This window comes from Agelaius phoeniceus, chromosome 1 (assembly GCF_051311805.1).
Source record: "Agelaius phoeniceus isolate bAgePho1 chromosome 1, bAgePho1.hap1, whole genome shotgun sequence".
Lineage (NCBI taxonomy): Eukaryota > Metazoa > Chordata > Aves > Passeriformes > Icteridae > Agelaius > Agelaius phoeniceus.
This window is the reverse complement of record NC_135265.1, coordinates 105,928,682-106,051,043: the sequence shown is the minus strand read 5'-3', so window position 1 is coordinate 106,051,043 and position 122,362 is coordinate 105,928,682. Positions and strand designations below refer to the sequence as shown.

Here is a 122,362-nt window from a genome sequence, read left to right as displayed (position 1 = left end):
AATTTCAGGTAATTCTAAGAATTTATTAATAATCAGTGTGCTTTTATTCAGGGGCCCACATAAGAGGACGGCTGAATCTTTCTTAAACCAAACTCATTAAAACTTTGAAAATCATACTTCATACAAATTATTTGCAGATGCCATTATAATCATTTTACTTCTACTGATCACTGATATTGAGACTAATTTTTTTGTAGCACAAAAATGTGATTCTCCTTTCCTGACATTTTGCCCAACACAAGAAGATTGCACAAAAAAAATCTCTTCCTGTTGTAAGCACACCAAATGTAAAGCGACCACTGCTTATTAGAAAGGTTCTTAATATACACTGTAGTGCATTATTTGTGAAGAGAGATGATCAGACAGCTCTTTCAGCTTAGATCCTCTGAGAAGCTTGGAATGGTCAAACCTCAACTCATCCTTTTCTGAGGCTGAATTAAATGGATGCTCAGTAGCCAACCTGCAGTAGAACACACACTTGGGTCTTCTCTCAAATTCCTGAACTCACAGGTAGTAGCAGCAGTTACCACACTTGAGAGCTTTGCCACATGCTCCTCCTAATAACCTTCATCTCAGCTCTACTAGTCTGATATTCTAAAGTCAGACTGGTCTATTCTACTTCAGATGGTCCAGGTGTTATCTTTCCATTCATGGTACGTCCCAGCTGTAGGTTGTCAGCCACTTCTTACCATGCGCACACTTTTATAAATTAAAGATTCTTGAGTGTTCCTACAGCCCTCTAAAGTACAAGGAAACAGATTAAGCTGCACATTCACTTAACAGTTCTGCCTACACTTAGCTAGGAAAGTTCCTTTTGCTGGAATCCACTTTATGTAACACTGCAGATAAGGTGGATTCTGCAGGACATTTTAGCAAGTGTAGCCAGACAGGATGTGAAATAAAGCTGGCCTCAGGGCTTTACTAGTGGGAATTAGCAGTCTCACTGGTTATCCAGGACAGGAATACCTAGCCAAGAGAAGAATTCAGAATGGGAATCATTTACTTCTCTTCATAAATTGCAGAGGAGTTAGGTGTATGGACATACATAGCATACATAAGCAGAGCAGTCTCTATAGCTCTGGAAGAGTTCCTAGTTTTTAGTATAGGAATTAATTACAACTTCACTCTTTCCCTTTATCAGCACAATTTACTACCAATAGCAGTTGGAGTGAAGCTTGTACCTTGAAGACCAAGAAAGTTTACGGTGCTCAAAAGATCAGAAAGATGTAAAAAACATTTCAACAGCACACTTTAATGTGAGTAAAAATAAAAATACATTTTAAAATTTGTAGGTATCAGAATTCTAGGGGCTTTCATGAAAAAATATGAATATTCAAATAATTTTAATATATGGAGCTAAACAGGAGGTACTCAAGGAATTTTGATTTGCAGAATATGGACACTGCTCATGCTGCAAAGATGACTACTATGACCACAGGCCATATTCAGAGCAGTATTTTAGACAAAACATGGGACATTGCTTGATACTTTCAAGAGATGTATCCTTGTATCATTTCTCCACTTTCCAAGGGCCATTCAACAACTCAGAGATAGCAATGAAATGTCTTACCACTTTGATCAAATGTCTGCTACATTCCACCTTCTTAGACGAGTTTTGTAACTCACTCTATTTCTGACATGTTATGGTACGTTGCAAAATTTGCCTTACTGCAGTTCCACAAAGATTATTAGTTATCTGATTATGGTAGATGAAGGGTCAGAAAAGAAAGAGCTGCTGAATTTATGAGACAAACATCCATCTGATCAGCCATCAAAATCAAGTCTTCTAATGAGCCTGACTTGGTGAGTTTGTCACCATAGTGACTGGCACCTGTGAAGTGTCTGAATGTGGAATGCAGCCCAGGTTTCAAGTGCTTTTATTAAAACCACAAACAGTTCACATCCACCTGCTAGAAGTTTCACCCACCCTTCTAACTTCCCTTTGCAACCCACAGGAAGGTGAGCTTGTGGGGTAACAACACCAATACATGCTGTGACCACCATGTAGCAAGATGTTTTTTAAGAAAAAAAAAAAAAAAAGAGTGATCACCACAGTCAGTTGTTACCAGAATTTTTTTTATATAACTAACCTCTTTTCAAGCCTTTCAGATACTTGGATATGATCAAATGTGATCAAGTGGTGGACTAATTGACAGAGCCCTCAAATCCAAACTAGAGATGACTGCCACACTGGGACATGCAAGGCCTTTCGGTGCACAACATGAAACAACAAAAATTACAGCAGTGCACACAAGCTTATGCTCAGAAATCACAGTCATGACAGCTGAAGAAACTAATCAGACTGCTTTAAAGGATGGGGAGAGAAAGATTTTCTCATTGCTGCTGCATTTTGCAGAGCCTTTCTCTGGAACTTTTTGGCCATCAGCAGCACAGACAAGCTTTCATTCACACTTCCCAGCCTGCAGCTGTCAATTTGGAGACAACTCAAGGCCCTGGCTTGTAGAAGATATTTAAATATCACTGTGTTGTGGCGGTGGAAGGGAGAAAATGGAAAGTTAAGACCTGGAGACTCCCAAATTAACATATTATAAGAGCTGCTGGCAACTCATACAAAAGCATTTGTACAGTGTCCCTCCTGTGTGTCTCTATAAATCCAAATAATTTAAATTTAAATGAGAGATCACATGACAATTTGAATGAACCTCAAGGATGTTGTCAGTATTAAAAATCAGCTTATACTTGTAATGTCAAGAACACTACACTTGACACAATGAACTGAGGTACACTGAATAAAAATCAGTGTGTGCCAAAGGGCATTGTTGTACTGGACTGAGTTTGGAAATTACTGCCACTTAACTGGATGTTGGATCCTGTAAGTGAAAATGCCAAGTGAAAATGGCTGCTCCATTCCAGGCCACGGACACGGGCTTAACGTGCACAAGGGCACACCGAGCTTGTAGTGAGACAAATACTCAATTATTACATAATGCCCACACAAACTGATTGGGCAGCTCTCCCAGATAATTGCTTCACACACTCCCTTAAAATCTTTCTAGCATGCAGACTCCTTTGGGAGCCAACTCACACTCCCCTGGCCACCTAACTGTGTGCACAGGCAGGAACTAGGGGCACTCTGGGGACAGGATTCAGCATGCCTGGGACTGCAGCTTTGGGATGTGCTTGCCTATGCGAATGAGCAGCTATTCCCATTTTGAGGCAGCTAAAGGGAAAATAGCAGTTACTCTGCTGTAGGAAATCATTCTTCCTCCTGGAGACCAGTCCAGCCAGATGAGAGATGGCCTTGTAGCTGGGATATACTTGGATAAGAGTCGGGATTCAATTTCTAGCTGTGCTACAGATTTCCTGTCTGGAGCTGGACTAAGTTTTTCTGTCATTTCAGGCCTCATATTAATTTCCCGTGTTTCTAGTACAGATAATTGTATTCGCCTTATTCACATGGGAATTCTCTGGATAAATACATTAAATGTTTATGTGGTTCTCAGATGCTATGGTGAAAAGAAGAGAAAGGCCATAGAAAACATCCAGTAAAGCCAAAATTCAGGACTGGCCTTTAATTTGTAAAGCAAGGCTATACTAAATGGTAATTCAAACCCATGCTACTAGATATTCATTATAAAACACCCCCCTCTGCAAATAAAGTGTCCTATTTACTGGTAGACAACAGCTGAGAGGGAGAAGTAAGATTAAATATTTTTATAGCAGGGCTTGGCATGAGAAACTGGCAGCAGAGAAATTATGCTAATGTCATCACTGTTGCTTCCAGTTGCTGCAGAGAACCAAGAATTTGTTAATTCACATTGTTTGGCTCTGTAGGTTTGGTGTCAATACTTGGCAAAGAGATGGGTGCAATAAAAATCAATTTACTTTAATCTGGAGACTGGTATTCTGAAAGGTTGATACCTTTCAGCCTGCCTGCTGGCACCTTGCTAGTTATGATATATCTGGGAGTTAGTTCTGGTATTTGGACTCATTAAAAATATTTCATGCAAAAAGTATTTAAATATAGCCGATGGCAGTGACTTACTACTAATGCTAGCAATGAGTTTCCTGAGGGGAAAGGACAGGTTTCACCTTTAAAATAGCTGCACATCTACCAGACAAATTCCTCCTAAGGCCAGACAGGGCACTGAGTGCACTGACAGGCTTCACCATGACCAGTCTCACCTGGGGCTCACACCTTCTGCCCATGTGCCTTAGTTTCTACCTGGGTTGCATGGCAGGTGTACCTGCCTCCAGCTGTGGTACAGCTGTGGATGTGTCTGGCCATGGAACTACACCCCATCCTGGCTGGACACACCCCGGGCCATGCCTGACCATGGTTCTCCTCACTCCTGTCCTCTACTCATCCCCATCCCCAGGGAGAGGAGGCTGGGGCCACCTCATTGTCCCCTGCTACCCCTGGAGGTGGGACAAGCTTGGCTGGGAGGACTCTGCCCCCATGGGGCTCCCCGATAACTCCCAGTCCTTGGAAGCAGCTGGCCCCTGTGGCATCCTGCCTGCCAGGCTCTCAGGCTGCCCCAAGCCCTAAGCCAGCAGAGCCAGGCCTGCAGCTGCACAAGAGCTGGCCCTACAAACCTGGCCTGACTCTGGGCTCTGACCCTCTGTTAGGGTTTAACCCCAGCCAGCAACCAAGCCCCAAGCAACCCCACCATCAGTGCCGGGGGTGGGATTGGAAGGGAAAAAGCTGGAAAATTCATGGTTTGAGATATAGGCAGTTTAATGGGGAAAGCAAAAGCTGTGTACACAAACAAAGCAAACCAAGGAATGAATGAATTCAGTGCTTCCCATGGGTAGGCAGGTGTTCAGCCATCTCCAGGAGAACAGGGCCCCATTACACATAATGATTTCTTGGAAAGACAATTGTCACCATTCCAAATATTCCCCTTCCTCCTTCTTCCCCTCCTTCATACACTGGGCATGACACCACATGGTCTGGAATATCCCTTTGGTCAGTTTGGGTCAGCTGTCCCAGCCATGTCTCCTCCCAAACTCCCAGGCAGGCCCAACTCCCTTGCCAGCATAGCAGTATGAAAAGCAGAAAAGGCCTTGGCTTTGCACAAGCCCTGCTCAGCAATAACAAAAACATTTCTATATTATCAACCCTGTGTTCAGCACAAATCCAAAACACATCCCTTCCCTAGCCACTGTGAAAAAATGAACTCCAGCCCAGCCAAAACCAGCACACCCTCCCACAGCACAGGCCTTGCCCAAACACTGAGTCTGACTGACCCCCTCACAATGGGGACTTGATGATCTTCAGGGGCCACCTGAGAATCCCCACTTGACCCCCACCCATAAGCCTGCTAGGGCTCTGGGGGCTATACAGGGTCTGCCTGAGCCTCCCGCCTGGCTCCAACAATCCTCATCCCTTTTCCATTTCCGTGTTCCTGCCCTGGTTCTGTGTCCCCTGAAATGGCCCCTACACCCCACAGCAACTGAATTCCCCTTGAGAGGAATCTCATCAGAGCCCACTTCTCTTTTGGATGAGTGGATACATCTGTCTGGGAGGGAGTTCCAGGCAGGAGCAGCCCTGCTGGCCCTGCCCAGCCTCACTGAAAGCCCTCCCCTGTCAACCCTGCCCTCAGACCCACCTCAGCCCAGGACATGGCCCCAGTCCCTGCCTGAGCTACCCCAGCTGTGATGGCAGCTGTGCAGAGCCATGGACCTCACTGCTCTGGGCCCTGAACCACAGGCTGAGCCCTGCCTGAGCTGGGCCTGACTTCATCACCATGGACAGGCTGGCAGTCCCTGGGCTCTGTCTGATCCTGGTCCCTGTCCCTGGGACAGAGCTTGCCCTCAGAGCTGTCTTGGCAGCATAACCTTGTCTGGTAACCTTCCCAGTTCTGGCTGTTCCCTCAGACCTGCCCTGCCAGCCATGCTCCTGGCTCACCAACCCTCCTGCCCCCCTGGCAGTGCCACTGGTACCACTGAGAGGATGACAGCATGATTTGCTAGAATGCTGATATTTACAGCTGAGTTAGGGCAGCACAAATAGAGTTGGTGCAATTAGAGGAGCCTGGAACCTCTCCCCTCTAAACCCTGCTCTTTCATATAGACACTGAAGAGTCATGTCTACACATGCACTGCTGTGCAGTGTTTTGCTTCAGCCTAACACTGGCTGGAGCACCAAACCTACAGAGCAAAATGAAAATGGGAGCTGGGTAATCATCCTTGGGCTACAGGGGATATCAGCTTCATCAGCCCTTCAGTGCTCTACAGACCACAGTGTCCATCCTGCACTGCTCTGCACAGGTGTTATCCAGGCTGTCTCATGGACCTGCAGTTTGCTCCACAGAGCAGCATGGACTTCATCTTTGTACCTTGCTTCTCTACCCTTCATATGTGCAATCACAGGATGCATTCTTTCATGTTTCTCACTGATGTAGGAATATGAAATTTTAGCAATTACTTTCATAATAATAGTGAAAAAAACCCCAGATGTTTCCAGGTTGTTCACAGAAATTGCATGAGGGAAGAATGAACCAGGGAGATAAGGTGAAGGCAACCTTGGTAGGGAACAGCTGAAATAGAGACCAAGTAATTTTCAGCTTTAGTGTCTAACTTCACACAAAGGAGTTTTGGCACATGCTCCAACGGTTATGCAGTAGATTCATTAAGCAAACAGTAATTAGGAAAAAGCTCAAAGCACTTACACATATACTCACATGTTCTCTGGTTACTGCACCAGTTCCTAGCACTGTTAAGACCTGCAAGGAAATAAACATTCCAGACTTGCTTCTGGTTTTCCAAATTCCCAGTGGAGTTGCTCAGTAGCGCAAAGGATGGAATAACAGGACACTGTTTTCTATGTGTTTCATAGAAAATGTAATACATGTTATAAAACTTTTTATTGATTTTTTTTCTGCTTTCTCTTTTCCACAAGCAATGCAAAGAATTATATAACAGGGTGTGTGCAGCACACACAGTAAAGAAATACACATACAGTAGATCTGGGGTTTTAACAGTGCTGCTAAGTATAGCATGTTGGGAACACAAATTCTGAACCAAACTTCCAAATTCACTGGAAACCACACATTTAAAAAACAAAAAGTCCATTCCCATTTAATACTTAATGTTGGCTGCCTTCCTTATGCAAGCAATGCAGTCCTTTTACATTTTTTTTAGAGTGGAGCTATTTATTTAAACTTAAGGGAATACAGGTGCAGAGTATGTATTAAGATCCTGTAGCAAACACATTTAATAGTATTCTGAATCACTAGTTCAAACTGAACTCTGAATATGTGAAGGAACAGTATCAACATTACATCAGTACTGGAGTCACTGTAGTATTATTGAAATAAAATATTAAACCTCCAAGCTTTGAAACAGTTGCATGTCCCATCTGGATATGTATATCCTCATTTGGAAAAGTTGGCTTCTTAATACATGAGGGTTTAAACCCAGCTGGTTCAGTGACCCACTGTATTGCTTCCTTTATTTCCCATTTTGCTTTGCATTCAGCATCTGGGATAAGAAAAATAAGAATCAAATACAGTGAGGGTTTCTAGAGAGCTATTTTTTCCTGACAAACTGCAAAATCTTTATGAAGTGGTAGAAATTCAGGAAATAGAAAGCAAATGAAAAGTTGGAATTGCTGTTCTGTCTATATTGTACTTTTGGCTATACTTATGCAGTGTTGCAATGACTATGTCAATATCCAGACTAGGTTCAAACTAAGCAGATCAGGACCTGTAGGAAGTAGAGCAGTCTTCTGTGGGAATGAGTATATCTTTGGCAGCATATATTTAAGTAAAGCACCCTAAAACATGGACATGGCTGCCTGAAATTTTCAGCAGAAAAGCTTCCTGACAAAAAAAAAAAAAAAGCATAAGTTTAAGTAAGATGAGTTTTTGAAGCAGCATTTCTCTCCCACACAAGGGAAAATTTTTTTCTATAAAAAATGAATCATCTGAAAATTACATCATAATTTCTCTGCAGGCTCTTCAGGTCCTTGCCATTCTATATTGACAGAGTTCCTGGTTCAAATTCCATGATTTATGGCATCCCATGAAAGCTTTGTGCTGCACTGCAGCACCCAGAGTAGGTCAGCAGCTGTAGTGTGTCAGTGAACATATGGGGCAAAGAATGTGACCCACAGCAGTCAGCAAAGTAACCTTTCAAAATAAAAATGAGTGACTTCCATCTACTTTTTCATTTTCACTCAAATATTTTAGTTTGAATAACTTCTTTTCCAGTTTATTTTTGGCCAAATATCCGTTAAAAATTATTAACAGGCTTTACTCTGGAAGCCTCTCTGGATATAAAAGCCACTTTAAATCTTTTAGAAGACAATCCTGGTAGTGGGGCTCCCTCGCAGACTCAAATTTCTGGCACAGAAATACAGGTTGAAATAGTAATACATCTACTTCAGTCATATCCAATATTGCTGTCTGTTGAAATATGTCAACATTTGTTGATATCATTATTCAGGATTTGAAGAAGGAAAAACCCAATATTTGTCAATAAATGCATATAAGAGATATTTAATCTAAAGGTTTTAAATAGAAAATAACAGTATAGTAGCAAAAAGTGATATTCACAATTATTTTGTCTGGCCAGTCATTTCTTGCATAGATCTCAGTCTGTAAATATCTACCTGTAATAATCACCCACTTTTACTTTGAACCTATATGCATACTGGGAACATGAAATAGATCACTTCTGAATGATTAATGGGGCCATAAAGTGGAATCCATAAAGTTGATTTTACAATCATAGCATGACTGTCTTACAGAAAGAACTTCCTGGTTACTTCTCCTCCCTTGTGAGTGAGCTTCATCCTACTCTGGACACAAACGGCGATGGCGTTTTGTAAGTCAGTGGAAGCGCGTTAATCTCCACTGGTGATCAGCCCTCAGCTTTCCCAAAAGCACCACTCCTGTTTTCCTGCAATGCAGCATTATGCAGTAGTGGATGGGGGGAGTGTCTGGGTGAGATACAGAAGCAAAGTCATCACTGCCTGTGTCACAGACCTGCAAGAGTTAGACTAAGCCCAGTTTGTCCTTTCAAAGCATAAAACACAGAAGTAGAACACCCAATTCAAGCATTTACTGTACATTATCCAGCCTTCTCTCAAGGCCTGTGTGTGCAACTGCAAGCAAAGTTAGATCAATTGATTATACATCTCCAAATAACTCCACCACATTGCATCTAGAATAATATTAATTTACATGTGATTAGAATAGGCTTTTTATTTCTTCCTCACAAGTAGCTAGAAGAAACCATCAGAAAATGAGATCAGATATATCAGTAACATACAGCTGAACCAAACTCCTCATCCCAGCTAACTGTAACAAATAATGCATATTTCTAATCCAGGTATGAACACCCCATAACTTGGCAACAGTATTTCTAGGTATACCAAGGTGTATATTTTATGAAGGAAAAATACCAGCTATAATAACTTGATCTGACACCAATGAACTGAGACAGGGAGTCAGGCACGTGCAGCTCTCTCTGGCAATAGGGATGCTGTTTATGAAGGAAGCCAAGGGCCCTCTGCTACTGACAGTTCCAGAGTATCCCTCAAAGTGATGGCAACCAGAATTTCTAGATTAAACCAGCACTTATCAAATTTTGGGGTTCATGTTGACTCTGAAGAAGATATCCTCATTTCTCATCCATGAAGTTACCACAGGATAAGGGTACTGTGCTTCTCAATCCATCCAAGCACGGATTTCATGTACTTTCATTAACACTCCTAATGATCATACTATTGGTTAATTTGTAGCACTCCCCTGAGAATCCCTTTGTGCATAAGCCCCTTGCATAAACCAACAACAGCTGTAGCCATGCAAACTCACTGTTGCACACAATATACCAACAAAGAAATTTCCATTTCTGTGTTACTTCCATGGATACATCTTCATTCATGAACACTCTGCCTAACTGGGAAAATCACTGAAATGCTATTAAGCCCACTTTTCTACCTCTCCAAATGGCAATGATAGATTTTCAGTCAGTCCAGCAAAACTTGTAAGTGTTTAGGAGCAAGCAGTGAGAATTGATCGTCATCTGTTAGCATTTCCCACTTCACATACTATTTAAAATCTTATGGCTGTAAAATTGAACATTCAAGCCTGTTTTAACTGCTGGTCTGGTTCTAGCCAGAAATAGGATCCTGAATAAGCCAGATATCCATACTTCAACATTTTCTGTTCTGAAGCAGATAAGAATAATTATAAATCAGGCTGTATTTTAGTCAACAGCATATTATTTTGTTAAATAATGCATCAAAGAACGTTATTTGGGAAAACTGAAGGATTGGAGATGTTTTTACTTCTTTATATTTTCCCAAAACCTGACATTTTAATCAAAGAGCTCAATTTTGCCAAATAAGCCCTTCCCTCTTCTCCTTAGCTATTTTATTGCAAAAGAACTGCAAAGCAGATAAATCCTTGGAAGAAGCTGAGATCAGCACAAGCTCCTTGCTAACCCAATGCAAAGAGTTACATGGCAAAACATCACCACTGTGGTACAAACCTGGTGTTTGACATTGCATTCCTGGGAAACACAAGAAGATGCCAGCAAACAACAGGCTTCATCTCACACAGTCCCCTTCCCACTTTCTAAGAGATGCAAAGAAACTGTTTCCATCAGGTGCAGATGTATTTAAGCTCACACCTTTCTTTTTTTCCCAAGCAGGCTATTTTGGAGTATTTCTGTAGGGGAACAAGAATGAATATCAAATTACACTGAATCAAATTACACATTGGATCAAATTCTCCTCACACTCCAGGTTTCATCATTACCATTGTTCCTCCAGCCTGTCAGTCTCACAGGCTGATGGTGTGTTCCTGACAGAGTTACTCCCATCAAAACTGATGAGACAAGTCCAGGATTGGGAAAATGGAGGGTACCAAAACTCCAGCTTTGAAGGAAAGATGACTTACCACAAGCTTCCTCCTCTGGTAGCACACCAGTAATCTATCTGTATTCCATGCAGAATAGCAAATGCTGGCAGCCTCCTTCAAGCATGACATATAAAATAAAAAAATCCCCATAGCATGATAAAACAGTATGATGAAAAAAAGATTAAGTAATGCTAGTCAGCTGAGGATTGGCTGTCAATCTTTTCCCCATTTTTCTGAAGCAAGCAGGGAGTTGAAACAGCAGATATTCTAAACCTTCACACCCCCCTCCCTCATCAGCTTGTGTTGTGCTGCCAAATGTGAGTTTGCCTAATTTCATGGCTGTGAGTAGTTGATAAAAAGCCCTTTTCAGCTTCTTTTTAAACTCTATCCAAGCAGGAGTGAAAGATTAAACAGGAAAGCCAAGTCACACTATTTTAGCTGTCAAATTTAAACAGAGAAGCACCCCTATTCTCATACCTCCTGCTCTCAGAAAAGGAAATACCTAGTTATTTTAGAAAAGGATCTTTTAGATCTTAATACTGAAGTGAATTCTTCCCCAGAATGACTGATCACTTCAGCAAACAGATCAATACATGAAGGCCAAGCATTTACTAGCAGACCATGGTAGCACAGGCAGTTAAATTACCAAGTTTGTAGTTTTCAGTAAGGAGTTGCTTTTGTGAAAAAGCCCCCAGCCATTAAAAAAATGAAAACAAACTCCCAATTATCCAGACTTAGAGAAAAGCAGCTTCTTGTCCAAACCCTAAACAAGGACCTACAGATTAAAGCACATTCTTTAAGTATTCAGCTTCCTGTAGCTGCAGACATCAGTCCTCACTGGCTGTGATACAAGGGAGGGCAAAGACAAGCTGTAGAGCCTGCCCAGGAGAGGGGCTGGTTTGCATCTCTGCATGAGAGCAGACACTGGAAGAGGGCATGCTGGGGGGGAAGGACTTCTCTGGGCAGAAAGCAGCACTCCCTGCCAGTGACACAGCTTCTGAAATGAGCTGTAAGACCATTTCAGTTTGGACGCCAGGTAAAACATGTACCCTTCTAATAGGGCCCAGTCCCTTTAGACTTTCTGACCATGTTGACCTGTAACTTTCACATAAACTAGAAAACAAAACAAATTAAATAACTGGAGCCACAGTGGTGCCATAACACCTTTTTTCTTCATGATGAAATGTCACAAAATGCAAGTAACATTTACATTTACAAAGTTAATTCCTGACACCAAAGCAAAATGGTTTTCAATACCGAACAAGAACATTTGACACTTTCTCCTGAAAATCATTAAGGATTCAGTATCCTTCTTAACCTGATTTCATTATGGAAGCAGTATTGGAAGAGTGATTATTAAAAAAGGTGTGGAGAGATATTGACTGTGGATTTGTGGGAGTCTGTAATTCATGAGGACATGAAAGCTTTGCCCACTAAATTTCTTTCCTTTATTACAGATTACCACAAATATGACAAAAGTTGCCACTGGAAAACATATCTATGGTTAATAAAATGAATATGAATGAATATATATCAAGTTATTACAAATTAATATCATATATCAAGTTATTACAAATTAATATCTACCATCAATAATATATATTATCAAACAAGAGCATGATATCAATTAACAATGACATGAATCAGTACTGTGGCACAACCAATGACAGCAGCAGCCAAGCAGTTATATACTATTTTAGATTACTGTTTATCATGAATGAAGCAAATTTATCAATGACACAACAGCAGAAATTTTTATGATTACTTATATTAATATTTATGCTATTGATATGAAGTGAATGAGCCAGATTTCAAAAGCAGCAAAACCATCTCTGGTGGGAACAGGAGGGAAAAATGTGGGAACAACCTAGGGGACCAAGCCTTCCTGAAAGACAGGAGGAGACAGAGAGTTAGAGAACTGATAGAGTCCCATTTCCAAAATGATCCATATCACAGACTCTTTTTTTTAGCCAGCTATCCCTGGGGAGAGCCCAAATGCTTATAGAAAGGTTGTGTGGGATTCAACCAAGAAGATCTCAGGCGCAATTTTGGATAAATGTAAGGTGTTTTAATAGCACATAGTCAAAAAAGGGAGTGGGACATTGAGCAGCCAATAGATCCTGTTTAATTTCTATTTTTCACAGACAATTGTGGATCCTGTTATCTGTTCCTTCAGAGCTATTATTTTTTTCAGACTGTTTTCCACCTTCACGTGACAAATTGTTGTTACAGTCTCCTTGTTTGGTGCTTATCAGTGGTATCTGTGGATGTTTCTGGTTTCTAGGTACCTCAGCTGCACTTCAAAGAGACCAGCTGCACTTTTCAAGGATGTTTTTCACTAGTTCACAGGGCTGGACCCCAGGCTCGCAATTCCAGGGAGCTCTTTCTATGTCAGTCTTTTTTTGAGCAGACATATCTTTCATTCACTAATTTTTCTTTCGAACAATGCTGTCTTTATGGCACATCACTCCCCTAAAAGGCTGTTTTTAATAAATATTAACATGTTAAGTATGCAAGATTTGGCTCCCAGATCAACAGCATATTCAGTAGGGAACTGGCTAAAAGGTGAAAATCTCAGATTAAAATATGTGAGTAAAAAAGATGAAATCAAGAGAAGGATGTACAAAGAAACAGGACTCAGCAAAAATATTTTCTTTCAGAAATGCCAGAGCTCTACAAAATTACTCTGTAAGGTTCCGACCGATTCCACCACTAAGCACTGTGCCGTGGCCTCAATTTTCCATCCTGCAAAAATTAAGCATGGGCAGAGTCTCCAAGAACTCAGCAATGACTGTATTTTATTTGATATTTTATAGCCAATCATGTGTATAGATTATTTCAAGATCAAGACCACATGCAAATGAGGGCAACCAGGATTTCTCTCAGTTAATGAGCATTCTTACATTGAGGTCCCATGGGCATCACCTTTCCCTCTTGTTTGGCCCAGAGAGCTTTCAGAACAGAAGCTATAGCCAGGTGGACAGCGCCCTTCTCTGGTCCAATCTACTGAACAAAAAGATGTTGAGTCATCCTCAGTGGTTTGATACTCACAGCTTCCGTTAAATGATATTTTGTTCCCCATGGTTTAAAAGACTGCACTGTTGATAACACAGCAAGGGGAAAAGTCACTGATACTGGAAAAAAAAACCCAAACCAACTCATATTGGTTAAAAATTACAAAAAAAAGAGAAGGTGCAGAAATGTGCAACTTGTATAAAATACCTCCCTAGAATTCTGCCCGGTCACTTTCACACTGGCTTGTCTGAGAACCACGTGTTCCCAATTTCTAAGAATGCAAATGGAATTATTTTGTGAAAATTCACAACTTACATGTTTGTTACAATCCTTTTCACAACAGCACCCTAAAATGTGTCTTACAGCAGAGTTGCCTGTTGCTGGTAAGCTCTCTGGAGAAGCTTTCAAAGTTGTTGACAATTTCTCCCATGTCTCTATTGACCACATGAATAAAGAAAGCCTTGACAGCACATATGACTGCCAAACATAGCCGAATTTACTGCCTCATTACATCCAAATGCCTATAACAGAAGGACTGTGGGCCCTTTCCTCAGCTGGTACTTTGAGAATTAGCCTTTTCAGACAGTCTCTGAAGTTGAAGTATCAGCATGGAGCCATTCATTTTGTGCCCAGACCTGGGTGGCCACTGTCAGTTTAGTTGAGTGGCCATGTTTCATCTTATACTTCCTGTTTCCAGATGCTTACCCTTTCCTCAAAAAATAATAATAGTCAAAAAGGGCTTTCAAGATGAAAGTTATTTTGTATCACCTCCCACTCCACAGAGGAAGAAAACAGCCACCGTGGACTGGCAGTCCAAAACACTGTTAAGGGGACAGAGGCTGTGAGGAAAACAGCTTTTCTTCAAATTATGCAGCCTTTACATACCATCTCTTTCCAGCCACTGCTGCATGTCCCTGAGTTGTTTTGGTACTTGCAGTCATGTTCAAGTTCTCATTTCCTCATAAGGCCTTCTGTTTCTGGCAGTGAGGTAATGGCAATTGTGCTCCAGCTGTTTCAAGTCCCCAAGACTCAGGGCTATACCAGAATTGTTTCTTTCCAGTCCCACATACCACTACTCAATGTCAACATTTATTCTGAGCAAAGGGTTTGCCAGGGTAAACCGCATGCCAATCTTCTTCAGCAAACTGCAGAGTGTCAGAGAAAGAACAGACAGAGCATAAGCCTTGTGCCAGCCATCATTTTCTTCAGCAGCATGGAATATTCAGTCTTGAGAGCTAAGAGACAGTGATTCCAGCTCTGTGAGTTCTCCCCTGCTTAAGAGATTTGCTTGAGGTACGAGTAACTGATGCCTGAAATAGTTTTGTGAGAGCTTTGCGTGATTCTGGCTAAGACATTTTCCTTGCCTGTGTCTCAGTTCCTCTGCTGTTCCCACCTGCATTTTGGGAACAACATCTCATCCCACTTCTCTTGGATGTGATGAATCATGTACTCCAGTGCCTGAGGTCATTTATGTATCTAGGCAGGTTGTACTATGCACATTTCACCCATGACAACGGGGAGGGATTTCAGCATCTTATAACAAACCAGGTGATACACAGGCTCAAGTCTTAGGATGACTAAAGATAATGGTTTGTTCCTAAAGAAGCTTAAAATAACTGAGTACGTACTTGCTAGATCCTAAGCAAATTAAAAAACCAAACAACAAATGAGACATTCCTGTGAGAAATTATTTCTGTGAGAAATAATTGCAGAGGTAGATTGAAGGAGGAAAAGGCATGATATCATCAAGCCAGAGGTTTTGTGGGTGTTCAGCTGAGTGCTTAGAGGGTTTTGACATATTTGAAGTGTCAGTGAAACAGACTGGAATAGCAAAGAAGGAAGTGCTCATTCTATGGTCTAGGGCTGAAAGGGGATGGCTGCAAACCAGTGATGTCCGGAACCCACACTGAGATACAAGAAGGGAGCCATAAGAACTGTAGGGAAACTCATGAATGTGCTCACTGGACAGTGCTTGTGGAACAGTCACAGAAGCTGTGTCCTGTCCAAACTGCCTAACAAAAACCTCCTGCCCCCTGGTCGTGTGTCTGAGATGTGGCAGCTCAGTGACCTGGGAAGGCAGATCTCATTGACACATTGTCACTGCCTTTCTCAGAGGCCAAGGTCCAGCACTGACCCACATGTGGGCTGTCTGAAATGTGGCTAGCTGCATCCAGGACCACTGGGCAAACCTCAAGCTAGAGATCCACACTCCATGCTGTCTTCATAATGTAATTGGTACACTGGCTTTGTGGCAGCCAAACTGCTGTGCAGGACTGGGCCCACAGGTTTTATACGAGTTTCTCTCTCTCTTGTTGGCTTTTTTTTTTTTTTTTTTTAGTAGCTCAGGTGTCCATTGTGAACAATAATGGGAAATTACTACAGCTTTTCTTCTCCAAGCTCAGGACCAGGGGCCAAAGTCGGTAGATGATGCTAAAAGTTGCCCATCTGAAAGGAAATGTTCAATTGACCAGATGCTAGATTCTGGCTGCTGCTTGATCATGGTCTTCAATTTGACCCTGGAGGAGTCAAAACACCCCTTTTCCTCTTGATAAAGTATAATGACAGAGATAATGACACTGATCTCATTTGTTTGAGAGCGTGTGAGAAATGCTATGTATTAGGCAATAAGGGTTGTTGGTCAAGATGGTAACTGCCTTGGAAACCCCTGGGAGAGGTGCTGCCCCTCAGTAGATTTCTGTTTATTGCCTGGCATAATAACAGTGTCTGTCTTGGAACAAAGAACAAATGAAACCCAAGCTATTTCGTCAATAGATCAAGAGCATTTCCACAAGATAGGCTGACCTTTCATAGTGGATATCCATCCCACTATCCTCCTGACTGCTCTTTGTCGTCTCCAGGTTGAAAAAGGGGTCACTCCTTCCTACTTTACTGATCAATTGAAATCAGGGACATATCTATTGCTAAGTATATACACACTTGCTCTCCAGAACACTTAGTAGCAGTCTGAACAGGCTGGGGCCATTCTAATGACAGTGGCGCCAGAGCTCATATTTAGCCTACTTGTAATCTGCTCATTATAACCCTTAACTCATTGAGGCAATTGATTGAACTTCACTTCCATGTGGAAAAAAAAATCCTCTCCCTGCAAATGGCAGTTCTTTGATAAAGATGTCAAGAAAATTCAATGGACAGATTTTGATGCAGTCACTTTAACAAGTGACACTAGACTAAAATGTAAATTTGGAAATTGTTTCTATTGCACTTCTAATCTTTTAGCACAATGGAAATAATATACATATGTGGTAGTCAGAAGCCATTTTGAAAGACAGAGTCGTTCCAGAAATGAAGAGGATAATACAAAACAAAATCAAAACTCCAGTGAAGGGGTACAGATCTAACCTTGCTCTTATAAAGCTGCTTAATTTGCCAGGCACCCTTTACGTAAAAAGAGAAAACACCAGCCTGTGAATTCTCATATGTCCATGCTTTTACTGCACAGCCACAATGGAGAAATAAAAGCTGATTGGTTGTAAACACCCTGGCTAGAACTGAGAGGAGAGGAAGGTGGATAGGGGCCACCCAAGGAACCCAAGTCATCGAGTCACCAGCTTTCACTCTTAGGAATGTGAACCAACACTCTTGCCTTTTCCTGGGAACTCTCTGGAAGGACAGAATCCCTGACTTGGCCCCTTGGCAGGACTAAACAGGGGCTGCAATTTAGCATGGTCACTCCCTTTTCCACAGCACACCATGAGCTGCCCCTGAGTGGCATTTTCTACCCTTGCTGGAGAGCAGGGAAAAGTCCTCACTGTTCTCATGAAGAAGCAGTCAAATGATTAGATGTTTTCTTCACATGTGGTACTTTTATCATAGCAGTCATACTGAACTGAGATTTATCATATATTGTTTTTGAAAGAGCAGAAATGCTTCCTTACCCTTCCTTACTTCAGCAAATACACCCCTGGCACTGCCAAACACTGAAGCCAAGAGAAGGATCAACAATCCTTTAGCCCCTGGAAGACTGCCCCAAATGTGAATAAATGTGTTTAATAAATGTGTGGGAAGAGGTATTGAATGAATGGTGAATCCAGCAGCTGGCACCTGTGGAGGTGCAGGAAAAAAGGTGCATCGTTACATGCCTGGGATGGATTTTCAGGAGCAAAGGTAAAATGCCCAGATTTATCCATTTCCCAGTATGTACTTACCAGCAGCCTCAGCTAGAGACTCAATAACCTAGCAGCAGGGCACAAAGGAAGTGCTCCTACTGGCAGTAACTTTTTGATTAAAGAAAGGAATGCTTTCACAGCAGTCAGCTTTCCAGTTGGTACATGACTAATTCATCAAGACTGCTTGTATTCAGGTTTCCCTTTTAGATTTCCAGTCTGTTTCTAGACCCTGCTGAGTTTTAACTGGGTATCTGTCCTGTCTTTAAGAAAAGAACAAAAACAACACAATGGCCAACACGTTTCTCCTTGCCTACAGTAAATTAAATTCTAAGAGAAGATGGACAGTGTTCTGTAAAAATACACAAAAAAGAAATACTTTATACCCCAACAACAGTGGTTGTCACAATTTGACAAAACCTATGCCTTTAAAGAGAATGTTAAAAAAATATTATCAATGTACTACCTACAGAAAGCATGTTTGCATGCAGAACTAACAAAGAAAATAAGCTCAAAGAGCAGGACCAGAGAAGAACATGGGTCCCATGGGTAATGTCTGAACTCTGTAAAGTTCTTAGGCACACCATATGGAGAGGAGACATGGAGAGGAGGGAAGCCTGACAGAAAATCCTACATCCACATACATTCGCCAGGAAAGGAATGCTAAACTACCTCTCAGAGTCTGATATGCTGTCTATTTGGGATCCAGGGACCAGTAACTCTCTTGTCAGGCTCTCAGTATCTTTTTGCTGGTTTTTTTGTGGATTTTTTTTTTTTAAATTTGCTAAGAGCTGATCAAGGTTCATTCTTAGAAATTTCTGAGAGCAAAACAATGCTTGGGACTCCTCAACTAATATGAATGAAGTCGATCTGCTAGAAACCAGCCAGGGTGAGGTGCCCAGAGTTACCAGAGAGAACAGAAGCAGCACTTGGCATTAGCCTTGCTCCATTTCCACTGTGCACAAGGGAACAGATGCTCTTCAGTTCCCCTGCATTTCTACCTCCTTTTCAAAATATGACAGAGACAAGAACATATGACATCTGCCATGCCACACCCCTCAGCCTGCTTCCCGCTGCCCAGTGATGAAGTGTGGTACTTCAGCTGCTTGCCTCCATCCTTCTATCCCACTCACCCCCTTTTCCTCCCCTATGCTAAGGGAGAAAGAAGCAGGGAAGCTGTTGCTGTTTCTGTAACTAACACTCGCTCTGTGTCACTAGAAAAAGGTGCTGAGAAAATAATCTGGTCCTTGAGGAAATGCTAAAGTCTGCAGCTGAGGGCGAAGTTCCTCTGTGGGTTCTGCTTCCAACTCTCAACACCCTCATAAGTCTCTCACAGCTGACACCCAGCTAGCCAGGATTCTTGATCAGAACCCAGGTTTTACACTCCAGGCTGTTACATCAAAAATAGATACAACCACCTCACTTCCCTCTCCTGACTCTTCCCACCCTATCTTGGAAAGGTGTCTGTCAGAGATGCGTATTTGGGAGGATGCTCCCAGCCCCACACTGACAGTCACTCTCCTGCAGTGCCTGGAAGGTCAAAGGCAGTTTTGTTCCTGTACTACAATGAGGCTGAAGTGGAAACAAGATGTGTGTCTATGAAGGAACCTGCACTTTCAGACATTTGCACAAGGCAATAGTTATTGGGTGAATCACAGTTCTGGACTGAGACACTTATCCACCCAGACCTGCTTCTGGTGCCCAGATCAGCTGTTCCAATCTAGCCCTAAATTCCTAAAGCCAGGTGTGAGAATTTGAGTCTCCTGCTTGCAATGTACTGCTTAGCTTATGTTGAGTGCTCCTGTGGTTTAAACCCAACTTGATTGTGTAGCTCTAAGCGAAGGCGTGTCGGGGGAATGTTGCCACAAATACAAACATCTACAGCATCTCCACGGAAAACTTAAAAACTGAGAAGTTTATTGAACAGTTGAAAATAAATAACAAAAGTGGGGCTCATTAAGTTTACTTCTTTATACTCATTTATACTCACTCCAGCTGCAGAAAATGTGTTTTAGAACAAACATTAGTATTGTAGATGAGTGTGGGTAAGACAGTGTTCAGCCTTGTTTCTGCCCATCAGCAAACTCTAGAAGTCTTTCTTTAAACAAAACAAAAAAACAACCCAACCAACCAAAATAACCCACCAAACCCAACCAAAACCCCTCTAATCCTTTCCAAGGCTACTTTTCAGTTGTAAGGGCTACTCACAAGCCTAGTGAAATGACAATTCAGTGGTTGCAAGGATAAGAACACATAAGGTTCTTTTCATAGTGCTTTATGCTGAAGTAGGAATGTACTTTATCTAAATAGTAGGCTTGCATACATGTTTATGTTTGGAAGTTTACTCAAAAATACTACGAAAATATTCTTAAAATACTACAGCCTGAAACAATGCATGACAGAAACAGTCTGCAGGCCTAGCATGCAGAATGGGAATCACAAGGTTTGGATGGACAACAGGGAGGAGCACAGATTACCATAAATTACATGATTGTTCTCATTAAAAATAGTAAAACATTAATTACATTACAGGAAATACTAAAAATACAGCAAACTTTGCAGTTTGTAGGTTCTGTAAGAAGAATGGTTTTAGTGCTGTGTTAGTTATTATTGAAACTCAAACAGTACTAGCTCCTTGACCTACAGTGGCACTGTAGATACATGCCAGGATCTGCACTTTGAGTCATACTGGTCGCTGAGACAGGTAACATTCAATGAGGTTGAGATAAAACATTGGCTGTCACAAGAACAAACGTATAAAATTCCCTGAAAAATTAGACAGAAGTGAACAGTGGCTGTTAATCCCAGAGAAAGCAAGAGGGAGGATATGTGCTTGCCTTACAGCATGACAGTGACTGCCAGCTGAGAGTTTAAGTTGGAGTTGCTCTCACAAGAATCCCAAGTCTGTCTGTCTGTCCACCAGAGGGGTTTGTTTTATGCCCAGGCAGAATTGTTCTAACCCATTCCTGCCAAGGACCTGTGAACTGGTCTAGAAAATGTCTGTTTTAACAGCAATAATGCACAATGAACTCACAATCCTGCATGGAAGTACAATTTACAGAGGATAAAAAGAACCTCATGAATGTTTTATTCCCGTCCTTCTCCCCTCAATTTGAAGGCTACTCTGCTTTTGTCCCCCTCCCACCTTCTCCCCCCCCCACCTCAAATAAGCAGATGCAATCAAGGTGAAATTTATTTTGAACCAATTCTGCAAAACAGTTCAACAATGCCATACTTTATAAAAATACTTAGTTACATAATTAAACTTATTACTATTTATATAAAAAGTGTGAATGTGAATTTTAAACTCTGTTAGGGTAAGAACCACATCAAGGTCTTCAGGTGAAACAAATAAATTTTCATAAACATACAAACTCTTTTGGAGAAGTTTTATAATACACAACCATTTACAATGAACACGTTCATTAAGTTAGTGTTTTATTCCTTTACTATACAAGTGTTATTACAATGAACTGTTCCATTCAGTAATTAAAAATCCATACAATGCCAGTGTCATTGTTGGCATTTTTTGTTATGACTGTATTAATACATAAACTCATATGATTGTGTTATTATTTTAAAATATTTAGAAAAATTAAAATTTCATCATCTTTTTTGGGTTTTTAAAGTATTTTGTGTATGTGTTTTTTTGTTTTGTTTTTGTTTTTCTTACAGAAAGCCCTTTTAAAATTTGATAGCCACAGATGTACAGTTGATGAGCAATGATGAGGGAAAATGAAAAATGATGGCACTGTTCCGACACAGATCTGTTTGGTAGTTGGATTCAATGTAGTGTAAACCCATGAATGTTAAGTTTAGTACCAGAACTATATTACCAGCTCTTCTGAATTCATTTGTTGGATAGTTTTACAATGATAATATGAATTCCAAGCCAGTAACTAAGCAAGAGTGTTTCAAAATTAAAGTATATAAGCTTGATCAGAAATTCAAGAACCTCATGCAAATTGTTGAGTAAAAGACATGACGTTATTGCTTGATATGTCAGTAGCCAAAGAAAATAAATCTAGATGTAGTGTCAGCTGGGCTGAATACCAGCAAATTTCATTACTTGGACAATATTAAATATATTTTATCCCTTTATTTTTTAAACTTTCACATTTTCTTTCGCTTATTTTTAGTTAAATAATTCTGTAGGAAGGGCAGAAGTGGGAAGAGCAATGGTGTGTGTGTCTTAATAGCCAAGAAAAGCAAAAGTGCAATCAAATCCCTGAACTAGTGACAGATAGCACTTGTGGCACCCATCCTCGTTAACACTTACAAGCCACATACAACAGTACCAAACCTGTCTTTGAAAAAGGACTAAAAGGTGGCCATTTACCAGCTTCAGTCTTGTTTTCCTGGTGAACTTTGTAACTTTGTTCAGGTAGTCTTCCCATACAAAAGCTCGCTGTTCCACTGGAGCTTAAAAGATTAAAGGCTTTCCCCCCGTGATTGTGTTACATAGCTTCAAGTTCAAATATCATCATACTTTATCAACACAATTTTATAAAATATTACCTCATTTTCTAGTTACCTTCATTATTCTTAATTAGCTATGCAGAAAGAAAAAAGGAAAAATCTCTCATGCTACTTTCCAGTTATATTAACACAAGTATTAACACAGTGCATTATGCTCTCTAATCTCACTATTGAGGTCTACCATTTAGATCAAGTTTCTCATTCACTGTTCCAATTTCTCTTTTTACCTGCCTACTCTAATTAAGTCCATGAAAGTGGAAGCTTAAAGATTGAGACTATAAATCAAATACAGTTGTACCATCTTTTGTTTTGCGGGGGTGGGGGCACACATCTGTAGTTTTAAACACAGGGAGTTTTACTGAACTGGAATAGAATTGCTTGGTCCCACAAAGTTCTTCTGCTTTAAAAAGGCCTTACCCCAAGATCACAAATTCCACACAGTTCCCTCAATAGTACAATGATTAGCAAATATTCGGAGAATAAAGGATTTGAAACATTGGTTTTTCAGCTATTGTTCACACCAACACTCATTTTTTCTGCCCCATATTTTCAGTAAGCTTCCTTTGGACCCTGAAAATAAGTTGGGAAAGAGGAAAAAATAAAAAATATGTCATTGGTAAATCAGAGTATAACACTTTAAAAGTGGTTTTGTGCAACTGCATTATGAAATTCCAGTTTGCCATTAAGAGCATGCAAAGTAGCGAAGATTTTCTTTCCTGTGATTCCTTAGAGACTTCAGGAATTCTTTGCAAGTCTTTTACATTTGGCAGATTTGTGCATGTTATATAGACTGTTGGCTTATAAATTGTCTCCAGGCTGGTACTGTGGTTCTGTAGCAGTAAAGTAGTCCTCCAAGAAAGACTGTATATACTCAAATGTTGGTCTCTCATCAGGGTCCTTCTTCCAACACTGTTTCATTAACTCATGGAGAGACTCTGGGCAGCCTTGCGGACAAGGCATCCTATACCCACGTTCCACTTGTTCCAGAACTTCTCGATTCACCATTCCTAAAAGGAAAGCATATTAGCTCTCAATGACATTATGCAAAGAACAGTTTCCCAAAGTTTTTCAAGAACCTCTGCAGCTGCAATGCATGTGGTTCTACCAGAACAGAACCTTTAATGAACACACTTTATAGGGAATGAAATTTTTACATTTTGCATTAAATACATTTTCTGAAAATTACTTCAGTACACTGGTAATTCCTCAAAACATAGTCCTTTTCCCTTTCTCCCTTTCCCATTGCCTTGGACCTGTTCTTTCATAGAGGAGACTCAAGTCCAAATAGCTTTTCCCTGCCTTAGGTTCCACTCAAGGACAACTTAATTTGAAATCAGGCCAAGAAAAAGGCTTTAAATATCCCTAACAGAACTGCCTTACACATTCCAGATCCAGCAAAATATCTGCTGAAAAATGATTAGTTTCAAAAACTGGTTTAGCAGGTTCAGTGTAGTGATGCTCTCTGTAGTCTGGGAAAATGTCAAAAGTAGAAATATCAGGAACAGACAGAGAGAAAACATAAGGATATCCACTAATCTGAAATAAACTGTCAGGCACATTTAGAAGTGCTATTATCTTAAAACATTTGAAAATATGCAAGATTTAATCTGAACATAAACCAAAGTATCTTTGTGAACAAAGGAACCAGTAAGGTGTGACTAAGTTTTTGTCTCTGCTTGTCAACTGTGGGCTCTGAATGGAGAAAGTACAAATGTAACTTCAGAGGCAGAGAATACAACAAAGAAAAGAAAAATTGATTAAATCTTCCTGTTACCTGGATATGGCACTCTCCCCTTAGTTACCAGCTCTGTCAGTAAAATTCCAAATGACCACACATCCGACTTGATTGTAAACCGACCATACAACGCTGCTTCTGGAGCAGTCCATTTAATTGGAAATTTAGCTCCTACAAACATTGGAAAGACAGATGCTCAGTTTTCCCTTGCTAATCCACAATTTGCTTACACTTCAAAATATTTTGAAAAGAATAATGCACTAAAAATATTTTTATACTTTATGACAAAATTCAAGGTGGAATAGTATTTTAATATTTCTCAAACTAGGACAGCAATTATTTGCTACATATCTGGAAGCACTAAAGACATTTGAGAGTCTTACTTAAATATGTTTCAAAAAGTGAAACTGATGAACAACTTCTCTGGAATCTCATCTCTCTTCAAACTGTAGCATGTTTGCTCCCCCAAAAATAATTAAAAGTGCTTTTTGAAATCACAAACAAACTGCACATAACTTTGAACAAAGGAAGTTTACTAGGATGACACTTAGGCAAGGGGCTCACCTAAACAGAGCTGTGAAAGCACACTTCTATCTTTATCCATGAACACAGAACACAAAGGCATGTTCTACTAAATATAATAGTTCTAAGCAATTGAAAGGCAACCAGTCTTATTAAATAAATTAACTGGCCTTACCTTGTCTTGCAGTGTACTCATTGTCCTCTATTAACCTTGCTAAACCAAAATCTGCTATTTTACACACAAGATTGTCTCCTACAAGAATGTTAGCTGCCCGGAGGTCCCTGTGGATGTAGTTCATTCTTTCAATGTAAGCCATGCCATCTGCAATCTTAAAAAGAAAAGTGTTATAAAAGGTTATTTTTCATGGCTAGATACATTTCTCCCAAGCATTAAGAAGCACCCCCTTATTTTAGCTCAATTCCCATTGTATAAGTATAGGAATGACATTATAGCAACCAAGAGCTTGGCACTGATTAGTGTGTCTGCCTGTGCAGTATCTACTAATTGCAAACCAGACTGTTTCCTTTCTGACAAATTACAAACCCACAATAGAAGGTGTAAGAGAGCAGCACACATCAGCCAGAGCATTTGATATTTACATTTAGTTGCTATGTGAAACCTCTTCTCTAGGCACAAAATATGCATTTTGTAAGTTTTTTTCGTACCTGAGCAGCCATGTCGACCAGCTGTGGGAGTTTTAAGTATTTCCCTTCCCCTTCTTTAAGGAAGTCTAGCAAGCTGCCTGCAAAACATTAACACATTTTCAGAAAAAAAAAAAAAAGAGGAAAAAACAAAAACATTAACCTGACCTGAAAACACAAATGAGATTTTCTTCTTAGACATTATGATTGACACATTTATCTCATGAAATCTGTATTTGAAAATCCATCATTTACTAGAATATGTGACCCAATGATCATGCCCATAGTTACCTCTGCAGTGGTAACTAGTTAGTGCAATTCTATCCAAGTGGTTTGGAATCCACTTCAATAGTGCAAATAACTAAACAATAAAACAGATTGCTGTTTCTGGCAATCCACTGGAATTTTTCCAGTGTTGTTGGTATCAGTGCTCCTCCTAGCTGGGCTTTCTTCTGTGAGATTTATAATTGCAGAACAAAAAAACCTCTATCCCTTACTTACATTTTTCTGCCAGCCCCAATGATATATTAGAGAAATTATTCTGAAATTGTTGCTTTTATTTTGTGGCTTTTTATTTCTTACAGTGAAAACTATCTTCCATTCTTTACAATACCTTATTTTCTCCCATTTATATAATGCAATTGTACCCAGAACATTACATGAGCAGTATCTGAAACCAGTTCCAAGGACCTGTGCTTCTGTTAAGACTCCAACCTCTACTTGAGCAATAAAGCTTTGTCTCTACATAACAGTTTTTACAGGTGGCATTATGTCACACATGGTAAGAATAGGATCTCTTTCCTAAGAAACTGGTGAAAATTGGTAACTAATCACTCTTGTCACTGTCCAAATTACAGTAACAAAATTACAAGTGTGGCCAAGGTGGGGAAAGAAACTACTTGACTGCATATCCTGAAGTGGATTCACAGCAGTTCATAGCAGTAATTCTGAATTAGATTTCTCCAACATAAATTTAGTGACTTGCTGTATTTTTGCACAGTGAAAGTAAAAATGTGTCAGGTCAGACCCACACTGCTGCTGCTGTTTGCTGTGTGTGTTTGCACAGACTTTTTCTGACCTTGGTTCATGAGATCAAAGGACTGAAGAGGAGCAAAGATTTCACACTGATCTCTAGTAACCTGTCCACACTGCAAAAAACAGCTGGATACTTTGCAGTTTGTACCTGCTTCTCTTCCTTGTGAAAGGGGAAATAAAAATAAATTGTTCTAGTAGCTTAGAACAAGGAAATTCTGTGGGTTTTGTAAAATATGAGAATTTTGTCAAAGGAAAGCTATAAAGAGAAGCTTCCAACAGCATTTTAAATCCATAACTTTGACAAATTAAAATTCTTTTGCTTTTGCAAGGTAACCAGTTCTGGTAGTGAACTTTGGTTTTCTTTAGGCAGTTATAAATATTTTTTTCCTTACTGCCTTGCTGAAACTTGATTTCTGAACAATAAAAACTGACTTTGCATGGCTGCCTAGTGTTATTTAGGAACAAAAATGCAGAAGGAAGTTTTTACATTTTCAATTCATTTTTACCTTTTTGATCTTACACAACCCTTTAAAAACCCCATCCAAACAGGAAAAAAGTGGATGTACAAACCCATACATTTGTAGTGCAGTACTGAACACAACTAGCCATTCCCTTGCTTCTGTAGCTTATGAGGATAGCAAAATTTTTCTCTGAGTTGAACAGAAGTCTTCATTTTATAAAAAATGGAATAATTGACTTGGAAATCTGCCTCTTCTTAACAGTCATATGCTTATGATGTTTATTTCTACATTCTGCCTAAATCTCTAAATCTCTGTTTCAGCAGCAGGGGGAGGGGGAAATGACACAGAGCAAAGGAAGAAGGATCAAAGACTGAAAACAAGGGGATAAAGGAGGGAGTCTGGGAAAAAAAAAACATTCAACCTTTTTAAAATTTACTATTACACTGCTGGGAAAGAAACACTAAAAAACCCAAAGCACAACATGTTTTGTTGTTAGCATGACCTGTCTACAGGCGGGCATAATCTCACAATAATACTCCCAGCTATGCTGTTCCATTTAAATGTGATGGACAGTACACACTAAAAATGAGGAGAAAACCCCCCAGTCTTGTACTTGGAAGATTAGAAAGGGTGACACAGATGTGCAAAAGAATCATGTCTCTGCCCATAATCTAAATCAGGACTGCTCCAAGTAGGTCAAGCGTTGCTCATTTTAATTTAATCAAAATTAACACTTATACTCCAGTTAGCTTATACCTAACATTAATTAAACATTTGATTTGTTGCTGAGGTCTTAAATAACCTTTCAAATGTAGCATTTCTAACTATTCTGTCCCACACCTTTTGTCATGAATTCGGTGACGATGTAGATTGGTTCCTCAGAAACGACCGCGTACAGCGGAACAAGCTTGTCGTGTCGTAGCTTCTTCATGATCTGAGCCTCCTGCAGGAAAGCTTCTGGCATCATTGTGCCAGGTTTTAGTGTCTTGATTGCTACTTTTGTGGTTCCATTCCATGTTCCTAGAGAAACAGATCAGGTTTTATTCCCCACTGTAATACTGAAGAGATTTTCTGCTGAAACTTTTTTTTTGCTTCTGTTTTCTTAGCTAAGAAATAATAATAAACTAGATATAATCATAAACTAGAACTATACTGAATATTAATTTTACCACTACATGCATGATTACATGATCATAACTGGTATTTTTTCCCTTCATTTCTCTACGATATTATATTTTCAGATCCCGATACCGATTTACTTAAAATACTATTGAAACATTCACAGGAACAACTGAAATGTGTCACATTAAGCTCTTACCCATCCACACTTCACCAAAACATCCTTGGCCCAACTTAACTTCCAGCCTCAATGATTCTCTAGGAATTTCCCAAGCATCTTTTGCTAGTCCCTGTGTCTGTGGTTTCACAGTGGGACACACAGTTGTTAGCTTATGACACAGCCCATCAGCATGTTCTGGAAAACAGAAAAAAATGTCAACAGCTTCACAGTTAAGCAAGGGTAAAACTGTAAGAAAAGTAGCATCTTAATGTTGATAAAAAACAATTAATCCATTTACTTTTTGTTGAAATCAGAAAGAAATTTTATAGTTGTGAATTTTAAGAATAAGCTATGGATGCAGTCCTTCCTCCTCACAGTAGGCACAGGGTAACATTGGGACACTGGAACTTGGACTTACCTCTGTAGTGTTTCACCAACTTCTGTAAAGATTCAAATTGTGCTCTGGTTGTGATATAGTATCCACCATTGTCAAGTTTCCTGATTTTGTAGTGTTTTACATTATCACCTCTGACCTCATCCCAGTCACGTATAGAAAGGGAATAAGCACCTAGGAAAAAAAAAATCACATCTGGTTCTTCACCAAAATAGAAAAAGGTATTTAACCTATCTCCCCAAGTGTCATGGCACACACACATGGTGTGCACATTCATGTGTATCATGGGACAGGCAGAAGAATGTTCACCTTGGTGTTGGGGAGAGAGAAGAGATACACAGACACATACATACCTTTAGTGGTTTCACTCTCTCTTACTAAGAAAATACCACGCTGGTTCCCAGGATTTAAAAGTAGCCTTTCTGCATCCTTCCTGCCCATCTTACCAAAATACCACCTAGAAAATGTAAAAGGAAATGTGTAAATAAAAGCTTCCTATGCTTTGGTACACATATAAGCAAAGGATTTAGAAATCTCAAGCACTGACTGGACTACTAGTATTCCAAAACAGTTGCTGGGCTACAAAAATCCCAAAGCAGATACTGATCAACAAAAGCAACGACATCCATATAGACAAAAGATTAAAATGACCTATTTCTGTATGACTCTCATTTCTGTTATTTACAAAATACATGCAAAGAGGCCTGTATCTGCAAACACTATGGTTTCCTGCTGGTTTAACAACAGACATCAGCTGTTCTTAATGTTGAAAGAAACACCCTCCTCAGGCTAAGTTTTCAGGGCAAGATGAATCAGATGACACACTTTGGTAGCACAATCAAAATTGCAGCTGAAATACCTTCTTTAAAAAGTTTTGGCTTTATGTTAGAAAACAATATTTAATGCAAAGTGAGTGTGCATAAATATCACTGGAGGACAGGTTCATTCAGGTTGGAAGGACCCTTGGAGTTCTCTGGTCCAGCCTCCTGCTGCAGGCAGGGTAGGCAGTGACATCACACCTAGTTGCTCAGGATGTAGTCTGCTTCAGGCTTGAAAACCCTGAAGGACAGATCACCAACCTGGGCAACCTGTACCCCTTCCTGGCTGTCCTCACGACAAAAATGTTTCTAATACTCAGCTGGAAACTCTCCTGTTTCAATTTCTGTTGCCTCACATCTTTCTCTATCTCAGCAGAGAGAGCTCTTTTTTATATTGATCATTTAGGAACAACCCTATGATAGATGTCATTTACTTCTTCGTGAAGTTTACAATTTACAAATTGCTGAATTATTCTGATACCAAAAAGAACACAGATGTTTTAGAAGACTTGCATTTTTTCTTGCCTTCAGCTCTTTCACATAAGGAGTTTTTTCTTCTATACTCCCACAGCATGCCCATCCTGATGAACATCCTCCACACAGTGCTGTTCTGAGCCAGTGATAATTTTAAGGTCCATCTTCCTATGAATCTCCAGACTTTGGATGTATTTAGATGTATTTCTAACTACATCTGTTTTTATTAAATGCCTCAGAAGTTACAAGTGATGTAAAGTGTAAATTTCAAACATTTTTGTCTGTCACTATCTTATCGTCAAGCTAATTTGGCTTCATGAGTGATGGGAAAAATAGTACTGCAAACTGCTGCAAAACAATGGCTTTGTGGGTGAAATATTTTCTGGGGAAAAAATGAAGATAAAGAGGGATCACTTTGTTGGCATGAACAGAATGGCCTGTGCAATCACATGGGAATTTGAAACTTTTTCTTACATTTTGTTGTATTTGCAGTTTGAGTGTTGAAGGAGACGTGCAAAGTTAGAAATGGATATGAGCCTATACACACTGGAGACAATTTGAATGTAACCTAAAATCTTACAGAAGCAAACTTGAACCTAGTTCATAACTTCACATAAAAATGCCTCTTCCTCAGACTACAACAATTTACAAACTATATTGTAAAGTGCTGTTTTATTTCACTACCTATAAAATAATAGTTGAGTTTAATTGCTTCTTTTTTAGAGACAATTAAACATTTATATTATGGTGCCATTAAGAGAAGCACACAAATAATATGGATCCTGTCAAAAGCAGTTTCAGGCTTAGAAAAGGCCACAGACAAACTCTTAGCAACTTGGGGCTCTGTATGACATTTGCACTTTTATTTCTAATTGCAATCACTACACAAAATCTACGAACTCTATCAAAGCACAGGGCTAACAAACTCTAAAGCAAATGAACTGTATTCCAAATGCTGTGGGGATATTTCATAAAATTAGCACTGTTTTTTTTTTTAAATAAACCTTTTTAGAAGGTTCCTCATTCATCCCTCTTTACTCTCACCTCCAGTTATCACATAAACTTAAGACAAATCCCACCACTTTGTTCTGGCCAGTGTTTCAAGAGCTATGCTTTCTTTGTAAAGGGCTATCATTTCCATTTTACCACCATTGCAGTTGTAATAGCCTAAGCTTTTATTGCATAGTTTAAAAAAAAAGAAATCTTTGACTTTTTTCCCCCCCAAAATAAAAAAAGGTTAATAATTTTAAAACCAGATGAAACTCAAGGGTGTAAAATAACAGAGTATCTTTGATGCAATCATTTCTTAATAGCACAGAGCCAAGTGAGAGCAGCAGCAGCAACACGTTGAAGTCTCAGCTTGAGATTCAGCAAACATCTTGAAAATAAGGCACTTTTCCCAGACATGCAGTAGCAAACAGAGAAGCGCACATATCAGTGAACTGCTGATTGGCAGTATCACTGAAACAAGGGCTGTGCAACTTTATATTTCTAGTACAACAAATACAATCCCTTGGAACAAGGATAACCTAAAACTCTACTCCAACCTATGGGATCCACAGTCATTTTATGTGATTGTCTAACCACTCCAGGATTTTAGTGAATGAATGTATGAAGCACTGGTACACAAAGCAGTATAATTTTCAAAATTCATAGCAGTCCTTAGCATATCAAACAATTTTGTCACCAAAAAGTTCTTACAGATTAATAAATTAACAATAATTGTGCACTCAAATGCTTTTTTAGAATGTAAGTATATAGCTGACCTTGACTCAGGGTCTGGCAAGTAAAAATAGGGATAAAAACCTAGAGTTGATGGTGTGTGAACTCTTTAGTTAAAACCCATACATTTTTGCTTTATATGATACACAAGGCTTGCCCTCCAATTTTTATCATTACTGAATTCTCCCAACCTTTCTCCTTTCTCCATGCCCTGCATGTAGCAAGCAGGCAGAAAACATCTGCGTGAGTGTCCACCCCATGCTTACTAATAATTGTACCTTTGACATAATCCAAGTAGCACTGCTATCCTTTCATTAATAGTATTCTCCTATTTTACCCTTAAATGTTACATATAATGAATTTAAAAACCAGTATCACCACAGGGTAGGAAGTGTATAAAATTGACAGAATACAGTATCTTACTCTTCTGCTTGAATGGAGTCTGCAGGAGCTACATAATTGCTTGGGATGTAGCCTGTCTTTCCCGTAGCAATGGATCTTGCTTCCCACCAGTCTCCTTCCCTGCAATGAAACATCATTACCTCTTCCACATATAAACACAACACATAATCCCATACCACCTGTAATGTACTTGCATATGAAAGGCAGGTAAATTTAGGTAACACGTTATTTTAATTATGTGGGCATCTCAAATAGTTTGTGCTGCACCTACATATATCTTGTGTTGTGAGCAAGACAAATGCCTCTTAGTGGAATTTAATATTTTAAAGATTTGGGGCTTTTTTTTTAATGTAAACCCAGAATGCTTTATGGCAGAGATGTGTAAGTAAATTTCTGAGTTATCTAGTCTTCATTTGCCTCTCCAGATCAGAGAGCAACTCCAGGTGCAGAGCCTGGGATGGAGCAGCACCTGTCCCCACTTTTGCTGCCCCAAAGGGTGTAGCTGTGCCTTGCTGGGGCAGGGAGGGGAAGGAGGTCACCCAGCTGAGAAAAGGCTTGGGGCTACCACAGTTGCTACAGTTCTACATCTGCACCCAAACACTGATCTCAACCAGAAAAGTTATTGTATTAGCAGTACTATGTATTTTAACCCCATGCTTGTTGAATATTGAATGTATTTAAACAAAAAAGAAATCAATTACCCTTCACTGAAATAGGATACACAGATTTCCAAAGGAACTAAGGATCTAATTATTTCAAACAACCTAGTGAGGTCTGTGAATGAGAACACTTACGTATTATTTATTATCTGGAACCGTTCACCTTTCTTAAATGAAAGGTCATCTGTAGTTCTAGCTTCATAATCATATAAGGCCACAAATACAGTAACACCACCTTAGGAAAAAGAAAAAAAATCCTGTATTATATAGCAGTAATGTTGCAACACTTGATTTAAGGACTTGTCCATGAAACAATAAATCAGTTTTGATTTGGAAGCAACTAAACACTCTGGGTTGCATCTCATTTTGGAAGACAGATCAATAACCTGCTAACTTCTTAGGAGAGAGCTATGCCCATAAACAGACATTCTGAAAATATGCCTCTGCACCACGAAAGGCCACTAGACACATCACTGGAAGCACATTAATAATTACAGCACTTTTATACAGAAACCTGCAATGATGCATCATCAGTAAAAAACCCCAAACCCTTCGCTTCTTTATTAAGCTTGCTTCTTGTTAAGAAATGCAATTCTGGAAGAACCTACACCACCACAATAGCGAACCATCAGCCACTAATTTTCACAGAAGTGAAAGTTCCTGCTGCACTTAGCTATAAATAACTGATGCATTCCCAACTTTTGGAGGTTACACATCAAGACCTACCCAAGGAACTGAACCAGAAATTAAAGTATTCTCTTGGGGACAAAGACATTCCTCTGCTTTAGCACTGATGATTTTTTTGATGCCACCAAGTCTCCCCACCCGTGAAGCAGACCCTTGCTGAGGATGATCCATCAGTGCATGACTCCAGAGAACAAGGACCAAGACAGGTCACATGAGGAACAGCTGCACTCCACCAACCCTAAGGAATCTGCTGTCTCATCCCACTGCTGGTATAGTGCATGCTGTTGAACATGTTCCCTAAATGAGACAGATGTAAGAGAGGTGGATGGTAGGAAGGCTTCTACACTTAGCAGCAGAAAACATTTTTCTATACTTCAAAGACTTAATCTATATAACTGGGAAGACAGAGAAGAGGAAGAGGGAAAGGAGGAAAGGCTGTATGAGATGTACAAGCTACTAGCAAAAATAAAGAACCATGTACCATAACCATGAGAAAGTTAAAATAGAAAATTGCAAATAGACAATTCAGAAAGACTTTTTAAGCCCTAGAAATGCTATTTCTTAGTCTAATTAACATTTAGGAAGCCTAATGATTGTCCAACCAATAACATATTTTTAAACATATAATACTACATCTCTAATGTGCACATGTACAGATCAGGATATGCATGAAAGCCTACCAAGAGAAACATGTTGCATCTAATTTAGGTCTTAAAATCAGCATGATCATGATCAGAAAGGAAGAATACATAATGCAATGGGGACAGTCTATATGCAATATTCTTTTGCAATGTGTACTTTCTGACATAAGAGCTCCTAATCACCTAAAATAGTTTGATTAGGAGTCTTCCTGTGGTTACAGTCTCTCAGCAGGCCTCAGCTGGAAATGAATTTACAGTTCCGCTAGGAAAAACAGAACAAAATCCCCACAGGAGGTTAGAGTAATTGAGGGGTTTTTTTTAAGTGTGATTTATGAACTCAAAATGAATGAAAATATTCCTTAGAAGTTAGCAGTTCCTAATTTAAGTTAAAAATCAAAACAGTTCTACCAATTTTTCTCAATATTACTACATTATTTTGATGACACAAACTGATAGGTGGAGCAAGAAAATAGTGAGGATACAAACAGTATTCACACAAACAGAAAGCAAGAGTTATGGAAATAAACCATCCCCAGAAAGTTCTTCAGCAGATGAAAACAATCAATACTCTCAAGTCACAATATCACAAAAATTTTTAACTGCATATAAAGAAACTTGAAAAACTTCAGCTACCATAAAACCTCTTTTTATTCTCAGTCACAAGTGCTATTTTTTCATAGCAAAGAATAAAAAAATACTTGAAGAGAACAGCATCAGCACGGACTGATTTAAACAAAGATACTGACAAATGATATTTCAAATCTTTTGCAGCTGTTTTCTTTGTGAACCACTGTGAGGTGATCTAGTTTAGTTGCTCAAACTATCTGCAGCCACAAGACTTCCCTTAAAGATTTTCCTTTTATTAGGTCAGTATGCCATCCTCAATCTATGACTGGTTTTGGAGAGAAGATTTTACCTTCTTGTTTAGCAAGGGGATTACAGAGTACTAGCACAGCTTCATGGAAGACAGGAACAGTAATCCATTTTTCTGTTTTGATTTTCAGCAATATCCTATGAATTCAGAGTATCTGAAGACAGACAGTGTGTAATACAGGAGCAGTGTGACTAACTCAGATTTCTTCTTCTTTTCTGCTCTAGAGGAATAAAAGATGGCTCAACTTTTCAGCCTCACTACAGGCCATGATGACAACCATATCATCCTCTTGTCACTCATCACTGATCAACTGGATAAGTACTACTGACATTTACATCCTGTTTGACAAGCCCATCTATTCTCCTCTCTTGTGAAACAAAGGGTGACAGAATGTGATCCAGTGTTTTATTGGTCACAAATACAAAAAGCTTACAGCAGATGAAGGCTATCTCATTTGCTCACAAAACCACCCAATTTTGATTGATCTGAAAGGCAGTACTGAATGTACCAAATAATTGTTACTGCAATTCTGTTTATGTATGTATGTATTTATGTATGTATGTTTTCTGTGGATGGGCTGGTTTTACAGAACAAGGAGGAATAATTTCATATGCAGTATCATTTTGCCTAATTGCAAAACAATGGAAGCGTTCACACAAATCAGCCTGCCTGCTGATAACTGATTTCACACTGATGAGATATCAGACTCTCTTTTCATGAGAAATCTCTCTTGTTGACTCTGGTTCAAGATATAACATGCTTAACAACCAGCAGGAACAGGAGCAGGCAAGAGAACATCCCTTCTGGTCTCTGCAGCAAAGGATTTGTGGTATCCATTGGGGGGCTACATCCCTGATGTCTGGTTATGCCCAGGAGTGCTTGCATGCACTGTTGGACATTCCTACATGACCAAAGAACCAGATCTAGTAAGAAGAAATATTCCAAGGTTCTTGGGGGAAATGAAATACAATAAACTTTCCTCAGCAGAGCTAATGAAAATAAACAAATGCTGCCCTTATTTAATTTCTGCATATGTTCATCCAAAAGAGGGATTCACAGTTGACTCATAAATGATACAGGCTAGATGTTCATTTTAATTATTTGGTTTTTAATGTACTCCCAAGAAAAGGACCATGGGGTGATCACTACCTGACAATTAATACTTGGTTTCCGGAATTGCTTAATGCCAAGGTCAGAATGTATTTTCATGGATCTCAGATTTCTTGTGTTTTTAAAAGACTTTAAATGCCACTGGAACAATGCAAACACTTCAGCACTGTAATTGTGCTAACATTAGAGGTTTGGGGGAAACTAGAAATAGACTATTAAGGAATTATTTACTCTGTTTTCTGAAAGTTCTGTAAAGAGCTTCTAGAATAAATTAGTCTATCTTCTTAGTGTCTCTCAAAAAAAAAAAAAATCACAGCTTCCTCTCAAAAATATCCATCAAAACAATTAAATCAGTAACATGGACAAAATCAGTATTTTTGTAAGTTTTAAGATTTTAATATTAAGGTGGGTTTATAACATCAAATATGCATGTTGCTTTAAAATGCTGTATCTTCTACACCTCAGCCAAAAAGGTCTCTGTGTGCTGCAAATTCTATCTTTACATTTTCCATTCTGGTTTTCATATGACCACCAAAAATGGGAATTCCACTCTTTCATTTCACACATATTGTTCCCACAGCAAAGTACATAGAATATAATGCAAATCCAGTTTAGTTTTATAAATTCATTCAATGTTGTATTAATGTAACTTAAAAGCAGTCAGACTTAAAACCAGTTTAAAAAACCAATTTCCTGAATATGAAGTGTTTTTCATTTTGTACATCCCTCCAAGTTTAAAGCCATTATCCCATACACATCCTTTCAACAGCTTACAACTTCTAATGTAAGTTTATCAACTATTCCCATTACTGTCTTTAGTAAATCTTAAATTTCTCTGTTCTGTGATCTTAACTGTCTCCACAAAAATAAAAGCCAGAACACCCAACCTTCATGCCCCAGTCACTGGTGAATACAGGTTGAATTATTACATGAGCAGTAAAGATACTGAAAATCAGGAATTTGCAATTTATTTCTGTGTGGCAAGGTGTCACAGTATTTTTTGTGGGTATAATACTAAATAATAATAGCATCATTTTATGTAACACTCACCTGTTAAAGTACTAGGATATGTACTTGGCACAGCTGAAAATGAAGATGATGCTCCTCCAAAGGGTGTCATTCCTGAAGGCCCTCCAAAAGGAGTCATGGAATGACTATTAAAATTAACTGCTGATCCCTTTATTGAAGGTGACTGTATTGCTTGGCTGGAATCTGATCCATAATGACTGACATGGGAAATAACAGGTTCTGGAGCATTTTCAGTTCTGTATTTCATGGCTGGGCCTTTACCTTCTTTGCTTTTAATGCACCCCATCGTTGTTTCTGTGAGGATGAAAGGGAAAAAAAGAAAAAGAGTTCACCTTCATGTGGTCTTAAGATAGCTAACACAGGATATTCCCAAAAAGTTAATCCAAATGAGAATTTATTACTGTTAAACCCCATGCAGAGTGTGAACTCTGATGAAAAAATGTTCTGGAATAAAACCTAAACTATTACCAGACTAAGGAAGCCTTAATTATTTTCCTTTACAACTTCACATAATAACAGCACATTTGAATTATTCTTCATCCTGGTAACTTGACAGACTGTAAATGGTAACAAAGAAAATAAGGAGGAATCAGGCAACAGATGAGGAAAAGACACTGGAATCTTCTATACCAGGGTGGAGGGGGAAACAGATGTGACAAATCCAGACTCAATTATAGGAAGCAAATCCAAAGCAATTCTACAAAGAAAATGAATGGGGCATTCCTGCTTTCTTTTTTAAGCATCTGCCAATGAAGTCTTGACCAACTGCTGACATCTTTAAAGACAAAGTTTTCATCCATTGCCAGTCCCCCAAATACATCTCACAAACAAACCTCAGATCCTTCAACAGTCAGAGGATAGGGTTAAGCTCTAGAGTAACTAAAATTGCAAAAAACCAAAAGTAATTACAATTCCTAAGGGATTTAGAAACAGAACCGTGCCTGGCCAGGTGACAATTGATGGCCCAGGAGTGCCAGCATCTCCCACTACAGGCAGACAGTGCCAGAGTTCTTTACCGTGGGGGCACCTATTACCTGCTGCTGAAGGGAATCAGAGGAGACCTGTCACCAGCAATTAACACCGACTGAGCCTTAAGAAGTCACCACCTGTCTTTTATCAGGTGGTGTGACAACTGGTAGCAGGCATTTTCTGGCTTACCCCAGTTAGGAAACAAATCAGGAAGAAAACAGCAGTGCCTATTAGATGCAGCACAAGTCTGGCCTTAAAATCCCTGTGTTATTTGCAGGAGGGGGTTTAAAAATCTACTTTAACTACAAAAGTAAAACCTCTACAGACACAGGAAATCAACTGCTCAACATTCTCTAATGAATCAATTAAAAAAATAAACAGCAGGAGCCTGAAAGCATGAAAACCACGTATTTTTATAAGTACAACAACAATTTCATGTACTCTAACTAACAATTAGGAAAATACAGTAATTCCCAATGTGTGTCTAAATCTTTTTTTCCTTCTCAATTCCTTCTTACCTTGTTAACTATTAGACACAGAAATATGGAACAAAGTAAATTTTACTAAACAAATACTGCTGTAATAGAGTCACACTGAGAGAAAATAACACCCTCCGTATAACTAACCGTTACAATAATAAAGATACTGTAATTTCCTCAAGAACCATGAATCAGAGTTCCTGGAAGGAACAAGGTCCACAGACAGCGAAACACCCTATAAAATTTAATGCTCAAAAACATAATATTCACCCTGTCATTTCAGCCCCTAATACTGCAATGTAATACAATTACTGATGCAGAAACAAGCAGCAACAAAGTCAAATAACTGCCCTTTTACAAATCACATTTAAGGTTTTCCACAGAATAATGAATCATCACAAAGCACACCTTTTCAATTATTCTTACTTCTTATACTATTATTGCCAACTTATTAACTATGAACAAATGTTAACAGAGCAAGGCTCAAATATGTGAATAAGAATGCAATGTGCCTAAATACTTTACAAAAACCACATTACTATATACAGTAGAAAAGCCAGTTATTAATTCACAATAGAAGTCAAACATCCAGAATCACATCCTTTTAATTTCTCTACTGCTGCAAACAGACACTATAATCCCAAATACTTTCTTTTGGCCATGTGGCTGCCTATTGTGAATTCTTGTCTTCCTCTGAGGCCTACTTGACTATTTTTAAAAAACTTCAATTCTGTTTTCTGCTAGCATTGAATAAAAATCCAATTACCTTTACAAAAATGTCTTTTCTAATAGCACTGATTACTTGCCTTTGGCTGGAAGTTGAGCACAAATTCAAAAGTCCAGCACACTACTAATGTTAATCAAGTAGATTAAAAGGGAAGCACACAGACATCTGTCCAAATGTCCATCACAAATGTATTTCCATCCTTGTGCCATTTGCCTAACTTCTAGCAGGCTGATAAGACCTCAAGATTAAAAAAAAAAAAAAAGTAATAAAAAAATAGATAGCAAACCATTTACCAAGTCCAGTAAAACTGCTGGATCCTGCCCAAGGAATTGCTGATTTGATCAAATGGCTGGTAACTACTACCACCCGTATGTGCTCACCCGCTAAGGCTGTGTTAACAGCAAGAACTCACTATTGGGATGCTTGAGTGTCACAAAGAAAAGCCCTTACTGAAGACCTGAATTCATTTGAGAAAAACAGAATCAACCTCTCCCTTGCTTCTCCCCTCCCCAGCCACTTCACTGTTAAGGTAATCTTCTTTCAGGGGTTAAAGAGATTAACAGCAGAGATTCAATCAGCACTTCAGAGAGAAAGACATTCAGAAATAAGCAGACAAAAATGTAAACACTTTTATAACTGCATAGCCACAAAAGAAAATTGAGCAAACTCCCTAGCTTTCAAAAGCAAATAAATATAGGTGCGAACTGCAGTAAAATTCTGTATATACATTTGTGAAGACAAGTTAGAAGCATGAGGGGAGGGAAGATGATATAAACCAAGAGCAAGCAGTAAAAAATCCCTGACTGCCCATCCTGTGGGGGAAAACCCCCAACGACTTAGTACTGTTTAGTCTTATAATAAATTGCTGGATAAAGAACAAAAAATCCCTAAGCAGCTGGTGTGCAATGCTGGATTTGATTATTCTGGTATTACATTTGTTATCAAAAATGTATGTAACTGAAATAACTTTACACCTATTTTTACCATCCTTTGCCTGGCCAGCAAAAACATATTAAGGAATACATTTTTGTCATAAAAAGCTAACAGCTCTCTTTCTGTTGCACTGAACTCTTTAAAATAGACTCAAATGGGAAATTCCTATTTTCACTGCAGAAGTCAATCTATTTAAAGCAATGCTGGCCCAAGGTATCTTATTCACAAGCCTCTAACTTCCCACTAATTAGATCATTGTTTCATGCCAGACTGGTGTCTGAGGCAATTTATTTGAGTAACTTCAGCACCTTGTTCTTTTTTTGAAACAAACATTCACCTATTGATTCTGATCACTGTGCCACACATTTTGGGTGGGAGAGGGTGGCAGTCAGCTTGCTGGAGGTCTATCAGGAAACCATGTTCACAAAGGCATGGATTATAAATCCAGCTGTCTTGTTCTGCCTTCTAGATGAAAACAAACCTATGTTAGAATGTTCTCAAGTAGAAACAGAAACTAAAGTGATTACTGTTAAGGACACTTGAAGGTTAACAGGGTGCCCACAGAAATCAAAAGAAGAATGAGAGTACCCCAGGAAGTCGGAATCAAATGAAATTTTAGTAGCATCTCACTGGATTTGTGCTTTTTGGGGAAGCCATATAAAGAGCAACAGATAATTGTCATTCAATACCCTACAAATACCTCACACAATGAAGAAGACCCTTAATAAACACTCTGACAAGATGAGAACTCCAGGAAAGTCAATGCTGCTCTCTTATCATCCCAACTCCTTTTTATAGCAGAGTCCCAGACGAGAGGAAAGCTTTGTTCAACAACAATTGAAAAGTGTGGCCAGTAAAGTCTTCGTGTTGGCATTTTGCTGCTTTCCTTTAAGGATGAGCTACCAGACCAAGAAAAACAAGTTTTTCTTCTAAAGCAATTGTATCTTAGCATACTGACAAATTCCCTCAGGGTGTCTGCAGCCTTGTCCATCCAGCCCAGAGAGGTGGGTGTCACAAAGAACCTACTTGTTTATCTAACGTGTCTTTGCTCCTTCCAGTTGATAGTTACATAAGTTACTCCTTGGTTCATTGGGATGCAGGATTGTCAGGAGTGCTTCAATGAAGGTCTACTACTGGCATCAAGGAAGATTAGAAAAAGTTTTCATTGAAAGAGGGGATTTCAATTTGGGTGGATAAACTGACTGTGTTCCAGCCACATGCCTTAGAGCAAAGCAGCCTGCAAATGCCTCTAAACACTGCGCTGCCTTTCCCCCATACCCTACCCATCAGCACAGAGGTTTTGAGGGCTGGGTGTTACCATCTGAAACCCTGAACCAAAGGCTGGAAGAGGCTTATGTTTGTTTCACTTGCTGTAATGCATTTGATAACAAAACCTATCACTATTAAAAAAAAATGCAAAGAACCAAAACAACCAAACAAAAGACATCCAAGAAAACTGGTGTTTCCTTTTGGGGCCAACTGAATTACCTCTCTGATTATGCTCTTGTGTTACAATGCAGCATGTCCCAGTTGCCTTCTGGAGATTACATCTTGAGGAAGGCCAGGAGTGACGGTCACATGTAGCAGTTTCAAGGCACTACAAAGGGCAAGATGCTCTAGGGACTTCCTCTCTTTTCAACCTCTCATATAAACCAGGTACTGTACCATAACAAAGAGGTACAGAAAAAGACAATCACTAAAGGAAGGGCAGTTTCAACATTTTGATTTCATTACATTTGATTACTGAAATTGTCCATACAGCTAAAAAGTGATTTTTCACTACAAAGAGTAAGTCAAGTTAAAACAAGCAAATCAAGTCTCTTCCCAGAAGGATAAGGCAAGACTGCAAATATTTTCCCACCTAAAACATACAAAAAATCCTCTAACTAAAAAGTAACTCTCCATGCTACCTAATACAGAAAAATAATGTGAGGTTCACAAATGGCTAATAAAAAGATGAAAAAAACATTGAAGATTTCCACTGCTACTGCAGCTTCACTTCTCAGTGCTAGCATAAAAAAGAAATTGTTTCTGTCAAGAAAAAACATGCCTTCACTTCTGTGAAACAAATGCGTTACAAAAAGGTCTTCTTAACTTTCAACTAAAGTAATGATTAAAAGTTATTAAAATTTCATGCAGTGATAAAGACAGGATATTCTGTGGGAAGTTTGCTAATGGATCCATTAGCTGGCAGCTGTCTATTTGCTCAAACAAGTGTAGAGCTGATTCCACATGTCAACAGAGACACAGAACCCATACTGGCTTTTTGTACACTGGACAAACAGCATAGAGCATCTGCCAAACAGCTGGCTTCAGCTGGTGGTATTGAAAAATCATTTATTAGACATGACACAGACCGAAAAAACTGAAAACCACTAGTAAAGAGGTAACAAGTCTTAGCCCCTATGATAATATCCAGCTAATTCAGTCCATCTTTAACAGGTCACTGCTTTGGTATGAAAACAAGAGTGGGCTCTCTTGTCTACAAAACAACCTGCCTTGTTTATAAAGGACAGTGTACTAAAGAATTGCCCTGTGTTCTTTGCAAAGTACATACAGTTTTAAAAAATTACGCCGTTTTTATCATGGGATATAATTTATCTTTTATGAGCTGTCATAAATTGCAGGGTTTGCTTATTTTACCATGAACAATCCATGACATTTCAAAGAATGATGTTCTACTGTATTCAGTTTTATAATTAGCAGCAACATTAGTGCAATGAGGCCTTAGAGAGTCTGCATCATTATGCATTTAAAGTGCAACTGACATGACCTTGCAATTAATGATCTAATAAGGAACAAAAAGTGAAGATAAAGGAAGAAGCATTCATAAAACCCCCACTGAAGCAAGCATTTATATTACTTGAATTTCAATGTTTACCACACATCTTTGTGGAGTTCTACACCAAAAAATAACTACAACTCAGTACTATTAGATCTCATCTTGCCCATACACTAAAATAGACATTTAAAACCATCCTCTTTATTACTAAGGCAAGCTGAACTTTTGAATCCTAATGACTGTACAGACCTAGTGCTTCTCTGATCATGACTATACAAACATATTGAACAAAAAAAAAGAGGGGCTACCGTGATAATGATTTTGATTTCACAGCAACAAAACAGACTCTGGATTGTTTTCTAATAAAGCTACAGCTAGCAAACCCAGTGTAACAAACAGAGGATTCTGTACAGAGAAAAAAACTGAGAATAAAATGCTTTTTAGGTGGACATTTTTCATTTTAGAGTCAAGAGATATTGGAAATATTACATATTGCTATTCTGGTTTGTGTTTTTTACAGGATTCAGAATTTTGAATTTGCTTTAAATTAATGATTGATACTGATCCTTCTAGTGGAGGAACCAGTTAGCTGGCTTACAAGATCACAAACGAATACTGAAGTAATTCACTGAAGGAATATGAGATTCCAAAATGCTACCTAAAAAACAAGGATAAGCAGAAATTGCTAAAAGAAGAAGGTCCTTCAATACTTCGTGTCTTTCCATGATTTCCTGACTTTTTTCTTCCCTCAATGGAATAAGTTCAATGGAAGTTTGTTTCCTCTGAGGTTTGAATGCCTTAGATATGGGACATTTGCCCAGATGTATCAGATTTTGAACATTGTACCTATGCAGGAGTCTAAGGATTTACAGTTCTCCAATTTGGATCATCCCAAACAAAGGCTTCTCTACTGAGGAAACACTTACTGTCCTTGTTGGAACTAAGAGGTAGGAGATGGAACTGCCCCAGCAGGCAATACAATCCTCACACCAGTCCACAACAGGCCCTAGCAATCCAACTCTAAGGTCCCACTGGATGCTAGGTTGCAAAGTTGAAGGAAAAATTGACTATGGCAAAGAAAAGTTCTAAAAACAAAAGTGGAATTAAGGGTTATCAGTGAGGCAAAGTTAGGAGAGATGCGAACACTCTCTTATTTTTTATCTGTTACATTCTTCCTTTTATCTGGGTCAAACACATGTAGGATCTTCACCCACTCACTGTGTACCTGGACAGCTGAATCTGTAGAGGTACAGATTTGTGTACCTCTAAAGTGTCTTTCAATTTAGAGACAGGCAAAGGCTTCAAGAGCATACTGGAGACAATGACCATGTCATGGATGATACCCAGCTGGCTCTGCAAAACAGACATACTCATAAATTTGTGCTTATTTATAGTCAAAGTTTCACCTACACTATCTAGGGTAGTAGGTTTTCTTTGATCAGGTTTTTTATGTAAGAAAAGGTGGTGCTTCCAATTAGACTAGGAAGTGGCCAAGAATGACAGACTACAGGTAGAAGAAAGCAAGCCTACTGTAATTCTTAACACACTTCTCATCAAAGAAGACCTAGCTTATATATTATATATAGCTTATATATTATATATATATTATTCTGCCTCCAATAGTGGCCTTTGCCTCTAAGCAGGAGTTCTACCCCTCACTGTGGGTCTGGACTCTGACATAAAATAAGGCTTGTCTCTTTTTATAAAGAGGCATCAGCAGGGGATGCCTTGGAACACGAGACAAGCAGGATGAGGGCAGACTGCTCTGACTTCCACCAACCTGTAGCTCAGAAATTCTACCCCAAGACTAAGGACTCAGCTACCTGAAGAATACTCCAACAGGTATGTCCCAGCTTATGAATTTGTTGATGCAACATTTGCACAGGATTTGCATTCTAGTATGTCTTCACTTGAATTGTTTTATGCTTAGTGGTTTAAGTCAAAATAACCTTATCCAAGAAAACAGAAGTAGTTATTACTATACTGACACTGACTTAAACATCAGAAACATTCTGATCTAGACAAGGCTTAGGAAAGCCCACAGGGGGGTGAATGTCACAGCCAGGGCCAGGACTAAGATCTTGCAAGAGCAACTGTAGCAGCCTGACTTTCAGTCTGATACACCAGTGCAAGGTTGCCTCATCCAAACTGCTCAACATCTGAAAAAGCACATTCCCACCATCAACCTCCTGGTATTCCATCTGCCCACAGGAACAATCCCCACTTCAGCTGGAAGCTGCCCACCTTGTGTGCAAGACAATGGAAAGCAAAAAGAAAGAAGTTACTGGATGGTAAAGAACCCCAAGCAAATGGAAAAGTACCAAACACCCCAAACCCAGCTGCAGCAGGCACAGAGCCTAGCTGGGGTACCTGACTGACATCACAAGGGAGCTGTTCCTAACTTCCAAAGCAGAGCAGAGAAAATACAGCAAAGTTAAATAGTTAATTTTTTAAACCCCTATCAATTGCCAAATAGAGCTTCTACATAAAGAAAGTTTGTTTTCGGGATGTATACTGAATTTTGAGTGAAGTCAACATATTCTTCACTTTCAGAAAGGGTGAAAAGGCAGACGATGCAAAATACGTAACACTGGTGGATTAATTTTCTTTATTCCAACAATCAAGATCACAAGGGAGAGACTAACTAAAGTATCAGAATTGCAAAAGCAGTTTTATGTGATGAAATACATAATACATATACATAAGACCGTTTTTAAAATTTAGAGTTACAATGTCTAGCCATACAATTTCAAGCCCTTACCACACAAAGACATTTTCTCTGACAACAGATGATACTAGAGACAAAACAACCAATATATTGTCTAGACAATATTACTGCTGCTGTATTGTCATGAACATTTAAGTAGATAGTCAATAAATACATGCAGAAAAGAACAATTCTGCTGTTTTTTTTTTTTTAATAGTGCAATGGCTATTTTTATTAACATTCAAATAATTACAAGTATCTTAAAAGCTAAAAGTTGGATATGTTTAAAAAGCCTGGTCAAAAGATCGTTTCAGATTTTAAGGCACATCATACCTTGTCAAAGATATCCAGGATATTTTAGACAGGATGCTGGAATCAATTTATAAATAGAAATATTTTGCTTTCATTAAATTTTATTTGGAAAACAACAAACCTATGATACCTATGCCTCGTATCATAGACCATTTTCAAGCAGTTTTCAGACATTCTATTTAAGGATATTAAAAAGAAAGTATCCAAAAGTTATTAAAAAAAGCCACTTTTAAATTTTGTTTACTAAATTAAACTAGCATTGGCTTTCTGGGTCTCACAGCATGAAGCATGCAAAACATGTTCCCAAGGGACATCTGCCTTACAGAAAAACCAACATAAAACTTACATGGTAGAAGAACAAATTGCACTTTTGTTCTGAAAAGATAATTTAAGAAGCAATTTCTTTCAAAGTTCAACTATGAACTACATATGAAAAAGGGATGACAACATTTGCAAGCTCCCAGAAACTCAGAGACACTTAAATTCTTATGAATAATTTTCATCTTGTCAGATGGGCATACTTGAAGATGACAGAAGAATTCAATATCAGCAAGAATCCTCTTGCAACCTCATTAGTCAACTTAGAAATATAACAGAAAGGAACAGTTGCAGCAACTTAAAGCAATAAATCAATGAAAGACCCTATAATGTTATATTCATCTAAATTATAGCACATGGTCACTGATAAGAAACCTCATGGAACTTAAGACATGATTTATTTGCTGTGTGTTTGATACACTGTACTTTACACTTGCACATTCCTGCTTTGCAGACATGAATTTCCCATCTACTCTTTGCCAAACATCACCCTAAGCTGAATGCAGATTCTCCTTTATTCTCAATGCTGTTTTATCCTAATACGCTTGACATGATTACTATGTTAAGAAAAATCAGTAAATAAAGTGTTTAAGTCCAATTATTAAGTCAAATTACTGACAAAATGTTGCAGTATCGTTTATTCAAGGACCATACACCCAGACCTCCTTCAATTAGCTCTCTGCTGAACAACAGCAATGATTCCAAGAAGACAGCTGGAAAATATCAACCTTTGAACTAAAACAAAAAGTTAAAGTATGTATAAACAATTACAAATACATATGTACATTGTTCTTCACTAATCAATAGCTTTAATCAATAGTGTTTTTCCTTTGTACATTAAAAAAAAGGGAAAAGTACAATTAAATTGTAAAGAAATTCAAAATGAAACAAACAAAAAAGATGACATCTGCTAAATAACACCCTTATGAAAAGAGCTGGGTGATTTTTAAACAAGAATTATAACCCTAATAGCTATCATTAGTGCTGTTCTATTGTTTCTCTACTGACAGCTGTAATAGTGTTCATAGGCAAGAAGACCAGGAGAAATTATCTTAATTAGCTAGTCAGGCATCTTGCACAATAGAGGCCATAGGGCTGCCCTAAATTAATTTTTCCTTTTATGGTCCTGAATGCACACACATGCCCGAACTCATTTGAAATGACTGTTACCCACTGTCTGGGCAAGTCCTACATTTTGAGCACAGTAACCACAGCAAGTACATGCCTCACATCCCATCTGAATTTAATGGCAACATCCAGAAAATACCTTTGCCTTGGAGCCCTACAACTACCTTGTTGCTGTTTCCAGTGTAATAAAGATCACAGCTTGCTTAAACCTTCCCTTTGACAAGACTCATGCAGTCCCACTAGGGTCCAGTCCATCAAGTGCCTCTTCAGTCACTCAATCACCTCATCAAATCATCTCCAAGATCCCTCAGTTTTTTCAGAAACTCTCATTAACAGTGATCATTAGGAACACACATGGCATTCAAAGTAGGGGATATTCCTTAATCCTTCTTTCATATAATCACAGAATGTTTTGGATTGGGAAGGATCTTCTAAGATCATCTAGTTCCAGCCCCACATGAGCCTGAGCAGGGATATCTTTCACATTGGGCAGGACTCCATGCAACCCGGCTGGGGATGGGGCATCCACAACAACTCTGAGTGATTTGCTTCAGTGTCTCATCACCCTCATCCTGAAATATTTCCCACTATTATGTGATACCAAGCTATGGTCTTTCAGTTTAAAACTGATCTGTCACTACAGGCCCTGGTAAAAGTCTCTCTCTGTGCTTCTAACACGCTCCATTTATATACTCAAAGTCCACAACAACTCTTCCTGGAGCCACTTCCTCTCCAGACTGAACAATCCAAACTCTGTCAGCCTGTCCTCATGCCCCAGCCCTCTGCTCATCTTTGTGGTTTCCTCTGGACCTGCTCTAACACTTCTACATTGTTCTTATGGTCAGGGCCCCAGAGCAGGACACAGCACCCCAAGTGGGGTCTCACCAGAGCAGAGCAGAGCAGAGCAGAGGGGCAGAATCACCTCCCTTGACCTACTGGCCACACTTCTGATGCTGCCCAGGACATGGTCACCTCATGCCCAATTTTTTATCCACCAACATCTATCTTTTTCTTTGCAAGGCTGCTTTCAATTTTTTCCTCCTCCAGTCTGTATTGCTGCTGGGGATTTTCCTGATCCAGGAGCAGGACTTTGCACTTGACTTTGTGGAAAATCATGATGCTCCCTGGGCCCATTTGAGATCTTTACTATTTATTTTGACAGCAGCATTATGATTCTTAGGTCCTTTTCAGCATTGCTCTTGCACAGAATTTTCCATATCCTGAAAGCATGATGCACATCCTTCTTGCTGAAAGTAAATAATAATTTTTCTGTATTAAACAGACATGACTCTCAGTTAATCCAGATAACTCTAATCCTGGAGCTGCAGGACAAATTTGGAAAAAAAAAATTTCAGAATTCTATCACTCATCTGAAAGCAGAGACAAAAGGACACAGTAGGAGTCTCACCACTACTCTGTGAGTTTCTTATGCTTATCTTGAATACTGCATTGCCTTGTTCATCATCTGCCCTGCAAGCACCTGGCACTGTGTTGTGCAATGTGCATGGAGCTCAGCTATGCAGCAGTTCTACCTTCCAAGTTCATCTGCTTCTGCAGGACAAAGACATAGCCTCTGCACCTCAGCAAGCACACCACAGGAAAGCACTCACATTCTTCCTGTCTTTGTAAGCAAGACTGGCTTATTTGTAGGTTACAGCCACTTGTCCTAAACAAGGGCTGGTTCCTGCAAAGTAGGTGTATCCTGTGTCTCCAGCAGAAAAGTTTTGTTCCAAATGCAGGCACTTAAACTAGTAATTTCATTAACTTGCTTGAAAAAAAAAAATCAATCTTTGCTTTCTAAAACTAGGATATTACCTTCCCTTACATTAATGTAGTTTCATTTGCTTAAGGGATCAAAATATTCAACCCTTTCCAGCCCCAGTCTAGCAATCAGAGAGACTTGTACCAAGCATACCAAGCCTGCAATGATGGCATGTGACATGGAACCACACAGTGTTTGCTTCCTGTTTGCTTTTGTTTCAACTCACCTTCTGCTGATTTTCACTCTACCACTTAAAACCACTGAAAGGGCTTTAAGCACAGTTCATAAAAGCGTTTCTGCAGAAGATGTCAAAGACTAGCTTTTCCTGAGGGTGTTCTTATTTGATGGAGTGAAACAGAGGGAAACTATCTTAGTATTTCCTGTGACGGACTTTATCAACATACAGCTCAAAAACAATGTTGAAGTCTTCTAATGATATTTTAGAGATGACATCAGTTTTGTTTCCCTTTTTAAAAGGTTTTCCATATTAGTCAATGGACTTTCCCTCTGACATAGTTCCCTCTAATATATGTTCCAAGCATGAACTGGCCAACAACACATAACACACATCATCAGTCACAACTCCCTGAACATTAGCAAAGTGAGCACAACAGATAACTTTGGTAAGTTTTAGCCATGGTAGGATACCAAATAAAACAGTAAAAGAGAAGAGAAGGGTGAGTAAAGGAGAGAAGAGATGCTGGAGCAATTACTAGAGGGCTGAAAGTTATCTTTAAAAGAGAAACAAGCCGCTAATAATCAAAGAGCAATAGGAAATAGTTTTGACATATTTCATGTAAGTGAATACTGTTAACTTCCAAAAGGGTACACCACAGCACAAAGATACCCTTCAGTTTTTATTGACCAGTTCAGGCAAAGTTTTTCTAAATAGGTAAGTAAAGCCTTGGCCATTTTGTATTCTCAATCACTCTGGTACCTTGTTTTCAGAAGTAAACAAAGTGTGTTTAAGAATTCTCTTTAGGCTAATTAACTGCTGTTTAGTAACAAATTTTCTTGTTCATAACCAGTAAGCAGGGCTTTTAGCAATATTTTTTTCACTCTAGAAGTACTGCCAGAAGGAAGGACAATTTCCATTTCAATTAAATGTTAAACTGAAGGGTGGAAGGAAGTTGTTAGGGATTTAGCAGAAGCATGCACGCCAAACAACTTACTCCTCAGTAACCTGCACGAGTTTTTAAAATTTTGGTCACAGGTCAGAATGATCTCAGTCATGAGTAACAAGGAAACAACAAATTTACACTATTCAAAAATAACTAATGTTGCCTGATAGAGATATTTCAATGACAGAACTGCTGATCTTCAAAAATAAGCAGCATGATTAAAACAGCTTAAATGAAAACCACTTCACTGCAGATTTGAATGTCTGACTGAAAATTTCAATAAACCCAAGGATTTATTGAAAACAAAATAAAAATATAAGCATTTAAAATAACTTATATAATAATTTTATCATGTCACCATAAAACAAGAAAAAGGAAAAAGTCTTCCCATTGTTCTATGTCTCTTCTGGAAGATGGGGGAGACATATGTTATGTAGCTTTCTTTCTTATTTCAGTGTTTGAATTCCTATTATACTGATAGTTTACAGATGTGTAAAAACTTGCATTTGTCACTTCTCATACGTTGAAGAAAAAAAGATGTATCTGAGAGAAAGTTATGTGTCATCCCTATCCAGCAGAAATGGGATTTCCTTGCTAAGCTCCTAAACTTCCAAAATTCCTTAAGTCCTTACCAGCTTTATAAACTTAATACTTCTAAATGTCATCTTTGCAGCAGGAAGCAATGCAATACTATCATGCCACAGGTTAGCCTTAAGAATTAATTTTGCATATTTTTGAACACTGTCTTTTGGACTAAACACAAAATGGATCTGCTGAAAAGCGGGTCCAGCTGTTTGGAACAATCTGTGGACTGCTGGCCAGAATCTACTGCTATTCACAAAGAGTAGTACTAAGAGGGGTAACTCTGAGCCTGAGCAGAATGAGAGGTAAATACCTGGACCTGCAGCCACCAAAGGAGTGACACAGTTCATTGGTGACTGGTCTAAGGTAAGATATACACAATACAACACTAAACCCCAAATACACAGTAAGAAGAAAGGAGAAATACATGGAAGGAAGTAACCCCTTCGCAGCTGTCTACAGGGGAGCAGTAGGTAGCACTTCATATTTCTACCAAGTACTGGTAGAAGCACTCAACAGGAAGAAGGGATATTGTCCCCAAGCAAAGTCCTATTCAACATCCAATGGAGAGCTCAGCAATCGCTCCTTATCAGACAAACTGACAGGTTTGCACTTTCTGCTCATACAACACCCAGCATTAAACTGCCAGGCTAGGAAAAGGAAGAATTACCCAGCCACTCCCACCTGGTAGAGACTAATGAGCTTTTTTATGTCCCAGCTTAGAGGGGATATTGTTTTCTAAAAGTGCCTGGCAATTTCTATTTGATAAATTCTCTGCTAGTGCTAAGGGCTGGTGATTTGTTTTACCTGCCCTCATATCTTTCCATAGCTTGACATAGCTACTACTTCTGACTTTTGCTATTTTTGTTCAGAGAGTTGAGAACTGCTTTACATACTTGTCAGTACAAGTAAGGAGCTCAAACCATATCTGTACAACATCCAGTTCTCCCAGTTAGGAACATCAATAACCTTTTGGGCCCAAGTTTCCAGCCTCTGATTTCCTCTAAGCTCTGAGTGAGGAACTCCTCTCCTCACCATGATTGTATCTCGTGGAGTAAGATGTTCAAAGGATACATTTTTCTATTATACTCATAACCTCAAATGTTCTTGTGATTTTTTTAACCCCAATCTACTTTTCTAGAACCTTCAGGCTGATGTAGGAACTAAAAAATTTCAAAGCAAAAAAAAACTCATTTCAATGCAAAAAAAAATCCCCAAACCCAACAGACCTGACAGAATTCTACCATCCTTGATATATAACTGGACATAAGAATAGTAAATGGTATAGGAAAATAAAACTGGTACAGTAGCAATGGCATTGTAATAATTCTTTATATTTGATTCAAGTATTAGGATAGAATCTGATGGCAGGACTTGATCAGTGTGATCATGAGGAAAAAGTTGCCACAAATCATGACATAAAAAGCAGTGTTTCCAAAAGGAAAAAAAAAAAAAAGGACTAGGAGATTGCCCATGACAGGAAAGGAATCAAGATGTATAAACAGGAAAAATGAATGGGGGGGGAGGGGGGGGATGATTTCTGTGTGTGTAAGCATGGCACAGCATGAAAAGTATTTTAAAAGAATACCAGTCATACCAAGTGTCTGTTCCAGACAAACAGAAACAAAAAAGGTATTTGCACTGCCTACCTTTTCTTCCTGATAATTTGAAGGCTGGATCACCTCATACCTCAATCAAACTTAGTGTAAAACCATTGTAGAGACACAGGCTCCTGTAGAGGAGCAATGATTTTAAGGACACAGGATGTTTTTTTCTTAAATTCCTAACATTTAGCAGAAAGTTACAAGCAGAAAGACATCTTTCTGACAACAGGGACTAGCATAATGAGAAGAGCAGGGCACATAACCCTGTTGTCATCTCCTTACACCAGCAATCATATCAGCTGTCAGGAAGAGTCAGACAGCCTGGGAGAGTTAGATACTTAGAAATTAAGGAACGTGAATATATCTGACCTGTAACTTTCAAATCGGCTGTAAAGGCAGAGCATCTTCAAACAACACAAAATATGAAACAGGCTTCAGAGTGCTGATTTTAAACCTCTGAAACACAATTCATGTAAGAAAAAAAAAGGCTTCTACTCAATTGTTGTGCCAGTCAAGCTAGTGTCCTTTAAAAATAATTCCCTAGTTTAAACTAATGACATTTATATTCGGTAATGGACTTCAGGTGGAATTCATCTTCCAAATTTAGACATCCATCTGGGGGTGAGATGAATCATGCAGTGAAAGTGCTTATTTCTCTCCACTGACTATAACGGGAGCCTACAGAACCAGCTCATGTATAGGCAGCCAAAGCTGGTGTTAACCAACCTGTCTCCTGACAGCTAATGCACAAGTTTAAGTGGCATGGCATGCCTAATAGCCATCTCCTTCCACAGTCTCAAAAAATTAGGCTAGAAAAGTTGTCCTTCAACAGGGTGAGAAGCAGCACTGCCACAAATAAGCTAATTCCAGTAGCTAAAGTCATGTGTAAATGTTAGCATCCATTATTTTCCCCCTGCACAACAGACAGGAGTTTGTTCATGGAAAAATAATCACACCTTTCAAATAAAACTACACATGCTTATGACATCTTCGTATAAATCTCGATATCTGCTGAATATAAAATAATTATTTTAAAATAAGGAAACTATATAAGGAAACCTATCAGGAAATCCATATCTTCAGATAATGATGTGTAACTGGATGAAAATATTTCATGAAGTCTACTAATTCCTTAACCTCAGCCTAAAATTCAAAAATGTTTCTACAGAAAGCAGAAACTAAATAATAGTCAGCTACACAGTAAAGTATACTACTAAATCAAAATAATCCATTATGATTGAACCAAACAGTTAAAACCAGTTATTTGCAGAGCTGCCACCTTCACAAAAGGAACAGGGCAGCTGCACTAAATAGCAGTCTCTTGTTTCAAATAGTGTGAAGATTCCCAAATGGAATATTGCCATCCAACACAGTATTACTTCTTCATTCACAAGTAGAAAGATCTCTTGATTATTTCAATAGTCATGAGAGACACAGAGAAGTATATTTTTACCAATAAGCATGTCTGGAGGAGGAAGTGCAATACAAAATCACCGCAACAGAGTCAGAAGGGAGAGCAGAAATAATCTGCCTACAGTTAGCCCAGGCCATGCATTTGTTCGACCTGTACACACTCAAAACCACCTCTTCCTTAGAACATCCATTACATGACCAAAATGTTCTATGCACCAGTAAGAGGATAAAGTCTTATGAAATTAAGCCATTGACTGACACGTACCTGCAGTCCTACCCCTGGTCTGAACATGATCAGATTTTATATTTTGGAGATTTTATATTTTGGTTGCACGCACAAGGTCTCACAAAGAAAAGAATATGTAACCAGTGGCTTTAAAACCCTCCTTTAGTATCTCAGCACCCCACCGTGGGCTAAAGTTTGAGTACTACTGTTAGAAAGGATTCTGAAAAACTAATAACAGAAATAAAAATAAAAAAGGAGCAGGCTTTGTTTCAAAGTAATGGCTATACTAAGTAAGATCCAGAGGTCCATGTCCATTCAAATAGCCTCTCACTAATGGTAGCCAAGAGTGGAGCATGCAAGAATACATAGCAGTGTTTCCCAAGAATATTCTTTGATCCCCCAATGGTTTGCAGAAGCAGGATTTCCTGAACAAGAATAGGTAGGTAATTGATGATTCTTCCACGAAACAGCAGTTTTGTGATGTAATGTTTAGACTCCTTAAATTCCTGAGGCAAGAAATTCTATAGCTTAATTACACGTTCTGTTGGGAACTACCTCCTTTTGTCTGTTTTCAATTCCTAGCTGCTATTTTCATTAGATACCTCTTAGCGTGCGTGCACTAAAAAAAGACAGTGAATAAACACCCCCTATTTTTGTCCCATTAGTTGCTGAACACTTAACAGGATGCTGTCACACCAGTTTTGGTCACCTTTTACACCTTAACAAATTCATGCGGCTCCTCTTACAGACATTGTCCCATATTTCAGATTTTCTCTTCCTTGAAACTTCAACTATGTTCTTTTTACAGCAATGACAGGGATAGCAGGGGAAAACTGTATAAGATGATTAAATTTCTTAGAAGTTATAATCATTATTCTCCCTTTCCTTCCTAACCATTTCTAGTGGCAATAGTCAGCTTTGAAGTCATCTTTTTAGATGAGAAGGCAAGCTTGTTCTTCCTTACCTCCAAATAGAACACATGAAGCAATTTATGAGAAATTTCATCTCCCATTTTAATGTCTGGTTGCTGAGCAATGTCAGGTCCCTGTGTAATGCTGGGGTCTGCCTTTGCATCTGCTACCCATCAGTGAAGTCTGTGAGCTCACTTTTCTTCTATACACCTTATTAACTTGAACACGCTCCACTAACATAACCCTGGAGAATTATTACCTGGGGCCTCTCTCTACTCTATTTACTCCAACCCTTCTCTTATATTTTAGTCATTAATTTAACCACATAAAATCCTTTCCCCCTATCCTGTGCCTGCTTGGTTTCTTCAAAATTCTTTGGTGGTGGCCCTTGTCAAATGCTTGTTGGACATTCAAGGGAACCACTTCTGTCAGATCTTGCTTATTCATGTACTTGCCTTCAAAAAACCTCCAGCGAATTTGCAAAACATGACATCCCTTCACAGCAGGCTTCTAACTCTTCCTCAATACATCATGTTTATCCATGTTTCATTATTCAAATATTTCATTATTATTATTTTCACTGATATACTTGAGCAGATGTCAGGCTTAGTAATCTGTACTTGCCCAGATCTGTCCTGAAGCCTTTTTTAAAAATAGTGTCACATACAGATTAGGACACTATAGATCACACACACACGGATTTATATCTCAGCTAGGTGTTATATTTGTTGCTTACTGTCTACAGTACAATGATCCTTGCTTGCTTGCTGTTTGGAAAGCTGTACTTCTAAAGTGCAAAGCAGGCACTGTTCCTAAATACATGAAAGTGGCTTTCATTTTTTCAATAGAAGGTTTAAGCATTATCTTTAGGAAGAGCAGTACATGATAAACATTTACTGTAACAGTAATACTACAAATATTTAATTGCATCAAAACGTCACTCTCATCTTTACAGTCTGTAAACAACAGTTCCATAAATACATGCTCCTGTGTAGCAGTGGCCATTCAACTATGTAATAGCTGTCCTAATTACCAGAAAATACAAATGAGCTTGTGAAGACACACTTATTCATTTGCAAATGAGACAGCATTTAACATCTTTCTGGATCTAAGAACTTCTGTGGAAATTACAACCAACAAGCAGGCAACTCAAGATAAGGACTAAAAAAACGTACACAGGTGTTTTTAGGTTCACCGATTTTGTGTGAAGTTGAAGTTTTACAACACAAAGTTTTTAAGTGCCATATATGTTTCAGGTTTTCATTCACACAAATTTTCTTCAACATAGTGCCAACTTTCATCTCTTTTAACTCACATATCCAAAGACAGAGTTGAAAATTAGTCTTACAAACGGATGAAGTGCTTTCTGTGGTGCAAGATCAAATGCTAGGTTTATTGTGACCGTATTTCTACTGGCAGGATGTTACAGTTACACATAACAGAGTATTTAAATCCATATGCAACTGTTTAATTTCATTCTTCACCTCTGTATTTTGCATCAGTCTAATAGAAGCTTGTAGCTCTAATACCAACAGAAAAGCAGCATTGGTGAATCCATTCAGTATGTTTAAATCAAATGTAAGGAGAAAATAAAATTAAAAAACACAATAAAGATTGGTAAAAAGACCATTGGAGCAAGCATAGTGTTCACAACCTATGTTTTTACATTATGAAGAAGAAAAAAAATTACCCTAATTACAGATGTTGAGAAAACATCTTTCCAGATATGAGATGAAAACTTTTCCTTGTCTTAAAGCCTCTGGTGGTGCTCAGTGGTCTGGGCAGCAGGAAAGCTAACAGTAGCCTCACTGCTGCTGCAGGAGTGAGAGGACACAGCTGTCAATAAAGCCATACACAGCCTTGGTATTAATAGCAGAAAGCTAAGATACCCAAGAGAACAACGCAGTTGCAAAGAGTTCTCTCCCCTCTTCCCAAGCTGTCAAAATAAAGCTGGGAGGAACAAACAAACAAACAAACTTGTCTGTGAATACAAACAAAAATATTCTGCCTTTCAACACCTGTATTTAGTTTCATTTCAACTGCCACACTTATTGGTTTGGCCCTCTTAAATAATCTAATGAAAATCACAGAACAGCTGAAACTGGAAGGGACATCTGGAGGATGCCTACCCCAACCCCCCTGCTCAAAGCATGTCAATGACAGCAACTTGCTCAGGGCTGTGTCCAGCTGGGTTTTGAGTTATTGCCAAGGATGGAGAATCCAAAACATTTTTTGGACCACCTGTTCCAGCAATCTATCACCCTTAACATAAAAAACCCCTCTTTTTTCTGATGTTTAAATGGAATTTCCTGTATTACAATTTGTGCCCATTACTTCATCCACTATCAGTGGAAACTAGGGAGAGCAGCCTGACTCTATCCTCTTTATTCCACCCCATTAGGTTATTTACACACATAGGGTGCCCCTGAGCATTCTTTTCTCCAGGCTGAGTAATCCTAGCTTTCTCAGCTTCTCCTCATAAGAGAAATTCTCCAGACCCTTAGTCATCTTAGCGGCCCTTTGCTGGAGTCTCTCCAGTATATCCATGTTTCTCTTGTACAGGGAAGCCCAGAAGCACACAGCACTTAAAGCGTGGCCTTACCAGTGGTGAGTAGGGGAAAAGGCTCACCACCTTAATCTGCTGGTAACTTCTCCTAATGTATCCAGAACACTTCTGGCCTTCTTTGTTGCAAGTGCACATAGATGGCTCACACAAATCTTTCCCACCAGGACCCCTGGGTCCTTTTCTGCACTTTCTTCTCAGCTGATTAGACCCTACCACATACTGGAGCCTGGAGTTGTTCCTCGCCAGGATCACTGAATTTCCCCTTACTGAATTTCTGGAGGTTCCCATCAGACAATTCCTCTATCAATGTCCCTCTGGATATCAGCACAACCCTCTTTGGTCTATCAGTTCCTCCTGCAAGCTTGGTGAGGTTGCACCTCTGTGGGACCCCCAGGTCAGCAGCAAAGGTGTTAAACAGAATTGTCCCTGGTACTGAGCCCAGGGTACACTGCTAGTGACTGGCCACCAGCTTTTGAGCCACTTGTGACATTGTGCCACTGATGCCAACCCTTTGAGCCCATCAGATCAGACAGTTTCCAGTTGCTTTCACTGTTCACCCACCTGGCATGAACTTTATTGGTTTGTTTAAAAGGATGCTATGGGAGACAACGATGAAAACCTCACTGAAGACAAGATAAACAATGTTCACTGCTCTGCTCTCACCTACCCAGCCAATCTCATCACACAAGGTGGTTAAACATGATTTCTTCTCCATGCTATGCTGACAGATCCAAATCAACATCTTGTCTTTCATATTTGAAAATTATTCTAGCTCCTGTTCTTCATCTTCTCCAATCTAAGCTTTTGTTTTGGTTTTTTTTCTTTTGATGTCTACAATACACTTACTAACAGTTGCACATCTACTAATGGAGATGTCCCTAAAACAACCAACAATCTCTGCCTAACAGACTGTCCCTAAAACAACTAACAGCACTGCTTAACAAACTATTATTCCAGCCAGGCACTGAAACAACAATGCTTCTTTTTTCTCCACAAATATATGTAAGCTAGTAGCAATGTTGTTGCAGCTGTAATGGCCTAATGACCTCAGAGAAGCAAGGAAAACACCCTCCTCCCTGCCCCCAAATATACTCACTACTTGCTGCTATGCCCGTAAGAAATTTTCTCTCCTTTAAACTGAGTATTTTGTTAACAGCATCCTTTCTACACGTTTAGGATAATAACCACATTTTGTCAGGCTCTTGACCGAAATAACTTATTTTCTCAGATTTCCTGGCCTCCCTGAAAAAGAAACATGAAGAATTTCAGGAAGCATCTTCTCCACACGTTTTTTTCTTAATTTTTTCACCCTCTCTCTTCCCCTCCAAAGTGCAGTGAAGAAATATCAGGGCCCAAATTATGCTTAGGAAAAGTCGATCCTTACACTATCAAGCACAGCACTAAACCCTCTGCACTCAAGTGATGGTGTACCTAGAAGGTATGCATCCTTTCAACCTGCATACCTAACACTAAAAATGCATCAAAAAATTTTAGTCAGCAAAGCAGCGATGCAATTTTCATAAATTCTGTCCACTTTTACACAATTCCAGGTAATGGATAATCCAAGTAGCTGGCTTGGCTAAATGGTAGCTCAGCTCTGTAGGCACTACAGTAATGACAGGCTACAGTTGTGGTTTTACACTGTATTATACACCCAACTAAGTGTTTCAAACACACGCTGTGGTATTAAATGGAACTGGAAGAGCAGATTACAACATAAATCCTGTATTCTTTCACCAATTTAGTGATGTGCTGCCAAAAAGGAGTCCATTTTAAAAGCTGTATTGTACATTCAGCCAGGACACGTCTGCTACAGTTCTGACAGGCCACGGGCGACTGTCTGACAACCACTTCTGGGGTACTAATGCTCTCTGCAGCCTAGTGATTGACTAAAATATTTTGAACAAATTTTCATGTGAAATCAGATTATAACAATTATCACAATTTTCAAGCAGCTGATGCTCTGGGCCAATGCTAGTTGACAGCACCCATTTAAAAACTCTTTCACACCCACACCAAGTTAAATCAACTTGGCACTCTCTCTCTGGTAGACAATTGTCTCCTTAAAGTATGAGCCCTATTCATCCAAGTGAATTGCTGCATTAAGGGGGCAGTTGGCTGGCATGGGGAGGACTGGACTGATTGACAATGCATCTTAGTCACAAAGAAGTTGCAGCAAGAGTTTCTAAAACCCAAAAAGCAGTCGGGACCATGAATAGATGAAGCATGCTGAAGACACAAAAGTACAGGATGTATCCAGGAAGATGCCGGTGCTTCAATAAGCTTCCTAACTATGACTAATCTTAAAACAGTTCTCGTGTCTTGTTTTGTAAATTTAGCATTTCAAGTGTTTCAGAGAGTTTAAGTTTCCTACTTAACCCCTTAACACCAGCCAAATATTGCAGCAACAGTTATTTGAGGAGGATTTTTTTTCAGAGCTATGTATGCTAAACAGCAAAGAGCCCTGTGAAGCTTCCTAGGGAGCAGATTTTATTAACCTCTGAAATGTTAATAGAGAAATTCGGGGCAGCATTTAAGGGCTCATTCTCAAATTATTCTAAGGAGAGTACAATACTCCCATCCCCCTTCCCCTTGTGAAATTTCAAAGTACAAGAAAGCCATACAGAAATTGCTCAGGTCATAATCACCACAGACGGTTGAATTAATTCCTGATTCCAACAGATACCAGAAGCATCAGAAGAAAAACTTGATATGCAAGAGTGCAAATCATACATTTTATGAGAAGTATAAAAGTTATTACATAAGTAATCACTACATTTGAGTTCATTTGTCAAATATTACTTCTTCACCATTTGTGTACACAAAACAGATACCGTTGTGTAAAGCATTAGTGGAAGATGCCAAAGGCATTCCTGTCTTCTATGGAACTCAGTGGGATTACTCCAGACACCACCAGCAAACACGTGCGATAACATCCAGTTCAATTTTCGGTGTAAATGAATTACCCACTTCTCACCTCAGCAAGACTACATAAAGACACTCAAGATGCCAGCCTGAGGCTGAAAATACAAACAAGGCTCCCCAAACCTCACACAAATTGTCATATAAAGCCTAGATTTAAACAGCAATTCAAACAGATTCCTTTCATCTACTTAAGGATAAACTCCTCAAAAGTTTGCTTAACATTTACCAAGTGATAATTCTTATGCCACAAAAAAAGGTTCATAAAGAGATTCTAGTTTCTGTAAAATATTTGCAGTCAAGATTAAGTGACATATGTTATTCACTGCTCAATGCAGTGAAGTAATATAACTACAATCTAATTGAAAAAGGGCTAAAATCTTTGATTCAATTGCTAAATTAACCTAGCTGTTTGAGCTAACAGATCCAATTTCACTGCCTGTTAAGGCAGGCAACATTTTTTTGTCTTCACTTTATACTCTAATGAAGTCTACTTCAATAGAGTTGCCTCCACTTATCCCAGAGGATGATTTAGTTCTTTTGTGTACAACTAATCCAGCTCTCCCTGAAGTCAAGGGGAATTTTGCACTTGACTTCAGTGTGAAAAAGGATCACATCCTAGAATAGCAACGCTAAAACATCTGTGAATAAAAACAGGTTCAGATTTTACAGTTCCTAATTAGCCAAAAAATGCCCCAGACAAACAAACAAACTATCCTAAAACAAACCTTAAAAATAAAAAATCTAATTTCCATTTCGGTTTAAAGCATGTGAGAAGTTATTTTACATGGCAATGTTTTTAAAGAGAATGATTCCATTCGGATATTCTGACTGTAAAACTGTACTATTCTGCATCTGCTTTGGCTTTCAGTTTCAGGGGAACTCGAGGAAAAAGTAAAAATCCATCAAATCTAGGAATTTTAAGAGAAGCAACAGTTTAATGGCATGGTTTCCAAGCTGTAGAAATCCTGCAGCAGTAACACTAACAAACTTTTCAATTTTCCATCAGAGCAATCAGGGATTCCTCAAGAACTTCTTATGCTGTGATAAATCAACAGGCTCAGAAGTTTTTGCAGGTTACTCTCTGTTGGCCTAAATATGACTGGATTCCATTACATAAATTACCTGGCTACACTGTACTGCACATAATGCAGCAAACAATGTTTACTTCTATTTGTATAACAGCAAAAATAGAGTACAACAGACATATGGAGCCAAATTAAGTCATACACAGACTGACCACATGTCATATATAACTATAATAGTAAGTTACCCTTCTGATGGCTTTTTTTTAATATTTAATGTGGAGAAAAAAAAATTAACTGAAATTTAGAAAGAAAATTTTTACTTTCAGGAAAACCTATACTGAGTTTTAAAACATACTCAAACTATGATGCTAGCCACCAAAACTTTAAACAATTTTAAATCACCAAACTGGCAGAGCTAATTCATAACCACCTGAAATCAGAATTTGAATACCCAAATGTATAAAGTAACATAAGCTGTTGCAAGTGTAAAGAATATTCTACCCCTCAATGTTATCTAGATACTGGTTCACTAGAATCTTAGACACATTTAGGAAAGACAAGTTTAAATGACAGAGGAGAGATTTGTTTCTATTTTCAAAGAAAATAAAAACTTGGAAGTATGGGATCTATCTATTCTAATGCCTTAGAGGTTGTAGTGACCAAAAATTATTCACAAACTAAAGCTAATATTCTCTTTTGTAAATAAATCTAGCAGATTTAAAGAAAAATGTGGTTTGCACTAGAATTATTGCCTTCTATATCCTTATCTAGGAAGCAACACATTAATCTGTACTTTAAAATGTAACACTGGTTATTTATATGAGTTTCAATCAGAACTTCCATTCAAATGCCACTGAACACACACTAGGAAGAAATAAAAATGTCTTGCATAGAAATTGCAGTGTCATTGCTTAAATAATTATGTATATAGCTTAAGAGAATTATTAAGACACTTTACTATTACATTAAATATACACACAGAGAATCCATGCCCCTGGCAAAAAGCTAACAGGATTAGTGTAAACCTAATATGGAGAGTCAATACAGTTTACTGACTAGTAAGGCTCAACCTCTTTCTTTGGGAAAAGAACCAAGAAGCCCAAGTGTAAATCTGAGGTAAAATAGTTATGTAAAATAACCATATAAAACAAAAGTGTCATGCTTGTTAATATAAGTCACATATTAACTTGGCTATGACTTCACCATGTATGCACCAGATTTAAATAGTATTCTGATGATATGTCAGACCTAAGCAAAAGGGAAGGGGAGGTAATCAAAGAGCCCTAGATTTCATAACCAATGCAAATGAATTCCAGAATATTTAAATACACCTACTATGCATGAACAAGTCAAACGTTTCCAGGGAAATAATTTTTCATCTATAAACTAACACTTGTCTCATTTTACGTACATCATGATAGCCTGAATCAATCAGTTCTACGATTTCTACAGCGTACAAGATAAGAAATAATTCCTAAAATGAAAAAGATTGATATCTTTAGCAAATTACATAATGTGCAATTATTCAGCAAGATATTTTGAAAGCTTATCACTTTAAATAGCCTCAATCACTATGATTTATGAATTGTGTTTTAAGTGTGTAGCTGTGCTTAAAATACAGTACAGAATTGTACTTGAAAGTAAAAAAAAAGGTACCCATATTACTATTGCTTCCTAGCCATATACAGTTAGCATTTAATTTTTGTGTGATCTGAAGCTGAAAATTTTGTACTTGCATTTTGCTCTCTCACCGAGAACCACAGAAACACAGCAAAAAAAAGCCAAAAAACACCCCTTAAACACCACCAAATAAATACATATAACTCTTTTTTCCCACCAACTACAGAATGTTAATACAATGCCTACTTCTCAGGCTTGAGAAAACAAATATTACTCAAGAAAATTTCCCCAATCGACTAGTAGTAACATCTCAGGAATTATCCTTGTTTTCCCTTCTCTTTTCTTCATGAATAATTGTTTTCAAAAGTAATAGTATTTTGCTCTATGCTCTAAGTGTTCCTGAACACAATAACTTTACTATGAAAAAAGAATTCAACATGGCTGTCTACAGTGAGACTAATATACCCTTTTTCTCTTACCAGTGAATGTTTTTCAGTGAGGTATGGACAAGCTGATGTGGCCAATGCTATTATAACCTTTAATCATCCATTAAACAAATATTTAACACCAGTATCAGCTAAACAAGCCCATCCTCTCTTTGCTTTAAGGGCTTTGTCATTCAATAATGCAACTTATACTCTAAAATATATGACAGGGAGAATCCCAAAAAAACAAAACCAAAGAAAATACTTTGGCAAAAATCCCACATATCACATGTCTCAGAAGCCAGAGAGCACAGTCATATTTTAAAACACTGCTGTTGGAAAAAACCTGAATACTTTTTATTTCGAACAGGCAGAACAAGAAGTACCATCTGTTGCTCAAAGAACCCATTCTGAAAATTAGCCTCTAACTGAACTTCCAAGAACTTCTACTTGAAACATTAAGAATTTATCCTGAATGAAGTGGATTGAAAAAAAAAAAAAAATCAAGACAACAGATATTTGCCTAGATAGACTTCTGGTCTGATTTACAACAACTCCTCTTTCAGTAGGCTTCAGCTAAAGAACATGTGCATCAAAGAGAAGCTTTGTTCAGATTAAGGATAAAAATCCTCAAACAATCAAGAAAACTAAAAGTCTTCCATCCCCACTCAGTAAGGGAGAGTCTTCTTTTTAGAATAATACACAACTCACCTGGGCTAGCCTTCACATAGAGCAGGGAATGGTCTTTGCCTTGCAAAACTTATTTAAGCCTTGCATAAATTTGCATTAGGAGAAAAGAAGACAAAATCTGTATTTTCACATTCACCTGTCAGTGAAGTATTGCAGGATTTTCTATTAGGAGAGATTACCTATGAACCCATAAGATGCATCACTAAGTATGTTCACAGCCTCATCAGAGCATCACTACAAGTTCACACCTCTAAGGAAACGTGGAGGGTTTCAACTGAACTACTGCAATTGGAGCTGGTCACAAACATTAAATACCAGGGATCAACAAAACACCACAAGTCGCAAAATGTTCCACTGGCATGGTCTGTTTTCAGCTCAAGGTACAGGAAGAAGGACACAAACCACTTGCTTTTATCACCATAAGCTTTCCTCCCATTTCATCTCACCCTTGCTTAGTCCTCATATCAATAAAAATGCCGTGACTCTACAGATTTTTAAAATGTGAACTTTGCTACTAGGTTTGGTGCAGATCTGTAATTTTTTAAGATTTTTGGAGTCCCATGTTTTATACAAATTTCAGACATAAATGTCACGTTTAACTCTGTGTTTTGCACAGACTAAGTCTGATCAACTTCTAACTGAAGCACTACATATTTTTTCTGTTAATATTCTTCTGAAGACCTCAGTTTGGGAATCAGTAATGCAAGGTTTTCATCTCAAACTGCAGACCTCCAGAAAAACAGATCAAAATCAAGGCAAAGAAAGGAGGTACAAGAGCACTCAAAAGATGTATGACTAATTGTGGTGATTTGTTTTTTAACACTTTACAATGAAATACAGAACTTTTGTATATATTTTTACATTTCCTCCCTCAACCTCAGTTTTGATAATGTTTTCTTTCCTAAGTTTGGCAAACAAATGCTAGTTTCATATAAATGTGCACTTTGAAAACAAGAATATTTTCTAGACATTAATTCTATATTCATTTTTCAGTGAAGCATACTTTAAAAACCTTAAAAGCATTGTTCATCTGTGAGGCACATGTTAAGTTCAGCCTATTGAAAGGCCAGTTTTTATAAATTAGACCAGAAGCCCATCAAGCCCAAAGACCTCTGAGTCAGACCAGAAGTTCACCATGGGCCCCCACCATCTGAAATGTTGGGCAATACTGGATGCTCAGGAAGGGAGCCTAAGAATTAGGAAAGCCTGTGGTCATGCTGTCCTTGGTGCAGTCTTTTAGCTTCTGGACTTTGGGGTACTACTACTGGCAAAATAAAGAATTTATGTTGAACAGACTGAGCTGGTAAAAATCAACCAGAAACAGTATGGAAGAGTATGTAAAGAAAGAGAAGGACTTTGGAGGGTTTTTCTTTTACTCTTCTGTGGTTACAAGTGTCAGTCATGATATTAGTTTCCAATCAAATGTTCTTGAAAAGCAAGAAGATACACAAAACAACTGAGACCTGTTTTTTCTCTGTCACACTTCAAGCATAAATATTAATGTTGTTATCTAACCATACTTAAAATAACTTATTAAAACTGGATTGTTCACTATTAATTTGTTTTAAGTCTCCCTTTCCTGGCTGACTGCCAAAACAGTTATAATGCCATACAATTGCAATACACAAGAGATCCATAGCACCCTCTAATTACTCTTTAAATACCTCGCACAAGCACTGCCTTTTCTTAAAACTGTGAGGCCATTAGGTAGGGTTGAAATCTCAAAATCTTTAGCCCAGATACTTTATTTTATTTCTGAAGTTTGCATGCAATATCAAAATGTTTGCCTGAACAATGGGCAAACATTTGGAACATGAACACCATCCTCCACTCCAACCCTTCTTTTCTACAGGGGCTGTGAGTCCTGGGAAGCATACCTGAGGCCTGACTGCATTTATACTCCATAATTCACATCATGAATAAAACACTACTACTGTCTCAGTTTTACAACACTACAGAGTACTTTGGGCATGTGCAAAGGAACTTAACCCTACTAAATCAAACCCCTCCAATATGAAGACTGAGTTTAAATGTATGATTAATGCCACAAAATTCTCTTGAAAGTTTCTCTAAGACAAAGTTAAAGGCCCTGATCTACAAAGATTTACTTCCGTGGGTGTGGTTACTCAACTTCAGTGTCAATGGAATTAAACAAAGTTTTTCATTCTTGTAAGCCTGATGTAGATAACTCTAAAATTTCAACTAAAAGGGTTCATCACTTCTGAAGAATCATTTATTTTTCCCAGACTTCTCTAGACCTCTGGTGTGAAGAAAACCACAGAAACATTTTAAGCCATAGAAGTTTTTCATCTACCTGAAGTGAAAAGTTGAAAGACAAATTATGTGATGTTCAGTATCACCATCAGAATTCAAAATTGACATAAACATTTAAGACATAGGTGCAGTCAATATTGTTACTTACTGAAGTCTCATGTACCATTACTATAAAAGCATTTGCCTTCCAAAAATACAAAGATAAAACACAGCCAGGTTAACAAAAAGTTATCCAATTTCCTACTCAACAACTAACAGTGCTCAAGAAACTAAAATACAAATTATTCCAGTCTGAGGTTTTACTTCCTCAGCATTCTCCAACCATACCCTATAACATTACCTAATACTACAGTCAGGAAAAATCGAAACAAAACCCCAGTCTTGGCCACAACAGTCAACACAGCCTTAAATGCAGTTAGTGATGATCTCCACAGCAGTAGCCCACTGAGCTCTGGGGCTGGGATACAAGCCAGGGCTAGCTAGAAGTCCAGCTTGAGGGCTTGATTTCAGCTGTGCAAGGCTTTGGTGCACTGACTTAGGGGACACAGCATGAAACCCCGTGCTCTACACAGCGCCTATCTAAAATGACAATAGAGAGCGTTTTCTATCCTTTTTCCAGCTACCCTTTACATTTTCAAAGAGTATGTGTTTAAAAGGAACAAAACTCATGCATAAGTAATAGTGTTTACTTACTCAATTTCTAGCATTAAAGTTACTATCATCTTGATCTCTGATCCTGCAATCAGCCATGTGTGTTAACTTTACCTAAGGGTGCAGTCCCACTCTTTTCAATTACTTTGGTGCCAGTTTCTGTTTTGATGTACTGGCACCATCAAGGATAAACCCCCATAAATGCAAAAGGCAGTAAGAACGACCTCTTATAAGCTAAAATTAAACTTGTCCTACAGTTAGTTGACAGCATCTTTTCAGTATTATATTTTCTCTACTAAACTAAGCATATACATGGGAAGTTATCCAGGTTTACCTTCAAAACCTGGCAATTGGTGATACAATCTGGAACCCTACAGCTCTAATCATTGGTGTGAATGCAGCCAGGGACTGTAGTGATTGAAAGAAGTTCCCATATGGCAATTGTAAAGCAGCTAGTATTTAAAAAAATATAAAAAATAGTGATTATCACATCATAAAATCCATCACTATAAAACAGCCTCCTACTGGCACTCTCAAGGAGAACAGAAATGAAATAAATCCTGAGACTAGAGTTACCTACTTGTATTTGGAGGTGGCTCCTCCAAGACAAAAACTAACCCATTCTGCTACAGTAGTTAGAGAAACTGCAGTTCTCCCTCATGGATCAATCTGTTCCAGGCACAGGACTTGCAGCATCGGAAGCCTGAAACCTTTCAGGAGGACTTCACAGAAACCACAGGCTGTGTACATACGTACAGAACGTGTCCTACCTGAAAAAGGCTGCTTGATGCGACACAGCAGAATAAGGACATGTTCCTAAAGTAATTTTTGTGTTAGTACTGACACCAATTTTTAAATTAACATCAAGGTACCTTACTCAAACTGTGATCAAACTACGCAGCAAAACAGTTGGATGCAAGTAGGGAACATGAATGAAAGAGCGTATTTCTTTTAACTAATGTTTTGAACACAAGGAATTATCTATTGAAAATGTACAGCTTTTGTCCACAGGTAGCGCATATGGAAAAGTAAAACCATGCAGCTATCTTGTTCATAAAGTAAACTTTGACCACATAATCTGATATGTGCCACACTGCAGACTTTTGCATCACTGTCACGTGACAGCCATGATTTATCAGACTGAACAGAGTGATAATTTCATTCTTCAGGAGCTGCAGAAGTGCACAAAGCACAAAATAAAGAACATTTCTTTGGTGCACAAGAATAGTTCTCTGCTCTGCTGCGTGAATATTGATAAAAACCCGTATAATGTGAAGTTTTTCAATAATTCTATTACAGTAGAATTATTACAGTATGCAGCACACCAAAAATGTATTAAGTATTTTTCCAGCTATTTCAAAATAATACAGCAATTTAAGTATACTTTTAGTTCCATTTTTGTACCCAAAGAACTGTCGTTGAGTAACAAGAATTTCCTTGAAAATCTCTCATGGTAATACAAAATACAGATTAAAGCTACCTTGAGCTCACCAGTCTCGTTCCAGATAGTATGGTGGTTCAGTTATTAAATAACTATTGAAAACTGGACCAGTAGCTCTGCAAGCAGCAAAACCAGGGAGGCCCCATTTCCTGCAGCAATTTCCAGCTTGAGGTAAGTGTTGCTGTGAACTCTCTGGAGTGCAGGTTAAATGCACCGTTCTACCTGGCTTCCTTACTTCCAGAAATTTTGCAGAAACTGCTCACCTGGGAGACCTCTGCTGCCAAATTTATTTGAAATCTTCTAATAGCCAAAAGAGTTATTAGGGAGACTGAAGGCACACAGAGATTATAGCTCTATTTGAGCTGCACCTGTTAAAGAAATAAAGCTAATAAAGCACGTGGAATAATTAATTACTGGCAATTGCTGTTACTAACTACTGTCACACCTGGTACCACAGGATTTTTTCTTCAAAATTCAGCGGTAACACAGTGCCCATGCGGCTGTCCCTGTTGCCATCACAGATGCTACCTTGTCCCAAAATTAACCACAACACCCTGGCTGTGCAGAACACACACAGAGTCTCCACTCTATGCTTATCCTCAGTAGGAACCTTCTATAACTAAATTTACAGATACACATCAGAAATAAGAGTGGAAGTGCGAGGTTTTGTTGTTTGGAAAGGAAATGTTCTTACTTCCATGAAGCCAACAAAAACATGGCTACAAACAAGGAATACCTACAAGCAGAGGAACTGCAAAGGTAACTGACAAGGCAATTCTATCCCTCTTCAATGCTTACTTTCCAAAAAGGAAAGAAAAAGACTCTGAAGTAAATTTTCATATCTGGCTCCCGACTTAAGATCAATTTCATTTGCAAAATCTGCCTGAAAAATCATTCAGCTATCTATGAGTTATATTAAGTGAAAACCAATACACTTTCCTTGTAAACACACTCTAACCTTCAAAACTGGTTTTGGAACATTCTGCCACTTAAAGTAAATCCAAACACCTAATTTTTAATTAATGACTGGCCTCTGCCTAGGGTTAAATCCAGCAGGTACATCTGAATGTACCTTTACAACATGAGCTTCAGAAATATTTCTGTCCTAGTTTTCCCAGTGCTAAGACAATCATAATCACATGCATACACGACACGTAGTAGCCCATATATTCATATAATAAATAACCATATCATAAACTTACATATTTGTAATACTGAGTATTGGAGAAGTCACACTAGCCCTTGGTCTGAGGACACAACTTTAAGCACATCAAGCCTGCGGGTCCACAGAGAGCAGAAAGTTATGTGCAGCCTCCACAGGAACAGGGGCCTGTGTGTGTCCAACACATTTTTTTTTAAATTGTAAGGAAGACGAGGAGCCTTGATGAAGTGTGATGATTGAACATTTAAATTAATGACTCAGAAACGTACAGCGGTCATGTTTCAGGCTCGATAATAGGATATAAACCAGAACAGTGGGGCGGAGGGAAAAAAACCTAATAGAATATAAAACCACGCAGGCCAAGCTACAGGCGACTCCTGAATTTTGCCCTTTTACATCCTCCGTCCCCGCGCCGGGAGCGGAGCCGGGAGCGGCTCACGCCGAGCACCAGCCCAGGCGGTGAACGCCGCCTCCGCCGGGGGACGAGCAGCCGGCCCGCAGCAGCGCGGCGGGCAGGGGCCGGGAGGGGCCCGGGCCGAGCAGGGGTCACGGGGCCCTCCCCCACAAACTTACTGCCCGCAGCCCGCCCCGCGCAGCCCGCCCAGCCCAGCGCGGCTCCCGCCCGCCCGACCCCTCGGCCCCGCGGGCAGGAGCTCGGGCCCGGGAGAAAGTTGCCGAGAAAGTTTCTGCGGACGAGAAGGGGCCGGGGGTGCGGGACGCCCCCCGCCCCCGGGGCGCGGCGGCGGGGCGAGGCCGGGGGCGGGAGGCCGGGGCCTAGCGCCTCCATCGCCGCCGCCATCGCGGCCGCCGCTCCCGTGGGGCGGCGGAGCGGGGACACGGCCGGGGCCTCACCTGCCTCTCCTCGGCGTGGCGGGTGGGAGAAGGAGGGGGGGAGGGAAGGAAGCGGGGGCCCCCCCGCTCCTCCCGGAGCCGCGGCGACCCGGGGAGGGAAGCGGGGAGGAGGGGAAGGGAGGAGGGACGAGGAGGAGGGAGCCGAGCGCTCCGGTGCGTGCGGGGAGCTGGAGCCTCGCTGCGGGAGGAGGAGGAGGAGGAGGAGGAGGAGGAGACTCCCCGCCCCTATGGCCGGGATCTCCGGTGGGTACCGCGGCCCCTCCTCCGCACCGCGTTTCCCTCCATGCGCTCCGGGTCGGGATCGCCGCGCCTGCCGGCCGGGGTAGCGCCTCCGCGCCCGAACCGGAGGCCGCGGGGAGGAGCCGGGCGGCCCCCGCGGAGCCGGGCTGGCGGCGGCGGTCCCTCCTCCGCGCCGCTGCGCACCGAGACAACATGGTGGAGGCGTGCGGAGCGGCGCGGGGGCGGCGGGGAGGGAGCCGGGGCTTGCCCTGCCCCGCGGCTCGCCCGAGGGCGGCCGCCTACTCCCGGCCTTGGGTCGCGGGGACCCCGGTCGGGGTCGATCCTCCTGCCGTGCCGTGCCGGGCTGGTGAGTTCGGTGAGGCTCTCTTGCCAGAGAAGCTGAACGTGAAAAATTCCGGCAGCAGAGCCCTTCGGCGTTGTGCGTGAAAAGCGAACAAAAATAACTTTTAAAACTCCTCGCCTGGGCGTCTTCAGGTGGGCCACGGCTTAGGCTCGGTGTGTTTAATTTCCTGTGGGTCAAACAGGAGCAAGATGGGCCTCCGGCAGTGCGGGTGCAGCGCTGGCAGCTCGGGAGTGCCCAGGGCGGCACCGCGGAACAGACCTGCCGCCGAACAGCGAGCAATGAACGAGCCTGTACATTACGCATCGGGAACTCCGGGGAATTCTACGTTACGGGTTTCCCACTCATCGCGGTTCCATTAGTCAGTGTTTCGTATTTTAAGAAATAAAAAATTGGGTTTCTGTCAAGGTGGGCTTCGTGGGAAAAGGTGGTTCAAATGCATCTAGCCTTCAGAGCTGCAGACTGCAGGAAGGAGTGGAAGAACATTAAGAAAATGAAGCTAAAGACTCGAAGTCTATATGGGCAAATCGGCAGTTCTCATTCAGCATTATTTTTTATTTTTCTCAGCTCTCTAATAATCAAATTTACACCTCCCCTCGTTTTATTTTCTTTAAAGGCTGATCAGATAACAGTAGTTGTGTTGATCACTAATGATAACTTAATATAGTTTGTTCTTAAGAAAAATAATTGAGTCAGGATGTCCAGTTTATTTTGCAGGCAATGCTGCAGAATAAAACCATTTGTGTTTTTTAATTTCGGATAAAGCAAATACACATGTATTTGCTCTTAGAGGACCATAGATACACTTAAACAGTTAACAAAATACAAAAAAAAAAGTGTTCTCGATTTGGAGACTCAATACCATGAATTCTTCTCATGTAACCTTCTTAGAGTGATGGAATTCATCATATCCTGTTCAGTCAGAAATCTAACTCACATTATACAGAATTGATTTTTAATTTAAACAGCAATTGTAAGTTTTACAAATTGACCTTGGCAATGAATTACTTAACAGTTTGCTGACTGGTTGAAGCTCTGGGTCAGCCATGGCTTCACAACTCCAACTGGGTCTTGAGTGAGAGCGAAGTTTGAATTCCAGTATCATTTGTGGTGTTTTGTATACACTGGCAAGTGTTGCTGATTGGTTAGTTTTACAGCACAATGGTAAAATTTGCATACCTGAAAAACACGAGACCTAGTTGTGTTACCATCTTCGTGACGTTTCAAAATGACTCACCTAAGAAATTTTGTGGCATTGGGCTAAAGCTTCATAGTTAGAGACATCCTGGCTCTTGCCAGCTGTCGCTGTAATTTGATGTCTGGGTTTCAGGTTCGGTGTTGCTGGGCGGGATTATATAGTAGTCCTTTCTCACGGCACCTGGTGATGCCCGTGTGGTACCTAAAGGTTTGTTGGGATTCTCAGTTCATCACACCTCTCCTGTTGCTTTCTCTCCTAAAGACCAATGTAAGGAATGATTTGGTTTCTGAGTTTCTGAAAGGCTGAGCTACTAACTGTCCTCTGCTGTCTGTCTTACGTGTATGTGTGCTATTGGCTGCCACAGACAGTACTGGGGCTGCACCAGTGATTGACTTGGTCGGTAGTGGAGAGACTGTCACGCTTAATTTCAAGCACAGTGTGATTAAAATAGCAGAGCAGTTGGGGAGAAGACGAGCTGACCAGTCCCATCGCTGAGAGCAGGCTCAGACTCACACCATATGGGTGTGAAAGAAGAGATGAGGGTCTGGAGTCTTGGAGGCTAGACATGCTTTCATTGCAGTGGAAAAATTGGCTGCTTCTTAAATTGTCTTGCACTTGTCACTGATAGTCTGAGTGTTCCTCACAGCGTTCCTTTTATAAGGAAATGTTGAACAGGTGACTAAAATAATCAAACTGTTGGTAGTTCAGCCTGATTAATCCTGCACAGGATGGGACTTGGATTGTCATTGCCACCTTTTGCCTGCCAGTCAGGCAGCCTGAAAAATGTCTGCCACATGATACCTGGGTAAAGCCCCTTTCCAGGGCTGTTCCTGAGTGGGATCTCAAATGTGTTGCAGAGCAGGTGGACTGACACTGCTTGGTATTCGCTCAGGAGACTGAATGGATCAGCCAAAACTACCAGTCTCACCTACTAGTCAGGCAAGGCAAGTGCCAGCTTTTAGGAATTTCCCCTTTTTTTCATTCTTTTGTTTTAAATTAATATTTTTGACCTTGTGAGGGAAGGAGAAGGGAGGAGCTGCCCTTGAATGGTTTAGCATGGCTGGAATATAGTGTAAGAAGCTACTGATGCAGGGGTTCATTGCTGCCATTTGCTGAACACAGTTTCCCAAACAGCCCTTCAGACAGGCTCAGCATTCACTAACTCCTCATCTGTGTGTCATTAATTTGATCTTGAAGATTTATGCAAATAGCCTATGTTTAGGCAGGCATTCTCCATGTACTATCCTTGAAAATTCTCATATATTTGAATTATTTTCTAAAGTGATCATTTATACTTATACAATCCTTAATGTGTTTGAGTAATTTGAAAAACCCAAAAATGTATGATAGGATCAAATACATATTATGCCAAATAAAGTATTTTTAGGGTGATGTGGGGGAATACAGGTGTAAGAGCAAGAAGAAGGAGGAACAGAGGAATAAAGATGGAGACAGGCTGACTAAAATATTTCAAACACTGATGTGGGTTCAGTGGTTTGTAATTGGGGCACACAGGACTTGCATCCTGAGATATTGAAGGAGATGGATAGATTTGAAGAGCTTTGCCAGTACATTCCAAAAGTTAATCTATGGTACACCTGGTAGTAACCTGAAAACATCAACACATTATTGAAAACACTTGGTGGGATTCTGCAATTCAGAGTAAATAAAAAAAAACATTACAGTGGTTCATGGACAAAATTTTTTTTTTTGTTTTGAAAGTAAAAAAATATTTCTGGACCTAAATGAATTCCCTCTTTTTGAGAAATAACTGAGGTAGTCAAGGCCTCATCCTAGCTATTGCACGTTGAAAGTGTAGAAAACAATGGTATTTTATAGCAGCACCTCCTAAAATTCATGTCCAAAGTTCCCATTGCTCGTTGTACTCTGTGATCATATTAAAAAAAGTAGTTAATCTTGGAAATAGTATTAGTCACTTGCTTACTTTGAAGCTCTTGGATCACTATTTTAAGAACATGGTGTTTAGCAAAACATAGTTTTTTCTTTTTAATCCCTAATACATTTCTTTTGAATCTGAATATTCTAAGCATTAGTTGAATAAGTGGGTAGTTCTTGTCATGGTAATTTCTATTTAATATTCCAGAAGCTATTAATAAAATCATTGATGTTTAAAAGTGAAAGATCTTCCTTAGGTATAATGCAAATTACATACCAGTATAGTAGTTCAGTAGTTCAAGGAAATGGAGTGCTAAGTCACTGTGTGGTTGATCTGTAATTATTTCCTATTCTGAAGCAAGTATCCTATTTAAACCTCGTGTTAAACTTGTCCCATTTTGCCTTAAAAGGCATCTGCATCTCCAAATGGTCAGGATCTTTGTGTTTGGTGTCTGCATCTATTTGTGAGATTAAATATTCTGTTCTTTCTCAAATAGCACTTCTGTTTGATCTTGCATAACATCTCTATTTATGCATATTATACTTCTAGCAAGGATGCGGAGGGTTCTTTTTGAAAAACATTGTTTCAAAGATTGTTTTTGAACTTACTAAAAGTTATGCTTAAAAGCTTGTTAGACTTTGAAAACCCTGTATTCCCAAACCTGTTGCTATTTACATTTGTGTCACATCCAGTTACATCAGACACGCTGGATTACATTGTATAATGAAAGCCGTATTGCTGTACTCTAATCTTTATCTCTTTATATCCGATCTCCTTTGAATTGCACATGAGTATTGCTTATGGTTACTTAAAATAACTACTGCTTTTGTTTCAAGGGCAGTGCTATAGACGATGAACACTTAACACTCAATGCTGCTTTGGCAGCGACTTCACATCCTGTGTCTTTGGTTCTTGCATGATTTAATTGGGAAGCTTGCACACATTCTTTTTTTATTTTTCATTTAAATTTCAAAGTTGAAAAATCTGAAACCTGTGAAATCATACATGTTCAGAAAAAAAAAAATATATTTACCTGTGCCACTGTGCTCTTCTGAGAGATTTGGAATGTATGCCTTCCTCTTCACAAAGCAGGTCTTGTACTCTTAGGGAGAGTGGAAAAGGACAAAGAGTAGGAGGAAAAGAAGTTTGTGCAGTAAAGCTGACCTGAAGTGGGGTTGGTTTTGACATCACTGCCAGAGTCATTCATAGCCTGTAAGAGACTTCTGACCTCATTTGATAGCCAGTAAAAAGAAGCAATTTCTGCTGACTTTGGGAGACTTGCACATGTACATACTGATTATATGTATTTTGTTTTTCTTGAAGTGACTACCTAAGACATTATTGTGTGAGTAATGTTTAATAATGTTAGTAGCTGCAGAATCCAAGTTAAAATGGCATTTAGGGAGCACTGGAAGGGGATTCTGCATCCAAACTTCCTCTTTTTCAAGGCACCCTGAATTTTTACTGTTGAACACACAACAGTAAAAATGTTGTGGTGCTTTTATATATAAGTGTTGTGATGCTTTTATATATATGACTTCATACAACAAAGCCAGGTGAAATAGAATGAAAAAAAAAAAGAAATCTTACTCTCCTGTCATCAGTAGTTAAACCTTGCTTGGAACTCTGTATGGTCTTTTCCTCTCAGCTACCACCTCGCTTAAAGATGAACAAATTCCTCAGGCTGTTTGAGTGCCCTTCATTATACTTTGATGCTTAATAGGTCTTTAGAATTTTCTGTGACAGGTTGTTTTTCCTGCCCTCTTGTTTGAGGATAATTGTTGGTCACAACCTTGAGGATGAGAAACCCTTCCTCCTTAATTTAGAGATGAATGTGATGAAATTTATCACTTTAGTTCCAGGAGCAAAATCATCCCCTCAATCTGTGATGTCAAACAAATCCTTAGAATGGAGCTTGTATCAGGATGGGGCTGTTCATCATTAGAGGTGGACATAACTGCTGTGCACCATTTAGAGATCTGAGAAAACTGGACATCTGTCAGATATGTGGGCTTGTTTTCTCAGCATGCCCTCTATCTCTATGGTTTTCCTCATGACTTTAATTTTCTCATCACCATTCCTTCAGGTGGAGGTTACAGTTCCCTCAGGTCTGCTGGTGTAGAGGTTTTCCTATAGTTTTATAGTTTTTCAGCTCTGCCAACATGATCTTAGTTTACATCTCCTAATAGTTTTCTACAAGCCAAGAACATGTTGAGGCAATTTTGCTAGGGATATATACATTGTGCTCACTGGCATGAGGAACGAGGTAATAACATAGGGACACCAGTGACTGTCTTATCCCACCTACAACCAGAATGGTCTGAATTTTCTGAAATTTCAGAGTTTAGGAAAATCCAGTGTGATTGCATTAATAGATGAAGAGAGAGCAGTGGTGGTAGGGAATAGGGAAGACTATAGGGCTCTGTTTTCCTGATATTTAACTGTTCCATGGTTCTGCATGGATGTTTTTCAGTTCCCATCTCACTTCTGGTAAATGTCCTTTGGTTTGCTTATCACTATCTGCTGTGTTCCCTTGAAGCAGCCACAGTCTCTTCCATTCTTCCCTGAGAATCTCTGTTGAGGCTGAATGAGGGAGTCATGGAGCCAGCTGAGGTAACAGCTACTCAAGAGGCTGCACCTGTAGAAAGCTTGATTCTTAACATCTGAAGAAGACATGAAGAGATGGAAGAAGACTGGCTTTATTAAAACAAGAGTTTGTATAATTTCCCTGTTGTTAATTGTTATTATTGAGTGTGAGAGTTTTCAGTTGCCTATAACCAACCAGCTTCTACTTTTTCTAGGCAAAGATTGTTCTTGCCAAGTGCCAGCCTCACTGCTCTGGCACTGGCAAAGTGAAAGTCTGCTGCTTTCTCATGTTAGAAGGAAGCAACTTTGCCAGCTAAGTTGTAGAGCAACACCTCTGCTTCCAAACTGGACACAGCCCTTTGAAATGTCTCGAGTCTCCCACGCAGATGGCAGGGATGTGCATTTTGCAGTAGGTGTTAATAGGACATCCATACCTGGCCTAAAGGCAAGTAAGCCTCTGCACAGTCTCACTTCTCATGTAGAGGCTTGGTAGATCTAAGGTGAGATCTCCAAATACTCTATCTGCATTTCCTCTCACAAGCCAAGGGGGTTGGAGATGCTCTGCTCAAAGGCTTCCAAGGCTAACTCAGCATTTCTTTACGATTAGGTAGGAGCACAGAGCTGGAACAGACCTCCCACCATGCAACAACTATTGTGGAAAATGTTAGCAGCTCTAACCTTCTCTACCCCTAGCTCAAAAAGATATAAATATACAGGAATTAATAAAGAAGGAAAACTACTTTTGAGTTACTCTTCTCTTTTTTTCTGCAGGCTCCTGATTTGTCCTGATGTTTTATCACTGTGCTTTTTGGGCATCTGGCTTTCAGGAGAAAAAAAGGAGCAGAACAGAACCAAACCTGAGCCTGCCTGCATGAGTGCTGAAGCTGGTGATGGTTCATATTCTTCAAAAGAAAAAAAGAAAAGACTGCTATAAAGGTTTGGAAGAACTAAGTATATGCCATGAATTCGGAACTGCAAGCTACAAAAATGACAAATTTATTTAGAAAGGAGAGGTTTTACCAACATATATTTATACAAATTTTGAGTTATTCTAAGAAAGGCAGCTGGCAAATAGTACTTTTCTCCCCTCTGCTTCTTTGAATATGCAAGTAATTGATCCTATTGTTTGAGATAACTGTAAAACTTTGGAGGGAATGTGAAAATATTTGGGTTTTTCTTTTCAAAGTAACATCATATTCAACGATTTAATTTTGTTTCATACATTTCATTAAGCAGTTTGTTGTAGCCAGATACCCTTGTGTGTTGGTATTTCATTTCTCATGGAATAATTTTTAAATGATGGGATTAAAAGTTGCATTTATAATTCTCACAATGGACAATGCTAGTTAATAGTATGCAGAAAAATGTAGCTAAATGAAAGAAGAAAAAATACCAGCTAAACAAAGATATATGACATTAAGGATTACATTAGTATGGGTCACATGCTACTTCCTTCTGCCTATTTTTCCTTTCACTTTTGGTTAAAGTGGGATTTTCCAAAGCACAAGAATTTCCTACTCCTCTTTCCATCAAAATGGAGCCTATTGAAAATCAGACAGTGTGTTCAAAATTGTCCCACATTTTTGCTTTTGTTTTCTAATTGGGATGAAAAACAAAACACAGAATGTTCCAAAGTATTTTGGTTTTAAAATGTGGGCCTGGACATCTTTGATGCATCATCATAACAGCTAGAAGGGACATTATTTTTCTTGATGGAAAATGCAATCCATGCAGGAACCCCAAATGATGGGAGGAAATGAGGAACCTAAACCATGACAAAGTCATGATGAGTAGTGACAAACAATCCTGAAGCCAAACATTTAGATTTGCTTGGACAGTTCAAAACATTTTGGATTCTTTTTTTATTTTCCCAAAGGGACATGACATTGTTTTGACACAACCAACTTTTTCCTGTGGAAAAAAATATTACAGAAAACACTTTCCTATTAAAAACCATGAATAGAAAATTCTGGAGCAGCAATAGAGGGAAATAGTCAAGCCAAAACCAAGTGCATTTGAAAATGTCCTCTCAGGAGAATCTTATGACTGCTCCAACCTAGCAATAAGGATTTTATTTGAAGGTAAGTTTATTTCCTAGACAACAAACATAACCTCATGTAATCCATGTAGCATAACTCAGTGTGTTCAACACATTTGAAATATGATGTTTCTCAGAGTTGCTTGAGAACTGTAAAAATGTGAAAGACCTCTGGTGGAAGGCTTGGGCCTTTGACATGAAAAATCACATCTGAGATTTCACAACTGTTTTCCTAGGACTGGGCATTTTTTAAAAACTGAACACTGCTTTTTTTAAAAAATGTCTCAGTCTACCAAGCAAAAATTTGTATGTTTAAACACATAGTTTTAGCTTTAAAAACATGTAGGTAAATTCACAAATTTTTAATGTTCAGAGACATACTCTTAAATTTGTTTTTAAAAAATGGGCACAAACCTCTTTTTAACGACAGCGAAGTATTTTCAGGAAATATAAGAGTTGCCATACTCTTACTGAATTTTTAGGATACAGGTAGTTAGGATAACCTGCCAGGACATTTTATGTCTTTGTAATAGTGGTCATGAGTCGCTGACTTGCTAGAACTGATGACTATCTCAATGCTTATTTGTCAAAGGAACCTGTGCTTTAAATGTGACAAACTGTGTGCTGGCTTCTATGTCAGGGCAAGCTCCATCTTGTCAAGAGTGGGTGGGAGACAGAGCCTGTTATTCCCTATTACCCAAGTTAATCACATGCTTTTCTGAGTATAAACAGGTGATTCACTGAGTTTAAGAACAGAAGTGACCAACAGACCAGCTAGTGTCAAGCACTCTGAATATCCACAGAATTCACAGAATTCAGAACTCCAAGTATCTATCACCACTTCTCAAATTTCACCCACACTTGGATCCTATTTCTTGTGCCAGGCTGAAGTGTCCCATAGGGATAGAAGACTTTTAGAGATGGGGATTGCAGAGTTTTGGGTAGAACAGGCTTAAGGGACCAACAAGCAAGGAGAGCAGAGCAACAAACAAAGCCTGATGGGCATTTGAAAATGATTGTTGGCATCATGCCTGTTGGCACATGCATCATTTGGTCAATGAAATTATGTGAACTTTCACCTGGTTCTTGCAGGAGTGTGTAGTTTTTTTGATGTTCTTTGTGTGTGCAGTTTTCACAGTCAGATGCTGGTCCTTACAGCAGGTCTGTTAGGGGTCTTCATAATGAAAGATATAGTAAAATAAACAACCTTTGCTAGTCCAATATGCAAAATGGCCACTGACAACTCTGAGCTTCAGCACAGCTTAGTGGTGTGGAATTCAGGGTGAGCTATTGAAGGGCCCAGGGTCCTGGTAAAATCAGTAAATGCTCTATTTGCTTCATGATGGGAATGTTTGAGAAGTCAAATTAAAATGGAAGAGTGGATTTTATAGCTGGGGGCTTCTCCTTGGAATCTTGTGGCACTAGCTCAAAGAAAACAAATTACAAATGGATCCCACAGAGTTGTGAAGGGCCAAGTTTTTTATTCAACATCACCTGACAGTGCTGTTTATTAATAAATTCAATGTGTTTCAATATAATTTTTCTCATCTTTCACCACATTTGATGTTTTTTTTTTCTATAATTGTTTCATTAGTCATTTCTGTAGGCAGCCTGGCAGCTGTTGCTGCAATCCGTTTATTAACTGTAGTTGGCTCTGGATTTAACAAAATGCAACTGCACCCTCTTGTGGAAGCTGCTGAGTAGATTATTTTGGTTTCCTGGTACCAACCACCTGGTTAAATTTTTTTTCTGAACTAGTCAAAAGAAAACAAATAGCAGAAGTGTCCTAAGGCCACACAGCAACAAAGCTTCCTGGAGAACTTCAAAAGAATAAGCTGAAATTTTGGAATGCCTGAACTCAGAAAACCTTTGAAGACAAACTTCTGTGGGGAAGACCTTCAAAGGCACCCTGGGAGACCTTCCTGCCCGTGGCTTTTGTGGGAATCTCTGTCATAATATATTTTTCAAGAGAAACAGTTGATATGGCTATATGCATAGAAATGGTACATTTACAAGGCTAAGGACAATAATTAAATATAAGTATCCAGCATGGACCTGAAAAATAGTTTATATTCTTTCTCTGTTTGTACAAATCCATGAATGCAGATGTCAATCTGTCTGTATGTGCTAATGGAAATAGTGCGTGGTTTTGAAGACAAATACACTTGTGAAGGGAGCAGGTTAGTTGCACAAAGAAGGTTTGAGTTTGAATTCTTGTAAATCTCAACAGGCATTTTATTCATGCAACAGCTGCAGACACTTTGGATAAAAGAAGTGCCTTTAAACTCATGAATGCATTTGTACTCTGCTCTGTGAGGAATAGGGGCAGGGAAAGCCAGAACTCCTTTAACTGCTGAAGCAAGTATATTGGAATATCCACCTCCTACTCTGCATTATATGGGCTTGAACAGAGTATCATACAATATTTACCTTAGTTTTAAAAAAGAAAAATTTTTTACAGGAAATAAATTTTCCTGAATAAAAAGCCTCAAACTTTTTTTTTGTTTGTTTTTCGCTGTTAGTGTGGACACAAGGACTTTCTGACTAAAATAAAATTAAGGAAAAATGGTTAAAAAAAATCCTTCGTAAGCAGAGACACTCACTGACAAAAGAGTAAAAATGCTCCAAAAGTAAAAAGGTATTTGTGAAATTATCACTTTCCATGAGTAATTTTAAAAGAAATTACACTGAATTTTTTATATAGTTTCTAATACACAAGGTATTCAAATGCATTAAAGTCTGATGTAAGCAGCACTGATTTTTAGGGGCCACAGCACAGCTATTCTTTCTCAGAGCAAAGAATTTAGCTATAATCTGCTTTGGTGTCAGTTAGAAAGATGGAAGCATTTGTCTAGCTCTCTGCAAATGGATAGCTAAAAAACAAAACAAAAAAAAAGAAAGTAACTGTCATGCAGCATGTATGTATGTATGTATCCCTTATGCAGAATTTAATGAGGTGAGTTGATTTGCATTTTTATGTCTGAGCACGTTCTTGCACTGGCAGCATGTCTTACTGAGGGGTGGAATACAACCTTTAGACACCTCTGGGCAGGGTAACCCAATTTCAAGATGATGGTCTGAAGCTGAGTTTCATAAGTACTGGTCTGATGCTAATATTGTGTCACCTGTGGCAGAAGTTCTCCACTTTTTGAAGTTCCACAGTGTTTAAAATTTGTATTTCAGCTTGTTTCCCTGCTGTACTTTTGCTCTGTGCTTTAAAGGACCCTTTGCCATTACATGTTTCTGCAGTCAGTAATACAGTACTTTACCCCAGATGAGGGTAAAGCCTCATTTTACTCTCTGTTGGGTATCTGCTGCACTTTGTGTATTTCTGGAAGAACAGTGGTGAGCCTGACACTGTGCCAGCTCACCCAGGAGCAGCAGCTGTGGTTGCAGGTCTCCAGAGGGAGTGGCTCACACAGCCTGGCTGACTTTGGTCTCTGTGGGCTATAACAAAGTAAAAGACACTGGCCAAGTACCCTCATAATTGTTGACATTATGATTTTGTTGTATCTTTCCACAGAGCATGGAAAGATTGGTGGGAAAAAGAATTAAAAAGCATCCTCACATATGAAAAAGCTGCTTTTTGGACCTCTCTGTGCACACTTGGTGCCAACAAACTCAGAAGGAATCCTCTTAGCACAATTCAACCACAGGAGCTTGCTCCTTCTCTAGGGCAAGTATGGATGTGAAGTTTATGCAGCTGCATCTCCCTTTCAAGTTAATTATATCACTCTGAGCACTTCAGCTATGATCCCACACTGCAGTGCCTTGCTCTTGAACCAGCCTGCCTGTTTCCCTGGGTGCCTGCCACGGAGGTTGCTTCCCTGCTGAAATCCTGGCACATCACCTAGTGCTCCATAACCCAAGTTTCTTTCAAGCTCATGTACCCAGAATTCACCACCATAGCCATGCGTCATGTCTCTACATGACTTCAGATGATTTCCCAGTCTCCCTTGGGGAAAGGAGTATATTCAGCCTCATTTAAAAAGAAACCCATTGCTGAAAACCAAGGATCTACAAACTACATTACAAAGTACTACCTTAAACAGTTCCTGCAGGGCTAGTAAATAATATAAAGCCATTTCCAACTCCTGGTATTGATCCCACACTTTATAATCTTGAGCATCTGTAACAGATACAACTCCACACCCCTGGCACTGGCCCCTTGTCCCACACTTCAAGTGTACTGAAAACAGTGTTGATAACACAGAGATGTCTTAGCTGTTGCTGAGCAGTGCTTAAATCAGAGTCAAGGTGTTTTCTGCTCCTCACAGCCCACCAGTGAGCAGGCTGGGGGTGCACAAGGAGCTGGGAGGGGACATGGCTGGTACAGGTGACCCCATGTATCCAGTGGAATATTCCATCTCCTTTGGCAACATACAGAGCTGGAGGAACAAGAAGGAAGCAGGGCAGCATTCAGTGATGGAGTTTGTGTTCCCAAGTTACTGTTAAGTGTGATAGAGCTTGGCTTTCTTGGAGTTGGCTGGACACCTCCCTACCCATGGGAAATAGTGAATGATTTGCTTTGCTTGTGTGCGAGACTTTTGCTTTACCTATGAAACTTGTTGCAGTGTGATTTCCTGTTTCACCTATCCCACCCCCCCCCCAGCTGTGCCAACCTTCCCCCTCCCCCTCTGCCCTCCTGCTAAGAGCTTGTCAATCAATCTTAACATTCCAGCAGGGTCGTGGTGTGGTTGGCAGAAGTTCAAAAGATGCCCCTCAGGTCCGGGCTCATTGGCCTGTCCAAGTGTCTTTATCCCTTGAGCCTTCCCCTCCTCCCACCTGGTTGGTGCCTCACCTGTCCCTTCCCCTCCCCCTGTCCCCGGGGCTTAAAAGGACACGAGACCATGTGGTCCAGAGTTCTATTGCGAGCTGTTACCACATTCAGAGGTCTACCATGCTGAAATAAAACTCTGGATTAAGACTTTACGATAGAGCCCGCTCTTTTCTCTTCACTGTCGCCTGAACCTTTTCCACCAGAGATAAACTGAGTTCCTACTTTCCCTGGATTTGTTCCGAGTGCCCAGCTGCAGCATCCAGCTGGCCAAAGGCATCTCTGGGGTGAAAACGCCAGAGCTGCTGCCTTTGGCCCAGCAGCGAGGGCCAGACAAAGCCAGGCACCACACCCGGAAATACTGGGATTAATATTCTATAAAACTGTCTTTTTTCTCAACCTATGAGTTTTCTTACTTTTACTCTTCCAGTTCTCTCCCTCAGTCCACTGGGGGGAAGTGAGAGAGCAGCTGTGTGAGCTTAGTTGCCAGCTGGTGTTCAACCACCACATCCAGTTAAGATAATTGGGTACTCCTAGTATTAAGCTTTGCAAATCGCAACAATCAGCAAAACCCTCCCTCAGCTCATTTCTTCTGAAACACTGACTTGAATGTTAAACATTCTCTGCTAGATGATTTGCTTATCAAATCTTGCAGGCACAACTCATTCCTCACAGCAGAAGCTCTTACCTAACACCATGCATTTTGCAGGGACTAGACTGTATGTTCTTTATTAGTCTCAGCATTGTTGGTGATTTCAGCTCTAATTGTAATCGTGCCTTGCCTCATGGGTGGAAAATCACCAGCACCTTACACCTAAACAATCTCCTTTACAGTAACCTCAGCCCTTCTCCACATGGATTCTGCAGGATATTGTTGAATTTCTTCATTCATCGCTGTCACAGAAATTGGACATGGCTGGAGATGGCAGGGATGAACTGAGAAGGTTCAGTTCTGAGCCTAGTGTTAGGATTGGGGTAAAGATTTGTGTTTTACAAAAGAAAGCTTGAAAAAGCTGTTTGTTGTGTACCAGAACGTTAAAGCTAGGATGGGGGCTAGGGCTGGCTGGGGGCAGTTCAGGGTAACCAGGCAGGACAGGATGTGGGTCCTTTCAGTGAAGGCTGGAGCTGCAGCTGGAGGTTCAGATGGGAAGGGCTGATCCAGAGAGGTATCAGGGGATAAATATGCTAGTGAAAACTGCAGATTAAACTCTGAGTTCTAATTAAAACTAGGGTTAGAGTTTGACCCTAACCCAGGGTTTAAGAGGGTTGAAGGGTAAAATGACTGCTAGATTGAAGAGATGTGTTGAGTCAGGCTGCAGATAACCCTGGAAGGGGAAATTAATTCACTGTTTGGGCTGTTGATGCAGGGATATATGTCAACTCTGTGGTTGGGTTAATGCTAGAGTTTGGTTCACAAGAATGTGAAGATTTCAGGAAAATGCAGAAACTTCTAAGACCTGTAGGATTATGATGAGGTTTAGTTTCTTGAAGGACCTTGGTAAGTGTAGATGCTAAAATGAGGAGAAATATTAGACTAGTTCAAGATTGTTTTGTTTTGTACTTGCTTCTGGCTATATTGACTCTGTCAAAGGAGACAGGGGCGTCCTAATAAAAGTTCAGCTATGGTATTTTTGGGGAAGAATAGGATAGATTATGTTGGACAAAGCCAATTTTGATAAGCCTAAAGTTAGAGCTAGTGCTGAGTAAACATTGTTTGACTCCACCAATAAATGACACTTGAGAGTTCAAAGGTATTACTCAGGTGCCAGGTGTGCTGGCTAAGACCAGCATGAAAATAGACCACATAAAGCCTATATAAAAAGTGTATGTACAAATCAAACATTAACTGGTGTTCCCAGTGTCCCATACAGGAAATGCACACACATGCACACACACACACACACACACACACACACATGTGGTTAAGTGTATGGGCTCTAAGAAAACTGAGGAATTGAGGTATCACTGTGAGAAGGTTTCAGAAAAACAGAATACTTCAGCTCAAGGTCTAGTTATCAATTTTACCAAAGATGGTGGCCTATCACTCAAATTCTCATTAAGTCCAGTAGTTACCATCATAGAACTCATATAGTAGTAATTCCAATTTATTTATACCTTTTCCACAGTTAATTTGAAAGTAAACCATTCACCCATTTTTCTAAGTTTTTTTTGGTTACATCTTTTTTTAACAATCACAGAATCACAGACTATTCTGAGTTGGAAGGGACCCACAAGCATCACCTGGTCCAACGAGTGAAGGGCCCATATGGGGATCAAATATGTGACCTTGTTGTTATCAGCACCATGCTCTTATCAACTGAGCTCATCTGAGATTATTCATGATGGATAAGGAGTAACATACATAAATAATAAATTCCATAATGCACATTGTACAGAGGAATGCAATAGCCTATGCACTCATACAACAAATTTTGTGGGTAGCATGGTTCAGTATTTATAGAAAACCATAGTGGTTCTTCAAAATTGTTGAATCAATATTTCAAGAATAGAAATTTACAAAAGTGCTCAGAGTGATCTTTCATACTAGAATATTTAATAATATACTTTGGAGGTATTTATTCAATTTCACATGAAAACCACAAGTCAGTTTATGTATTATACCTCAGAACAGCCTCTGGTATCATTTAGATATCTTATAAATCCTTATTCAAAAGACAGGACTATTTTCCACTTGTCTCTTTTGGGTTATATTCATCAAGACATAAATCCTACAGCCTGAAAAGCAGTCTCACTGACCCCAGTGGAGCTGCTCATGAGAGAAAATGCTGCTGGAAAGAGAATACCCTTTAATAAAAATGAACATGGAGAAAGTACTGAGGTTGAGTTCCACCCTTCTCATTGCAACTGACACCTTTTTATCTTCAAATACACCATTACATGTATCCCATGTGCTTCTTCTAAAAGAGCTAAATAGCAGACAAGTGCATGAAAGAGAGGGGGCCTTTGGCATCTTTAAATGTGAAGTTAAAAAAAAGCCAATTGCTAGGATGGGTGCTCTAATACTGAGTTCCAGGACCTTCAAAAAGGGGAAAAAAGTTAGCCTACTGTCTGTCTGTCTGTAGTGGCTCTATTTTTAAATACAGCCTTTGGGAGTTAGACTGCAAGCTGCCATTCCCAACACCTGCTTATTCCTTAAGGCTCCATTCCTGCAGAGCTTGCTGCTTGAGGAAGTACCCTGACACTGATTTCAGGTGGGAAATCTGACTCAGAAATCTGTGCAGGTATGTTGGTCTACTACACTGCTGGTAATCCTGAGAGCAGGGTTTCCTCCATTTCTGTGATTTGCTTAAGTCTTGGGAGTTCTCCTGTCAATCTGAATAAAGCAATTAATATTACTTAATTTTGGTTTGCATGCCTTTGTGCCTTACAAGTTGCAATTAGAAATTATAAATTAAATGACATACTTACAAGAGTGTATCATTTAGTATGACAGATACTTTCAATTATAAGCACTCATTTCATTATGAGTTTCTTCCAGCAAATGATAATTGATGAGGGCAAAAATATTTGTCAGGAGATTTCTAAAGACTTGTCTAGTTGTTTTTTTTTTTAAATTTCCCAAACTTCAAGCTGAAAAAATATTGATAGAGAAAATGTCAGGTGGTTTGGGTTTTTGTTTTTTTGTTTTTTTTTTTTTTTTTTTTAAACAGTGTGCTGAATTTCTAAATACATGACTTTTTTTTCCCTTCCTTTTCAACGAATAGTTTTAGAAATATATATTCTCAAGTATCCTGACTAGCTCTAACTTCCAAGCGGAAAATCCAGTTACATTTCATGTTCATTCCTAAAAGGAGAACCAAAACTAGAAGCAGAGCACTGCAAGGGCAAGTCTGCTCTTTAGTGTGACATTAGAGTATGGATGGAGGAATGCATTAACCGAAACCTGCCACATGTGCGGGCCTGCCTGGAAATGAAGGGATCCAATGACTGCAGGCTGCACACACTGCTGCTCCACTGTGGACTGAGACAATAACCAATATTGGACAAGCCTGAAAAAAAAGTCTGTGAAAAGTAAAGCCTGAGAATTGCTATGTTTGCCCAAACAAATTCATGATGGTTCTTGAAGCTTCTATACTGGAAACAATGCAGTTGAAGGAAGCTCTTGTTTCTGTGCACATTGTATTTCACAGACATTTCTCAGCACTTTGTCAGTCTTTTGGCCTCTGCTTGCACATAGAGTACTTATAAACTGTGAATGTTTGCAGGTTGTTCCAGTTAGTCTGTTGCTTCAAGGAGAAGTTTAATCGGATTTCCTTCTCTTTTCAAAGCTGATCATTTTTCTTTGGGATGCTCTTCTCTTGGGTAGGAGATGGGACATGCATTGGGAAGCTCCTCTCAGGCGTTTCCTGGAGGCTGCTCCCTTTTTTTCATACACCTCTTTAGCCTTTCTGCCAGCCTTTTGCTATTTCCATGGATTACAGGAGACATCTTGTGGTCATGAAGCAGAATCACGGAGCTTGCAGAGTGAAGTCTGCGAGGGCTGGGCAGTGATAGACTTCCACTGTTTAGTTTAGTTTTCCTTTTACCTACAGGGAATAAGGAAAGGAGGAGTCATCCATCTGTCTGAAGGGGCCTTTTGAACTAGGGTAGCCTGGCTGAACTCGGACAGAACGAAGATTTGAGGCTGTGGAGGTGACAATGTCCCCCAAATGTGGGACATTGTCAGCTTTGTATGTGAGTGACCTATGAAATCTGCTGCAGCTGGCTCCAGCCGATGTTTCTTAGCCGAGCCCTTGCTAGCTGTGTGTCTCCTTGCTCACAGCCACCTCTCTCCTGGAAGGAATGCTAATGCACTTTGCTGCAGAGCATGGAGAATGAGGAAAAGCACAACAAATGAGAGCACATTCGTATTTAACTTCAGCACAGTAATATTTCTGTGACACAGTGGAAATGGACATCATTCGGCCAGTCACCTGAACCTCACTTATGAGAGTCTGTAGAATTAGGATGCTGTCAGCATTCTCACTAGATCAATGCAGAGGGAGAGTTCCACTGAGGGGGCCTTTTATTTGAAGATGTCTGTTCAGAAAAAAAAAAAAAAAAAAAAAAAAAAAAAAAAAAAAAAAAAAAAAAAGTGGATTAAAAAAAGTACGAAGAAAATCCATAAAGAAAAGAAGAACACAACAGGGAAGCAGAAAGAGAAGGCTAGATGTTTTTTATGATTAGTAACAGGCATCTGTCTCTCATTATAATTACAATTATTGGGCAATTATGAAACAACATTTCTCAGCTGGCCTGGACTTTTACTGTGGCTGGTGCCATGCCCATACGTTTGGCAAAGGACAATACCTGCCTCAAAGAGAGCATCAGCTATGACACAAACTAGAGCAAATGAAGGAAAAAACTAAGTGGGTTGTGAAAGGGTGATAGAAGACATGATAGCTACCAGTAATAAAAGGATGGGTGCAGTTCCAAACTTACCACTATACCATCCTGTGCTATTAAAAACCTTGTGAGAGAGCAGAGAAATAATGAGTACCTATGCTATGTGAGCTGGGGACAACAGTAGCAGCAAAATGTAACTGCTAGAAACCAACTCAGAAATCATTCAGTGGAAGTTGTGTCAGGCCAAGGAATCTGGTACTGAGACTGCATAGCAATCATTTGTCCCCAAGATGCTGTTATCCATGGTGAGGAAATGATTCTTGCAAGTGTGCAATGAAAAAGAACATGATCTTCCAGACCCCATGGAGTCACAGTTTATTAGCAGAGACTTGCAGAAGATGGAAATTCTATTTGGCAAAAGACTGCCCACTCATCCTCATTAGCTATGGCACCAGTAACTCTACAAGTTCTATGCAGAAGGATATTTCATAAAGGATTAGTGTCAGGTTGACCTGGATACTTTGTTTTGAGATGTGGAAATTTAATATTTTTTTGATAAAATATAAAATTAAATGAACAGTCCTTTTGAGGCAGAAAATAAAAGAAAGAGAAAAAAACACTTTAGAATGTTTCTATAAGTGACAAAAGAACATGGTGCAAAATTTTCACTCATCTCCCTTCCCTTCCCTTCCCTTCCCTTCCCTTCCCTTCCCTTCCCTTCCCTTCCCTTCCCTTCCCTTCCCTTCCCTTCCCTTCCCTTCCCTTCCCTTCCCTTCCCTTCCCTTCCCTTCCCTTCCCTTCCCTTCCCTTCCCTTCCCTTCCCTTCCCCCTTTGTTGAATGAAATTACTGAGAAAATGATGCTATTTTGCAAATGTGTCAATGATAAGGAAAGTGAATTCTCTGTTCTGACACTGTTTTCTCAACAATCTCAATTAACCAGTTCGCTTGTCTTTGAAAGGTAAATTTTGTCCCCTTCCTTGGAAATTTTGTACAATTAATGCTTGGCCCAGCTCTGCACACACTGCCTCAAAATAGAGCAGCACTTTGGCAGGCAAATGCCAGCTACAAATGTGGGGGCCAGTGCATCTTGGGCAATGCGTCCTCTTGGAGCAAGACTGGGGAAATGGCACAAACACAGTCTGGTCCTTCTGATCTCCTTGGAACTTGCAGTGGCCCTTTGTGCAGTGTACACCTGCCCTAATTTAAATCATAAAATCACAGAACCACGGAACAGCCCAGGTTGGAAGGGACTTCAAAAGCTCATCTGGCCCAAGATTCCAAGTTTTCTCTCCCGGAAAGGGAGCCTCAATGAGATTGTCTAGCAACCTGACTAGTCTCAAATTGAAAACCTTTGGTGATGGTGACCCTTTTCCTGGTAAGGTTGTTCCACTGAGTTATTATTCTGACCATAAAAAATTTCTTTCTTAAATCAAGATGAAACATCTCCTAGCACAACTTGTACCCATTGTCTTTTCCATGTATCCCCTTGTGAAGAAAGAGCCTCTGTCCTCCTTGTATCTGCCCTCTAAGTACTGGAATACCGTGATGAGATGCCCATAAGCCTTCTCTTCTCCATGGACGAAAAATCTAACTTCTTCAGCATGTTCTCCAGCCCTTTGATCATCTTTGCAGCCTTTATTTGAACCCTCTCCAGTCTTGTTCTGCTTTTCTTGAAGTGTGGTAACCAGAACTGGACACAGATGCAACCTGACCAACCCTGAGTAGAATGATCTCATCATCTCCATTGCTGCCAGTAATGCCCCTGTGGCTCAGCCCAGGATCCAGTCTGACTTTGTTGCTGCAGCCGTGCTGTGCTGACTCATGTTCAGCCTTTGCTGTGTACCAGGACCCTCCAGCAGGGCTGCTCCCCAGCCACTCAGATCCTACCCTGAGCTGGGCTCTTTTAAATCTCCACTGCATTTGCCTTTCTTGCCTGCTGAAATATCTGGAAATGGTTGGCTTAAGAGAAAAACCTGTGCAAACCAAAATCTGTGTCTTCTGAAGTGTTCCTTGTGCTTGAGTCCCCAGCAGGGGATGAGATATGGCATGAGGGCTTTTCATTAGTTTCATTCCTTGTGCCTCTTGGCCATGATTTTCTTTCTAGCCAGCACTGGCATTGAAATGGAGGATCTAATACATCTGAAAAATGTTATTCAACCCTCATCCTTACCTGTACAACAGTGGGTAGATTCACATCAACTCTGGGCTTTCCAAGGACTCTTTATAAATTGTAGGTGGGGAATTCCTGTGTCTCAGAGATGCCTGGATGTGCTCCAGGGTGTTAGAGTTGTCAGCATAGAGCTGACACCAGGTATTGCTCTGATGTAAAAACTAAGATTAATTCTTTGCCATTTGCATAGCTGGCTAGTCCAGAACTAACATGATCATCTACAATATTGAATGAATTTTGCTTATAAACAGGCATTGCTGATACAGTATTATCTGAGAATGCTAAGCCTGATCAAACAATTAGCTTATCCCTGCCTTTTGCCTGATAAGGTGAGTGTAGCCACGATCAGTGTGGAATGCTTGGACATACTGTGCTCTGGTATTTCACATCTGCCTCACTTTCAAAGCTGTAGTTTAAGTTAAACCTGCTTGATGATAAGTTCTGAGCATGTTTGCCTTCAGGCTCTTGCAGGCATCCTTTTGCAGTCTCCAAACTTCACTGAGGCCTCTGGTTATGCTTGAGGGACAAGTCAGTAATGTTAATATGTAGATGAAGCACATAGCTGTCATCCAGAGTGCATTTTTGAATTGTCCAGTATGCCAGAGTGTCACAGCAAAGGGATGAAATGGGCAGAAGTTCTCATTTATTAAGTGTTGAACTTTGAAATTCTAGTCACGTTTGAAGTAAGATTTCAGCAGGGCAGTAGGGGCAGGGAGGGGGCACAAACCTTCAAGTCCAGCCCAGAATAGACACTTGGTTTGGCACAACTCCTAATTAAGCTCTGAAACTCGTTTCGTGTAGCTGATGCAAGTCAAAGGTATAAAACTCTTCAAAATGCAATTAGACACATTCACAGGGAAAAGTCAAACAAGGACAGAACATCAGAATGAGGATTCACTTAATACCTCAGTAATTCCTGAAGCCACAAACAGCCAGAAGCTGTAAGTGCTTGGGGGAAGATTGTCAATGCAGGCAGGTGCTGTTCTTGTGGTCTTTCCTAAGCATCTGTTGGCAGCTGCTGGTGGAGGTAGGCAAGCAGTTTTGATGGACCACTGGTCTGGGACAATACAACAGTTTTGATGCTTTTACATCTACAACTCTTAGATCCTGCAGTCCCAGAGACTTCCATTTGAGTGTCCTGCATTGCAAAAAGACACATCAAATGTGGGGCTGTGTGCTTTTTCATACAAGTATTCTGAGCAGAACAGTTTCCATAAAAGAAAAAAACCAAAAACCCACAGAAAGTTATAGCATCTGTAAGGTCTTGTGTATTTCCTCCTGTGTCTGTACAAGCAAATGCCAGAGTGCTCCTAGAAAATCAGAGCAGGGTATCAAACTTACATGTCAGCAAACTGCTGTTAATGTCTGCTATTGTTTCTGCAATAAATTCCTCTCACCAAAACTTTGGCTTCGAGTAGGGGAAAACCTAGATTTTGTCAGCTGCCATTTTCTGTTGATGATTCCTTAAACACTTTAATTAGAAACACACCTGATAGTGCCTTTCAAACACATGGTGAACAGCTGTCACATAAGCACAGTAAAATTTCTGCACAGCAGTTTTCTCACAAGAGACCTATTGCTAATGTAGCAAAAATACTGCTAAAACTGTGGGCCCTGGGCCATGTAAATTGTACTAATGCTGGTGAAAATTAGTTTTATGGGCTTACGTCTAATAGCACCAACAAAAGAGTGAATCCAAATATGGGATAAATACTAAATACAAGTTCTGCAAAGTAACAGCAATATGGTATGTGTTATGTGTGCATGGAAAAGAAGCCAGATGATTATTGGTATTGTGTCTGAAAAAGAGACTATTGAGGGACTAATTTCTGGTAATATTAATCATATCTTAAGTGTATTTGACCCCCACAGATCAATTGCTGTTTTCAGGAACTGAATGTCACGTGACATAAAAGTGTTCCCAAAGGAAAGCTATTCTTCTCTACCCAAATGTCATTATCTAAAAGTGGATAAAGATTATTTGCATAGAAAATGTGAAGAAGATATTTTTCAGCTATTACAATGCTTCTGGGATTAGCACTTTTAGAAGAGATGATTCCTTCTTTCCTTTTCTTTTTAAATGGAAGAATAAGTCAAATTCTCATTCTGGATTTTATTTTGTTTATATTTTCCTGTGGGTAACTACTGGCAAAACCTCCTACTTTCCACAATTTTGTTTTAATGCAAAGGTATTGAAGACAATCTTTTTTTAGGAGTGGCAGGAGCAAAACATGGTTTTGTTCCTTTTCTTTCTGTTTTTTGGACTACCAGAGGCTCATGCTGCAAAAGACACATGAGATTAGATGCTATATAAAAATATGGATAAGATACTGTTCTTAATTCTAAAGTACAAAAATCCCTTACTCCTAGCAGTAGTAAAAATAGGAATCATAGAAATTGAATGTGTTAAGGATTTCAATAAATATTCTAATCTAATTTTTTGTTGGAAGGCATCAAGTGTATCTAGGCCACTGGCAAAGATATTTGTCAAATAATTCATGAATGCCTTGAACGAAGGAGGTTACTCAGAATTTCTCTACCCCTTGGTCCTGAGACTCATTGACTTTACAATGAGAAAATCCACCACATATCTAACATAATTAATCTTTGCCAAAAAACAAATTTTTTTTTTTTTGCCTTCTTCCAGCTGGTCAACAGTGCTCTTGTTTCACTAAGCAGCAGCTCACATCTTGCCCCACACTTCTTTTGCAAATCATAGAATGGTTTGGTTTGGAAGGGACTTTAAAAGTCATCTAGTTCTGACCCCCTGCCATGGCCAGGGTTGTCTTCCAGTGTACCAGGCTGCTCAGAGCCCCATCCAACCTGGGCCTTGAACACTTTCAGGGATGAGGCATCCCCACAACTCTTTGCAGTGCCCCACCACCTTCACAGTAAAGAATGTCTTCCTAATATCTAAATCTAAACATATCCCCTTTAAGTTTAAAGCCATTCCTCCTTGTTCTATCACTACATGGCCACATAAAAAGTCTCTCCAGCTCTCTGGTAGTCCCTACTGAAAGGCCACAATGAGGTGTCTCCAGAGCCTTCTCTTCTCCCAGAGGGACAATTCCACTTCTCTCAGACCTTCCTCATAGGAGAGGTGTTCCATCCTTTTCAATAAAGCCAGAAATAAGGTTCTGCAGTCACCTCACATCAACACACTGACATGTCCTGGTGCCACCATCACCATGAAGGGTTTTCCAGCTAGGACACACTTCAGCCCTTGCAGAAGCACCTGTGGGACAAGAGAAACTCCCTGAACTCCATGGCTGCTTCTCACTGATGCAGCCTCAAGATCCCTGTGTGCTTTAATCAAACAGATGGTTGAAAAAGACTTGCAAAAAAAAGTCCAGGAAAAGCTCAAAATGAACTTATTCAGGAGGATCTGAAAGGGTGGAAGGAGCAGGACTGGGCTTGGATGGGCTCCAGCAGATGTTGTGCTGCCACTGGGGCATGCTGTTAAAGGGGCAGCACAGGGACGCCTCAAAAGCATGTATCTAGAGTTGTATTGCAGCTTCCTTCAGGGAAAACTGTTGGAAAATCCAGTGGGATTTTTGCATGTTGGAAAATCCAGCTCATCTGACTGGAGCTGTAAAATTTATATCCCATCCCATCAGGGCCCTGCCAGGGCCAGGGGCTCCCTGGGGGCTCCCTGGGGGCTCCCTAGGGACCATGAGAGCTCCCTGCTGGGTCTGTCAGGGCAGGTTCTGGCAGCTGGGGCTCATCCCACACCACAGCCAGGAGCACTGGGCACCTCCCTGGGGCTGGGGACAGGCCAAGATGCGGACCTGTGGGTTGAAGCAGGGCAGTTGGGAGCTGGAGATGGCCCTGCTGTGGTTTTGGGACAGGGGGCTGATGGCCATGGCAAGCTGACGTGAAGTTCTGGGCTGTGGGCAGGGTATGGGGAGCCCTGGAGGGATGGAGAGGGACAGGCAGGGCTGGTAGAGCTCCAGGGCTATGACACTACCTGAATTTTCAAGCTTGTTCTCCTCTCCATCCTTCTCAACCAGCTGCACCTAAAGCGCAAAAATATGGTGGATATGAGGTGCTGATAAGTCTTTTGAAACTCACCAGTTTGATACAATCCTTTGGCACAAACTCCATGACTAGCGCATTCTTTTTATCTGAGTTTTGCAAGGCAGAGTTGACTTCCATAGAGCAGAAACTTGGTCCTTCTCAGTGCACAGCTATCAATTAATCAATGCAACTTTGAAAAGCACAAGGGTGACTGGTTCAAAAGCTCTTCCTAAGTGTCACAAGATATGAAGAGCTGAAAAGTGTCATGCTGAAAAAATAAGCCTCTTTATAAGCACATTTTGTCTGAAATGGGTCATGTTCCAGTAGCATGCAAAGTGCCAGAGCAGCAGATGCAAGGGCTGGGCAGCATAAATTCTGTGCACACCTGAAGACTTGACACTTGCCTTCTTCTCTAAGTTGTCTGTGTGCTGCTCAGATGTTGTCACCTCTCCATATCTCTGCATGAAGAACCGCTGAAACTAATGTCAAATGAGGAGTTCCTCAGATAGTAAGGAGTGAATTCGATCATGTTTCTCTCTATTGCCTGGATAAATTTTAGGTTGTGTCAGATTTCCTTCAAGGTTTTGCCAGGATCTTTGGGACAAGCTGTGAGAAAGAGACAAGTTTATGTTCCTGATTATCTTCAAACCAAACTCAGAACTATATCTGTTTCTTTGGCCAAAATGAAGTTTAGTCAACTCGAAAGTTATTTGGTTCAATATTTAGCTAAATTATATTGAGTATATGAAACTAAACAAATGAGTTTTCCCCTCTGGTGTGAAACAAAAAAGTTAAAAAATGTGGATCAGAACTGCCGAAAGCAGAGCCATAGTTCCTCCTGCTCACTGCTGTGGGTGTGAGTCACAGTCCTTTATTCCCAAATAAAATGTGGGCTGAAGAAATTCACTCGGGACTACAGAGATGCAGCCCCTGGGTGAAAGCAGAGCCCCTCTCAAAGTCTGGTTCTTACATTTCTGAAGTCACAAATCAAGATTAGACATGATATCCTGTCATCTGACAATGACAATTTTCTTCTCTCCTCTCTGGCATTTTTAGTTGAAATGAAGTATGAATTGACTAAACCCCAAACTGACTGTTTTTATTTACTTGTAAATAAAGATCTGGCCATTAGAGACTATTATATGTCTGCAAAGAAGTCTATTTTTTTCTGATGTCACAAAAGTAATTTACCAGAAGATTTTTTTTTTTTCTCGGAATGATGGTGCTTAATCATTTTACGAAAATGTGGGAAAGAACTGTCATGTGTCCTTTGCCTTGTAAAAAACCATTAAGCTTTGGACCTATTAGCTGGTGTTTGGAGGTTTCATTTGTCTCTCTTTGTAGTTATATAATGAAATATTTATTGAAAAAGAAGTAACTCCCATCAGTAAACAAGTGTCTCCTCCACCTTGTGAAAATGTAGGATAGACAATGCTTCAATTAAACTACAGTGGATACATGGATTTGCTGAAGACATCTTATCTGAAAAGTGGAACATCTGTTCTGCCTCTCGCATTTTTCCTCAAGGAATTCCTCTTTTAAGCTATCACAGTATCACATTCTGCCAAAGATTTTATTTATCACTCTGAAACATTCAAAACTACTAACTTGAAGCCCATCCAAACTGTACCAAAGTAACTATGGTAGCTGAAGGATTTTATACTTGGTTTTCTGTCTTAAAGTTTGTAAGCACCTGTTTTCCTGTAAGTATGTGCACAACTTACATAATTCATTCTCTTGTGCCCTTTCTCATCAGACATATACAGAAGTCATTTGTTAATAGTGTCTCATTTTGTCTTAGGCATTCCTGTTTTGTTATTCTTTATATATTTGTTTAATATGTGGCTTCCATTTCAATATTAACTGACACTGCTTATGAAAGTCTTTTAGGTTTTTAAAATGCAATTAAGATAAAACAGTAAAAAAAAAAAAGAATGCTAACCCCTGACAGTTTAGAAGCTTAAGAGAGTCACAGATGCTTTTGGTGCATGGCCATGTAAAATTATTTCTCTAATCATGTGCTATTATTTATCTTTCCTGACATACTGTTTTGAACATATTCATTTTCAACTACTTCCTGAGAGACAGATTATCAAAGAGACCCTGCACCCACTTGAAAAAGGATAATGATTGTCAAGCCCTTAAACACTCACCTTTGCAGTACTTTTATTCAGATATTCAGATAAACCCAGAAGCCACTTCCAAGTTTGTGAACATCTGGAAACTCTTCTGATGCCCAAGTGAGAGATGGATATTTCTGAGAGTCTATTCACATGCACCTTTTCTTTGACATCAGGCTCCTAAAATATGATGTATAGTCCTGAAAGGAAGTTACTTTGCAATGTTTTTAAACATAGTCAAAATAAGTCCTGAATTCCATTTAAAAAATCTGTTGCCATGCATGGAAATCTCCTAAAGCTCACACAGTCTAAACCTGTATTACATCTGACTGACTTTTGAGACAGGAGTTAGTAGCACTAACCTCTCACCAGGCAGGGCAGATGAGTCTATTGCATAAATTCCTACCCTGCCAACACATCTGAGCCTGACCCTCAAAACACCCAGCCTTCAGCTGTGGCTCCTTTCCTCACCAATCCCACTATTTGCTGAATTTCTAAATTTCATCATCCACCTTTGCAAGCGTTTTTGGCTGGGGAGGAAAGGGAATTGAATAGAGCTGGTGGGCATTGAAGTGTCTCAACTAGAGGTACTCATGATCACTTTAGGGAATAACAGTACAATAACACCAAGCTCTGTTCCTTGCTTTGCCTGCTTTACTTGTTGCACTTGATGTCTGAGGACTTTTCTCTTTTCTTTTCAATTCATACACTTTGGCTAAAATTTCAAGTAATAAAATAGAAACAGAAAATTCAGCATATTGAAATATTTTATTTTTATTACTTTACAACCTCAAAACAGATTTCAGGTGGTCTAAATGTGGGAACTGGGACCTCTGCATTTACAAAGTTTGGAGGAAAATGTTGAATCCTCATTTCTTTTGTTAAACAGAGAATTTTGCAATTCTGCTTGCTTAGCTGTTTTTCTCCTCTCTCAATATCTTCTGTCAGTAATGGAATTAAGTGCAAATGAAAGTGATATGTCTGATCTTTGAAGTATAATGTATAGAGGAAAATTTTCTTTTAAATTAGAAAATACTGCACTGTCAATTCTTCCTCTTCTTCCATCATGTTTAAGGACAGCTGATTTCAAATTGCCTTAATCTGTAGTCTCTAAACAATAATTTTCCCAGGAGAACAGGGAAATGGTGGCAAGAATAATGATGTTCATTATTTTGGCAGTATTGGTTAAATAGGACTTTGGGATGCATTCCTATTCATCAGAAATTTGCAATTTGAAAGACTGCACCAGATATTTGCAGTTTCATAAAAGTTGTTTCATTTCATGACCTCTTTTTCACTGCTGGGTCTGATCTTTTATTTTGCTTATCACCATTTAGCAATTCAGCTCCCAAATCTAGTTTCATGTGTCAGTTAAACACAGTATTTGACTTGCCCAAATCACCAGACACTGCAGATCTGAAATGAACCATAAGGGGCTGGATTAAAGCAATTGGAAACAGGATTTCAGTTGTGTGGACTTCATCTACATGGACTTACCCAGGCACTTCTAGAATCTCCAAAAAGAAATTATCAATTTGCAGAATAAAATCAAGATTTTATGACAGTTTAAACAAGAAAACTGAGAAGGAATTGTTAATGCTGCCATTCATGCATCTGCAAATGTGTTCCCTTTTGCCCATATGCAGCTGCATGTTCTCCCTAATTAATGAATTGCCCTCAGGTTACTCACCCAGACACATCTAATCTATCTCTGTCCAAAATGACTAAACTCTGTGCTGCATTAAAGATGTAAAAGGCCACAAATTACTTTCTTGATCTTTTCAACTAGATGGCTGCTTACTGAATGGCATTCTCTCCATGTGGCATCCAGGGTGATTTCATCACCTCAGGACTGAAGCTTTCAGTAGAAGTGAAGTAAAACCTCTTCTTCTAAAAAGCTCCTCAGTTCAGATTTCAGTTCAACAGAAGCACTGTTCACTTCAGGTTTACCCTCATAATAACATGAATCCAATAAAATGTGTAAGTATGCACTTCTTCCATGCACTTTAAGCAAAGTTTCTTGAGAAAAATTTCCAACTAAAGTTATGTGATTTGGACAAATTTGTTACAGAGAGGTATTTTTATTTTTTCCAGACATTACAATAAGAAAGTGTGTGCAATTAGCATATAAATCATATAAAGCAAATAAGAATATGTCATCTGTAATACCAACTGATTTCCATTGCAGTGTATGGGTGATGCAATAAGGATGTATGCAATTGTCAAGTGAATTTTACTGTTTTTTCCCCTTACATTTCTTAAACTATTTTCCTCCTTAAGGCCTCTGAGAGCAAAAAAAACCACTTCATGCTCTTCTGCCTGTTATGAAATGAAACATCAACAGTCCTTGGGCTAAGGAATTGAAAATTATAGTGCTGGATGTGAATTCCCTGCAGGAGTCCAAGCAGCAAGCATGCTTGCTTATCACATTGAAGACAAAAAATTCCCCATACAATTTGACCTCTCTTTCAAGTGTGAGCACCACAAGAGAAGAAATTATCAGCACAGTAATATTGAGGATTCAGTAGCAGGCACAAATTTGGCTGCAGACTTGCATTTAACAGAACACATTCCCTGTGATCTTTAGCTGGAATTTGCCAGTGAGACCAAGGCTTATTAATGCCCAAACCATGAAAAAAAGTAAGAGAAAAAAACCTAGTTGTATACTTCTTTGTAATGCGCTGAAAGAGAACAGAAATGTGGAGTTTATTTCCCACTTTAAGACCACTTTTCCTGTGTAATCACATGGAAGCAGAGTCTCTTGTGCTTACAGTTTCTTATTCATGCCTGTCCTCTCTTTTCAGATTGTGAAGCCTCTGGGTAAGAATCTTTTCCAACAAGTGCATACAGTGCCTGACATAGTGCACTGCCTGTACTAGCCAGCACATTGTGATTTGACCATAGTAGGAACAAAAATGTGAGGGGAACATTGAGGAGCTCTCTGTCAGTATAATGAGGTAATATTGAAAAAAAAATTTCTGGTTTAATGTTTGGTTTTATGTAAGTTAGAAATGTGAGTGAAACGAACCCATCACTTATTTAGAATGCTTAAAGGCTTTTGCTGGCTTCAGTAGTTTTCTTTTCAAGCATCTTTTGATTAAATCATATGTGCCAGATAAAACTAGAACTTTTTCTTAAAAGTAGATGAGAAGAGAATGGGTTCTGGAGAATGGTACCTGAAGCCAATTGTGTGAGATTCAACAAGGCAATGTGCCGGGTCCTGAGAGGCACCAGGATGAGAGGAAATGGCCTCAAGTTGTTCCAAGGGAGGTTTAGAACAGATACCAGAAAAAAAATTCTTCACTGAAAAGACAATTAGGCATTGGAAAAGGCTGCCTAGGGAAGTGGTGGAACCATCATCCTTGAAGTGTTCAAAAGGGCTGTGGATGCTGCACTTGGGATGTGGTTTAGTGGTGGAATTGACGGTGCTGGGTTCAAAGCTAGACTCAATGATCTCAGAGGTCTTTTCCAACTTCAATGAGTTTATGAGTCTATGATTTTTTTTCCATTTAACTACAAAAATTGTGAGTTTGGGAAAAACAGATATGATACTGCCAAACTTTCCAGTTTTTTGAACTACTTTTTTGGCTCCTGTTGGAAAAGGTGCCTTGAAAATCCTAAAGTCAGCAGCTGGCATTTTATATCCTTTTTTTGCTACCCTCCTGCATGACAATTCTGAACTGTTGTTACTGTAGTGCCATACTGGATACAGACTACCACTGTACGTTTCTGCTTTTCTGATTGTGTTTGGATTCTTGAGGAATAACTTCAGTGTAAAGAATTCTGGACCTCAGGCACTCACACAATATTTAGGACACTGTAATCAACCCCCTGGGAAGATAATACAGGAAAGCTTGATTGCTGGTGCCAATAGGGTTTCTTTTCCAGGTCACTGCACAAAGTGAGGCCTGGAAAGTGGTTATTTTCCAATTTTTTTCTTTTTCTACTCATTAAAGAGGCCAGATTAGTCACCTCCATCTATTAGACCTTTCTGCAGGATCCAGAATTATGGATGCAGATGCAGAATGTTTCATGTGGATCTTTTGTAGTCTTCAAAGTTTAGTATATTGCAGTCTTTGTATAGATCTTAATTATTGACATAGATGAGGTCAGTTTTGTTTATTCTTTGGACATGTTGTTTTAATCCTAAAAAAAAAAAAAAAGAAAAAAAACAAACAAGAAATCACTACAGTTGAATTTTGTATTATGCACTTTGCATTTTTTATAACCATAAATTGTCCTTACTGAAGGATATTCTTCAGTGACTGCCTCTGAGTTCCTGATATAAGGTCAAAATATTGAAGCTCTTTTGGGATCTGTTACTTTGCATAGCACTGCAATGTAACTCTTACTGGCAGGTGTCAGGGTTGGCAGTGAATCTGAGCTCCCTGTCTTCAGGGAATTGGTTATGAATAGCTGAAATTTCATTTTTACTACCTGTCCAGCTGGGTTGGCTAATTTCTGCTGGCCAAGGTATTGATGCAAGTTGTGGATTGCCATCTTCTTAGAAATTGAAAAAGTTTTGCAAAGCAACAAATGACCAGTAGTTTTATCACTTGCATGATTATTTCTGGAAGCAGGATATTTTGGTGCAGAGTGATTAATTTTAGCTGTTAGCATCTTTGATGCTTCCTATTGAATGAACAAATAAAAACCCTTTAAAATTAAAAGTAAGTTGCTGTTTGGTACTATTCCAAAACAGGCAACATTTCCTTATTGTAGTACTTGTTTCTGTCAGCACAAAAAGCAACTGCAGCACACAATTCCTTCTCAACAGTACCAACACTATTTTCTATTTTTTTTCTATTTTTTTTTCTAGATTTTCTCGGTTTTTTCTTCCTTAATTGCAAGCTGCAGAGGCCAAAGCTGTACTTTGTTTCCAAAAATAAGGAAGACTCAAAATTTATAAATTAATTGATTGATTTTGCTTGCAAATTTCTGTGCTGAAATTGCTCTATAGGAAGCATTTACACAAGTTTTACAATAATGAGATGATCAGAATGAAATCCAAAGTTGCAGAAGACAGAACTCTGAGTGCCCATCCTATTTGATCAAAAATTCCTTCTCTAATTGCTGAGAAAGGAAAGGGTGAAAATGGTGGCCTATCCATACCTTTTCCCAGAGACAGCAATGGCAGCAGCGTACTTGAAGTATGTGAGATGGGCCTGTTGCTTTCTGTGTGGCAATTTGTCTCTTAATATCATCAGAAGCAGAGGAAAATCTCTGTCAGCAAAACCAGACTTGTGCATCCTATTATCCAGTGCCAGGATGGTGATACCCATGAATGAAGGAGTGCCAGGATGGTCATGGACACGAAAGGAGAAGAGAAGAAAAATGGAGCAGAAAACTGTGACCACTTGGTGACATGATCTGGGCCACGTGCACCACATGCAAATGGGTCTCGTAGTCCTCTCAATATGTCTGATGAATTTTCCCTACAACAATTTTGTTTTATTACTGAGGCAAAGATCCATATCTTTTAATATCCATTTTGTGAAGAATACGTTTACAAATTGTTTTAATAACAGTTATGTGCATTAATCTCACAATGCATTTTCTTACTGTAATGCAATTACAGAAAACATTTCTCTGAAGCCTGGTAGTAGACCGAGTCTGGAAAGTTTAAAAAAAATAAATTAAGAAGCATATTTCAGTGTTTGAAGACTCAAGTACTTTTAAAGGCAACTGCTGTCAATGTTGCTTTTGTGTTGACAGAATCCTTTTAAAAGGTTTTGTGGTGCGAAAAGCACCTTTTAGTGGGTTTTCATAATGCACTGGGAGAGAACAAGAAAATGTTTTTCTCACCGTGGCCGGTCACAGAGCGCACTTAGAACATCGCGTACCCGGCCCGGGAGGCGATTTTCCATCGCGCTCGCAGGCGCAGCGGTGGCAGCGGCACTCACGGCACTGCCCCTGCTCGCCCTGGGGACTCTTTGCTGCTTCCCAGCGCACCCCGGCATGACTCAGGCTCCTTAATGCTCCTGTCGGAGATGCTCGGCGAGGGGGCTCGCACCCGCCCCAAAGCGAGAGATGGACGTCCCCGCAGCCTGCGGGAGGAGAAAGTGCTGTTATTGTAGAGCGCGGCTGGGAGAGGCAGGGCTGGTGTCCCCCGGTGCCAGCTGCCATCCCGCAGCCGCAAGGTGGCACGAAGGGTTTGCTGAGCTCCCCGGGCCGCGGAGCTGCTGGTGGGACAGCCTCGAGTGAGGACTGCTGTGTGCAAAAGCCACATAGCGTTGCTGTGTCCTTGAGGCTGCTGCTTCTCTGTCTGGCTAAAGGAAATCCAGCCCGAGTGTGCACCTGCTCCTGCACAAATCCTCCCTCCCTACTGTCGCTCAGGACAGCCATCGCTTCTTGTCCAGCCAGGTTGGCTAATTTCTGCTGGCCAAGGTATTATGCAAGCTGTGGATTGCCATCTTCTTAGAAATTGAAAAAGCTTTGCAAAGCAACAAATGACCAGTAGTTTTATCACTTGCATGATTATTTCTGGAAGCAGGATATTTTGGTGCAGAGTGATTAATTTTAGCTGTTAGCATCTTTGATACTTCCTATTGAATGAACAAATAAAAACCCTTTAAAATTAAAAGTAAGTTGCTGTTTGGTACTATTCCAAAACAGGCAACGCTTCCTTACTGTAATACTTGTTTCTCTCAGCACAAAAAGCAACTGCAGCACACAATTCCTTCTCAACACTACCAACATTGTCTTATATGGTCAGAAGAGGCCTCTCAAACACATTAATGTCAAGCCCTTGGCTAAGATGGCCTGAGCCCCAAGTGCACCCCATGCTCACAGCACTCATGTGGCTACAACAGGTCATATGTAACAGGGTCATGAGAGATCAAACAAACAGCAAATATTCCCAGTTTGGCTCTTCTAGTCCTGCTGCTCTCAGCCTGGTCTGTAACAGATATGACAGCCAGGAAAATGAGAAAATCACTTACATAGGAGTCTGCCACAATCTTCTGCACTGACACCTTGGTGATGCTCTGGTGGGGATAAAATTGGGTTTTCTCTCACAGATGAACCCCTCCTCGGTATATTTGTGATACCTTTGCTGTATATGATGCATCTGTGACACTTGTGTCTTTCTGGGGGTAGACAGGAAAGGACAGGATGGATGGGTGGATCTTATGCTGCTGTGGCTTTTGCTCAAGCAAAAATGAGTGATGAAGATGTGATAGAAAGAGAATCTGGTGCTGGGTTATTAAAAAGTGCACTACAGATTTTCTTTGCAATATATATCTGTGTGAACTTCAGTGATTTCTCTGCAGTACTGCTTCGTTCACAGACAAGGTTTTCCTTATAACTTACTTTCAGATGCTTTGTGCAAAAAATGTTTAAGGAATTTCTATCAGAGGTACAGCTTCTGCTGGTCCCGTTGGGAAAATAGTGTGAAGGTGTCACCCCTAAAATTTTTCCTTTTACCCTGCCTTAACGTTTCACCTGGAAGATAATCTACAGGTTTAACTGAGTGTGGCATTAATTTGCTCTGAAATTGTGAAATAAACAGTTCCTACAACCAGTACTATGCAGGTGCCATTAACAGTTCCGTCCCAAGGAAGGCAAACATTCAGAGCTCCTATTTGTTATATTAATGTATTTAAAACTTGCTGCTTTTATAAATAGGACTCCAGGCCATGTAAGGAGAATAGTGACATGTAATAGTTCACTGGGAGTCACAGGTATGCAGTGCTCAGCAAAAGTAAGGCAGCAACTGTGAGCTAAAGGAACTGTAAGTGCTCAGCACACAAACCTCTGGGGAACTAAAAAGCTGTGCCTGACTTCAATCCACCTTGCTTCTTCCAAAAAAACCATCTCAATGGAGACCCCCACCACCCCATCATCTTTTCTCCATTTCTTAGTAGTTAAAAATTTGGATTTTAATATCTCTGTGACCTTTCAGTTTTATATTACCTAACTGGCACAGAGAATATGTTTTCTTCTTTAAGTTCAGCTTCCCTTTTGTTGCAGGCTCATTTAGGACTAATGTAGCACACCACAAGACACCTCCAGGATGTAGTGTTTTGCAACACTTTTCCCACTTAACATCCCTGAATTTTATAACCATGGATCATGCATTCTGGGGTGGTTTGTCTCCCATCCCATGGAATCTACACAAATGGTGAGGAGCAATCCTGAAAGAGTCTTTACTATAGGTTTAGCTACTTGAACTAAAGGCAGATGTTGAAAACAAGAGGAATCATTGGACATTACGCTTTTCTTCACATCCTAATACCAAGTTTATACTTTTTGTGTGTGAGTCAATGCTTGGTAACTTTTGCCATCTTTCCAGTGCATTTCAGTGACTGTGCTGACTTTACCTGTCGCTGTTTTCTAGAGCAGCTGTGTGCACCATTGTTCATCAAGAAAAAACATGAGGAAAACTTGTGATTCAGCTCTCCTTACTGTGTCTTCTTCCCCCACGAAAATCAAGGAAGAACACCAACTATATTGAGTGTAATGACTAGCAGTCTTATTCACTAATCAACACTAGAAGATGGGGAAAGATTTCTTTTGAAGGACAGCTTTTAATCAGTTGCAAAGTCTCCTTTGATTACCCTGTTCTCAGAGGATGAGTAATGTTGTTTTAATTCTTTTTAGTTTAGTTCAAGGTTATTAATCATCTTGAAACTAGTAACCAATACATGAATTCACTAGTGTTTCATGTCACTGACTGCACATTTTCTTTTTCTTGGAGACATTTTCTTTGCCATCTAAGAGTGGCTGATTTCTACATGCACTGGTGGAGACCATCATGTGATGACTACAAGTCTGGGGGATGGGAAAGGAATTTCTTCAACTAAGATCCCTCTTCCTAGGGACTAAATACTAATCTCCCTTGAATCCATGACAGAACTCACTGGCAGATTAGTGGCATATGAGTGTTTGGAGGCACAAGAGGTATTATTCCCAAGTTGAAAACCTCCAACACCGGCAAAAACTTGGGATTCAGATTAGAGAAGTAATAAATCTGACCCCACTAAAGCAATCAGGATCTTTGCCTTTGACATCAGTGGGGTCAGGTATTTGTTTTAGAACTATTAATGTTTTTTAGCTATATGCTCCCAAGAAAGTCACTGAGTTTGCTATATTTCATACTTTACTAGATAAAACAGATCTAATATGTTTATGACTTATAAGAATTAGGACTTATAATTCTTACAATAATAACCTGACATAAGAATATTGTGAGAGTAGTGGTATATGAATTCAGATGAAACTTATTGCATAATTGTAGCATATTTTACAAGTATAAAGAACCCACATTAAGTATGGGCTTATACACAGATCATATGCAGCTCGTTTTCATCTAAAATAAAAGATATTTTTTTCTAAATCTGGTGATTCTGGGGTGTGGGAAGTTTAGCATAATTTTCTCAATACTGAATAAATATTTTTCCCTTTCATAAACAGAATTTTATTCTCCTATTCCACTATTTATCTTGCAGTAAACAAGGTTTACCTTGTTGTACCTCTGTGATAATTATATAAAAGTATTTTACATTAGGAATGGGAGAAAAAAAAGAGAGGCTATGTGGAAATGAACAGTACATCAGAAGCAATCTCCGTTTTAGAACAGAACTTGTAGAACTGGTCTGAGGAGACAAGGGTCAGGAGTTGTATTAAAACCAGACTTCTTTGCTTTCCATAGAGGAGATGTTTGAATAAATAATGTTCTTGACAATGGCTGTCTTTTGAATGGGATAATTTTTTTTATTCCAGAAAGGTATGCGAAACATATAAAGGTATCTCCTTGTAGAGTCCTTACCAAAAAAATCAAACCAGAACCAAATCCAAATGCCAAAATACCTTTAAGTGTTAGCATTAGATGATAAGATGTTATTTCTGCATTTCCTTGCTCAAATTTGTTGTCTATTGTGTTTCAGAGCAAATTAATGTCACACAGTTATTTCATCAGAGAAACTAAGTGAAGTTATTTATGCAATGGTGAAACATTCTTTAGAGACAGTTATAACCAATATACATTTTAGAGCAATCTCAAGTGTTACTGAGACCTAGAGAAAAAATTGCATTTGCTGTAGAATAGAATAGGTCTGAACCAAATTACTTCTGGTTTTTTTTTTTTTTTTCCTTGAAAATACATATCAAAGTCAATAATATACTTGCACTTGAAAGCAAGAAATCCCCAGGAAATGGATTTCCACTACAGTGAAAGATACCATATTTAAGTTTCAGGATTTAAACATATCTACAGAGTATCACAGTTTATCATTATGTTATTGCTATCGACAGGTGCAGTTACCTCTGGAGACTGAACTCACATTTGGGGGTCAAAAGAGAGAGTTCAGTCTTCCAATGTCCTAACAATTTCTGGTTTGTGCTGTACTCTGCAAACTCCTATGAAATTCCAAACTGACTAAAGATATCAGTATTTACATAATGAGCTCAATAGACATGTACCTGGAGTAATGAAATCACTTTCTGCAGACAATCTTCATTCCTAATGAGAAGGGTCAATAAATCCAGTGCAGTTCTGTCTGAAATCAGTGAGTGGCATTACAAGGGTCAGAGACTGATTTTTGACATTAGAAGAGGCCATTACGAACATCCAGTCTGACCTTTGCATAAAGCAGGGCAAAGAATGGCTCGATAGCTTGAGATCTTTTAGAAAGATAGCAAGCCTGACTTTAAAGATTTTCTAGTAATGGAGATTGTAATCCAATTCTGTTTAAGTGATTAATTGCCTTGGCTGTTACAGAAATGCATTTTATTAGAAGATAGAGATGGATCAGACCATAAGGCCACACACAAGAAATTCTTTGTGCTCTCTTTAAATATAAAAACTAAGAACCACACATTTCCCCCTAGGCTAAGTAGACTTGAGTACTTTATTTAAGTTATGACAGGAGACAAAGATTATGTGCTGTTTCCAGGCCCCTGCGTCTGGCTGATGGCCCCAGAGTCTGCTGTCCAGCCAGCTTGTGGCACAGAGGCCAGAAAACTGAGCTCCCATCTAACCCCACACCCTACCCCTCACTTCTGGAGCTGTGCATCTGGTGGAGCACAGGCCCTCCTGTGCTGCTAAGGGATGTGGGAGCTCTCCCTATTGCTCACTGTCGGAACCCAGGAAATTCCTCTGGCCGCCCTGGAGGACTTTAGCCCCTGCCTGAGGGGGTTCAGAGACCTTGGCACAGAGCCCAAGGCCCCTGTGCCTTTGATCTTGACCCATGGAAAAAATTACCAACCTTATATGAGGATTTACAAGCCACAAAAGTTTAAGTAGAATGATAGCGAATTTATCACAGGGTGAAAAATAGATTTTTGAGGTTTTTAGAATGGGGGCTTGGGGTACCAAGATGGAGGAATTTGGGCGTGCCTTGTCCTTTTTTCTTCTTCTTCTTAGCCTCAATCTTCTGGGTGATGTTGGCACTTTTAGATTGGTTTAGAGTAGAAGCTCACTGTCTAACATATGTGATAGGTATTGGAAAGTTATTGTAAATATTGTACATGTAGTTTTTAGTACAAAAAGGTAACACCGCCCTGGGGGCAGGAGGTGTGCCTCAACCTGACCTGCCAGACAGACCTCAGCAGGTCAGAAAAAGAATGCCATAGATAAGAAATAATAAACAACCTTGAGAATGACAACAGAAGAATCCTGACTCCTTTGACTGCCGCGCTGGGAAAAAGAAGCTTGTACCTATCTCAGAGTCACACTGACAGCAGAGATTCTGAGAGCTCACCACACACAAGACAGGGAGCTAAGCCATGTGAAGGGCTCCCATGCTCAGGGCAATTTTGGCTGTGGCCAGCATGGCCTGCAGCCCCACAAGGCAGAAGCTGCACTGCAGGGTGCACAAGCCACCAAGGACAGGCTTCTACACCCAACCAAATATATTTTTTCCTTAATGAGAAAGGCTTTGTCATTCTCTCATCAAAATAGGCGTTCTGATTGATATTTACTGGGCTCTGTGTGACCCATCTCTATCATCTTTAGCGTGGTTAATTGGAATTATTGAGCGGCGCCCGGCTCTGGCAGCCTGGGATTCACCCCTGTTGGGATGCTCCTCACCTGCCCGCCCCGCACGGCTTCTGTGCAGCCTTGCTCCCGTCAGACTGAATTAAGCTGCACTGTCAGGAGCCAGAGACCCTTCAACAGTTTTCCAGCACAAGCAACACTAAATTAGTGTTTGGTAATAGGCTGCACACTGTTTTGTAATAAGAAAATATGGATGGTTCTATTTATTCCCTCTCGCTCCCTGCGATGATAAGAAATGTTCTAATTCATTATTAATTTGTTCCAACTATTTCTGGTAAATGTAAACTATGAATAACTTTAGCTATGCCATTAGCAATACCTCAGAACTATGGATGGATTTTTGGTTCTGGACACAGGCACATGGCAGTCGCACTGTTTCTAAAGGTGTACCCAAAATTCTGTCACATTTGGGAACAAAATCAGAACTTGTCATTCACCTTGGGCTACAGCTGCATCTAAAGCAACCTGGAACACAAAAAATATTGAGACTGTTATATGTCCAGTATAAATTATTGTATCTTGGCAGCACTTGTGAAACTTTGTATATTCGATCTGCTTAAGGGTTTACCCTACCCCTGAACAGTGGGCCAAATAGAAATGAGAGAGGGGATAGATCTGCTGCCAGTGCTAAAGCCTTTTATTCTGCCCTGTGGACTAGTGAGGTCTTTAGTGGCATTTTATAGGTTGTTGGCTTTAGCAGAATAGGCCTTTGGAATATTAAGTCTTAAAATAAGTCCTTTATTTGTTGTTCTTTTTGCCTTTCATAATTTTTTTCTAGTTTTCATACATAAATGATTGATCAAAGAACCACTGTCAGAAAGCATCAAGCATAATTCTTTTCTTCTCTTGCAGCATACGACTTTATTTGGGTGAAAGATGAAAGATTATAAATAAATCTATTGGTCATTCAAGGAAATTTTCTGCACAGGCATAGCATGGTGGTACCTCCTCATGAAACTGAGCTCACTGTTTGGTCATTCATTTATTTAAAAAGTGATTTTCCTGCCTTTGTGTTTGGATGGGAATGACTCTCCCTTTGCCTCTGTATTGTTGTAGTCATCTGCCTTCATTTACTGGATAGGGGGAGGAGGACACCCACGGGGTAAGACTGAACACTGAGCTTCTGTGTGGGCAATTATGCAAGACACAGGCAACCCACTGGCCTTGTCTCGCCGTGAGTTCTAAGCAGCAGCAAGAGCACAGTGACTGCACTGCTGGTGCTCCTACACTGCTGCCCTGGCAAGTACTGTTCTGCCTCCTCACTTCAGAGAAGGAGAAAAAAAAAACAACCCAGCCTTTTTTTTTTTGACTGTTTGTTTGGAAGTAAGGTTATAAAAGGTAGCAAGGAATTACCTTAAAGATTCCCATCACAGAGACTTTGCTAATGCTTGGTGGTCTCATGCAAAGAGGTTGGCAAGGGTCCTGGCCACCAAGTGAGGCTTGCTCCTATCATCTCTTGAGAGATTTGTAGTCCCAATACTGTCCCTGGTTGTTGTTCTCTCAGATTTTTTTTTGTAGTTTGTACATTCTGCCCAGAACATCCCTGGGTGACCAAGCTTGTCTGAATTGCAGCTTTGCCCCTTTGGGCATGAGAAAGCACATGGATGTTTGTGCTTTCTCCAGTGTGCCTGAGCATTTTGCTGCTTTTACCTAAAGAAAGCATGAGAGGGAATGGTTTAATAAAAGAAAAACAACTCTGTGAATGAAATACTTCAGCTCTTTCTGTCCCTGAGTGGACTGACATCTAGCCTACAGGAGGAAAGTAGGGCTTTCCCACCTCTGCTGCAAGTTCAATGCCTTGAAGTGCCTAAGTGTCCTCCAAGCCGTGCTTGAGCTATAATATCCTCTGTTCTTCTGCCAGGCTATCTCTAATCAGTCTTTTTCAGATGACCACAGCTACAGCTGGAGGATTTAATGGATGGGTTAATCTCCCCTCTGACAAGTTCATCCCAGGAGCTGGCCCTTGGGGAGGAAGAGGATTCGGGAAAGCCAAGAAAAAGTGAAGGCTGGCGTTACATTTGTGAAACTGGTGCAGAGAAGTATTCATTGCCATACTGGTGAGCAATAGGTTTCCCAAGCCACTCCTGTAAGAAAGGAGGCCTGGCAGAGATAGGTACAAGATGGATGATAAACCCGTAATATGTGTGTGCGTCAGAGAGAGAGAGACAGCTGGTTGGGCAGGATTGCTTGCTTTTGAGAAGCATCCTTTTCTATATTGGCAGAAGTACATGTGTCCTTTCATGATAAAATTATGTATTCCGTGTACATAAATTCTTCCAGGTTCTTTTAAAAATATGCAGCTAAGTTGGGATATACTGAAAAAACATGAATATAGCGGCTGGACATCCAACCACTGTGTATGAGATATCTGGCTTTATGGACCAATAGAGTTTCCTGACAGTTTGATAAATTACCCATAGTATATTTTATAAAATATGTATAAATATAAAAAGGGGGTTGCTGAGGAGTCGAAAAGATGCCCATTATGGTACATGATGAAATATATTCCTTTGAATTAGAACGATAGCAGCAAGGTTTCCAGCAGTCAGTTGCAGTCAGCTGCAGTCAGGCTTGACAAGGCTTACAGAATGTAAGCTCCCCTAGAAACTTCTATAGATTTATAATGCTCTAGTTAAATAAAATAGGTATTTAAAATAGAATACTTAGATAAATTAAAAGGTCTAATTTAAGCTAGTACAGGGAAGATGAAAGAAATTCTGCCAATAAAAAACCCCCTGCTTTTCTTTAGATGCTGCCTTAGGAATTTGCCCTAGAGGCAAGAATTATATACCTTAAATCCCTCTCAGCCTTGAAATGACAGTTATTGAGAAATTTACTTGTATGCAGAGACCAGATTAGAACCTTTACTTCCTCAGCCTAAACCGCAGTCATGTCATAATCACATTCACTTTGCACACACACCCCTGTGATGTAGACTGAGCTGCTATGAAACTTTTATTGGTACAAACTGTGTGTGAGTTACTCACCATAAGTGACAACTTAGGAGATGCATTTTTTGCAAACCATCCTGACATTGCTGCTGCATGCACGGCGCCACCAGGGTGGCATAGGGTCTCTGTGTGGGGTCTGTAGCTTCAGGTTTGTTTTATGGGTATCTCTACCTCTGTGCTGCTAATGCCTGCTATTCCAGGCATCCTCATACTTTCTGTAAGGATCTAGGGGAGTGGGGATGGAGGACGGGAAATGCGGCTGTATCTATCAAAAGTAGCTGAAAGTAGCTTTTCTAAAGTGAAAACAGCCACAGCTTTAAAATGTATTACCTGTGTGTGTCTCGTCTCTTTGGAGAGAAGGAATGTTTTTTCCTGTCGTTTAGGCGGAGTGTGCGTTCAAGCCTTCATCCTGACGTGATTCACACAGTCCTGGCCACACAGGTTTCTCGAAAAGCCCGTGTTTACCCGTCCTACCGCCGAGCCGTGACAAAAGAAACCAAAAACACCCCGCCACAACCCCCACCAGCCCCAAGGCCCGGTGCAGATGAGCAGCGGGCCGCCTTTCCTGCTGGCCGCTCTCACGGCCGGGCGCGGGGCGTTCTCCCCAGCCCAGCCCGGCCGGGGCACGGGGCAGCCCCGGCGCGCCCGACGGCGGCTCGGCGGCGTCGGCCGCAGGCGCGCAGCTGCCCGCGCGGTGGCGCCCTCCGCTCACGGACCGTGCGCGCCGCGGGCGCGGCGGGGAAGCCCCGGCGCGGTGCGGGACCGGCGGGAGCCGCGGGGCGACCCTTTTCCTACCGGGAGCGGTGGGGTGACCCTGCTCCGGCGGGTCACCTCTCGCTCTCTGCTCCAGCGGGAGTGGCGGGATGCCCCTTTTCCTACCGGGAGCGGTGACCCTTTCCCCAGCGGGAGCGGCGGGGTGACCGCTTCCCCGGCAGCCCCGCCGGGCGCCCTGCCCTGCCCCGTTCCCTCTCCTGCCAGCGGTCCTTCGCGGCCCGAAAGGCCCGGCACAGAATGACAGCGGTGACAGCGTCCCGCTCCGTCCCTAGTCCCGCATCCCCGCCCGGGATCGCGTCGTTGGGCATTTCTACGGGAATCATTCATTCACGTCAAATTTCCTTTATCTCCGGAAAATATTGAAACCTTAAATGACCGTAATAGGAATGTAATTGTATGGTGTGTTCTTTGTTGTTGTTGTTTTTGAGAAATCGATTTGGGCTCAAATAACCTATCCAAGCATGTTACACCAAACCCATTCAAATAGGAAACAGGAGAACTATATTATTGCTGCTTCCTGAACGCTCTGGTTATGATCCCAATAATTAAAATGTCTAGTAATGGCTCCTGAAGCCTGTATTTCTTTGGGTAATTCTCGGAAATGAAGGGCACATTTTCGGTCGCAGAGGGAGGGGAGTGCGGAGACAAGCAGCAATTGCAGCGGCTGGGAGCCCGCCGGTGGCCCGCGCCCGGCGCATCACTTCGGGGGAAAATTATTCCGGTGGCGGGGAAGTCCCCAGAGAAGGGATTTCCTTCCCAGTCCCTCCGGCAAATCAACTCTTTTTTTTTTTTTTTTTTTTTTTCTTTCCCTCATGGCGATGCTCTTCCCTCCCTCTCTGCCAAGTGCTGCGAGCCGCACATCTGTCTCTGCACAAGGCGGAGAGACGAAAGGGTCGGGCCACGGGAGTGAGGGGAAAAGCCGCCCCCCTCCTCCCCGGGCAGCGCCGGCCGAGCGTGGGACCCTCCCTGCGGCGGGGCCGTGGGGCTTGTCCTTTACGCCCCGCGGCTTCAATGCACGCAGAGCGGTCACTCCGCTGCTGGTTTCCCGGGGAGGGATGCCTTGTGTAATGGGAACAATATTAATAATCCTTAAAAAAAAACCCCACAAAAAAAAAACCCAAACAAAAAACAAAAGACAAAGGAAAAAGAGAAAAGAAAAAAAGGAAAAAATAAATGGGGCGCCTGGAAAAAAAATTAGGCACTTAAATTCCTAAATCTCCGCGGAAGTGGGGGTTTCCGCGCCGGGGCTGCTCCGCCTGCGCGCTCAACCCGGGCGGCTCCGCGGGGGCCTGCGCCCAGCGGCGGCCCCGGGCTGCGTGTGGGGTGAGCTGGCCCCGCGGAAAGACCCGGAGAAAGCCGTGGGGGCGCCCAACACGCCGGGGGACCCCCACCCCACCCCTCGCTGCTCTCCTCCGCTTCCCTTCCCACGTCAGGTAAAACTTTATTGTGGCGAACATCCTTTTAGGTTTGTGCGGTGGGGCTTTTCTGCGTGTTTGTTTGATTGTTAGGTTTTCTTTTTCTATTTTTTTTTTTGGGGGGGGGGAGGAAGTGTGAGTTGGTGTTTATGAGAAGCTTTATGACTCCTGATAAGCTCATCTTTGAGGACGACACAGAACTGTGTTCCTTGAGGAATTGGGGTGGTGACGTCTTTTCTGATACCCGATTATTACGTGACTGAGAAAAAAAAAAAAGGCATTTGATTCATGAATAAAAATCCGGACACCACTACGGGGGCAACAAACAATATTGCCCGTCCTCTAAGGTAACAAGCAGGCAAATGTTTACGAAGAGGGCTCTTGCCGAAGCGGGGTGTTTGCAAAGATTTTCTTGCTAATTGCGTATCAGACGGAAGGCTGCGGAAGGCTGGTCAAGTTTGGAGCCACCGAGCAGGAGAAGAAGAGAAGGCTGAAGGCGCTCAGTGAGGGGAGAGATCTGGGGAAGACAACATCGCACGCAGCCAGCCCGCGGCTCCCGCCTCCGCTCCCTCCCGGACTCGCTCGCTCTCTTCCCTCTCCCTCAGCGCTCCGTTCTCCGGCGACATCTCGCTCCATCCCTCTTTCTCAATTCCCTTGTAGACTCCACTCCAGATCTGTGCTGCTGCCCGCAAACTTTTTTCCTTTATCTTTTTTTTCCCCCTTCCTGTCTCTCTTTTTCTTTTTGGAGTGGATAGCCCTAAAACCAGCAAACAACTAACTGCTGCCGCTTCTGCATCTTCTGAATCCCGCCGGTCCTTCGCCCATAGGAGAGGCGATGTCACGAGGGTTTTAACTCCTTTTGGACGCAACTTGGGAGAGAGCTCGATTTCTCTCCCCCTCCCCATTTTGGGTCTTTATTTTTTTTTCCCCCCCAAGACCTGCCGTTGTAGTTTCGCAGCCAAACGCTCTCAGTGCCGGGTGTCTAGAGTTTAATGGTAAGGACACGAGGTGGCTCGCCGGGCCTTCCCGCAGCGGTCCCGGGGCGGGCGGGCGGGCGGGCGGGCGGGCACCGACGGGGCGGGCGGCGGCCGCAGCTCTCTGCGCCGGGCACCGCTCCGCTCCTCTCCGTGCCGCTCCGCGCCGGCACCCGGCTGCCCAGGGCGCTTCTTGTCCCCCGGGGCCGCTCTGCCTCATTTTCCGGCAGGCGAGGCCAGGGTGTTGGTTAGCCGTGGGGTGGTTTCTTTGGGTTTTTGTTAGTGGTAGGGTTTTTTTGGGTTTTTTTTGTTTGTTTGTTTTCGGTTTTTTTCTTTTTTTGGTTTTGTTTTTTTTTTTTTTTTTTTTTTTTCACAGCAGTTTCTTTTCCCTCCCGCACAGAGTGGCAATGTGTAGCAAAGCGATCTTAGCACTTCTGGTCTATGGCATAATAATGCACTGCAGCGTCTACTGCTCACCTGCGGCCGGACTTCAGTACCCGGCGCTCAGGTAGGTCCGTCAGCTGTCCGGGAGCTCCGTCGGGATCATTTCAGCCCCCCTCAGCCCCAGCTTAGCTAAGGGCAGCAGAATCTTACCGGGGAGGAAAATGAGAGGGGATGTAGAGTAGAGTTACCAAAGGACATCCCCTCCACTTGGGCTGTGCGCCCACCCCCTCCACCGGCTGCAGCACTGGCATCCCCCAGGTCCGCTCCTCGGGACCCCGGCACTGTAACCCACGGCCTCCTGTCCCCGCTGGCGTCCCCGAGAGCGGGGGGACCTGCTCTTCTGCGTGTCGGCGGGAGCGGGCCGAGGTCCCGGCTGCGTGTCGACGGGGCCCAAAAGCTCCTCTCCCGTCTGCCCCCTGTCCTGCGGGGCCCTTGGCAGCCTCTGGTTGCCCGCAGCTCGCCCGGGGTGAGCGTCGCCTGTCCGGCTCAGGGGGAGCGGGGCGCGGGGTCGGGTGCGCCGGTGTCTGCAAGCGTGCGGGAGCTGTCACGGTTCGTGTAGCGGGATTGGAGCTGGTGGGGATTCTGTGTCTTCCCCTGTTTACCTGGTTGTGTATTTCCCTTTCCTAAGAGGGAAAGGGGCTGGCACAAGGTTGTTTGGTTTTCTATGCTCGCAGTTGTCTTGCTGGGCTCCAGCGCAGGCTGATGCCTGTGCTGTCCCTTTCCAGCTGGGAGCTTTGAATTCCTCTGGGCGTTTGAATTCCTCTGTGTTTGGGGCAGGAGTGGAGGACACCCAGAGGCACCAGCACAAGGGAGTTTCCTGCGCTGGTCTGCGGCTGGGGGCTCAGGGCTCCTATTCCGGGACGGCCGCTGGCAGCCTGTTCTCACCCTGCTTGTCGCCAGCTCGGGCGACCGGTGCTGCTTGGCTTGGGGGAGTTTTGGGCTCGGTGCTGTCGTCCTGCTCCACCGGCGCTTGGCTCTGTTCCGGGGTGCCCTGCGGGGGTCACAGCCGTGCGGTGTGCGGAAATGAAGGGGGATGGGGGGGATGCCGGGAGCGCAAGGTTGTCCGAGGTGGGTGTCCTTTTTGGGGCTCCGAGGTGTCCTTGCAGTAACCGGGAGCTCGTCGGAGCAGCCCCCGTCATCTTCCTGGGCAGTGCGGCTAGGGGGCAGCGGGCTCGGTGGCCTGAGGGGCCATTAGCCGGCAGCAAGCCGGCTTTCTTCATTCAAGCGCCTGAATTAGCAGGAGTGAAACACTTTAGCGGCATCTATTATTAATACCTCCGCTAAAGCTCACAGACAAAAATAGCTGCCTGTAACGTGCAATGACCTACATCGTACTGCAGAGAGGGAGGCAGAGAGCGGGGGCTGGGGGGGCTGGGACACGCACAAAACTGGCGAGATCTCAAAGGGCAGAGGCACCATTCAACGAAAAACAGCAGGCGAAGCCCCCCCGGTCCCGGCGGGCGCTGCGGGGAGGAGCGGGGCGCGGTCCCCGCCGGTGGGGCTGCCGCTCACCGCCCCGTCTCGGCCGCGGAGGCTGCTCGGCTCCAGCCCAGCCCCTGGCACACAAACGCGTGTGTGCGCGGCAGCCTGCGCGCCTGGGCGTGCGCTCCGCTGGGGAAGCAGCAGCCACGGCGGTGGCGGAGAGGGGATGCATCCCGGGCCGGGCGTGGGCCGCGGAGGGCGGGGGGAGGGGGGGATGCTTGGGGGCTTTCTTGGAGCGCGTCTGACGGCGGGTGTGTTCCCTCCTCCGCGGTCCTGCCCCGCAGAGGAGAGGGCGGGGATGGGGAGCGGGCGGGTGCAGGGAGGGGATGGGGCAGTCGGACGGGGCTCCCGGGTCGGCTCCGCCGAGGGGTGGCCACCGAGGCAGCCGGAAGCCGGCAGCGGGGAGCGGAGCGGAGCGCCCCGCGGAGCCCGGCTGACTCCTTTTCCTTGCTGCTCTCGTTGCCAGGCTGGAGGATGAAGTCTACGACGAGGACGGGAACACCCTGCAGGACTTCGCCTACGACCAAGAGCCCCTCGGTATAGCGAATCCGTCCTCCGTGATCGGCGAGATGTACACCTTGTATTACCCACCGGAAAAGAGGTGACTGCAACTCGCGGGGTGTCAGGCGTGAATTTGGAGTAGGGAGAAAAACGGGTCTGGCAGAACCGATTGGGGGAAAAAATAGTAATGATACCTAACAAGAAAACAGCAACAACATCAAAATAAAAATCCCGAACCCAAACGAACGACAATACTGCCCAGTGTAAAGCTCAGAAGAAGTGGAAAAGCCGCCTTACCTCCAGGAGCGCGGGGGAGGGAGCGGGGGAGCCACCCGCGCCGCGGAGGGCTAGCGCTGCTCCCGCAAACGGAGCAGGAATGCCCGGCCGGCGCGGAACCGAGCGAGCGCGGCGGGGAGGGATCTGGGTGGGGACGAGGGGTCCCGGGGGACGCGGGGAGATGCCGCCCTCCGCTCGCTGGCGGAGAGGGATGGTCACCGCTCCCGCCCGGGCTCCCGCAACCCGCCGCAGCCCGCTCCCGGGCATCGCCGCTCACCCGCGGGCTCTTCCCTCTGCCCAGGCACGCCGATGGGATCTTCAACAAAGCCTACAGGAAACTCCTGGGCCAGTTATCCGCCAGGAAATATCTGCACTCACTGATGGCCAAGCGGGTCGGGTAAGGCTCTCTGTTTGTTCTTTTCCGCGATGGGCGTTGGTGCTGCTGGAAGGGCCGCGGCTGGGGGGGAACAAAGATGCCCCGGCCGGGGTCGGGATCGCGCTGCGTCCGCGATGAGGCTGGTGGAGTCCGGCTCCCCGAGCACCGGCTGCCCCTGGCCGCTCCCGGCGCAGCGTGAGCCTGACTGTCAGCGCGGGTGTTCGCGGAGGCTTGTTTGGGTTACTACGCTCGGGCATACGGATGTATATGTGTGTGTATATATATATTTAGATATATACACATATGCATGTGTATCTATCTATACATCTATATCTAGATCTAGATCTACATCTATATCTATATCTGTATCTCTATCTATATCTACATCTTTATCTATGTCTATCAATCTATCTACCTATATGTCTCTATAAATTTTTATAGTCAGCCGATTTAAAATTAGTAAATTGGGCAGCCCTTACGGTTTGCTGGGGGGAGCAGCTTATTATCGACAGCGATGATCGAGGGCTCAGCTGCAGCAGCCGAGGCTCGGTTGAAGCCCTGCGCGCCCCCAGCTGCCGGGCGGGGCTCCCTGGGGCTCCCCGCCGCCGGCGGGGCACGGGCGAGCCCGGTGCCACCCGCTGCCCCTCGGCAGAAGGTAACACGTTAATGAAGCCCCAGGGAGAGCGAGCAGCTTTGGCGGCCGCAATGAATAATTCATGGCGGGGAGATATTGTCTCTCCCGCCGCCGCCGCCGCCACTTGCGCGCACGGCGTCGGGAGCGGGTTTCGGCGCGGCCTTTGTCTCCCCGCGCATCTTGCGCGCAACGTGTTGCGCCGGGGCCAGCGGCCGGCGCGGGGCTGCGCGGGGCAGGGGGCGGTGCGGAGGGGCGCGGAGGGGGGCGGAGCGGCCCCGCCTGATGCAGCTGTGCTTCTCGGTGCTTGCAGCGGTGCCAGCGGCGGCCTGGGGGACGACGCGGAACCGCTGACCAAGCGGCACATAGACGGCATCTTCACGGACAGCTACAGCCGCTACCGGAAACAAATGGCTGTCAAGAAGTACTTAGCAGCCGTCCTGGGGAAAAGGTATAAACAAAGAGTTAAAAACAAAGGACGCCGAGTAGCGTATTTGTAGCGATGTGAGTAACCAGCCACTCCTGTGTATACAAAGTCCTAAGAGAGAGAGAGAGAGAGAGAGAGAGAGAGAGAGAGAGAGAGAGAGATAAACCCAACAACAACAACAAAATCTAAACAAAAACAAAAGTCATTTCCAAACTGACTGAACAATCACCGCTCCTGTGTTATCTAAACATGTATTTATGTATGAAGTAAAGCCATTAAATGAATATTTTGATAATAATATTGTTTTTCTTTTGTACAAAAAGCACTAGAGAAACGCACAGATCTACTTTGTGGACCAATCATTAAGTTATATATAATATATAAATATATATATATAAATACTACTAAGAATAGTAAAGAACAATTCTTCATGAAAAGCCTGCACAAGAACAAGAATTCGCCTGAGCTGTTTATGTTTTTATATAAAATAAATAGAAAAAAAGAGACAATCATTGTTTTGAATATTACTCCTATTTTTGTAACAGAAATTAAAAGGATAGTATTTTTATCCGAGACAGGGTCGAAGACATTAATTTTCACCATTTGCTACTGTATATAGAGGAGGATGACCTGCTCCCAGGGGAATTATGAGGAAATTGATTTGGGAGAATTGGTGAAGCAGATTCTTCCCCTGGTGAGTCTCAAGGCAGGCTCCTTTGCCACTAGCCTCTCTGAAGGGGCAGCGTCCCCTTTCTTCTAGATTTCGATTATTATTTTTTTCTCTCCTGCTTTCTTTGATTCCAGTTATATCTCTATTAGTGAATCCTCAAACAATGAGCTTAGAGGATAATTATCTTGTGAAAACAACAGCTCGATCCAAATTGTGCATCTCTGTTGCCTATTGGAGGGAGAAATAGTTAAAAAACCCAAAACTAAAATAATAATAACAAAAAAAAAATTCAAAACAAAACCAAAAATAGCCAAACTCAAAACCCCAACCCCCAAATCCCGAACCAGCAGCAAGGGCAGTAAGTACTAAGCCCCGTGCACTGCTCTTCTGGCTGTCTGGGCAGAGTTGCAGAACAAAGCCAAAGCAGAGACAGGACCCGTTTGGAAAGAGTGGGGAAATGAGCGGGGGCGACCCCCGGGCGCCCCGGGGCCGGAGCCTGTACCGGAGCCGGTGCCGCAAGGGTCGAGGTAAGACGAGGCGATCCCACCTCCGATCCGCTACCCAACTGCCCCGGGCAGCTCGGTACTGGACCTGGATGCAAAGTACAGTGTGTTACTCTCCAGTGCTGTCCATGCTTCTCATCATGTGTAATAATGAGCAGGGTTCTCGCCTTTGCATTTTTCGGTCGGAGTTGCTCTTTTCTTTGATTGCTTTTTCTTGTAGGACCTCCCGCCTCTCATCCTCTCTTCGAACTTTTCCGAGCTCTGTTTAACCCACCTGAGTCACCTTTTTGGGTTATGTTCTTTTTGGGAAAAAAAAAAAAAAAAAAGATTGTGAACGCTCTCTCACTCCTTTGTTCTGTTTTATGCAAGCTCTTATTGTACAAGTTTAGGAACCCCTGTTGTAGCTACCACTAAAGAATTATGCACTACTACGAAAGTTTTGTTCCTTGTTTATTGAGTTTGGAGGTAAAATGTATTTTTCTACATTCTGGCTTATTGCTTAGTAAAATTTATTTCATAAAACAAACTTTTGTCATAAAAGAATGTGTAGTGTTCACCTGTGGTCCGGTTTCTAACGAGATAAACCATTTTCACCTCATCTCTCTATGTACGGACTCCTATCTTACCGTCTGCCCGGGGGCAGGTCCCGTCCCCCGCCCGGGCCGGGAGCGAAGGAGGACACGTAGGTACCCGCTTCCTTCCAGCTCACCACACAAACCTTACAGGAGTCTTTCCAAAGACAAAACGAGCCCTGCATCCAAGACGCCGGAAAGCAACCCCCCAACCCCCCAGCAAACCCTCGCGGGTACAACCTTCCTTCCCCGGCCAGGAGGAGCGGAGCGGGCCGGGCAGAGCCCGTGGGGGCGGGCAGGCGCTGCCGGCACCGCCCGCCCCGTCCGGGCCGCGCTCGCTGCCGGCACCGCCCGCCCGCGCTGCCCCGCGGGCTCCGGCCGCGCTCCCGGCCCGCCAGGGCGCGCTCCCGGGGCGCGGGGACGCGGGGCGCAGTGTGCAGCTTTCGTGCCTTCTCTTCACCTTGTAAATCGCCACGAGTTCACGGATGGCATTTAGTGGCCCTACGATGCTGCAGCACATCGGCTTGCGTTTTAGTTGTCCTTCTGTTCTTTGGCTATGGGCAGAGTGCGCTGTGTTTGTGTCTGCTGTGGTATAATGACATAGGGCTCTCTTGACGTTTTGTTTATGACCTTATCAGTTAGAGTTCAGTGGCTAGTCGCAAGCATTATGAAGTGATCACCTAGATTATTATCCTTTGTACGATTTCTTTTTTTTTTTTTTTCCAGAAACGCCAACAGCCTTACCAAAATTTGAGCAGATTCGAGATACAGTCATAGTAGGTAGATGTTAGTCTTGGAGAACTTATTTTGTGTGCAAATGAATATAAAAAAAACTTAAAAAAAGTATTATTACACACATGATATCTATAACTAGGACTTTGATAACTGTTATATAACGTGTGTAAAGTTTGTATTAATAAATTTTTGTAAACAATGCAATTTCGTCTAATGTTTGGGGGAGAGAAATCTAGAACCTAACAGTGAAAGCTGCATTTCATTTAATTTGTTTTTTAATTAGTTCATTATTAAGCAGAATTCTTCCACAATGTTTCATGCCTGGGATATCTTTCTCATTAAGTTTCCACATTTTATCACC

General features: G+C 41.0%; 3 protein-coding genes and 1 long non-coding RNA gene across 8 annotated transcripts; 2 read left to right on the top strand and 2 right to left on the bottom strand.

Annotated features, from left to right (window-relative positions):
• Positions 1-6,697: 6,697 nt before the first annotated feature.
• Positions 6,698-11,132, bottom strand: LOC143695017 (uncharacterized). Its single transcript, XR_013183889.1, has 3 exons — positions 10,875-11,132; positions 10,465-10,643; positions 6,698-8,908 (listed from the first exon to the last, which is right to left on the bottom strand). It is a non-coding gene; the product is annotated as an uncharacterized LOC143695017 (long non-coding RNA).
• Positions 11,133-19,862: 8,730 nt separating this feature from the next.
• YES1 (YES proto-oncogene 1, Src family tyrosine kinase) lies at positions 19,863-70,703 on the bottom strand. Of its 3 annotated transcripts, XM_077184692.1 has the most exons (14): positions 70,543-70,702; positions 69,731-69,804; positions 68,792-68,896; positions 36,959-37,231; positions 32,732-32,831; positions 31,959-32,057; positions 28,875-28,978; positions 28,546-28,695; positions 28,167-28,322; positions 27,689-27,868; positions 25,377-25,453; positions 24,886-25,039; positions 24,228-24,359; positions 19,863-23,460 (listed from the first exon to the last, which is right to left on the bottom strand). In XM_077184692.1, exons 4-14 carry the CDS (start codon positions 37,221-37,223, stop codon positions 23,252-23,254), a joined length of 1,626 nt encoding a protein of 541 aa, XP_077040807.1. In that variant the 5' UTR covers positions 37,224-37,231; positions 68,792-68,896; positions 69,731-69,804; positions 70,543-70,702; the 3' UTR covers positions 19,863-23,251. The 3 variants fall into 3 exon arrangements, with proteins under 3 accessions (XP_077040807.1, XP_077040802.1, XP_054496768.2); XM_077184687.1 differs by lacking the exon at positions 68,792-68,896; XM_054640793.2 differs by lacking the exons at positions 68,792-68,896; positions 69,731-69,804 and having other exon boundaries at positions 70,543-70,703.
• LOC143696016 (uncharacterized) lies at positions 69,244-71,875 on the top strand. Its single transcript, XM_077191434.1, has 4 exons — positions 69,244-69,287; positions 70,273-70,399; positions 70,469-70,785; positions 71,307-71,875. Exons 1-4 carry the CDS (start codon positions 69,244-69,246, stop codon positions 71,482-71,484), a joined length of 666 nt encoding a protein of 221 aa, XP_077047549.1. The 3' UTR covers positions 71,485-71,875.
• A 42,402-nt stretch (positions 71,876-114,277) lies between these two features.
• Positions 114,278-122,205, top strand: ADCYAP1 (adenylate cyclase activating polypeptide 1). Of its 3 annotated transcripts, none has more exons than XM_077184676.1 (5): positions 114,278-114,428; positions 115,785-115,892; positions 117,777-117,911; positions 118,389-118,484; positions 119,408-122,205. In XM_077184676.1, the coding sequence occupies exons 2-5, from the start codon at positions 115,792-115,794 to the stop codon at positions 119,592-119,594; spliced, it is 519 nt and encodes a 172-aa protein (XP_077040791.1). In that variant the 5' UTR covers positions 114,278-114,428; positions 115,785-115,791; the 3' UTR covers positions 119,595-122,205. The 3 variants fall into 3 exon arrangements, with proteins under 3 accessions (XP_077040791.1, XP_054489963.1, XP_077040783.1); XM_054633988.2 differs by lacking the exon at positions 114,278-114,428 and adding an exon at positions 114,597-115,405; XM_077184668.1 differs by lacking the exons at positions 114,278-114,428; positions 115,785-115,892 and adding an exon at positions 117,133-117,278.
• Positions 122,206-122,362: the final 157 nt, after the last annotated feature.

Coding starts and splice junctions, on each gene's coding strand:
- YES1 (XM_054640793.2), bottom strand. CDS start 37,223: ATGGGGTGCATTAAAAGCAAAGAAGGTAAAGGCCCAGCCATGAAATAC. Junction 28,696..28,874: donor AGAGAGTGAAACCACTAAAG/GTATGTATGTGT, acceptor TTTTTTTCCTAG/GTGCTTATTCCCTTTCTATA. Junction 24,360..24,885: donor TGAGTACACTGCAAGACAAG/GTAAGGCCAGTT, acceptor CAATGTTTGTAG/GAGCTAAATTTCCAATTAAA.
- LOC143696016 (XM_077191434.1), top strand. CDS start 69,244: ATGGCTACAAACAAGGAATACCTACAAGCAGAGGAACTGCAAAG. Junction 69,288..70,272: donor CAAGCAGAGGAACTGCAAAG/GTAACTGACAAG, acceptor TACTGCCCGCAG/CCCGCCCCGCGCAGCCCGCC. Junction 70,786..71,306: donor CCCTATGGCCGGGATCTCCG/GTGGGTACCGCG, acceptor TGGGTCAAACAG/GAGCAAGATGGGCCTCCGGC.
- ADCYAP1 (XM_077184668.1), top strand. CDS start 117,148: ATGACCTACATCGTACTGCAGAGAGGGAGGCAGAGAGCGGGGGCTGGG. Junction 117,279..117,776: donor CAGCAGGCGAAGCCCCCCCG/GTCCCGGCGGGC, acceptor TCTCGTTGCCAG/GCTGGAGGATGAAGTCTACG. Junction 118,485..119,407: donor CTGATGGCCAAGCGGGTCGG/GTAAGGCTCTCT, acceptor CGGTGCTTGCAG/CGGTGCCAGCGGCGGCCTGG.